Source organism: Hordeum vulgare, chromosome 4H (assembly GCF_904849725.1).
Source record: "Hordeum vulgare subsp. vulgare chromosome 4H, MorexV3_pseudomolecules_assembly, whole genome shotgun sequence".
In the NCBI taxonomy this organism is placed as follows: domain Eukaryota; kingdom Viridiplantae; phylum Streptophyta; class Magnoliopsida; order Poales; family Poaceae; genus Hordeum; species Hordeum vulgare.
The window spans coordinates 340,605,815-340,749,993 of NC_058521.1; positions in this window are offsets into that span (position 1 = coordinate 340,605,815).

Here is a 144,179-nt window from a genome sequence, read left to right on the forward strand (position 1 = left end):
TGGGAACCTACTATCAAAATCAAAATCAAAAACTAAGAATGCAATGTTTTGTGTGATTTGGGTGCTAGTGTTTCCGCGATTCCAAAGTCTTTATGCGATGTTATGGGTTTTAATGAGATTGAAGAGTTTTCTATTAAGTTGCATTTGTGGATTCTACTGTCAAGAAACCCATGGGAAGGATCAATGATGTTCTTATTATTGCAAATAGTAACTATGTACCCGTGGATTTCATTGTGCTTGACATAGATTGCAACCCTACATGCCCTATCATTCTTAGTAGACCTTTCCTAAGGACTATCGGTGCTATCATCGATATGAAGGAAGGGAATATCAGATTTCAATTTCCTTTAAAGAAGGGCATGGAAAACTTCCCTAGAAAGAATATAAGATTGCCTTATGAATCCATGATGAGGGCTACTTATGGTTTTAGCACCAAAGACGACGATACGTGATTCTATCGCTTTATGCCTAGCTAAGGGCGTTAAACAATAGCGCTTGTTGGGAGGCAACCCAATGAACTTACTGTTTTCTCTCTGTTTTTTTGTGTGCACACCATCATAATTGTGTTATGATTGTGTCTTTTGTGTTTCTTTTTGTGTTTGAGCCAAGCAAAACCTTTATGACTAGTCTTGGTGATGGTTGTTTGATCCTACTGGAAAAAGACAGAAACTTTTCGCTCACGAGATTATTTTTCATTGTTATTTACAGAGAGCTTTTGAGTTGATTCTTTTTGTTGTTAGATGATATGCCTTTTGCCCAGGCATTCGTAAGTTTTCAGAATTTTTGAGGAACCAGAAGTATACGAAGTATACAGATTGCTATAGACTGGTCTGTTTTTGACAGATTCTGTTTTTGCTGAGTTGGTTGCTTGATTTGATGAAATTATGGATAGTACCGGGGGGTACTAGCCATGTAAAAGTGAGAATACAGTAATCTAACACCAATATAAAGAGAAATCAAGATTGCTATAGTACCTAAAGTGGTGGTAGTTTGTTTTCTTGTGCTAATGATATCACGAGTTTCTGTTTAAGTTTTGTGTTGTGAAGTTTTCAAGTTTTGGGCGATGTTCTCATGGACAAAGGGATAAAGAGTGGAAAGAGCTCAAGCTTGGGGATGCCCAAGGAATCCCAAGCCAAATTGAAGGACACCAAAAAGCCTAAGCTTAGGGATGCCCCGGGAAGGCATCCCCTCTTTCGTCTTCAATCCATCGGTAACATTACTTGGAGCTATATTTTTATTCACCACATGATATGTGTTTTGCTTGAAGCGTCTTGTATCACAGGAGTCCTTTCTTTTTGTTGTGTCACAATCATCCTTGCTGCACACCTTTTGAGAGAGACATGAAATCATCGTGATTTTGCTAGAATGCTCATCGTGCTTCACTTATATCTTTTGAGCTAGATAATTTTGCTCTATGTGCTTCACTTAGATCTTTTAGAGCACGGTGGTGCATGACTTGGTAGTTAGCTTGTGCTATGAAAGTAGTCCCAAAGGTGATAGGTACCCATAGAGGATACAAAAACCTCCATCTTCATGTGCATTGAGTAGAAAGAGAAGTCTTGATTCCTCTCAATTAGTTTTGAGACATGGATTTGGTATTATTAAGAGTTATGTTAGTAGGGTGTTGTGAATCTAGAAATACTTGTGTTGAAGTTAGTGATTCCCGTAGCATGCACGTATGGTGAACCGCTATGTTAGGAAGTCGGAGCATAATTGATCTATTGATTGTCATCCTTTGTGTTGCGGTCGGGATCGCGCGATGGTTAACACCTACCAACCCTGCCCCTAGGAGTATGCGTTTAGCACTTTGTTTCGATTACTAATAAAAACTTTCGCAACAAGTATGTGAGTTCTTCATGACTAATGTGAGTCCATGGTATAGATGCACTTTCACCTTCCACCATTGCTAGCCTCTCTAGTGCCGTGCAACTTTCGCCGGTACACAAACCCACCATATGCCTTCCTCAAAACAGCCACCATACCTACCTACTCTGGCATTTCCATAGCAATTCAGAGATATATTGCCATGAAACTCCCACCGTTCTATCTCATGACCTGTGCCGTCACTCTCATATTGCTATTGCATGATCGTAACATAGCTAGCGAGATGTTTCAACGTCATACGCCAAGCTAGATCGTTGCACATCCCGCTACACTGCGAGAGGCATTTCCTATAGAGTCATCATCGTTCTGAGCTTTGAGCTGTGAGTAAATAAAAGTGTGATGATCATCATTATTAGAGCATTGTCCTGTGTGAGGAAAAAAAAGAGTCCAAAGAGCCCAAAAAAACAGAGAGATATGGAAAGACGCCAAAGAGCCCAAACAAGAGAGAGAGAGAGAGAAAAAAACAGAAGGGACAATGCTACTACCTTTTTCCACACTTGTGCTTCATAATAGCACCATGTTCTTCATGATTGAGAGCCTCTTGTTTCGTCACCACCATATACTAGTGGGAATCTTTACTATATAACTTGGCTTGTATATTCCAATGATGGGCTTCCTCAAATTGCCCTAGGTCTTCTTGAGCAAGCAAGTTGGATGCACACCCACTAGTTCTCCTTTTGAGCTTTCACATACTTATAGCTCTAGTGCATCCTTTGTATGGCAATCCCTACTCATTTACATTGATATCTATTAATGGGAATCTCCATAGCCCTTTGATACGCCGACTCAATGTGACCATCTCCTCCTTTTTGTCTCACAACCTCCACCACACTCTATTCCAGCTATAGTGCTATATCCATGGCTCACGCTCATGTATTGCGTGATAGTTATAAAAAGTTTGAGGAAGTAAGAGTGCGAAAACAATTACTTGGCCAATACCGGGGTTGTGCATGATTTAAATTAGTTGTGTGAGGATGATGGAGCATAGCCAGACTATATGATTTTGTAGGGATAACTTTCCTTGGCCTTGTTATTTTGAAAGTTCATGATTACTTTGCTAGTTTGCTTGAAGTATTATTGTTTTCATGTCAATAGAAAACTATTGTTTTGAATCTTACGGATCAGACATTCATGTCACACGAAAGAAGTTACAAAGGACAACTATGCTAGGTAGCATTCCACAACAAAAATTCAGTCTTTATCACTTCCCTACTCGAGGATGAGCAGGAGTTAAGCTTGGGGATGCTTGATACGTCTCCAACGTATCTATAATTTTTGATGGTTTCATGCTATTATCTTTTCAAACTTTGGATGTTTTGTATGCCTTTTATATCTTTTTTGGGACTAACTTATTAACTTATATGTTTTCTTGCGTTACACAAAAAGGTTTCTACTAAACATACACAACGTTCTATTTACTTTCTCTTTATTTTCTTGCAAAGTACTTCTAATTTCATTCTTGTTTTAGGTAAAGCAAGCGTTAAGTGTGTGTATAGTTGGATCGGTGGTCGACATAACTTGAGGGTATATTTGTTCTACCTTTAGCTCCTCGTTGGTTCGACACTCTTACTCATCAAAAAAGGCTACAAATGATCCCCTACACTTGTGGGTTGTCAAGTTGCAGATGCTTGCTATAGGGGTTAATAATAAGTGAGTTTTTAGTTCAAGTAAGAACAACACCTTAGCAGCGGTCCACCCACATATCAAATCATCAAAGTAGCAAGCGCGAATCAACTTAATATGATGAACATGACTACAGAGAAATTCACATGTGTCCGTGGGGGCGCTTGATTTACATAAGAGGACTTTCAGCCCTATCCTTTGTTATAAAATGATTGGGCTACGTTTCTGCACCTTTGCTACTATTGTTACTTTTCACTTGCTACAAAACTATCTATCACTGGTGCTTACAACACTTGCAGAGAATACCTTGCTGAAAATTGCTTATCATTTCCTTCTGCTCCTCGTTGGGTTTGACACTCTTGTTTATTGAAAGGACTACGATTGACCCCCTATACTTTTGGGTCATGAATACTCTTTTGTGGCGCCATTGACGGGGAGTGAAGCGACTTTGATAAGTGGAAATTGGTAAGGAAGCATTTTCGGTACGTGCTGAAATTTACTATTGCTTGTCACTATGAACAGTCATCCTTTGAGTGGATTGTTCGGGGCATTTTGTCTTGGATGTAAGTTGAGGAAACTATCCCTCAACGTGCTGAACCGACTGAAATAATTTATTATGATATTACTCCGGGTATGGTAGATGTAATGTTGGCTAGTCCTTATAACGGTTCAACTCATCCTGATAATCATTTAATATATGTCAATGAGATTTGTGGAATGTTTAAGCTTTCAGGTCTACCCGGAGAAAAAGTCAAGAAGAAAATTTTCCATTTATATTTGGAGGGAAAATCATTATTGTGGTACATGCTATTGGAGGATATTGGATCTTGGGATTGGAATCGTTTTATCCTATGCATTTGAATTAAGTTTTATATTTGGAGAGAAGTTGGAGAGATTTGTGTATTGGATGATATTGGATCTTGGGATTGGAATCATTTTATATTTGGAGAGAAGTTGGAATTTCATCAGAAGTTTTATCCTATGCATTTTAATCATCATGATTGGAATTTTATTTATAATTGTCGGCCTCGTGAAGGAAAAAGCATCGCTCAAGCTTGAGGAGACTTAAATCTATGATTCACACTTGCCCCAATCATGATCTATCAAGGGAATTAATCATACAAAGATTTTATTCTCGGCTTTCTCATGATGGTCAAACATTGCCCGACGGTTGTGCGGTTGGCTCCTACATGAAGGAGACTATTGAATACAGATGGAATCTTCAATAAAAGATGAAACAAAATTCTGAAGATTGGGAACTCGGTAGAGGTAAGGCATGAGATATAAAATTTAATTTTGATTGCGTTAAATCTTTCATTGAGACTTCTCTTTTTCATGAGTGTAGCAAAAAATGTGAACTTGATCCTCAAATAGTAAATACATTGTGTGAATCTTTTTCCACTTACATTTAAATTCCATCCTCCTACTGAAAAAATTACAAGTTGAACTTGTTGAAACAAAAAAGGAAGAACTAATTGTTAACCATGTAGTCCCGGTTGTTCCTACTGCTTCATTGAGAAACCCCCTTTTCCTGTTAAGATTAGAGAGCATGCTAGGGCTGCAACAGTGGTTAATAGAAGTCATGGTAGGACACCTAAACCTTGTGAGAAAATAAATGTTGAGCCTAAGGTTGCCATGGTTAAAGATCTCTTAGCTGATAACATTGATGGGAATGTTATTTACCTCTTTGATGAAGCTTCTAGAATTGCAAATCCTGTTAGAAATAAACAGGACAAACTTGATAAAAACAAACTAGTGGTAGGTACACCTGTTATCTTAGTTAAGAATTGAGAACATTGTTATCATGGCCTCTATGATGTAGGCACTAGCATTAACGCTATACCTTTCACATTATATAAAGAAATTATGCATGATATAGCTCTCGTTTCTATTGAAGACATAGATGTTACAATTACACTTGCAAACCGAGATACTATATAGCCACTTGGGATTGTTTCAGATGTTGAAGTATTTTGCGGAAAAGTCAAATATCCCATTGATTTCTTTGTACTTGGTTCAGAACAAGATAACTTTACCCCATAATATTCGGTAGAACTTTCTTGAATACTATTAATGCTGAAATTAATTGTGCTACCAAAAAGGTTAGAGTTATATATCACATGAGTTCAATTTTTCAAAGTTTGGTAAACAATCGCATGAAAACGAATTTACTAATAAATAAGAAATAATTGGTCTTGCTTCTATTGCTATACCTCCTATAGACCCATTACAATAGTACCTGCTAGACCATGAGATTGATATGCACTTGAGTGAAAGAAATGAATAAGATAGGATACTTCTTGATCACCAACCTATCCTTAAGCACAACTTACGAGTTAAATTTTAGGTGGTCCTCCTCCACCCAAAGGAGACCCAGTGTTTGAGCTCAAAGCTTTACCTGATACTTTGAAATATGCTTATCTTGATGACAAGAAGGTATACCATGTTATTATTAGTGCTAACCTTTCAGAGCATGAACAAAAGAGATTACTCAAAACATTAAAGAAGCACATGGCTGCTATTGGCTATACTCTTGATGATCTTAAAGGTAAAATCCCTCCTCTCTGCAAACACAAGATCAATATGCAGCCAGATGCTGAACCTGTCGTTGATCATCAACACCGTCTCAATCCTGAAATGAATAAGGTGGCAAGAAGTGAAATACTAAAACTTCTAGAGGCACATATAATTTAATCAATTGCTGATAGTAGATGGGTAAGTCCTGTTCATTCTGTTCCTAAGGAAGGTGGTATAAATGTTCTTCCCAATGATAAAAATGAACTCATTCCACAAAGGATAGTAACTTGTTATAGGATGGTGATTGGTTTTAGGACGTTGAACAAAGCTACTATGAAAGATCACTGCCCTCTTTGTTTTACTGATCAAATGTTAGAAAGATTGTCTAAGCACACATATTTTTGCTTTCTTGATGGTTACTCTGGATTTTTCAAATACCTATGTCAAAATTAGACCAAGAGAAAACTACTTTTACATGCCCTTTTCGAACTTATGCTTATAGGTGCATGCCTCTTGGTCTACATAATGCACCTTCTACCTTCCAAAGATGTATGACTTCTATATTCTCTGACTTTCGTGAAAAGATTGTTGAGGTCTTCATGGATGATTTTTCTGTTTATGGTACTTCTTTGATCATTGCTTGAACAACCTTGATCGAGTTTTGCACATAAGTGAAGAAACTAATCTTGTCTTGAATTGGGAGAAATGCCACTTTATGGTGAATGAACGTATAGTGCATGTAAATAAAATCTCCGAATGAAGTATTGAGGTGGATAAAGCCAAAGTTCATGCAATAGACAAAATGCCTTACCCAAAAGATATCAAAAGTATAAGAAGTTTCCCTGGTCATGGTGGTTTCTATAGGCACTTCATTAAAGATTTCTCAAAGATTTCTAGGCCATTAACTAATATTCTCCAAAAAAGATGCTCTTTTTATTTTTGACGATGATTGTGTAGAAGCCTTTGAAATACTTAAGAAAGCCTTAATTTCTGCACCTGTTGTTCAACCACCTGATTGGAACCTACCCTTTGAAATTACGTGCGATGCTAGTGATTATGATGTTGGTTCTGTTCTAGGGCAAAGAGTAGACACGAAATTGAATGTTATTCATTGTGCTAGTAAGACCTTATACACCTCTCAAAGGAATTATGCTACTACTGAAAAGGAATTTTTAGAAGTTGTGTTTGCATGTGATAAGTTTATATCTTACATTGTTGATTCTAAAGTAACTATTCACACTGATCATGCTGCTATTAAGTACCTTATGGAAAATAAGGATGCTAAACCTAGACTCATTAGATGAGTGTTACTACTCCAAGAGTTTGATTTGCATATCATTGATAGAAAGGGAGCTGATAACCCTATAGCAGATAACTTGCCTAGGATGGAAAATGTTCTTGATGACCCATTACCGATTGATGATAATTCCAAGATGAGAAACTTGTCTTTATAAACACTTCACGTAGTACTCCTTGGTATGAAGATTATGCTAATTATATTGTTGCTAAATATATTCCGCCTAGTTTCACCTATCAACAAAAGAAAAGAAAAATTCTTCTATCATATACGACATTACTTTTGGGATGACCCGCATCTTTATAAAGAAGGAGTAGATGGTGTTATTAGACGTTGTATACCTGAGCATGAACATGAAGAAATCCTAAGGAAATGGCATTCGGAAGATTATGGAAGACATCACGCTGGTGACAGAACGACACATAAGGTATTACAATCCTGTTTTTGTTGGCCTACTCTTTTTAAAGATGCTCGTAAGCTTGTACTTTCTTAAGATGAATGCCAAAGAGTTGGTAATATTAGTAAATGCCAGGAAATGCCCACGAATTATTCACTAGCTATTGAACCATTTTATGTATGGGGTTTTGACTTTATGGGACCTTTTCCTTCTTTGAATGGATATACTCATATTCTAGTTGCCTTTGATTACATTACTAAATGGGTAGAAGTTATTCTGACTAGTAGTGTCGATCATAAGACTTCTATTAAAATGTTTAAAGATACTATATTTCCATGGTTTGGTGTCCCCAGATACTTAATGACTGATGGTGGTTCACATTTTCCTCAGGGTGATTTCCATAAACTTGTAGCTAGATATGATGTTAACCATAGAATTGCATCACCCTATCATCCCGAGTCTAGTGAACAAGTTGAACTGAGAAATCATGAAATAAAACTAATCTTGCAAAAGACTGTCAATAGGTCCAGAAAGAATTGTTTTAAGAAACTTGATGATGATTTGTGGGCTTATAGGACTGCTTATAAGAATCCCATGGGGATGCCCCCATATAAAATGGTCTACTGAAAAGCTTGTCATTTACCTATCGAGCTAGAACATAAAGCCTATTAGGCAATTAAAAAATTTAATTATGATTTCAAACTTACCACTGAAAAAAGGTTGTTTAATATTAGCTCATTAGATGAATGGAGGATGCAAGCTTATGAAAATGCTAAGTTATTTAAAGAGAAAGTTTAAAGATGGCATGACAAGATAATTAAAAAATGAGAATGTAATGTAGGAGACCTAGTGCTTTTGTACAATTCTCGTTTTGGATTTTTTGCAGGTAAACACCTCTCCAAATGGGAAGGACCCTATGTTTTCAAGGAGGTTTATCGCTCCGGTGCCATAAAAATAAAAAACTTCGAAAGTAAAAACCCGAGAGTGGTGAATGGTGAAAGAATCAAAAACTATATTTCACGTGCACCCATTAATGAGGATACTAATATCATCCAAGTCATAACACCGGAGGAGCACAAAAAGAAGTCTTCCGGAACACTCCAAAAACCTAAAAAAGGGCTAGGTACATGGTACGGAAAGTAAACCGAATCCAAAAATTCCAAAAAAATAATTACTGTAGGTTTTGTATTTTAGAAAAAATATAAAAATAACTAGGGGACACACGAGGGAGGCACAAGCCAACAGGGCACCCCCAAGCCACACCCAGATGGCTTATGGAGCCCTCGTGTGCCTCCCGAGCTCCGACTTCTTCCCAAGCACGTATTATGGTCCAGAAAAAATCATTATATATTCTGTCGATTGTTTTGACTATCGCATCGCGATATTTTCCTCTATTCTCGTTTCGAGCTGTTTTATGGCAGCCTTGATAATCTGTCGTCTCAGATTCGGATAGAGATAGCTACGTCTCCCATTATATTTATAACCTAAGGATCTTTAGGGATATCTAACCCTATATTTGGTCCGCTTATGAGGAGGAGGAAAATGAATTGGAGGAAACAAAGGAAGCCATCTCACATGAAGATGAAGTTCCACTACCTCAACCCAAAGATATGCATGTGGAATGCAAGAAGTCCAGTCTACCAAACAGGTTAATGAAATATAAGGATCAATTTATCCCATCACATTTTCTGTAGGAAAGCGAGATGGCATTATGCAAAAAGATATTGAAGCTCGATCAAGAGAATGATGACTTGAAAGAGGCTGATTTTATCCTCCAACATAAGTTGTAAAAGAAGAATGCGATTTCACCACCACCATCACCTAAGAAGGACACTTGAGTACTTGGGTATGCACACCACCCTTGGCTTATTCCAAGCTTGGGGGAGGAGCCCCGGTATCATATCACCATCATGTCGGGACCCCGACTTACGAGTCGAGATCGCCGAATGAACGTGCTCAGTGATCCCAGAGATCAATGCTCACCGAACACACAGATACTCAATATTAATACTCTTACATCCAACATACCAAAATAATACATCAAAGGACCATCAAGGTCAAGTTCACATAGGTAGGGCCTATAATGTAAAATCACACGGATACATCTCCTAGCGGAAATCTTGGGGCTAAGCGAGTGCCCATGCCATGAGCCTACACCAACACACATTCTGAGTCGGAAGTGTCCTAGTTTGCAAGTCTGTCTCCAATGACTTACTCTTCCCCAAACTCCGGTCCTTCCATGGCTGGCCAATAACATAAGCAGTGGCAAGCCAATGCGTACTTTGAATGTAATCGCAAACAGCCCATGATATGGATAATGAAGTAGGTATGACAACAAGTAATATGCAGTTTTCGTGGATAGCAGCTTAACTATAAATAAACATGATCATAGATGGATGTGCAACATAAGCTAGATGGTATTTATAAGAACAGGTCACAAATATCAACATATTTGTTAAGGGCTGAACACTCTAGTTCACCCGATATGCCAAATCACCAAACTTGGTCATATCGACTTTTTCACATAACTCCTTGAACACACACACACTTGGTTGATGTGGAAACGACTGGACGTAGTTTAAGAAGCACCACCCAACTGTCCTTGATCGTGGACATGGCTATTCGAGTAGTTTTGCACTATGAATAGGTTGTACGCTGTACCCACGAGCTCCGGGAAACTTCCATGCCATCCACGTCTCGCGATATATAACATACCCGATGGAAGTACCCGATCAATGCCTTTCCCCTGACGATACTACATCAATAGTTCCACTCGATTGGTACCCAGCCCACATGATGTACGTCTTACGAGCACTAACTCTGGACATATCATCCATGCAGGGACCAACTATGTCCCGAAACACGTAAAAACGACATAGTCATCCTACCTGGCACAACCCCGTCACGAGGGTTACCACACATCACTCCCTCCACTAGTAATGTTTCTCTTTTCTAGCACCAACCAGAGAAATCAACAAATTCCCATCCCATAAAGGGGTAACGTGGTCGCACATTTAAGGTTGGGAGTGTCGACTCATCATAAATCTATTCCCATTTCCAAAACCACTCACACCAAAATATATTTTCTCGATGCACCACTTTTCCATAAGTGGTCGCCTATCTCATCATCACCCTCGGGCATTAGTGGCACCCAACGGGGTTTTCATAAAACCATTGATATATACCATCATCATGTTCATGCTTCTACTATGCGTAGCACCACTGTCTACTTGTCAACATGATATTAGCGTGACCCTCATAGGTGGTAGGATCATGCTTAAATGCAAGTGCTCCGGAGGAGCCATCAGTAACATCATATCGATGATTTACCGAATACTCATGATCATATGCAACGGGAATAATTGCTCTACTAACATGCAATATAATATTTGCTCAAACTTGGTCAAAGGGCTGCTTGCCTTGATGAGCTAAGTATCTGGGGTCTTTTGGGTCTTCGAGTCCAATTCCTTCGTCAAACGTGGTATCTATCATCGTAGTAAATAATAAAATAATAAATAGATCACTCATAACAGGAGCACAAACTCACTTTAAAAAGGTTGCCTTATTCTGATAAATCTACATTACTATTTTGAAAGCATTTGTCTCTCGTTTTGATGAAAAGATTATTTCAAAAAATAATTTAAATAGAAGATAAAGTATTCAAAATGGCCTTTTGAATTCTTACTATACAGAAAAGTTCTCTCAAAAATTTGTGCAATGGCTCTATTAAATTCTACTCATTTTAGAAGAATTGTGGTGGAAAAATAATTAAATTATATTGGATAACAAATTATACAGAAATCATTTGAAACAGGGTTAAACAGAAAAGGTAAAAGGGGTTTTAACCCAGACCGGGCTCAGCCTGTGGTTTGGGCCAGCCCAGCTGGCCAGCTAGCCAACCAGCCCAAGCGCGCGCGCGGCCAGGTTCAAAACTGACGTTCTGGCCCCTGTGGTCAGCGGTAGGGAGGAGAGAGGGGGAGAGAGAAGAGCCACCGACAGGTGTGCCCCACCTGTCGGGGTCGTCTTCCACCTCTGGACAGAGGGGAGGGGAGGCACGCCGGCAGCAATACCCCTCGAGCCCAACTGATGGCAGGAATGGAACCAGCTCACCGTCGCCTGAGTGCTGGTGGTCGAGGGGTCGACGGGGAGGCCCTGGTTCACCGGCGACGAGGTGGCTGCGGCGGAGCCGATTCGGGAGGTTGATGAACTAGGTGCTACGGGCAGGGATTAGCTTGAAGAAGTGGGGGGGGGAAGCTTCCTGAACTAACTACGGTCCCCAAGGAGAAGAAAGGAACGTCGGAGCTGGCGTGTAACCCGAGACCGACGGAGCTCCGAAGAGGCGGGGCCTTGGTCGATCTCGAGCACTGGAGCTCGCTGTGCTCGAATTGAGTCGCTAGGGGCTCAATATAGGCTCTGGAGGAGTGGGATGAGTGTGCTGGAGTGAGGGGGAAGGCCTATTTATAGGCCCCCTGACAGTGCATCGAGCTGGAAGCGTCGGTGGTTTCACCGCGGCTCGCAGGAGGGTCAGTGAGTGCTCGGGTCCAAAACCACGGTATTGCGGACGTGGTTTAGGACCTCTGCAACTCATTGAGAGGGTGAGAGAGCGAGGAGGAGCGTGCATGCGTGGCCGCAGTCTTTTGGCCGAATCAGGCGCGCGCGGGCACGCGTGGCTCCGGTCAATAGAGCGAGGGAGGAGGGGCCCTGAGGCTGCCATGATGCAGAGGGGTTGTCGGGGACGCGAAAGGGCAATGTGGGAGGCTTGAACCGGCCAGGGCTGGCCACCTTTTTCTCGGGTGCACCCTGCAGCGTGCCCAAAGCGTAGTTTGGGCATGCCACGGCATGCTGGCGCGCTCTGGGGCGCCTTGGCCGTGTGTGGTGTGTCCTAGCGCTGGGTTTGAAGATACTTAGCCGTTTGTGAGCCGAGAGACTCCCTGCTGGTCAAGGGAAGTGATTAAAGGAGTGATGCCAGACTTGAAGCAGAAACTAGAATGGGGTTTTTGGCTCTTCTTCTTGGATTCAAGGAGGGGCCACTCATGTGAAGTTGGGGAGTGGTGCGGGCTGTTTGGTCTATGAGTTTGGAGGAAAGTGTATGGGTGTGGAGTGAGGTAGGAGCAGTTTTACTAATATGGAAGAAGGTGTTCGACATGTGTTTGGGGTAGCTACACTTCACCAATGGTGATGAAATTTAACAGGATTGGGTTTGATGCAAAAATAGGATGCTCCATCAAATTTGAGCTTCATTGGACAAGTTCAACAATGAAAACTTGGAATCACCCCGAGATGGGTAGATATGTCCCTTCCAAAGAGAATGTGGGTAGATTACCCCCTGCAAATCCCATTCGTGGCAAGGACTCCTCATTTCGGGTGTTGAACTCTCCTGCAAAGTTTCAAGCCATTTGGATAAAGTTTCCTATGTAGAGATGTTTCAACTTGATTCTGGACAGAGAGGGTTTTAGGATTATTTGGTGAACCAAACCACCTCGAAATGAGGTGAAACTTGATGCAGGCACCAAATATAGCTTGAGAAGGTTGCTGCAATTTTATAGGAATTTATTGGAAATATTTCCTTTGGAAAAATTTCAAAAGGTCAAAACAGAAAAGGTTGGTTTTCAAGGGTTTGCTCAAATATTTTTAATATAAATAGGGTGTGGGGGACCTCGACTTATGGGTCTAGATCGCCGAATGAACGTGCTCAGTGATCCCAGAGATCAATGCTCACCGAACACACAAAAACTGAATAATAAGAGTCTTACATCCATACATACCGTTTGATACAACAAATGACCATTGTGTTCCAGTCTTACAAATATATAGGGCCTTGAGGGCCAACACACCACATTGGAGCAATAGCGAAAATATCGGTCAAAAGCATGAATCCATGCCATCAGCCTTAACCTACATGCGTTCTGACTGGGAAGCGTCCTAGCTCGCAAGAACGTCACCGAGTTACTCTTCACCAAATCCTATTCTCTCATACCTGGTCAACGTAATAACCAGTGGAAAGCCAATGTGTACTTTTGATTGTACTCGCAAACAACCCATGATATGAACAATGAAAATGAAGGATAACAATAACATGTATCTTTGATGGAATTCATCTTGGAGGAAAGATCATGAGTATGCATCAAGTTGAAGAATTACTTTCGAAGAACAGGTTACAGATATCAATATATCTGTCGAGGGTTGAACCATCTAGGTTCACCCTATATGCCAAGTCACCGAGGTTGGTCATATCACTTCTTCCATAACAACTCCGTGTAACACATTCACACACACACACACACTTGGTTTATGCGGAAACGACTCAACATAGTTTAAGCAGGATTACCCAACTGTCCTTGACCATGGACACGGCTATTCGAATAGTCGCACACTCTGCAGACGTAGTACGCTGGACCCACGAGATCCGGGAAACTTCCGTGTCATCAACGACTCGTAGTATATAACATACCCGAGGTAAGTACCCGATCAATGCCTTTCCCATGACGATACTAGACAAAGAGGTCCACTCGATTGGTACCCAGCCCACATGTTGTACGTCTTACGAGCATTGACTTTGGACAATATCAACCATGCGGGGACCAACAGTGTGCCTGGAACTCACAAAAATGGCATACTCGTCCTACCTGGCACGACCCTATCACGAGAGTGACCACACATCACTCCCGCCACTAGTAACGTGGCTCTTTGCTTGCACCGACCAGAGTAATCAACATAGCCCCATCCCATAAGGGGTAACGTGGTCGTACTGGTAAGGTTGGGACGGTCGACACATCATAAATCTAATCCCATTTCCGAAATCATACTCACACCAATACCCGGTGCACCACTTCACCAAAAGTGGCCACCCAACTCATCATCACCCTCGGGCATTAGTGGCACCCGACGGGGTTTTCATAAATCTTTGATTTATACCAACAACATGCTCATGCTATTTACTCTAGCATTACTTGTCAACATGATAGTAGCATCATCCTCAAAAGGGGTAAGATCAAGCTCAATGCATGTGCTCCTGAGGAGCCATCGGTAACATCACCTTAGTGATTTACCGGCACTTATGATCATATGCAACGAAGATACTTGCTATCTTAACATGCAATATAACATGTGCTCATTCATGGTCAAAGGGCTGCTTGCCTTTGTTCACATAAGCCCTCGGGGTCTTCGAGGTCTTCCGCTTCAACTCCGAGAACTCCGTCTACTCATCAACTATCGCCAGAAACAATCACACTCAGCCACACCACTGGCATAAGAAATGTGCTATATAAAATAGAAGTTAAATTTTTCTTGGACCTCTCTCGTCATAAGAAAAAGACCTGAAGCTTGCTAGGGGAGAGATGGACCATCAGGGATTTCTGAATGGAGGAAAGTAGGAGTAGGGAATTATTTATGAAGCCCACAGAAATTATTAGGATAAAAATGAGTGGAGGCACTCATTTAACACAAAATAATTTTATAAATATCTAGGAAGTTGTTTCACTTGATTTGGATTTGAAATGAATATTCTAGGAATTTTCTAATATGAAATAAATATCAATAGGAAGCTATTTATTTAATACAACAAAATAAAGCCTGATAAAAATATTAACGAAGGCTCCAAAAACAGGGCATGATATTAGAAGGCTCTAGAAATTGGAATCACTCCATTTGGAGTTGATTTGAACCTTATAGGATTTTCACAAAGTGGGGCCAAATATATTCAGATTTGGATTTAAATAATAACACCACAAAAAGGTTGCTTGGAAAAATGTTCAAGGCACTTATTTGGATAGCCATGAATTTTAGGAACATGCAGGAGTTTGAATCAAACAATTTGGAGTTAGAATGATTTTTGAATGGATTTTTGAAGTTTCGCAAAAAGAGAAAATCAGAAAAGGCTTCAACTCCAGGAGCTATCCTCCGCCGAGGGCGTTAGATAGGCCTTCGGGCCGGCCCAGCACCTCGGGCTGCCAGTGAAAGGCCTCGCCGAAGGCGTACTTTGGGGATTACACCTCTGGCGCAGGGAAGCATCCACAAGTGAACCGTCTCCACTTATCCTGGCCAATGGGCCCGGCCGACGTCCTAGAGACTGACCAGTGGGGTCACCGGCCCCACTCGCAGGCTCATGCGCTCTCGCGTGCCCACAGAGGAGGGAAGGCCCAACGTGCCGGCGGCGCTTCCCGGTGGCTCACACCAGCCCTGGCGGCGCCCCGGCCACCGGTGCGCTCTGTGGATCTCCCGCGTCCGACCTGGGGGTCAGCCCCCCGCAGAGGAGCGCCAGGGAGAGGTGCTCCTGGCTGCGATGGTGGACGACGACGGCGAGCGTGGCCAGGCCGAGTCAGGAGGGGAAGCTTCGGGGGAACGATGGGGACACCACAGGGTTGCCGAACAGAGGGAAGGGGATCAGGAGAGCTGGAATTTTGGTGAGGCCGAGGCAGCATTCAACGACCATCGAAGTGAAGGAGAGCTTGAGAGGGGGATTGGGGAGGTTCGGAAGGTTGCTATGAAGGGAGGGAATAAGATGTGAGGCAGCAAGGGCTCATGGAAGGCTCAAAGGAGGGGGAGACGAGAAATATCCCGGATGTTCCCTGGTGCTCTCTGGGCACGGCGGCCATGCGTGCCTGAGCCACCTTGGTTGCATCCTGGTGTCGGGGAGGGCTTGGACCGGTCAAGGGGAGCGTCCTGGCGCGCTGAGACATGCAACAACGGTCGAATGAGGTCTGGAAGGAGAAAACAAGGTGCAGAGCACCCGGTTTGCAGGTCAGGGTGGTGGTCACCATGGCCACCTGTGCCTACGGGGGCCCTAATGACCAGTCAAAGTTGTCTGGGAGGTGGGGCATGCTATCTGGAAGATGAGTGAGGATTTTGGTTTCTAGTGGAGTTGATTTGAATGGCTGTTGACGGAGTTAAGTTTGCAGCAGCAAACTTAGGGCTAATGGTGAGGGCAATTACCTCAGAGATAAAGGGGAAAACGCATGTCTAGCAGTCTTAGGCATGGAAGGGCTACATTCCTGCAAAGTTTCAACTCAAGAAAGGAAGTATAACTAGTACTTGCTGTAAAAAGCTATATTTTAGCCACAATTCAACTTGAGGATGTGCTTCTCATTTTCTCCACATGAGCATGCCATCTCTTGGCTTTAAACAATGCTTTGGGTTGCTAGGGCCCTCTGGAAAGAGGTGGGGCCTTTGGCTTAAGCTGATGTGGGGCAAGAGGGGTGAAGATGGTGATTCCAAGGATAAAATGAGGAATAGTTACATGGAGCCTCTCTCCAATAACTGACCAGTGGCCATGGAAATGTTACTGGAGGTAAAATGTAACTATATGAAGCTGTGGTAGAAAGTTGAGCTCAAGTGTTAAAGTGGAAGGGGCCAAAGTAGCCATTAAAGTGAATGCATACAAGGTGTTTGATGAGTGGCAGAGAAACCAGATGGCCTTCAATGGATATGACACTTAACATGATCAAATAATAGATAAAAATAAGCTTGGACACCAAATTTGGGATTTGGTGGAGGAGGTTTCCAATGTAGACTTCGAAAACCCATGAAATGGACAGATATTGATTTCTGCTTACAAATCCATCCAAATCAATTCCCACAAATCCTATATTTGGTGTGGGGGCATTATTTGAGCATTAAGGCATGCACAAAAAGTTTGGGGGCAATTGGAGAAACTTTATAATGTAAAGTTTCCCAAAATCAGAAATCAAGACAGAGAGTTTTAAGGGGCTTGGGACAAGTTCTTCTAGTCTCCTTGATGCACCACTTGGTGTGGATGCATTATTGGAGTATTAGAACGTGTCCACCAAATTTGAGCACAATTGGAGACACTTCACAATGTATAGTTGGTCAAATTTGAATCTGGACAGATAGGGTTTTAGAATAATTAGGGGAGTCAAATCGACTTGGATTGAGATGAAACTTGGCAAGATCATCCAACATATCATAGGTGACATGCTGGAATTTTAATGGAATTTATTGAGAATATTTCTTATAGAAATATTCCAAAAGCTTGAAATAGGGAGGAAAGGTTTTGAAGGGGTTTGCCCAATATTTTGAACATGACCATGTGTTGAAACTCATATATATGGAATATATATGTTCACTGAGTTTTCCTAATTTTTCTCAAATATTTTGAAAGCAATAAAAATAACTTTCCTTCATAAGAGACCATTTCTGGCCTCCCAAAAAGGCATTTGAATTAAATAATAAAATAACTTTTAAAATATTAATATTTTGGTTTTTGGAAGACATTTTGATAATAGATTTTAAATAAAATAATTGGTGCAAAATAAATTCCCTAATTTGAGGACTTGTAGTACAAACCTCATCTCAGGGGTTTTGAAGGCTTAATTCAAAGAAATGCATTTAGGTGAAAATAATATTTGGTAGAAATAGTTTTTGGTCCTAACCACATGGCATGATCATTAGGCAGGAGTTTTGGGCTAAGGAGGTGAGTCTGGAGTGTAGCAGGAATTATCGAGAATCAACACAAGCATACCAGCAAGCAAGCAAACAATAGCCACTTCAAGCATCACAAGCAGTCACAAAAAAATTAATTGGTCCTAATTTTTGAAATAAGTTAATTAGTCAGGAAAGCTAAACACAGGGTGTTACATAGGGGTTGAAAATCTTATGTATGGAAAATATATGTCCTGTGAGTATCTCCAAATTTTCTTAGATTTTTGTAAGGGAGACAACTAATTTTTCATATAGAAATATCATTTCTGGCATCTGAAATGGACATGCAAATAAAATAGTAAAATATTTTTAAAAAATAAATATTTTATGATTTTGGAAATTTAAATAGTTCTAAAATCAGATTACCATATTTGGGTAAAATCACTCCCTTGTCATGAGGGACTTGTAGTGCAACCCAAAGCAAGGCTTTTCAAATAGTCAAAATAAGAAAGAACCTTTCGAGAATAATCATGCTATAGAAATATGATTTTTGAATCCACTCATTCAAGCATACAAACACACAATGAAAATAGTGGCACTCACAGCATTGGTTTTTTTGAATTGTTTTAATAAACTCAGATTTTGAAACTACAGTTGAATTGAGGCAAAAACAGGGTCTGAGAGACCTATCCCCTTACAAGAATCTCATCCTCGAGATTCATAAGCTAGGTGCTAAAAAGGTGCGGAAATTCTCATCGGAGATAGTCTTCACGCTCCCATGTTGCTTCGGCCTCGGTGTGGTTGCTCCACTGAACCTTGAAGTACTTTATGGTGCGGCTTCTGGTGCAACGCTGTGCTTCATCCAGGATGCGGATCGGCCTCTCACGATAAGTGAGGTCGGGTTGGAGGTCGATGACTTGATGGTCAATGTCCTTATAAATATCTTGACCGGTTTGGCGCTTGCAGACATTTCTGAAGTTGTGATACGTGGAAGACGTTGTGCACACCCGAAAGTTTCAGAGGTAGCTCCAACTGATAAGCAACTTCCCCATGCCTTGTCGTGATCTTAAAAGGTCCAACGAACCTTGGAGCAAGTTTCCCTTTGATGTGGAAATGCTTGGTCCCCTTGAGAGGTGTGACGTGGAGGTACACTTGGTCTCCGAGGTTGAACTCCAATTCCCTGCGGCGAGAGTCCGCATAGGTCTTCTGTCGCGACTTGGCCGCTTTCAAGGTCTCCCGGACAAGTTACACCTTGTCTTCTGCTTGTCGTAGAACTTCCGGCCCGAAAAACAATCATTCGCCAGTCTCGGACGAGTTGAGCGAGGTGCGGCACTGCTACGACAACAAAAGTTCTTCCCCGGCAGTGGTGCCAGGGATCCTTCTTTCGTCTATTGGGCTTGCGTTGGTTCTTCCCTTGAAGAGGAAAGGGTGATGCAGCAAAGGAGCAGTAAGTATTTCCCTCAGTTTGAGAACCAAGGTATCAATCCAGTAGGAGAATCTCGTCAAGTCCAGAGTACCTGCGCAAAACACAAAAGAGCTTGCACCCAACGCTATAAAGGGGTTGTCAATCCCTTCAAGATTGTTTGCAAAGTGAGATCTGAAGGCGGAAAGTGCAACGAAGTAAAAAGTGTAAGGCTGAAAATATGGTGTGGAGTAGACCCTGGGGGCCATAGTGTTCACTAGAGGCTTCTCTCAAAATAGCAAATATTACGGTGGGTGAACAAATTACCGTCGAGCAATTGATAGAACCGCGCAAAGTCATGACGATATCTAAGGCAATGATCATACAAATAGGCATCACGTCCGAGACAAGTAGACCGATACTTTCTGCATCTACTACTATCACTCCACACATCAACCACTATCCATCATGCATCTAGTGTATTGAGTTCATGACGACTAGAGTAACACCTTAAGCAAGATGACATGATGTAGAGGGATAATCTCAAACCAATGATGAAAACCCCATCTTTTAACCCTTGATGGAAACAACACGATGCGTGCCTCGCTACCCCTTCTGTCACTTGGTGAGGTCACCGCACGGTATGAACCCAAAACCAAGCACTTCTCCCATTGCAAGAATCATAGATCTAGTTGGCGAGACAAAACCCACAACTCGAAGAGAATTACAAGGATATGAAATCATGCATAAGAGAAATCAGAAGAAACTGAAATAAGATTCATAGATAATCTGATCATAAATCCACAATTCATTAGATCTCGACAAACACACCGCAAAAGAAGATTACATCGGATAGATCTCCATGAAGATCATGGAGAACTTTGTATTGAAGATCCAAAAGAGAGAAGAAGCCATCTAGTTACTAGATATGGACCCGTAGGTCTATGGTGAACTACTCACGCATCATCGGAGAGGTCATGGTGTTGATGAAGAAGCCCTCCGTATCCGAATCCCCCCTCCGAAAGGCACCAGAACATACCCCAGATGGGACCTTGCGGAGACAGAAGCTTGCGGCGGCGGAAAAGTACTTTCGATGATCTCCTGATTTTTTGGGATTTTTAGGGAATATATAGGCGCAAAACCTAGGGCAAAGGGGCCTCAGGGAGCCCACAAGCTAGGGGGCCGCGGCCTCCCCCTGGCCGCGCCATGAGGGCTTGTGGGGTCCCTGGGGGGCCCTGCCCTTATTCTCCGGCTCTCCGATCTTTTTCTTTTCTAGAAAAAATCATTTTCTGTTCCGGAAAAAATCTTTTTGGCAGTTTCGTTCCGTTTGGACTCCGTTCAAAATCCTCTTCTGAAAGGGGTCAAAAACATGGAAAAAACAGGAACTGGCACTTGGCAGTGAGTTAATAAGTTAGTCCCCAAAAATATATAAAAGGCATACAAAACATCCAAAGTTTGACAAGATAATAGCATGAAACCATTAAAAAATATAGATGCGTTGGAGACGTATCACGCACTTCCATCCGTATAGCACTTCAAATGGGGCCATCTAAAGACTGGACTAGTAGCTATTGTTGTATGAGAACTCAGTGAACGGAAGACGGCTTCCCATTTGGTCCCATGTGCCAAGGCACAAGCGAGGAGCATATCTTCGAGTATCTGATTCACTCTCTTCATCTATCCATCCGTCTGCGGGTGGAAGGCGGTGCTGAAAGAGAGCTTGGTTCCGAGAGCTTCTTGGAACTTCTTCCAGAATCTTGAGGCGAACTGTGTGCCTCGGTCAGATACTATTTCTTTGGGGACTCCATGGAGGCTTACAATATGATGGATATACAGGCTAGCCAACTTTCTACCATCATAAGTGGTTTTGACTGGAATGAAATGGGCCATATTGGTTAGGTGGTCAACAATGACCCATATGGAATTGTGCCCTTTGCTTGAACTGGGTAGACCGGTGATGAAGTCCATACCGATTTTGTCCTACTTACATTCGGGCACGTGGAGAGGTTGTAGCAATCCGTCAGGTCACTGGTGCTCAACCTTGACTCACTGGCACACGTCGCACTTGGTGATATTGGACGCTATTTCCCTCTTCATGCCATGCCAAGAGAATCTTTCCCGGAGGTCCTGATACATCTTGGTGCCACCGGGGTGAATAGAGTAGGGTGTGTCATGAGCTTCCCACAGGATCAAGTCCTTGAGTTCCGCCTTGTTGGGTACGCATAAACGTTTCCCAAACCACACTACTCCTTGTTCATTCATCAAGAATTATGGGGCCTTGCCTTGCTGGATCTTCTTCTTGATGCCTTCGATTCTCTTGTGCCCCTTCTCAGCTTCCTTGATGTCGTCTACCAGCATGGGTTTGACTTTGAGGTTAGCTAGGAATCCTGGTTCAACTAGATCCAACCCAAAGATTTCCATCTCTTCATATAAAGCGGGTAGCATTTCCTTGTGCATAACATTCGAGAAGCTGACCTTCTGGCTTAAGGCATCGGCCACCACATTGGCCTTACCGGGGTGGGATTGAATGCTGAGGTCGTATTCTTTGATTAGGTCCAACCATCTTTGCTGCCTCATATTGAATACCCTTTGAGTAAAGATATACTTTAGACTCTTGTGGTCAGTGTATATTTCACATCGCTTCCCGAGAAGGTAATGTCGCCATGTCTTCAGGGCATGCACTACAGCTGCCAACTCAAGATCATGGGTGGCCTATTTTTCCTCATGTGGGTGCAGTTATCGTGACAGGTAAGCCACGACCCCGTCGTCTTGCTTTTGGACTCCACCGAGCCCGGTTTTGGAGGCATCACAATATATCACAAACTCCTTGCTGATATCTGGAGTAGCTAATACCGGGGTGGTAGTCAATCTCTTCTTCAACTCCTCGAAGCTTTCTTCACACTCCGGCGTCCATTCGAACTTCTTTCCTTTCTTCAAGAGCTGAGTCATTGGTCAGGCGATGCGGGAGAATCCTTCTATGAACTTGTGATAGTATCCCGCGAGTACGAGGAAGCTTCTGACTTCCTTCACATCGATTGGCGACTCCCAGTTGGTTACCGTGGTAATCTTGGAAGGATCGACTACCAATCCGTTTGCCGTCATGGTATGATCCAAGAATCCAACTCCGTGTATTGCATTTGCTAAACTTGGCATCAAGCTGGTGCTCTCGAAGCTTTTCCAACACTAACCTCAGGTGTTGCTCATGCTCTTCTTCGGACATGTTGAAGATTAATATGTCACCGATGAAGACGACGACAAACTTATCCAGATATTCAATGAAGACTTTGTTCATGAGGTACATGAAGTATGCTGGGGCATTGGTCAACCCAAATGACATGACATTGCACTGATATAGACCGTACCGGGTCACTAATGCAGTCTTAGGTATATCTTCGGGTCGGATAATTAACTGGTAATATCTGGATTGGTGATCGATCTTGGAAAATACCTTGGCTCCATTTATTTGGTCAAATAGGTCTTCAATCTTGGGGAGTGGATACCTGTTCTTGATCATGAATTCATTGACATGTTAATCGATGCAGAGTCTGATAGTCACATCCTTCTTACACACGAACAGAACAAGTGATCCCCAAGGTGATGCACTCAGACGGATGAATCCCTTCCTGAGTTGCTCATCCAACTACGTCTTCAACTCTTCTAGCTCTTCGGATCCCATCCTATAAGGCTTCTTAAAGGTAGGCCTTGATCCAGGCATGAGCTCAATGATAAACTCGATGTCTCGGTCAAGAGGCATCCCTCGCAGCTCGTCAGGAAAGACGTCCGGGTACTCACAGATTATTGGCACTTGGTCCAACTCTTCTCCCGATAGGCAATTAACCTAAGGGACTTGAGTGGATGTAGGCTCAGGGACATACTTGACTTTGACCCCTTGGTCGCTGGTCATGGTAATGGTCCTGTTGGCACATTCCAAGATGCTCTGCTGCTTGGCCAACCAATCCATTCCAAGGATCACTTCCAAGCCTTGCGACTTAATGACAATGAGATCTGTTGTGTAGCTTATCCCATTAATATTGATCCTGACTCCTCTATTTCCTAGTTTGGTCCTTAGCACTGCTCCCGGGGTATGTACTGCCATTTTCCCATTAAGTAGGGTAGGCTTCAAACCACATTTTTCTGCAAACTTCTGAGTAACAAAATAATGTGAAGCGCCACAATCAAACAATACTGTTGCTGGGGTGGAGTTGACGAGGAACGTACCCAGAATGCAGTCCGGGTCTTCCTGTGCTTCTTCTGAAGAGATGTGATTAATACGTCCCCTGCTGTGGTACTGCTGATTGCGGGGAGCTTGGTTCTTTCCTAGCGCTCCTTGATTTGGCGCATTGGGCGCGGTGCATCGAGCTTCTTGTTAGGGCACTCACTACTGAAATTCAGAAATTTGCCGTCTGCCATGGCACACGGCAAAGGGGGGAACCACGGACGTGAAAGGCTTTGCCAACGGTCAGCAGACGACAAACTAGACGGTAAAAAAAATCCGGTGAAGAGGTTCTTTGCCATCTGCTTTTTTAAAGCGGACGGCAAATAATCTTTGCCATGAGGGGGCAGACGGCAAACTAAATTGGACGGCACATACTGCAACGGCCCCGTAAAGTGTTAACGGCAAGCCTCCTCTCTTTGCCCTCTGCCATCCCCCCTTTGCCATGTGGGGACTGACGACAAAGAGGGGAGAGAGAGGGGGCTGATTACCCCCTTTGTCGTCTGCCCACCCCCCTTTTAGGTCATCTTTCAGCTACATAAGCCTTATTATGTCATTTAGGAGAGAACTTAGCTAACTATAGGTCATTTTTTATTAAATAGGTCATTTTGGAGCTAACTAAGCTAATTATGTCATATCGTAGGATAATTAGCCAATTTAGCCTTTCTTGGATGAGTCTAAGCTACGTAGAAGAAGAGAAAGATAAGAAGAAGTAAAAGAAGGAGGAGGAGGAGGAGCAGGAGGAGGAGCAGGAGAAGAAGAAGGAAATAAGATGGAGAAGGAGAAGGAGGAAGAAGGAGGAAGAATAAGGAGAAGGAGGAGCGCCTTCTCCTTCTTCTCCTCCTTCTCCTTATTCTTATCCTCCTCCTTCTCCTCCTCCTTCTTCTCTTCTTCTTCTTCTTCCTTCCTTTCATTTTTCCTCTTTCTTCTCCTCTTTTCCCTTCTTCGGGCTAAATTGGCTAAGAATGCCTTTTTGGAGCTAATTATGTCATTTCAAAGATAATTAGCTAAGTATAGGTCATGTTTTATTAAATAGACCATTTAGGAGCTAACTAAGCTAATTATGTCATCTAGGTGGAACCCTAGCTAACTATACGTCGTTCCGGATCTAACTTCGGTAAAATAGGTCACTCCGGAGCAAACTATGCTTATTAAGCCATTTTGGATCTAGCTAGGCTAATTATAGGCCATTTAATACATAAGTTAGGGGGAATAGGTCATCTTGCAGCTACGTAAGCCTTATTATGTCATTTAGGAGAGAACTTAGCTAACTATAGGTTATTTTTTATTAAATAGGTCATTTTGGAGCTAACTAAGCTAATTATGTCATTTCGTAGGATAATTAGCCAATTTAGCCTTTCCTGGATGAGTCTAAGCTACGTAGAAGAAGAGAAAGAGAAGAAGAAGTAAAAGAAGGAGGAGGAGGAGGAGGAGAAGGAGGACGACAAGGAAGAGGAGAAGAAGAAGAAAAGAAGAAGGAGAACGAGAAGGAGGAAGAAGGAGGAAGAATAAGGAGAAGGAGGAGCTCCTTCTCCTTATTCTCCTCCTTCTTCTCCTTCTTATTATCCTCCTCCTTCTCTTCTTCTTCTCTTCTTCTTCTTCCTTCCTTTAATTTTCCTCCTTTTTCTCCTCTTGTCCCCTTCTTCGGGCTAAATTGGATTAGAATGCCTTTTTGGAGCTAATTATGTCATTTTGAGGATAATTAGCTAAGTATAGGTCATGTTTTATTAAATAGACCATTTAGGAGCTAACTAAGCTAATTATGTCATCTAGATGGAACCCTAGCTCACTATAGGTCGTTTCGGAGCTAACTTGGGTAAAATAGGTCATTCCGGAGCAAACTATGCTTATTAAGTCATTTTGGATCTAGCTAGGCTAATTATAGGCCATTTAATACCTAAGTTAGGGGGAATAGGTCATCTTGCAGCTACGGAAGCCCTATTATGTCATTTAGGAGAGAACTTAGCTAACTATAGGTCATTTTTTTATTAAATAGGTCATTTTGGAGCTAACTAAGCTAATTATGTTATTTCGTAGGATAATTAGCCAATTTAGCCTTGCTTGGATGAGTCTAAGCTACGTAGAAGAAGAGAAAGAGAAGAAGAAGTAAAAGAAGGAGGAGAAGGAGGAGGAGCAGGAGAAGAAGAAGAAAATAAGAAGGAGAAGGAGAAGGAGGAAGAAGGAGGAAGATGAAGGGGAAGGAGGAGCTCCTTCTCTTTCTTCTCCTCCTTCTCCTCCTTCTTATCCTCCTCCTTCTCCTTTTTCTTCTTCTCTTCTTCTTCTTCTTCTTCCTTCCTTTCATTTTTCCTCTTTCTTCTCCTCTTGTCCCCTTCTTCGGGCTAAATTGGCTAAGAATGCCTTTTTGGAGCTAATTATGTCATTTCGAGGATAATTAGCTAAGTATAGGTCATATTTTATTAAATAGACCATTTAGGTGCTAACTAAGCTAATTATGTCATCTAGGTGGAACCTTAGCTAACTATACGTCGTTTCGGAGCTAGCTTGGGTAAAATAGGTCATTCCAGAGCAAACTATGCTAATTAAGCCATTTTGGATCTAGCTAGGCTAATTATAGGCCATTTAATACCTAAGTTAGGGGGAATAGGTCATCTTGCAGCTACGTAAGCCTTATTATGTCATTGAGGAGAGAACTTAGCTAACTATAGGTCATTTTATATTAAATAGGTCATTTTGGAGCTAACTAAGCTAATTATGTCATTTCGTAGGATAATTAGCCAATTTAGCCTTGGTACGATTTTTATTAAATAGGTCATTTTTTATTAAATAGGTCATTTTGGATCTTCCGATTTATCCTTATGTAATGCATAGAAGTGCCTCCACACAAAACCATCTGATGTGTGTACCAGGATCTTGTTTCCATCCACATCTAGTTCGGTTCTTTTGCCCAATTTGTGCCATGTCATCTGTGTGGCCATCTCTTCGACCATGAAAAGACGTTGAAGTCTTGGTACGATTGGCAGATACCGAAGAACACTAATGGGGATTTTGGTGTGATTCTTCTCACCCATGTCGTTGTCTACCACAATATACCTGGAAGAATTGCAAATGGGGCAATAGTTCAAGGCCGCATACTCAAGCCTAAAAAAGGCACATCCATTCTCACAGGCATGTATCTTCTCATAGGGCATCTTAAGTACACGGAGGATTTTCTCTGACTGGTAGAGGTTTGCAGGCAGTACATGGCCTTTGGGTAGAAAGCGTCCAAATATCGTCATCATCGCGTCGTAGCATTCTGTGCCTAGGTTGAATTGAGCCTTCAGAGTCATTACTTGCGCGATGGCATCCAGCTGACAAAGCTCAGTCTGCTCGTGAAGAGGATGTTTTGAAGACTCCAACATTTCATAGAAGGCCTTTGCAGATCCCTCCATCTCATCGTCCGAATCCCGAGTATCATCAAATTCTTGCACCATGTCTTCAATCCCCGTACCATGCTCGTCGGTGCGACGACGAATCACCTCAGCTCTGGCACGTTGGTCAGACTCACCATGAAAAGTCCACACCGTATAATTAGGCGTAAAACCCCACTTCTGCAGGTGTTTACCCATTTCAAACTCTGTCTGCTTTTTCCAGTTGTCACAATTGGGACAGGGGCACCATGTTTTTGGCTGGCCATTTGCAAATGCGGCTCTCACAAACCCCCTGGTTTTTGTTAACCATTCATGGGTCATGTCTTTCTGACTAGGGTGACCAGTGTACATCCAAGCACGATCACTCATGTTGCCTAGCTACCTATGGGGGCACAAGAAATAAATATATAATTCATCATCTATATTCATACGCTAATCAAGTTTGTCAGTTTTATTACGTCCATGCAACCTACACGCTAATAGGTAAAGATAGTTCCTAATCCCACCCGAGTATGTGTAGACTGGGTTCGTTTTCCCATGCTCTTCTCCAGATGCGATGCAGAATTTTGGCAGCACCTCCCCGCTGTTCTCCTGATACACGCCTCGACAATAAGCAGAGAGGATGTGTTCCAGGAGAACAACAGGGGAGGCACTGACGAAATTCCGCATCAGATCCGGAGCACAGCATACGGGAAAACAAACCCAATCTACACATACTCGGACTGTCCATGGATAATGTTGGACAATTCGAAAGGATGGCGATTATAAATATGCAAAGAAATGCGTATTTATAGATGTCGCCCTTTCGAACGGGAGACGCATACTAGTCACGCATACTCATGATTGAAGAAACCTATAGCTAGCAAGTTTCATCAGCATGAAGACCGGGACAGAGCAAATTAAGGGGGTAGGAGGAGAAGTCATTTGTGGTCACCAAAAAACGCAAGGCCGGAGCTCGTCCAACGCACGTGGTGGTCATCGAACAATTGCACATTGAAATTCACACGATCAACACAAATACAATGTTTTTATAATTAACATAATCGGAAAATATGTGACCTAACTCATAATTTACAAAACTATGACCCCGTGGGCATCTAGAAGGCCGAAAAGCACCTTCTTGTTCAACAGAAGGCAGAAGAGGTGTCGAGGGTCGGGGTTTAGTGGCGTCGGGAGTCAGTGCCGTCGAGGGTCGGTGGTGTCGGGTGTTGGTGGTCGGGAGTCGGGTTAAATGCGTCGATGGTCGGGGGTCAGTGTCGTCGGGGTCGAGGGTCAATAACGTCGGGGGTTGGGGTCTTTTCGATCAACTAGAGGCCAAAGAGGTGTCGGTGGCCCGGGGTTGGGGGTTAGTGGCGTCGGGGGTCGGGGGTAGGGGGTCGGGGGTCGAGGGTCGAGGGTCAGTGGCATCGGGGGTCGGGGGTCGGGGGCCGGGGGTCAGCGGTGTCGGGCGTCGGTGGTCGGGAGTCGGGGGTCGGGTGTCGGGGGTCGGGGGTCAGTGGTGTCGGGCGTCGGGAGGGTGGGGTCGGGGGTCAGTGGTGTCGGGCGTCGGGGGTCGGGGGTCGGGAGTCGGGTGTCAGTGGCGTCGGGGGTTGGGGGTCGAGGGTCGGGGGTTGGTGGCGTCGGGCGTCGACGGTTGGTGGTGTCGGGCGTCGGGGGTCGGGAGTCGGGTGTCGGGGGTCAGTGGTGTCGGGTGTCGGGGGTCGGGAGTCGGGTGTCAGTGGTGTCGGGGGTCGGGGGTCGAGGGTCGGGGGTTGGTGGCGTCGGGCCTCGGGGGTTGGTGGCGTCGGGCGTCGGGGGTCGTGGGCGGGGGGTCGGGGTCCTTTTCTTTCTTCTTCTCCTCTCTCCTCTTTTTCTTCTTCTTCTTGTATATCCCTTGTGACCTCACTCGGCCTCCATAACTCTAACTTTCTATTAACCCCCGTTACTAGAAATGGAAACTATCTAGAATCTAGTGTTTTTTTTAGTTTTTTGCTTTGCTCCTTGAAAGAAGAAACCACCATTCCAAAAGCAAAAGAAGCAACCGATGCATATATCTCGGGATAACTTTCATTTCTTATATGTGCCACCGGAATTTTCTATTTTCCAAATGTTGCGTCCATGACAAGGCGGGGCCGGGCCCACCTGTCATCGACACAGCGAGGGGCATGTATGTATGCTGTTGTAGCAGATTACTAAATTAATGGACAACACATCATCTTGAATTAATCACTTTTGCTTTGATATGATTTAATTAAGGTTGCTGGGAAGAAAGAAAAAGGCCTAGCTAGGAGACTAAATGATCTCCTGTTCTGATCAGAAAAGGTACATCAACTTGTGGAAGAACCATAAACTGCAAAACAAAATGAAGTGGCTCTAGGGCCTGTGACGGCGCAAAATTGGCACTAGGTCTCGTTCCGATTTATGTGTTGGCTACACCTCAGATCCAAATGGACTCCCATGGTTCATGGATTCATCGTCTAAAGCTATCTAGAGTCAGGTACAAGGAAACTTCATCGTCAGATGCACTGAAATGAAAAAAAGAAAAAAAATTGAACTCACCAAGGAAGTTGCCGCGGGAGGGGTGTGGCCGCGGGGAGGGGTGGCCGCAGGGAGGGGTGTGGCCGCGGGGAGGGGGTGGCCGCAGGGAGGGGTCGTTAGGAGGGGTGTGGCCGCGGGGAGGGGGTGGCCGCGGGGAAGGGTCGGCGTGGCCGCGGGGAGGGGGTCGCTCGGGGAGGGGAGCGTCGCGGGGAGGGGGTCGTCGGTGGGAGCGAGGCGGTGCGGCGGCGGGGGCGAGTGACAGTGAGCGCGAGGGGGAGAGAGAGACAGTACTGTGGGGGGGATAGAGAGAGAGTGAGCGCGAGGGGGAGAAGACGGCCGTTACACGGTCGGCCCCTTTGCCGTCCGCCCCCCGACGGCAAAGGCCCCAATGGTAGACGGCAAAGGCCGACACACGACAAAGCTAGCCTTCCGTCGGGCACGGCAGGCATGGGACCCATCCGTGCTCTTTGCCGTCTGCCATTGGTCCCTTTGCCGTCCGCTAGCAGACGGCAAAGGGCCGACACATGGCAAATAGTATTTTTGCCATCTGTCAGCCCTTTGCCGTCCACCTTGTGTCAACTGACGGCAAAGAGGTTCTTTGCCATCAGCCAGCAGACGGCAATGACATGGCTGACGGCCAAGAACTGGATTCCAGTAGTGACTGCCTTGAGTAGTGCCCTGTATGACCACATCCAAAGCAGGTAACCTGCCGTGGGATATTGGGCTTGACTCCACTGTTATTGGGCAGGTTGATTGTTGGCTTGGTGATGACTTGCTGCTGGGGCTGGTAGTTCTGGTGGAACATCGGTGCCTTGTACTACTGTTGCTTATAGTTGGGTCTTGATGGGGCTGACTGCCATGGGCGTGGCTTAGGGTTACTGGGTCCGCCATTACCCAGCAGCTTGCGCTTGAGGGTTTCATCCATTACATGATGCTTATCCTCCAGCATGAGGGCCTTGTTCACCAGATCGCAGAAGGTCCGGTATTCACGGACAACCAGCTGATACTGAAGCGAGTGCTGCAGTCCTTCCATGAAGCATTCCACCTTTGCGGCTTCAGTGTTGACGTCTTCTGGTGCATATCTTGACAAGAGGTTAAACTTCTGCAAATACTCCTTGACGGTTACACTGCCTTGCCTCAAGTCTCAGAATTCCCGCTTCTTAATGGTCATCATTCCACGGGGAATGTGAGCAGCGTGGAATCCTTCCATGAATATTTCCCAAGTGATAACCTGCCCCTCTCGCATAATCTGGAACCCGTCCCACCAAGCTTTGGACGTGCCACCGAGACAGTGAGAAGCATAAAGGACTTTCTCGCGATCATCGGTGCACTTGACCAGCAGGAGGAGGTCTTCGATGGACCGGATCCAGTCATTGGCATCCAATGGTTCAGTTGTCTCTGTGAATATAGGATGCGTAGTCCTCATAAACTCAGACATAGTAGAGCGACTGTTGCCATTTCCGTTTTGCGGCGGATTTTTCACCAAGACTTGAGCCAGCTGTTGGATGGCGGCATTGTCGGCTTGACGTTCCTCTCGGAGTGCTTGGAGGAATTGAGCCACAGTCAGGCTCTCCTGAGGAGGCGGTGGCGGAGGAATATTGCCTTGCTGCTGCTCGTGGTGATCTCCATCTTGAGCGTTCCCACCGGTTCCTTGCTGTTGGCCAGAGGTGACAGAGTTGGGGTTGCCGAAGGTGCTAGTGCGTGTTGAAATCACCATCCTGTCAGGGGAGCAGGCAGGTCAATATGCCGAATTGGTCAGGGAATCATGAGGGATGGAGTTCCTAAATAAGGGGGGTTTTGGTACTGTGCTTGTGTGCGAGTTAAACAAAGGCTTTTTGCGAAATCTAATGCATTGAATTAAAACAAGTGATGTAGTCTCTTACAAGCTGCCAAAGGCAGAAATGCGGCTTCCATCATACATGATCACACAACACTCATGGTTCTCATGAACCGATACATGGACTCAACTATGCATGGGGAGACTCCTAATTGCCTAAGACGTTCCTCTAAGCGGCGAACTGCTCTGTCTCGTATGTAGGCTGGGTAGGATCTTCATCTTCATCCTCATTGGTACCTTCCTCCTTCAGCGATGTGGGAGAGGGGAGCGGTCCATCATGGTGTCTCTTTGTTGGTGAAGCAGTGAGGAGCTCAGTATATTCTTCCGCGGTCAGAAGACGACTCTAGATAGGAGAGGCCTAGAGCGGTGGTATCCCTCCTCGGAAGGGAACGACTGACTGCCCTCTGGGTGCTCCTTCCTTCTTGATCTTGCGGGTCTTCATCTTTTCCAGGCGAAGTAGGTCCTTGACTTGGTGTAGTTCTTGGCGAAGGGTCACTGATTATTGATCAGAAGGTGAGTCAAGGTGTCGGCGGAGAGGCTAAAGTAGGTATGAAACCTGAGTGGCGTTCCGTCCTCCGAGGATGGGTTAAGTGTCCAGCTCCCATCAAATCCGTCCTTAGTGAAAGGCAGGTGATGAGTAGCCTGCTCGTTGGCCATCTCGGGAAGGAGGTCACGGAGACGCATGAGCGCCTCTCGTGCGGCTGTCTCCACTGCCAACATTAGATTCTCCATCTATGGTCCTTCGAAGAACCAACTAGTTGGGGAGTCGTTGGCCTTCACTATCATGTCCGCGTGATATTCTTTTGTGTCAATGTTGACCCAGTGCTCGTGGTAGAGAAAAATGGGCGTGCGGCGTACTTAACACTTCTCGAGGCTATCTCCCAAAAGTAGGGGAAAACCCGTCTCCAGAAGCATTTCTGGTACGGCGGACATCTACAAGGTTGTAGGAGAGGGTTAGAAATTTTTGTGGGTGTAGAAAATTTCAAGTGTAAGGGATGAGTGCACTACTCATCTCGGCTATCGTCCATGCTACCTAAGGATTATACAGTGTGGATGGCTCTGATACCAGCTCTGTGGGGAGCCCAACTTACGGGTCGAGATCACCGAATGAACGTGCTCAGTGATCCCAGAGATCAATGCTCACTGAACACACATATACTAAATATTAAGAGTCTTACATCCAACATACCGAAATAATACATCAAAGGACCATCAAGGTTAAGTTCACATAGGTAGGCCCTATATGGCCAAATCACACTGCTACATGTGCTAGCGGAAATGTTGGGTCTAAGCGGGTGCCCATGCCATTAGCCTACACCAACATGCATACTGACTGGGAAGCGTCCTTGTTCGCAAGTCCGTCTCTGATGACGTACTCTTCTCCAAACTCCGGTCCTTCCATGTATGGTCAATAACATAACTAGTGGCAAGCCAGTGAGTACTTTTATTGTACTCGCAAATAGCCCATGATATGGATAATGAAGTAGGTATGACAACAAGTAATAGGCAGTTTTGGTGGATAACAGCTTAACTATAAAAAACATGATCATAGATGGATGTGCAACATAAGCTAGATGGTATTTAGAAGAACATGTGACATATATAAACATATCTGTTAAGGGTTGAACACTCTTGTTCACCCGATATGCCAAGTCACCAAACTTGGCCATATCAACTTTTTCACATAACTCCTTGAAGACACACACACTTGGTTTATGCGGAAACGACTGGAGGTAGTTTAAGCAGCACCACCCCACTGTCCTTGACCATGGACACGAATATGCGAATAGTTTTACACTCTGTAGAGGTTGTACGCTGTACCCACGAGATCCGAGAAACTTCGGTGTCATCCACGACTTGGGGTATATAACATACCCGAGGTAAGTACCGATCAATGCCTTTCCCCTAACATACTAGAGAAAGAGTTCCACTCGATTGGTACCAAGCCCACATGATATACATCTTACGAGCATCGACTCTGGATAGTATCATCCATGCAGGGACCAACGGTGTGCCCGAAACACGTAAAAACGACATAGTCGTCCTACCTGGCATGACCCCATCACAAGATTGACCACACAACACTCCCGCCACCGGTAATGTGGGTCTTTGCTAGCACCGACCAGAGTAATCAACAAAGTCCCATCCCATAAAGGGGTAACATGGTCGCACATGTAAGGTTGGGACGGTCGAGACATCATAAATCTATTCTCATTTCTTAAACCACTCACACCAAAATATATTTTCGCGGCGCACCACTTCTCGACAATTGGTCACCTATCTCATCATCACCCTCGGGAATTACTAGCACCCGACGGGGTTTTCATAAAACTTTTGATATATACCATCATCATGTTGATGCTTCTACTATGTGTAGCACTACTTCCTACTTGTCAATATGATATTAGTGTGACCCTCATAGGTGGTAGGATTATGCTTAAATGCAAGTGCTCCGGAGGAGCCATCGTAAACATCATATCGTTAATTTACCAAATACTCATGATCATATGCAACGGGAATAATTGCTCTACTAGCATGCAATATAATATTTGCTCAAAGATGGTCAAAGGACTCATTGCCTTGATCAACTAAGTATCCGGGGTCTTCGGGGTCTTCGAGTCCAATTCCTTCGTCAAACGTGCTATCTATCATCGTAGTAAATAATAAGATAACAAGTAGCTTACTCAAAAACAGAGCACAAAGTGACTTTAAAAATGTTGCCTTATTTTGATAAATCTACGTTACTATTTTGAAAGAATTTGTCTCTGTTTTCATGAAAAGATTATTTTTAAAAATCATTTCTACAGAAGCTAAAGTATTCAAAGTGGCCTTTTTTAATTATTACTATTAAGAAAAGTTGTCTTAAAGATTTTTCAATGGTTTTATTAAATTCTTCTCATTTTTAGCAGAATTGTGGTGGAAAATTAATTAAATTATGTTTGATAACAAATTCTACAAAAATCATTTGAAACAGGGTTAAACAGAAGAGGAAAAAGGGGTTTTAACCCAGGCCTGGCTCGTCCTGTGGCTTGGGCCGGCCCAGCTAGCTAGCCAGCCCAGGCGCGCGCACGCGCGGCGAGGTTCAAACCTGACGCGCGGGCCCCTGTGGTCCGCGGCAGAGACAAGAGAGGGGGAGAGAAAAGAGCCACCGACAGGTGTGCCCCACCTGTTGGGGTCGTCTTCCACCTCTGGACAGAGGGGAGGGGAGGCACGCAGGTGGCGATACCGATGCCCTCGAGCCCAAACGATGACAGGAATGGAACAAGCTCACCATCGCCTACCTGCTGGTGGTCGAGTGGTCGACGGGGAGGCCCTGGTTCACCGGCGACAAGGTGGCTGCGACGGAGCCGATTCGGGAGGTTGATGAACTAGGTGCTACGGGAAGGGATTAGCTCGAGGAAGCCGAGGGAAGCTTCCTGAGCTCACTACGGTCATGAAGGAGAAGAAAGGAGCATCGGAGCTGGCCTGTAACCTGAGATCGACGGAGCTGCGAACTGGCGGTGCCTCGGTCGATCTCGAGCACTGGAGCTTGCTGTGCTCGAATGGAGTGGCTAGGGGATCAATATAGGCTCTGGAGGAGTGGGATGAGGGTGCTGGAGCGAGGGTTAAGGCCTATTTATAGGCCCCCGACGGTGTACCGAGCTGGAAGCGCCGGTGGTTTCACCGTGGCTCCCAGGAGGGGTAGTGAGCGCTCGGGGTCGAAACCACGGTATTGCGGACGTGGTTTAGGACCTCTGCGGCTCACTGAGAGGGAGAGAGAGCGAGGAGGAGCGTGCATGCATGGTCACGTTCTTCTGGTCAAATCTGGCATGCGTGGGCACGCGTCGCTTCGGTCAATAGAGCATGGGAGGAGAGGCCGTGAGGCTGCACTGATGGAGAGGGGTTGTCGGGGATGCGAAAGGGCAACGGGGGGACACTTGAACCGGCCAGGGCTGGCCACCTTTGCCTCGGATGCGCCCAACAGCGTGCCCAGAGCATTGTTATGGCATGCCCCGACATGTTGGCATGATCTGGGTACCTTGGCCATGTCTGGTGTGTCCTGGGGCTGGGTTTGAAGATACTTAGTCGTTCGATAGCCGAGAGACTCCCTGTTGGTCAAGAGAAGTGATTAAATGAGTGATGCCAGAATTGAACCAGAAATTGGAATGGGGTTTTTGGCTCTTCTGCTTGGATTCAAGGAGGGGCCACTCACCAGCAGTTGGGGAGTGGTGCTGGCTGTTTGGTCTATGAGTTTGGAGGAAAGTGTATGGGTGTGGAGTGAGGTAGGAGCTGTTTTAATAATGGCAGAAGATGTTCGACAGGGGTTTGGGGTAGCTACACTTCACCACTAGTGATGAAAGTTAACAGGATTAGGTTTGATGCAAAAATAGGATGCTCCACCAAATTTGAGCTTCATTGGACAAGTTTGGGAATGTAAACTTGAAATCAACCCCAGATGGGTAGATTTGTCCCTTCCAAAGAGTTTGTGGGTAGATTACGCCCTACAAATCCCATTCTTGGCAAGGACTCCTCATTTGGGGTGTTGAACACTCCTACAAAGTTTCAAGCCATTTGGATAAACTTTGTTATGTGGAGATGTTTCAACTTGATTATGGACATAGAGGGTTTTAGGATTATTTGGTGAACCAAACCACCTTGGAATGAGGTGAAACTTGGTGTGGCCACCAAATATAGGTTGGGAAGGTTGTTGGAATTTTCTAGGAATTTATTGGAAAATATTTCAAAAGGTCAAAACAAACAGAGTTGGTTTTCAAGGGTTTGCTCAAATATTTTGAATATAAATAGGGGTTGAAAATCTTATGTTTGTAAAATATATGTCGTGTGAGTATCTCCAATTTTTCTCAAATTTTTCTAAGGCAGAAAAGTATTTTTTTCATATAGAAATATCATTTCTGGCCTTAGAAATGGACATCCAAATAAAATAGGGAAATATTTGAAAATAATAATTATTTATGATTTTGGAAAGTTAAATAGTTCTAAAATTAGTTTACCATCTTTGGGTAAAGGCACTCCCTTGTCATGAGGGACTTGTAGTGCAATCCAAAGAAAGGCTTCTGAAATAGTCAAAATAAGAAAGAACCTTTTGAGAATAATCATGCTATAGAAATATGATTTTTGAATCCACTCATTCAAGAATACAAACACACAATGACAATCATGGCACTCACAACATTGGTTTTTTCGAAAACTTTTAATAAACTCACATTTTCAAATTACAGTTGTAGTGAGGCAAAAATAGGGTGTCCCATCATTACTATCTATTTTAGTTCGATTCTTATTTGTTTCGTGATTTTGAGAAATAAATTTCAGGTTTGCTTTTCTTAGTAATTTTTTTTGAGTCACATCTACCCTTGTAATCAAGTATGCGAGATGTATAATAAAGATTAGTTGAGTTTTCGCGTTTTACCCATGGGCACCCGTCATCATAGCATGTCCATAAAAAGAAAGATGCAGATCATATGCATATCCCATGAGGATTAATGACTTCACATATTAAAGAGTATAAGTGATGAAGATTGTTGAAAATAAACAAACATAGTATTTGTCATGGTTACAATCTAAGCAAGATTATAGAGGAGGAGAGGAGATTCTCATATAAATACACTATCTTGGACATCTTTTGCGATTGTGAGCCCTCATCAAATATTATATAATGATCAAATGTTGATGTAGGACATGTAAGACAACATAATAGTGATGATATTTCACATTTATAGAGAAGTTATATGGTCTTGGATCCTTTAACATGTGATGCTTGTTTTAGACCTTTTTCTAGCCCCAAAGCTTCGCACTTATAGAGATACTACTTGTGCATCCATAACCCTGAAACCGAGTTTCTTGCCATGCGAGTCCACCATAGCTACCCATGGATTGAGTAAGATGCTTCAAGTAAGTTGTTATCAATGCACCAAGCAATATAAAGTTGCTCCTAAATATGTATGATATTTTACTGCAATGGGAAATAAACTTTGTGCGGTCTTGTGATGGCAAATAAATAAAAGTAACATATCGCATAATAAAGTTTGCTATCATAAGGGACAATATTAAGTGACGTTCCTTTGCATTTAGAGTTTACACATTCAAAAACCTAAAAGCGCATGACAACCTCTACTTCTCTCTGTTAGGGTCCTATCTTTTATCTTTGAAGTTCACTCTTGTGTGTGAGTCACTAAATTCATTCTTCTTTCGACCTATTTATTTTATAGTAGGAAGCATCATGTGTTGAGGAAAGATTCAGATATATATATCCAAGTGAATGTAGACTATCATGATTTGTTATTGTTGACATTATACTTCAGATAAATGAGTTGGATGGCGAATCATCTATGCCCCTATCTTCCTATGTGTCATATGAAAACATCAGCTCCAAAAATATGACTTGAGTATGAGGAATCATAGAAGAATAAACGATAGTTGAGTATGTGAACTTGCCAATAAGAAAGCTCTTACATAGACTCTCCAGTGAAATATGTTTAATTATAATTGTCACAATGACTAAGAACATAGTTCGTTGGTTCTCAACAAAGTTTATTCTTCATACTCCAATATTTGTGAATGGATCGTTACTTGTTTATGAGAATATATATGATAAAATAGTTGTTGCTATGCTAATATTCATGATGCTCTCATGTTCGTATTTTATGTTTATCGACTTCTTCCTCTCAAAGCATGTGGCCATAATTATCGAGCTCGGCTTTCGCTTGAGGACAAGCAAGGTCTAAGCTTTGGGGAGTTGATACGTATATTTTTATCAAGCATATTTATTGATATTTGTCTCATTATTGTCCATTATTCCCTGTTATTATGTTATTGGGTACATTACAAATAGGGAAGTATCAGGAAACTGTAATTCTAGACCGAGAAACCAAGAAAAAGGCAGAAAACTAAAATTTCTCAAATGACCTGAAACTTCACAGAGAATTTTTTCTGGAATATATAAGAATTATTGGGCCAAAAATACACCGCAGAGGGGCAGCCACTTGGGCACAAGCCAATAGCCCCCCAAGGCTGCATCCTGATGGCTTGTGGGGCCCGAGTGGGTCCTCCGACGCCAATCTTCATCTATATCGTGCGTTTTACCATAGAAAAAATCAAGACATAACTTCGGGACAAAGCGTCGCCGTCTCGAGGCAGAAACCTGGGTAGAGGCCCTTTTGCTCTTCGGTGGAGTGATTCTACGAGAGGAATTCCTCTCCGGGAGGGGGAAATCGAAGCCATCGTCATCACCAATTCTTCCTCCTTCGTGGGAGGACCAATCTTCATCAACATCTTTACCAACACCGTGTTATCTCCAAACCTAGTTCATCTCGTGTATTCAATCTTTGTCGCAAAACCTCAGATTGGTACCCGTGGGTTGCTAGTTGTGTTAATTACGTATGTAGTTGATGCTAGTTGGATTACTTGGTGGAAGACATAATGTTCAGGTCCTTAATCATATTTGTTACACCTCTAGTGTTGAACATATTGATGAGGTGTGAGTAGTTACTATTGTTCCTGAGGACATGGGAGAAGTGTGGTTATAAGTAATCATATAAAGTTGGCATTCGTTTGATTTTTTGAAGATATGTATGTTGTTACTTCCTTTATGGGTGTCGTGTGAACATCGACTACATGACCCTTCACCATGTTATGGTCATAAAGGAAGTCATTGAGGAGTAACAAGTAGATGATGGGTTGCAAGAGTGATAGAAGATTAAACCCCAGTTTATGTGTTGCTTCATAAAGGGTCGATTTGGATCCACATGTTTCTTGTTATGGTTAGATCTATCTTAATTCTTACTTCATAGTTGAGGATGCTTGCGAGAGGGGTTAATCATAAGTGGATTGTTAGTTCAAATAAGAATAACAGCTTAGCACCGGTTCACCCACATATGAAATCATCATAGTAGCGAACGTGAATCAACTTAATATGATGAACATGACTAGAAAAAAATTACCATGTGTCCTCGGGAGCGCTTGCTTTACATAAGAGAACTTTCACGCATGTCGTTTGCTATAAAAAGGATTGGGCTACCTTGTTGCATCTTTGCTACTATTGTTACTTGTCACTTGTTACAAATTACCTTGCTGCAAAACTCTGAATTACTGTTACTTATAGCACTTGCAGAGAATACCTTGCTGAAAACTGCTTATCATTTCCTTCTGTTCCTCGTTGGGTTTGACACTCTTACTTTATTAAAGGACTACGATTGATCCCCTATACTTGTGGGTCATCACATGCATCAAACAATTTCAGATTCATTAGATTCAATCGACCACAAAGAACTTCAAAGAGTACCCCAAGATTTCTATCACAGAACGTAGTATGAAAATGTGAAATCAACCCCTTGCATAGATCCCCAAGGTCCCGGGAATCCAAAACTTGATGCCATAACATATATCAACTAAATCAATAGAATATCCCATTGTCACCACGGGTATCCACATGCAATACATACGTCAAGCATTCTCAAATCCAATATTCAATTCAGCACAACGAGATCTCAAAGGGTAGGATTCAATTTGTCACAACAAGATAGCAAGGTACAAACACCATATGATCCAACTAGATTAACAAAGCCCATGATACATCAAGATCGACACATCTCAAGAAAACGAGAGAGAGAGAGAGAGAGAGAGAGAGAGAGAGAGAGATCAAACACATAACTACTCGTACATACCCTCAGACCCTAGGGTGAACTACTCCCTCCTTGTCATGGCCACCGCCAGGATGATAGAGATGGCCATTGCTGATGATGTCCCCTCTACAGTGGGGTACTAGAAAGACTCCAAATGGGTTTTTCTTTAATAGAAAGAGTTACGGTAGTGGAGTGGAAGTTCTAGGTTAACTTTCGGAGGTTTCTGTATATATCGGAATTTCTGTCGTTCGAATTACGCAAGACGGAGCCATGTGGGCCCCACCATACAACACGGAGCGAGCAGGGGGGTGGCCGCACCATGTTGCGTCATAGCCCACAGTTGGCTCCCCTGTGGTGGTTCTTCGCTCCAGTATTTCTTATTTTCCCTAGAAAAATCATTAAAAGGTTTCACGCAATTACGAGAACTTTTATTTTGTCTAGAAAAAATAACACCACGGAAATTCTGGTGAAAACAACCTAAGTTTGGGTTAGTTCTAAATAAATCATATGAAGTGCACCAAAACCATATAAAAGTATTGTAAACATAGACAAATATGGCATTAATACTTCATAAGTTATCAATACGTCAGAGACTTATCAGCATCCCTAGGCTTAATTCCTACTCGTCCTCGAGTAGATAAGTGATAAAAGAAGTAATTTATGAAGTGTGAATGCTAGCATAGTACATAAGTTTGATCGATGATAACTCCAACTACTTTTTCTAGCATCACAAACATGAACTTTTTCTCATTAAGCTCATTATGATAGAGTAGCAATCAATTCATACCTCATGGTTCAAAGAATGCATTCCCTTGAAACGTAACAACATATGTTCTTAGTCATCAAACTCTTTCAAAGTATCATTAAGTGTAAGTAAGAGCTCCGCATACTCAATTATCATATAGTCTTCAATGATTGGTAATATTCAAAGTATATCTTTTGAGCCAACATCATCCATCAGTGTCACATCCCTGGATCCCTAACTAGGGTTTAGTATCTGTGCTCATGTTTTCTTCCATTGCATTCAAGAAATTGAAACAAACTCCAAAGAACTGGTGAAACTCAAACCAAAAAACCCTAGCCACTTCTTATTCAAAGGAAATTCAAATCTTGTCAAAATCAATGAACCCAAAATGGTCTTCTTAAAAGTTCAATATTTGTGATAAATATTGAAAACAAATTATCAGGGGAGAAAACTATTTTTAAATCACTTTTGGCATTTTATTTAAAACCAGTAAGTCCCTGAATTCAAACTTATAGTTGAATTCAAAAATATATGAGTTTTCAAAAATGTTGAAAACTTTATGGGTAATTGGAAATATTCCAACTAACACCCCAGCATTTTTCAAACTAATTTTATTTCTGATTTAGTGCCAAAAATAAATGACAACAATGTCAGCAAGTAAAATAGAAAACAAAAACAGAAGAAAAGAAAAAAAAAACCTAAACTGCGCTCATCTGCGAGGCCCAGGCCACCAGGGGCACGGTCGTCTTCTTCCTCGCCTTCTGGCAGAGGAGAGATCGACCACGGCGGCCTCCTCCACCTCCTGCTTCGCCGTGGCGTCCTCCGGTGCCCCCAGGACAACGCGACAATGGGGATGACTTCCCCGAGAGCGTCCCTATCCATCCCCGCTCTCCATTCCTCCCCCTCCTCTCGGTTTATTTCCTCTCCTCCTGCCGCCATTGACAGGAGCTTGAGCTCGAGGAGCCCGAGCTCTCTGGCCACAGGGAAGCCCCCCCGGGTGCTCCATCCTCTCCGCAACGTCGAGCTCGATGCGCACGTCAACGGAACCGTCCTCCCCGAGCCCTGCAACGCCCCCAGTGCCGTCGTCTTCAACCTAAATCGATGGTGGATCGCCGGCTACAGCCCCTCCCCGAGCAGTCTGAGCCGAGCTTCGTCTCCACCATGAGCTTGCGAGCATTGCCCCTCTGTGTCCCCTCTCTCCGGCACTCTAGCCACGGGACCGATGAGCCCGAGCTCCGGCAGCCGCCTCGGCTCGTCGCCGGCATGCTCCGACCACCTATAGCCCCTCCTGATGCCCGTAGTGGATGAGGCCGAGCATGGGGATCATCCCAGTGCTCTCGGCACTCGATTCCGAGCACCACAGCAAGATCTGGTGCATCTCCGGCAAAGATCCGCTGCGGGTCTGGTCGCCGCCGGTCAGTCTCCGGCAGGGGACGACGTGGCCGGCCTAATCCCTGCGGTTTAACGCTAATTAGCCACTCACAGTGGGCCCTTGCTGTGGGCCAAACCCACTTAGGGGCTGGTCAGCGCGGGATTAACTCTTGAGACACTGACCAGTGGCCCCCCATCTGTCAGGTTTGACCTGACCAGGTCAGTTGACCTGCTGACGCAGTGCTCACGTGGTTATGACGCAATAAAGAGATTTTCTGATTTAAAAGATTTCCAGAAAATGCCCAAAGCTTCTAAAAATCATAGAAAATAATCTGTAACTCCAATGAAAATAATTGATATATGAAAAAGTATCAGAAAAATCCAAGGAATCTGATTTTGATATTTTCAAACATGTTTGAAAATGTTAACATCCCCAAACAGATTAAATGATGATTAGGATAACCTTATTAAATAAATTGGAGTTGGAATTTGAAATCCATTTGAATTCCACTTCAAATATTATGACCAAACCATGATCAAGCACAACCAGCAGCCCAACATACCATCATCATGCATGCTAAAACAAGATTACCTGAGCATCAGGTCAAATCAATTGAAAGGGTATTTTAAAATACCTTGTTTGAAGTGATATTTGAATCTTGATTCAAATCAACTTCAACTTAAGAAATGGTAGCTACATTAGCGTACCACCTTTAATTTCCATGCCATGCTCATGCATCATATTGTTGCATATGATTGTTATTGATTGATATTGTTTTACCGGTAGGCCTCGCTCCTCCAGATTCCACCGAATATCCGACTGACGGATATTGTCCCTCTGCTGAGCAATAAGGCAAGCAACCATTTTGATCATCCCGATAAATCCCATGTTCTCGCTCCTTCTCTTATTTCTTGCATTAGGGCAAATGCTTTCACTGCTTTACCTACGTTAGTTGAACCTACTTCGTTTGCATGACCTGTCCTTGTCACAGTAAATAGCTGAACCTTGCAACCTAGCATACCTGGTAGATGCTTGAGCCATGATGTGCCTTATCCTGCTATGCATGCTATGCTTAGAGTTGTGTATGGTCTGTCGTCTGGGTGATGAACAGAATTGTGAGAATGTGTTCAGTAAGTAAAGGTTGTGTGATGAACCTGATTTGGTAAAGGTACCGGTGAAAGGCTATGTAGGAGTACATGGCGGGTTGTTTCATTGGAACCGTCCTTAGGAACTGAGTTTCGTGTATGTAATCCAAGACTAGATACTACCACACGTTGGGATACTTAATGGACCCTCTCGACTTATTAATCGCTTAGTACTCGGTCGAGGAGTTGCAAGTAGTTTCTGGTGTTTATGGTCATGCTGGAGGCCATGCGTAGCACTGACCTGAGAGGTGGGCTATGATGCGGTAGGAAGTGGCACGACATACCAAGTGGCACCCGGATGGTGGGCTTGGTAACCCTGCGCACATCGTTTGGGGCCGTGGCGGAAACCTCGGCCGGACATCCGTGCGGGTTACCCTCAGATAGGCGATGGACCTGGACTAAGTATTAGCATGGTTAACGGTCGTGGCCGACTCCCTCGCTAGGCTTCCGCTTGAAGGTTGCTGAGGTGCATGACGTGCACATGGAGATAAGTGGCGAGAGCGTGTGTGAAGAAGTACACCCCTGCATGGTTATGATCTATTCGAATAGCCGCGTCCGCGGATATGGACTACTTGGAGACATATGTTGTTCAGAGATAACTTTAATGGCTACTCATAAAATTGTCAAGATAAGCGTGAGTGTCGTGGACGGCATTTCCGTATGGAGACGGAATGATTCAACGATGGAGTATTGTTGTGGTGTTAGTGGACTCGTGTGTGAGAAATCAAAGTTGTCAAACTATTTAAAAATGCAAGTTGTCTAGCCACGAGTCAAATGGTGGCTTTCCGCATGAAACCCCACAATTCCTTATTGATACATTGCATGAGTAGATAGCTTATCCCAAAGTCTTGTTGAGTACTTTTGTATTCATGTTTGCTTAATAATTGTTGCCGAGGTTGTTAATGACCCTAATGGAGGGTTCTACCTAGACATCGACGACGACGAGTTGCTGGTATCCCAGCTACGATCTGGCCCTAGGCTGGGTCTGTAGATAGTCAGGCCATGTGACCTTTTCTTTCGATCTGTCTGTACTCAGACAACTTTACACTTCCGCTGGTTTGTAAGAATTGTGTGTATGACTTGTGATGATGGGTCGTGAGACCCCTACCTTGTAATATTATGTGTGTGGATCTTCCGAGCCTTGTAAACAAAGTTTGTATGTTTATGGTTATGTTGTGATGCCATCGATGTATCTATACATATCGGTATGCCATGCGTACGTGTGTTGTACTTGATATGTATGGGGTTTGATTACCTAGCCGTGGGCTTTAGTAGCACTCCTTACAGGGAAACTCCCCTTTATGATTCCAACGAGCCATGGTAGTTCGCTACTGCTCCGGACACTTTGGTTGACCGACATGTGTCCTTCTTAGCTGCTGTGTCTGTCCCTTTTGGGAAATGTCACGCGATGTAATGGAGTCCTTGTAGCTTGCTACGACTAATCTACATTCGCTGATGACCGACACCTGCTTTGTTGGGTCATGTATGCCTGTCCCTGTGCGGAACTGCCGCTTTGGTTTATGACTAGACATGTCGATCCGGGTTCTTTGTCATTGGATTGCTAGTGACACAATTGCATATGCGAGTTAGAAGGCGCAAACGGTTCCGGCTAAGGTAATACTGCAGCCGTGGGGATAACAGTGCGTGAGACCGCAAAGAGATGCGATGTGTTACAGGCTGGATTCCTATGGCTTAGTATCGGGGTCCCGACAATCAGACACAAATAAAAATAGGTCTTAATGTTTTTGCCTCCCAACTTACTTATCATGACGATAATTGTCAATATTTATGAATCATGATCGAATATATTTGATTGGATATATGTGTTTGGATCTTTCCCCACCACAAGATGCTTGCAAACTAATGGATTGTGGTTGGAATAAGAATTTGACTCAACAAGAAAATTAAATAACATGGAAGTAAATAGATTGTCACTTCACAGAGGGAAGCAGGTATTTTCATATGTGCTATAGCTCATTGTTTAAAACATAGATGAATATACTTTGGGTGGTGTGCCTTTCCTATCAACGTTACAACAGAGTTTTCAATATCTTCCATGATAGTCACATTATTGGCAGTTCCCAAACAGAATTTAATTTTTACTCTCCCTCCACCATTCAAACACATTTCATGGCTAGTTGTATCCGCAGGTGCCCTCCAATCAATCAACTTTCTACTAAAGTTTTTATTTATTTATTTTTGTATTATGAAGGTCTCGGAATCCTTTTTACCAGCATCTCTTGTGTAATGATAAGTGAATGCACACTCGTCATGAGAATAACCCGCTTTGCATGGAATATACTAACCGCCCCGATCACTCCATGAGCGGAACGGGCACACAAAACAAATGTTCATTTGAAGGTCTTAGAGGTGGCACATGTAAATTTACTTGGAATGGTAGTGAAATACCATATATAGGTAGGTATAGTGGAATCTCATGGAAGAAACTTGGCTCAAGGATTTGGATGCACAAGTAGTACCTCTACTTAGTACGAAGTTTTGGCTAGCAAAGGATTCTAAACAAGCACCACACGTTGGAGGATCCATACCAAGATAACTTCTATGCAAATATACCCAATCATAACCATCACACTCACTTCCTTCTCCAACTTCAACTATTTTATAAAGTTTGAAACTAATTAATGGGCATTCTCAATCATAAAAGGTGTCAAAGATAATATATTTGTATGTGAAAGTTCTCTTTCTTATACTAATCATTCATGAATTGCTTGTATGACCAATATTGTCGTTGTCAAACTTTAATAGATTTTACTTTCTAAACAAAATGTGAAAATACCACTAAACATAAAGCACACTAATAATTTGATATTTATGATAGTTCATTCATTTACAATTTACTCTTAGTATATCACTGAAGCACAAGAGTAAACATCAAACTACTCTCAAGAGATATAAGTGAAGATCAATGAGTAGTCAAACAATTAAGTAGCTATGTGAGGATTATCTATCAATAAAGATTTTCAGATCTTATATTTATTTCAAAACAATAAATATAATATAATTACATTCCAAGAATAGCACAAATCATGTGGACAAATAAAAACTTAGGATCAACATAGGCTAAACGATAGTTGTTGACGCACACAGGTGGGATGCATAGCATCCCCAAGCTTAGATGCTAGAGACTTATTGTAATATTTAATTGGGGTGCCTTGCACATACCCAATCTTGAGGATTTTTTATCTCATTCAATTCTCTCATATCCCAATTTTAGCTAAGTCTAAAAAACGTCATCCACACAAAACTTGAAAAGAACTCGTGAGATAGGTTAGTACACATAAGATTAAGTAAACACCTAGTGTACTGCCAAGACAAGTTGAATAATATTTTTCAAACATTATGTACAGTATACTCTCATTTTCAAAATTTTATCTACCCATATAAGCCATGAAAACTCTAGGATAAGTAGATAAAAAACTATGGTAGCAATCTGTCCAAACAGAACAGTTTGTAGCAATCTATTTAAACATCCTACTTCTATAACTCCACAAGTTCTTAAAATTTAGGACATGATAAATAATTTGTATTACATTGTTTTGTAACAGCTTCGGAAACTTGCCACGTTCCAGTAAAATGTCATAATTCAGATACTACAACAAAATTTTATGTTTACGTACAAGACACATCAGACATGCAATTCAAGCATTCTAAAGGCAATTCTTAGAACTTTTTATTCAAAAACAAGATTATAAATAATATCCAACAAAGAACAAGAACATAAAATGATGCTCTAAGAAAAACACATATCATGTGATGAATAAAAATATAGCTCCAAGTAAGATACACCAATAATGTTGGAGACGAAAGAGGGGATGCCTTCCGGGACATCCCCAAGCATAGACGCTTGGGTGTTCCTTGGATATTACCATGGGGTGCCTTGATCATCCCCAATCTTAGGGTCTTTACACCCCTTATTCTCCTCATATCGATGTCTGACCCAAAACTTGAAAACTTCAATCACACAAAACTTAATGGAACTTCATGAGATGGGTTAGTGTAATAAAGATAGACCATTCCCTTAGGTACTGCCAAGGCAATATTCATAATTTTTATCACATGATACCTACTCTATTATATCATTCTCGTAATTTATATCACCCAATATATATTATGGAAACACTAAACCAAGCAAACCATGCACCCAAAATATAATAAGTCAAAATTAGAACAGTCTACGAAGATCTCAATCAACACCATCCTTACCTGAATCTAAAAATTCTGAAACATTAGTAAAACACATAGAATTTGCATGGAATTTTAAAAAATCATGTTTGTTTTACTCTCCAGTAAAATCACATAATTCATATACTGGACGCAAAAGTTTATGTTTTTGCACACAGTCAAACTAATAGGTATCCACAATATCGCAAAGACTTTAGTTGGCACTTTATTGAAATAAAAGACCCAAAACATTAATAAAATAGTATCTTAATCATGTGAACACACAAAAACATAAAGGATAGTCGCAAAGTTGTCAGAATCGCGATTCTGAATCAGATCGGAGCTCCATTTCTAGGATCGCGAGTCATAGAATCATAATATTAGGATCGTAGAAACTTAGATTCTATGAGCAAAATCGTAGAACCGGAGGGCTAGTTTGGATCGTAATATCGTAAGATTTTAAGACTTGAATCGCGATTCTGACAACTTTGGATAGTCGTTGGGTTGTCTCCCAACAAGCACTTTTATTAAATGCCTTTTAGCTAGGCATGATTATTACAATGATATTCGTATAGGAAGTTGTAATTGAAACATGCAAGAGAGCACCATGAATCATATGGCAAGCACATTAAAGACTAATCCACTTCCTATGCATAGGGATTTTTCAAGAAAACAATTTTTTGTTGCAAGAATCAACTTGCATAGGAAGGCAAAACAAGCATAATTTCATAACTTTGAACACATAGAGAGGAAACTTCCTATTATTGAAATACCTACAAGCATACGTTCCTCTCTCATAATAATTTTCAGTAGCATAATGAATGAATTCAACAATATAACTAACACATAAAGCATCATTTTTATGATACATAATCACAGAATTTGTATTACTCTCCACATAAGCAAACTTCTCATTCATGATAGTGGGAGCAAACTAAACAAAAAAACTATCATGTGGCATTTGATTGACATAATCAAATTGAACATTAAAACCATGATGACAAATTTCATGTTTGTTATTACTCATTATAGCATACATGTCATGACCATAATCATCGTCGATAGCAATTTTGTTTTCATAGTAAATTGAAACCTCTTCCAAGATAGTGGACTCATCACTAAATAAAGTCATGAACTCCACAAATCCACTTTCATTATTATTCCAATAAGATTCAACACCGTCCAAAATAGTGGGATCATTAGTACCTAGATTTGCACTCTTACAAACCCACTTTCATCAATGTAATCATCAAAAATAGGAGGCATACTTTTATCATAATAAATTTGCTCATCATAACTTGGGGGATTGAAAATGTCTTCTTCATCAAACATAGCATCCCCAAGCTTGTGGCTTTGCGTATCATTAGCATCATGGATATTGAGAGAATTCATACTAACAAATTTGCTACCATGCTCATCATTCAAGATTTCACATTAAGCATTTTTATAAATTCTTTCTCTAACAATAGAGCACAATTTTCTGAACCATCATTTTCATGAAAGACATTCAAAAGGCGAATAATTGAGGCAATCTAAATTCCATTTTTTAAGTTTTCTTTTATGAACCAAACTAGCGAATAACAAGAAGATAAAAGATTTAATTGAAGATCTAAAGATAAACCTTCAAGCACTCACCTCACCCGCAATGGCGCTAGAAAAGAGCTTGATGTCTACTACACAACTTTATTCTTGTAGACGTTGTTGGGCCTCCAAGTGCAAAGTTTTGTAGGACTGCAACAAATTACCCTCAAGTGGATGACCTAAGGTTTATAAATCCGTGGGTGGTGTAGGATGAAGATGGTCTCTCTCAAACAACCCTGCACTCAAATAGAAGAAATCTCTTGTGACCCCAACACACCCAATACAATCGAAAATTGTACCAGCGCACTAGTTCGGTGAAGAGATGGTGATACAAGTGTAGATGGATAGTAGATATAGGTGAGGGAGTCTCGGACTAGGGAATCCTTGGGCCGCTTCTATCCATATGGGTTGGGCTTTTCTCAGTAGTTCGACCATTGACGAAAGTGTGGTATTCTAGATGGACTCTTCCTTTTCTATTGTAACCGACCTTGTCTAAATTTTGACATACCTCGTGTCTATGTAAACGAGATGCTCATAGCTCACACAGTACATCAAGCTCATTATAATTAGGGTTTAGACCATAATATCGATCTCGCAATATATCAACCTGTACTTTGTACTATCTCAGCAGTGACAACAAGAGCAGGACGTCGGGTTTTACCCCATCAAGAGGGCTCGAACCTGGATAAAACACCGTCCCCAACATCTCTTGTTACCCATCGAGATTGCTCAATTTTGACACCGACATTGGTGCTTTCATTTAGAGCTCCGCTGCGGGATCACGAGAAGGATAGATGGCTCGTTTGGTCACGAACGATGGCATTGAGTTCGTAGATATGTTTGTCTCCGGCCAAACGTCTGCTTTTGGCAGAACCTCGCACATCAAGATGGCTCCTCATAATATCATTGAGATAACTCCGAGGAAGGAATTTAAGTTTGGCAAGTTGAAATTCGTCGCCAACGCCTGGGGCGATCTAATCTTTTCCGAGAATTCGGTTGCGTGCGAAAACCCCGGAGACTCCGAAACTTTAACTTTGTATCCTACTCTAGACTTCGAGTTCGGAATAGGTTTAAACCTCAATTCGTCCTCAATCCAAGATCCGGCTATGAAAGCCGAAGGCACGAAGGTAATCCCGCCCGAATACACTTCATACGCTAGAGCACGAAATGCAGTCCCATCGGGTCTTCGATCGCCTCCGACGGATCTTTGATGGTCAACTGAGACAATTACCCAAGAACGAACCGATGATTATTCGAAAAAGCAATTTCCTACCGAGGACCTTTTCGGCCTTGGAGCTACCCGCAGGGAACTTTTTTCCCCGCCCACCACCCACTTTGTTGCGACCATTGAAGACCTAACCGATCTGTTAGACTTCTCTTCGGAGGAAGCCGAAGATATGGATATGGCTATTCAATCACTAGACCCTCCCGTCACGGGAGGATGGACTGCCACCTTCCCTTACGATGTCTACATGCTGGACACTCGAGGGACAAAGGTGTTACGAGAAAAAGCGATGATGACACCCTAGCCAAAATTAGCGGCGACGATGCTGTTAAAAGCTGCCGCCAGCACAAAAAGCCCGGATATAATACAGGCACAGGGGGAAACCCGGATCCAAAGGATACGGAAAATCTCGCGAAATCCCCAAAACCCTCAGACCCCGCATATAATCCTGATTTACGAGGAAACATGGAAATAGACCAGCCTGAGGATCTTGACGACTCCGAAGATAACAACCACGTTCCTCCGATCGAGGATGATGAAAGCTTTGGAGCTGAAGACTTTATTGTCCCCGAGGACCGGCTAGATCAGGAAGTGTCCAGGCAACAACTCATCGCCACTGCTCGAGCCTTAAGCTAAAGCAGAGACGGCTCAAAGCCGAAAAAGACTCCATTAATGAAAAATGGACCAAAGTCTTGGTTGTGGAAGAAGGGTACAATCAGGAGCGACATGGTCCAACCAAGAGCTACCCACGTCTGCTCTTGTTACCGGAATTTGAAGATGAGGCCTTGGAACCCGCACCACCCTGTTTCGTGCAAGATGATCAACGAGACCATCCTCCTGAAGGACAGGATAAGCAAAAAGAGCCGATCCACACCAAGGAGCAATATGACCTATGGCAGAAAATTAATTCTAAGGTAGATCAAACCAGATCTATTTATGGATCCAGAAGTCGCGCTCCCACAAGACATAATGCATACCAAGCTCGTCCCAACCAGAACGATGGTGTTCGAGACACTCGGCGCGGTAGGACCACGAGTGATCTCTAGCACGATACAACTCAGATAAGGGGAGCCACTCACCCAATGTGCTTCACGGGCGAGGTAATGTGACATCAATTCCCCAAAGGGTTTAAACCCGTTAATATAGAACAGTACGATGGTACGACAGATCTAGTTGTGTGGATAGAGGATTTCCTCCTACATATCCATATGGCCATGGTGATGATCACCACACCATGAAGTACTTACCTCCTAAACTCAAAGGTCTGACAAGGCACTGGATGAACAGCCCCCCTGAAAATTCTATCAAGAGTTGGCAGGACCTTGAAGATGCCTTTCGGGACAACTTTCAAGGCACTTACGTTTGGCCACCTGGGTCCTATGATTTAAGCCACATAATCCAGCAGCCCAATGAGTCCTCCCAACAATTCTGGAATGGGTTCCTCACGAATAAAAACAAGATCATTTATTGTTTGGACGCTAAAGCAATGGCTTCCTTCCGCAAAAATATACGAGACGAGTGGCTCACCCAGACACTGGGACAAGAACGGGCGAGGACATTGGTCGCCCTCACCTCCCTCATGACCCTTCATTGTGCGATTGAGGATACTTGGCTAGCTCGGCAGAAAAATTCTCCCTCAAACGCCATCACTTCCATAGTCGAGGATAACAATGGAAAACCACGATGCAATAAAAATAAGTGTCGACATAACGGCGGTCAAACCGATGACACAACAGTCAATGCAGGACTCAGTAATTCTATGCCTCGACCCAAGAAGAATCCTTCAAGGGAAATCAGGACGTCCGACCGCGCAGGACAAAATACACGAGAGGCCCTGTTAGATACATGGGACTCCAAATAAACCTACTACACACACCAACCGTAACTTTTGGGTGTTCAAAGTGGCAGGTAAAAGCATGGCCGAAGACATGGCCAAAAGACCGCACAGCAAGGACGGTGATGAGCCTTGTAGTCCAAACAATAGGGGCCAAAAGCAGCTTCCCCCTGAAGTAAAGACGGTGAACATGATCTATGTCACCCATCTGCTGAAAAAGGAGAGGAAGCACGCGCTTCGGGATGTATATGCCATAAAGCCGGTAGCCCCGAAGTACAACCCATGGTTGACTTGTCCGATCACCTAAGATCGCCCAGACCACCCTACCAGTATTTGACATGGGGGGTTAGGGGCCTTGGTACATGATCCCATCATTGATGGGTATCACGTCACACGAGTTGTCATGGATGGGGGCGGCAGCCTTAACCTTATTTACAAGGATAAAGTGCGGAAAACAGGTATGGATCCATCACGAATTAAACCGAGTAAGACCACCTTCAAAGGAGTAATTCCTGGTGTGGAAGCTCACTATTCAGGCATGATAACCCTAGAGGTAGTTTTCGGCTCACCCAAGAACTTTCTAAGCGAAGATTTAATATTTGATGTCGTCCCTTTCCGCAGCAGATACCATGCACTCCTCGGCCATATGGAGTTCGCTGGCTTCAATGTCGTCCCTCATTAGGCATAGCTCAAGCTGAAAATGCCAGGACCCAAGGGTGTTATCACTATCAATGGTAACACCGAACGATCCCTTCACACCGAGGAAGACACTGCGGCCTTAGCAGCCAAAGTACATGCTACTGACGCTACTCCTAACACAAGAGTACCCATTAAGTAACATAAACGGACTGGCACCCCGCCACAGTCTCATACCTCGGCGGATAAATAGGGATACACCCCCTCATAGGAGCGCCTTGCCTCTAGAAAATTACGTACCACGAAGACACAACTTTGCGCTTAAGATACCATGGGCAGTTGTGAGGAACAATAATACATGGCTTACTATTTAGATAAACCAAACCATGGACAGTATAGCCTCTAAACATATACATGTGCCATCAAGGACCAATCTCTGCGTAAAGCACACATACACATCGGTGGCTTCTCAAGACCACCATTGACCACAAAATTTGTTCATCGAGGATCCCTCATAGCGAAGGGGCGTTCTCCAACGAGTAAAGACGCAAATGTGCAACAGGGTACTTAAAGTAACATCAAACTAGTCATATCAATCCCTATGTAAACGTCTACTCTATTCTCTTTTATTCATCAATATATAAACAACAACATGTGAAGTCCGAATTATACAATTCACAATTTTTTGGAAGTAAGGAACACTCTCTATTAGTTATGAGCTTCCCTATAATTTTTTGCCTCCTACATTCGCCAAGTTGCTTTCCGGATACTTACACAAGTATGTTTTCATATGCACACATTAGCTGAATTGACGGGGGCTTGGTCTTCACAACCACCCCTTTCAGACTGTTATATTGCTATTTCACTTGTGCGCGGTCTAGGATTTGTGTTATATGCATCAGTTCCGAATTATGTCTTTGGTTGGGTTGCCCCACTCCTGTGTTTACCCATTTATGTTCCGATAGTTCGGCTAAAAGGGTAAAGGGAGAGCCACTGCGATTGTATTTACAGTTCGTCTGGTTAAGTACCTCAGTGGAGAAAGCCGAAAACTGACCAACCTGATAAGCGAGGACTGGCCCGTGATCTGAAGGCAAGTGTCAAACTAAGGATCCGTTGGGGGTTCATTGCTTTTCGTGACACGTTTTGAAGTCATTCAGACCAAGTTATTACAGGTTTTTTCACACCACGGTATAAGCAGAAAATCACAAATTTGAAAGGGTTCTACTTAGCACCCATGATCATGCTGTTATGTTCAAATGAAAGTATTAAAGCCCAATGGTACGATTGCCTAGTTTCTCCCGCATTACCTCCTTGATGGTGCCAAGACGTTGGCTAAGGGTAACTATGTGGAAGTTGAAAACACCCTTGCTATAATCTGGCAGGGGGCTGAAGTCAACGACCAGAAACTTCCAGTATTAAAATAACCAAAATAAGAGTTAAAATTCGAAGGCAGCATCTACCATGCAAAAACTGAAAGGCATTGTATCATACAAGAACTTTTATGGATAGCATCCTCTGATCAAGCATTATGTCCTTCGTGCATGGTGCCTCTATAGCTCGGGCACCCTACATCGCAATGGAAAAATGACGTTAGGGCCGCCTGTGCTCCTTCCGAGGCGGCGTAGGTGCACTGGCCATTTTCGTGGGCTCCAACTTTGGCAAATGTGTTATCATTTTCACAAAAGCCATCCGAGCTCCTTCGATGCAGACCGAGCGCTTCACAATGTTTATTGAGGTGACACAACTATTAGCTTCTGAATCAAGCTGAAGTAGCAGTTGGGCAGCGGTTCGGCCGGCCAGAGTCTGCTGCACAAGTCCTTCATGGTCGGCTCGGTCATCTTGTGCAACTCCATCGACTACTTCAACTGGCCGGACGCCAGTTGAGGATGCTCCGAATTCAGGAACTGTGCCGAGAAGAGCCTCTACTCGATGCATCTTCCAGAGAAGCATAGTACTTCTGAGCCTCGACCGCACTCTTTGGCAGATCAACAATCACACCTGAAGAGCTCCATACTGAATTAAGGGATACAAAACTTCACTAGCCAAAGGTACATTGCAATAAATTCCACTTACCAGTCGTTATTTGTGTAATCTGATGAACCTCCTTTTCGAGATCGCGCGCCTCTTCCCGCACTTCTTGGATGGTCATAGTGACCAATGTCAGCTCGATCGATTTTTATTTTTCTTTTTGCTCGAGAGCCTCATTCTTCGTGATGTCCTCCTTAAGTTCCAAATGGAAGTTGCTGACCCGAGCTTCAGATTTCTCGTCAATGGCCTTAGCCTGTAAGGCCGCCGCCCTCTGTCCGGGGCCTCTTGCTTGGCTTGGCTTAGTTTGGCCTTGAGACGATCGACGTCGGCAGCCATAGCTGTGATAATCAATTGATAAGCACTCATTTAGAGACCAAATTATATATAAATCCATACAAATGCTAAAGCACTCACTTTGAGCGTCTTCTAAACGCTTGTTGATACGGTATAGCTCCTCTTTAGAAACTTTAATTTCCGATTCATTTCCTCCAACTCCATAGAGTTGAGGCCTGCAAAACAACATATTGTGTTCATTTTCAGATATCCTTTTTGCGAGGATGTGTTTTGGTTAACCCACTAGAGCCTTGGGGGCTGCATGCATTGTTTTCAAAATAATTCTAACCCTTGCACGAGTCTTTCAAACTCACATAGGGCTTGGATTCTAATGGCATAATAAAACTTTTAGACAACGCATAGTTATAAACCAAAAAGTTTGCACATTACATTGATGTCCACTAAGAGTGCGTCGAAAGCTCCTATTAGTCTTCTATCAACACACTGAATACATTGTAAAACCGCACTCAGATGAGTGCGTCATTCTTTGGGAATGAGGGGTCATTTAGACCTTCCTCCCTTAGCTCTGGACATCCAGTCCACAGTGGATCCGTCGTGGATGGCTCCACGTGCGCCGTAGTAGTCTCCCTTAGCAGCGAGACCCACTACCGTTGACACGGAGATGGGGGATTATCCGAAGTATTCTTTGGAGGAGACCCAAGGGGTAAGGGCCTTCCCTCCTTCATTGCCACGGGAAGTTCGTCCTCCTGGTCCTTGGTGGCCGAAGTATTGGCCTGGCCATATTATCATCACCTAGGCCATGGTATCCGATGTAGGGGCCTCCTTAGATACCGCTTCTCCGGTCCCTTCGGCCGTGCGGTGAGTAGGGCAATCTGGTTGTGACATCCTCAGTTGTTGCTACAGTGATCTCTCTAATTAAGCTACAACAATCCTATGCTAACGATGCCACGTCACCATGATGGTTGTTAAACTCACGTTGGTTCAAAACCCGTTCAAATTCAAATTTAAAATAAAGTCAAACGATAAAAGTCTTGCAATGTCAAAATAAAAATGTTCGATGTGTGTGAAATATTACAAAGAAAATTGCCCATTAGGAATCGTTATATAAAATAAAATAAAACTAAAGTAGAAATTGAAAAAAAAATAAAAAAAATAGAAAACAAGAATTGAAAATAAAATAAAACTAAAGTAGAAACTAAAGGTATTTATGTTCACTAAAATAAAATAAAACTAAAGTAGAAACTGAAAAATAAATAAAATAGAACAGAAAACAAGAATTGAAAATAATAATAATAAAAAAGTCCCCGGCCCAGCCGGCCACCCTAGCCAACCTCCACCCGGGGGGTATTTAACCCCCAAACCCTAGCTAGCCCTCCCAGCTCCCTCCACACTCCCTCTCAGTCGCCACCACGCACCCTCCCCATCTCCACGAGGGGATCCACCCCTTGTTCCCCCACTCTCCCACTGAGCCGCTCCCACCAACCCCCACGAGCGAGCCCCCTCCTCTCGCTCGCCTAGCTCTCTCTGCCCCTTGTTCCCTCCCCAGATCCACCAGCCACCACCGAGCAGCCCTCCACCGAACCCAACCCACATGCAGCCACCAACCACCTGCGCCTTCGCCTCCGGCCGAGGCCATCCCGCCGCCGGCCGCCTCCCTCCGCGCACCACCGGCTTCTCGTCACCGGACTCCGACCCCACCTCCGGCCTCCGGCGCCTCCCTCGGTTTCCTTAATCGCCGCGCCATGGCTACCACCTCGCCGGACTGCACCACCTCGCCACCGCCCTGCCGGCCTCCCCGACCTTCTCCAAGCCGCGTCTTCCTCTACACGGTGGTGAGCATCCGCGGCTCCAGCTACCATCCTCCTCCCGGTTTTCCCTGCATTCCGACGAGCCGCCGGCCCCGTGCTCGCATGCACCATGACTGCACCCACCATGGCCGGCCATGTGCCATTCTGTAACCACGGGGGATTAACCTCCCCTGTGATAAGTGTGAGACCCCCCATGTATGTGTGTATGTAAAAGAAAATAAAAAGGGTATTTAGATATGTATGTATATTTATATGTAGGTATATGCAAAAGTATGTATGTACGAATTAATGTATGTATGTTGGTATGTGCAAAAACGTCTCTACAACATGTGTTTAGATGTAGTATATCTTTGCCCCAATGACATGCGGGCCACGCCCCAAAAAAAGAAAAAGAAAAAAGAATATATAAAAATAATAATTAATAAAAATTTGAATTAATTAGTTAATTAATTAATTAGTTAATTAACTAGTTAATATGACGATTAAGATTAATAGATTAATTAGTGAAACTGTTAATTAATATGTTTAATTATTTGTTATAGATAGTATGACCCGTGGGTTCCTCCCACTAATTAAACTGATTAATTATTAATTAGACTAAAAGTTAAAATGTGTTTATGACACATGGGACCCACTGGTCATAATTGACCGGTTAAACCCTCCTGACTGATGATGTCATGATGACATCACAATGATGTCATATTTAATTATCTAAATTGTTTAAATCTGTTTAGTTCCTAATAACTAATAAAACTTTGAAAAATAATATAAAATAAATTGTAACTCATATGAAATTATTTTTAACATGAAAGTTCATCTGCAAAATGAGACGAACCCGGTTACGCTGTCCATTTGTTTGTCTCGCGTCCCTAGAATTGAAAACGTGGAACTTTTCCACTGTTTTCATTTGACCCGTAGTAGCGAGAGACCCGGGAAATATCATCTGACATTTTCCCAATCCATCTATGCCGGATAGCACTGCGTTAGCTCATGCCTAACCCTGCTTTGACATGCCATGCTTAGTGTTTGCATCGGTGTTATATTTATTGTTTCTTCCCCCCTCTTCTTACCGGTAGTCCCCGGGACTGACGCTGCTGTCGGGTACGACTACCCTCCTGACGACCAGCAGTTTGTCGCAGAGCAACAAGGCAAGAAAACCCCCTTGATCATTCCTATATCGCCCATTTCTTTCTCCCTGATGCTTGCATTATAATTTTGCTACTGTTGTAGATAGGTCCTCTTGTGATGCATAGCCTGATTATGATGAAATGCTACATTATTCTACCGCACCTTAAGACTGTTTAGTATAGGTGGAGCAGTCATCCCCTTCGCCCGCTTAGTTCAGTTGCCCCTGCTTTATCGTCAAGTCTTTATCCCTGATCGATGAGCCAAGGCCTGACACATCACTTACACCCCCCTTAGTTCTATGACGTTGTAGAGCTACTATCTGGTACCAAGGGAGACACCTCGCGAAGTACTCCTGATGAAATCTCTGTAGTGCAGCTAGTCGATCATGGTTATCGAGGGTGATTCTTTCTTCACCACTCCTGACTATGACTCTGTCGTGCAACCCCTAAATGTGGGACCCTCGAGGGTGATTCCTCTAAGTCCACCTTGACGATTACATTGTTCGGAATTCAACGAGGGTGAGACCTCGGATCCCCCTGATGTTACAACCACACAGCTACTTCACCATGTTACTAGGATCATTGATGAATAAATGTTAGGCGTGTGGATTCCCGCTTGGATGTGTCGATGAGTTAATTAAATGTTAATGGATTTCGGTATTTGATCTGGGTTGGTCGGAGACCTTTTCACACTAACCGGCTACGCGGGAGAAGTTATGGGTACTCGGCGTCGTGGTATCAACCGAATCTCTTCAAACGTCAGCAATGGAGCAACGCGCGTCCGAGTGGTCTGGATAGGCATCACGCTTGTAATAAGGGGTGCTAGGACTGACCTCGGCCGCCCACGCATCGTGTAGGAGTGAAAAGGGTGATTGGCCCATGACCCCTGTGCGCTTACAATTTAGACCGGCGGGCTAGCCTCTCTGTTGAGCTTAGGTGGGGCTGCGACGTGTTGATGTTCCGAGGCTGGGCATGACCCAGGAAAGTGTGTTCGGCCAAAGTTTATCGAGCCTGACAGGAAACTTTGTGCACCCCTACAAGGATGAAAATTAACTATTCGGATAGCTGTGTCCACGGTTATAGGACGACTTGGAGTTGTGCCCCGATCTTATACGACTACAACTGTTACATAACTGGAATGTTGCTCTGGGATTGCTTCCTCGCAGGGAGTCGAGGAAGAATCTCTAGGCGTGACCTCATATAATTATTGGTGTAACAATATAATTATTGTTCTACTCTCGTCTATTGCTGCAAGATCCTTGAAGATGCTAGTCTTCAATATGACTAGGTCTTCCCACTCTTTCTCGCATTGTTGCTGGCAGTCCACATATATACCCCTTCCTTTGATACCGATGCATACTTAGCATAATTACGATGTCAGTCTTGCGAGTACTTTGGATGAGTACTCACCGTTGCTTTGCTCCCCCTTTTCCCCCTTGATCCATTGTTGCGCCCATATGATGGAGTCGAGGAGATGGAGTATCCCGCCAATGACGACTGCTACCCCGGGTGCCTACTACTACGTGGATGCCGCTGAAGACCAGGAGTAGTTAGCAGGCTCCCAGACAGGAGGCCTCGCCTCGTTCGATCGATGTATCTTTGTGCTAGCCTTCTCTAAGGCACCTCATGTTTAATTTATCTACTCAGATATTTGTTGCTTCCGCGGACTCTTGTGTTTATCAAGCTTCTGTATTCTATCCCTCGAGGCCCCTGGCTTGTAATATGAAGCTTGTATATCTTATTTGTGTCTAGAGTTGTGTTGTGATATCTTCCCGTGAGTCCTTGAGCTTGGTCGTATGCATTTTCATGTATGTTTAGCGTACGATCAAATCGAGGGTGTCACACTGGTCCCGCTTTTAGCCAAGTTAGCTACCAGGGAATCCCCCTCCAAAATCTGATTGGTGAAAAGATCACGTTGTGGGCTGTAATACAAAGAATGAGCCTAATTAGAACCACTATGATTATATTTCGGATTTTCCATACATACCTTTTTGCTAGGGGATTCACCCTGAGGATCCTTCCAGGGACCGGTGCTTCATCCGTAGACTCCTCCTCTGAGTCTCGAATATCATTGAATAGGGCCATAGGGCCCTATGCAGCTTATTCGAAGCAACATGAGCTTGGTCTTCCTCAGCGTCTTCGGACGCCGTTCTTTTTTGTATGAGATGATTCGCTTGCCTCCTTCTCATCATCCTCTTCTTCTTCCTCCATGTGGGATGGAGCTAGTGTCTCTTCAGATTTAGTATCTGGGGGACCCTTCGAGTGAATCCCCCAGATCTTTTTCTTCCCCTTCTTTTGTTCGTCCTTCTCCCTCGGAGCCGTGTACGGCTTCTCGACCAACATGGCCACGAGCAGAGGGGTCATGCCATCCTCGGGCAGAGGCGCCAACAGTTAATCCATCCGGATTTCTTCAGCCATATATATGGGTGTGGGGGAGGAAGGGCAAAGTGCCTTATGAAAGGAGGGAAGAAAGTTAAACCAAATCCATAAAAATGTTAACGGTCCCACCAGACTAAGGAAGGAAAGGCCTTCATCCTCCTCGTCATCGGGCCAAGTCTTTAGTGACTTGAACAGAGCCTTCCACAGCTTCTTGAGTCAGGTTCGTAAAGTACTCCGTATCGGGCCAGTTGTATTGTTCAGATTCTCTAGATCATATTCCCACGTCGGGATGGACTGATGCTGGCACAGGAGGAGGCCACAATGCAGCATCACATGTACCACGTTGGTAAGGTCGATATTCTCCATTAGGTCGGAGATCCTCTTCGTGAGCTCCTTCACATGAGCGGCCTCCCACGAATCTAGGGACTTCTTCGTCCCTGATGTGAGGCGTGTGGGGGGTAGATCTGAATGCAGGTGGAGTTACTTCGTCGGCGTTGCATGGCTCATTGATGTAGAATCACTCCTTTTGCCATGACTTGATACTGACGATGCATGTGTCCTTTGGCCATGTAGCCCCTTTGAGCTTGCCGATCATTGCCCCTCCACAGTCAACCTACTCACCACCGACGACCTTGAGCTTGACGTTGAGGACCTTCAACCACAAGCAAAAGTGGTATTGGACCCGCAAGAAGGCCTCGTAGATCGTGATGAAATCGAAAAATATGGTTGATGGAGTTCGGGGGGAGATCGTGGAAGTCGAGACCATAGTAAAACATGATCCCTCGAACGCATGGGGTGAAGGGGGAGCTTAAACATCTAATGAAATGAGGGATAAAAAACACTCTTTCCCCATCCCTTGGGGAGGGGATAACTTGGTCCTCCTCCGGCGCATGGTGGGCCATGTTTCTCGGGGCATAGCCACAACTCTTCAGCTCCATGATGTCCTTTTAGAGACGGAGAAGACCTCCCACTTTCCCTAGGAACCAGCCCTAGCCATTGCCACACTGGTGAGAGGGTTTGAAAGCTTGGAGGAGAAGAAGGGACTAGGGCGCTAGAGCTTGCAGAAAGGGGAATGGCAATGGCAAGCGACATCTGAGGGCGGAAGGAGGTCGAGGTGACCTCTTTTACCTTCTATGACTTGCTAGAATACCGTAGGCGTCACTAGTGTGCCGTTAACTCTGCCACTTCATGATAAACTCGCGAGTCGCGATTATGGGTGTGTGGTGTAAACACAAGCCATAAACCATAACCCTGAAAGGGGGAACGATCTCCATGATGGGACGTGCCAAATATAACGGTCTCGAGCCGCTCGTTCAAAAATAACCTATGGCCTTTCAATTTAGCAAAAGGTGTTGCCCGTTGTTACAATGGTGGGTACACGGATAAAAATCTATACATTAGACTTCAGGTTTAAACGAGAAGGAATCGTCAAGAGCCGAGCTATCTTCGGTTGTAGAAGAAAGGAGGATCTCGCCTCACAAGCCTGTATCCCATCACTTCAACTATGTAGGAGGATTTCGGTATCGGAGGCTAGTTCGGGGGCTACTTGAGGGAGTCCGGGGCTAGGGGGTCCTTGGGCCGCTTACCTATCTGTATGGGCCGGGCTTTTCTGAGTAGTTCGACCATTGACAAAAGTATTGTATTCTAGACGGGCTCTTCCGAAGATTTGGCATGCAATCCAAGGAGATATAGGCATCGACATATCCCTTTTCTGTTGTAACCGACCTGGTGTAAATCTTGACACCCCTCGCGTCTATATAAGCAAGGGGTCATAGCTCGCAGGGTACATCAAGCTCATTACGATTAGGGTTTAGACCAAAATATGGATCTCGTAGTAGCTCAACCTTGTACTATGTACTATCTCATCAATAACATCAAGAAGAGGACGTAGGGTTTTACCTCCATCAAGAGGGCCCGAACCTCGGTAAAACATCGTCCCCATCGTCTCTTGTCACCTACATACTCTGAAGTTCATAAGTTGCAAAGAACATAAGATGAAATTTTCATAGGTAGTACAACCACCTCAAAGTTATTCTTTCCAATCAATCTATTGGGCTATTCCTATAAGTTTCACAAACAACCCTAGTGTTTGTAGTAAAATAACACCTATTATTCATATCAATCAACCCTAATGTCACCTACATACTCCAATGACACCTCAAGTATTCATGGATCTATTATAAGACATGTATCAAACAGTTTCACAATCATCATATTAAATCCAACACAAAGAAGTTCAAAGAGTACCCCAAGATTTCTATCGAGAACATAGTATGAAAACATGCAATCAACCCCTATACATAGATTCCCAAGGTCACTGGAATCCTCAAGTTGATGCCATATATATATATATATATATATATATATATATATGGAATAACCCATTGCTACCACGGGTATCGACATCCAAGACATGCATCAAGTGTTCTGAAATCCAATATTCAATCTAACATAACGAGATCTCAAGGGGAAGGATTCAATTCATCACAACAATATAGCAAGGGACAAACACCATATGATCCAACTATATTAACAAAGCCTGTGATACATCAAGATCAGGACATCTCAAGAATACGAGAGAGAGAGAGAGAGAGAGATCAAACACATAGCTACTGGTACATACCCTCGGTCCCAAGGGTGAACTACTCCCTCCTCGTCATGGCCACCACTAGGATGATGGAGATGGACACCGATGACGATTTCCCCTCTTAGGAGGGGTACTAGAAAGGCTCCATATTGGTTTTTCTTCGATAGAGAGTGTTGGTGTGGCAGAGCGAAAGTTCTAGGCTAATTGTAGGAGGTTCTTGTATATATAGGAATTTCAGCGTTTGAATTACACAAGATGGAGTCACATGGGCCCCACCATACAATAGGGCGCGACCAGTGGGGGGCTGCGTCATGTTGCCTCATGGTCCACAAGTGGCTCCCCTCTGGTGGTTTTTGATAACCACAAGTATAGGGGATCACAATAGTTTTCGAGGGTAGAGTATTCAACCCAAATTTATTGTCACACCCTGTTTTTACCTTATTTCAACTGTACTCTCTTCAAAAACCTGAGTTTATTAAAAGTTTTTAAGCAAGTGCTATGGGAACTGTGATTGCCATCGTATGTGTGTATGCTCAAATGAGTGGATCCAAAAACAGTATTTTTATAACATGATATTTCCCTAAAAACATTTTTCTCATTTTGACTATTTCAAAACCTTGCTTTGGGTTTGCACTAGAAGACCCTCATTTCAAGGGAGTGCCTTCACCCAAAGATTGTATTATGCTTTTAGCACTATTTTAACTCTCCAAAATCATAAAATAATTATTTATAAAATAGTTTTCTATTTTATTTGCATGTCCTTTTCTCAGGTCAGAAATGATATTTCTGGATGGAAAATTATTTTTGTACCTTAGAAAAATCTTAGAAAATTTGGAGATACTTGCACGACATATATTTTCCATACATAAGATTTTCAACCCCTATCTATGTTCAAAATATTTGAGAAAATCCTTGAAAACCTATTATGTCTATTTTGAGCTTTTGAAATATTTCCAAAGGAAATATTTTCAATAAATTCCCAAAAAACTCCAGTATGCTTCCCCAGCTATATTAGGTGTTCATGCCAAGTTTCACCTCATTTCAAGGTGATTTAGTTCACCGAATAATCCTAAAACCCTCTATGTCCAGAATCAAGTTGTAGCAACTCTACATAGCAAAGTTTGTCCAAATGGCCTAAAACTTTGCAAGAGTGCTCAACAGACCAAATGAGGAGTCCCTGCCAAAAATTGGATTTGTGGACATTAATTTACCCACATTCCCATTTGAAAGGACAATACTACCCATTTGGGGGTGATTTCAAGTTTGCATCGTCAAACTTGTCCAATGGAGCTCAAATTTTGTGGAGCATTCTACTTTTGCATAAAACCCAATCCTGTTAACTTTCATCACGAGTGGTGAAGGTTAACTACCCCAAACACCTGTCGAACACCTTCTGCCAGCATGGTCAAACATCATTTAACCTGCGCTACACCCACACCCTTTCCACTCAACTCTTAGTGCAAGATGCCAGCACCACTCCTCAACTGCACACGAGTGGCCCCTCTCTGGTTCCAAGCAGACAAGACAAAATCTTCATTTTAGTTTCTGACTCAAGGTTGGCATCTCCTCTCCAAGCTCTCCGTTTGACCAGTAGTGAGACCCTTGGCTCCCAAACGGCTAAGGGGCATCTAAGCCAGCCCCCGGACACGCGAGACAGGGCCAAAGCGCCCCAGAGCGCGCCAGCACGCCATGGCATGCCAAATCTGCACTCTGGGCGCGCTACAGGGCGCACCCGAGGCAAAGCAGGCCAACCCCGGCCGGTTCTCACCTCCGCTGGGTGTCCCTCCGCGTCTCCGTCAAAGCTCCTGACTCAGCGCAGCCTCAGGGCCCCTTCTCCCCCTCTCCGCTGACCAGGGAGTCGCGTGCCCGCGCGCTCCAGCTTTGACCAGAAGAACGCGGCCACGCAACACGCGTGCACTAAGTTCTCTCTCTCTCGTTGGGTCTCTCGGGTCTCAAACCACGTCCCCAAAACCGTGGTATCGACCCCGAGCGCGCGGTGAAACAAGTTCTCTCTCTCCCAAGCGGTGCACCATTGCTGGCCTATAAATAGGTCTCCCCCTCGACCCAGCACCCTCACACCTCTCCTCCGGAACCTCAATGCAGGCCCTAGCCACCCCATTCGAGCACAGAGAGCTCCGATGCTCGAGATCGACCGAGGCCCCGCCACTTCGGAACTCCATCGATCTCGAGCTACAGGCCAGCTCTCGCGCTCCTCTCACCTTCTCCATGACCATAGTGAGCTCAGGTGGCTTCTCCACCTCTTCCCCGAGCGTTTCCCTGCACGTAGCAACCAACTCCACCACCACCCTTAGCACCTCCGCCGCGGCCACCTCGTCTCCGGTGACCCATAGCCTCCTCATCGTTCCTTCGGCCACTAGCAGGTAGGCGACTGTCGGGGGGTTAACCCCGGGGTAGGCTCATCGAGCCTACTCCTTTCCCTTCTACTATGAAGGAACAACGTGAGTCATTTTACAAATCCCAAGTCCCCTGGCCGGCTAGGAAGCACCTGTCGGCTAGGGGCGAGACGACCAACACTCTGGCTGGTCAGGAGGTTCCTGCCGGCTAGAGGCGAGACGGTTACCACCCTCTGGCAGTCTTGGCGAATCCGGCCGGCTGGAGGCGAGGCGGCCGTGCCCAGGCCGGCTAGTCAAGCGACTAGCCGGCTAGGGAGCTCAAGTCACATGAGACCGTAGGTCATGACGAGACCCTACGGTTAAAGGTGGCTACGCGTCAGCCAAGGTACTGGATCGGGGTGCACGACAGGTACAGCGTCGGCGGCCATGCCGCTCAACTCCTCTGACTCCGATCCATCACCCCGCACAGTGTCGACCCGTCAAACTCCCACTCCATTACTGCACTCGGCGTGGGAACAGTGGAGATGGCCATACTGTTTCCCATGACAACTCTCACTGGACGACGCCGGACGTACCACACGTGTCCTGCGTCAACCTTACGCAAGAGCCTTATTGGCTTATCGGCGGGTCCCACAGCCAGACGGGACCTCGCAGCCGGCGGCCCCCTCCAGCGACAAGACAAGACCCCCGTGGGCCCCCTGGCCAGCCGACGAGGCTGCCAGCCGAGTCCCACTTATGTACTTTTATCCTTATTGTAGTTTGGTGGGTTCGTCTATAAACCCCCCGGATCCCCTCCATGGAGAGGGCCGGTCAACTTCATACACACACACACACCACACAGGAGAGGTAGACGCGAGCCGGCTACTCCTTCTTCCTCCTCCACAAGATAGGTCAAGGAGCACCTTGTAGCCTCATTGATACATCATACATTCCGGCAGGATTAGGGGTGTTATCTCTACGGAGAGCCCTGAACCTGGGTAGATCGTGCGTTCCATGCTTGTACCATCCTCGTTCCCAGCGCCCTCCGGTGCCACTTCGGTTCCCACAATCTTTAGCCTACCCATGGCTTATGTTGTGAGTAAACACCGACATTTTGCGCCCACCGTGCGGACGTCCGCAACATCAGCCGGATTTACGCGCTGGGCGGGGCCCTGCGCTTACACCGCCGGATGTTTCGCGTGCGGACCGATCAGCATGCCCGTGGAGCCTTCTCACATCCCAATGGGAAGTCTGACGATGAGTCACTCCCCAACGTCATCATCGCTGCTCTTGAGAACCTCAGTGTTCTCTTCAACGACTTGCGCCTCAACGATGGCCCTCACTACCCTGGCGAGGACTTGGACGTCGAGGCATTGCGCTCCTGATTCAGTAGGCTCTCCCTCGCGGAGACGCCTACATTCAACTTGTACCCTAGTGACGTGCTCATCTTCGACGGTCCACCGTCGTCCACGGGGTGCCTTACCCCGTATCACGTCACCGTCGTCTCTAACGTCATGGAGGTGATGGTTATTGGTGCAGCACCAGCACAGCTCAGGGCAAGGCGTCGGCTGACGCTGGTGATCCTACTGCCGTATCCGCCGACACGCTTCAGGCCGCCCTTGCCGGCTTGAAGACACCCATCGCCACCTCCACAAACCCCACAAACGCGCGGGCCTCGCTGGAGGAGGCTCGTAGGCAGATCTTGTAGGAGGGCATTGCCATCGTCGCGGCTAAACGCTGGATGGAGGCCACGCAGCGCGAGTATAACTCCTCTTACGGCCTCACTCTGGTTTCTGAGGGTCCTAGCCGGCTTGGCGCGGTCCACGGCCACGGCCAGGTCATTGCCGATATCCTAGGCGGCAGGCTGCCCATCTACAAGAGTCGTGCGACCAACTTACGGGCTGCGCAGGCGGCCATGGCAGAAATGCCAGACTTGGAGGGCGAGGAGCGCGTCCTTCAGGAGAAGCGGGTCAAGGATCTCCTTGACGCTGCCAATGAGCAGCAAACATGGCTTGACCCTGGTCAGGCACAGTCGTAGTCTCCGGGACCCAATCCCGGAGCGCGCCGTAACCCCAATGGTGATCATCAAGCCGAGGGATCTTCCTCGCATTGCACTTCCGGCCGGAAGGGCGAGCGCAGCCAAGACAGGCGTTCTCAGCGCCATAGCAAGCCGACTTCGAGCCGGCATCACACAGATGATGAGAGTGACTCGGTGTATGAGGTTCCTCGTCCGAGGAGGGCCCATGCCACCGGCTCACAAGACACCCTTCCGATCATGGCTCGGAACGGGCCTCGCGTCCTGCACAGCGACAACGATGCTCGCAAGCTCCTCAACGCCGTGGTGCAGTCAACTCTCTTGAAAGAGGACGGTCCCATTGGTCTGGCATGCTTCGGCCCCCGGATCCGAGGAGAGCCGTTTCCCCGAGGCTTCACTCTCCCTCGGGACACCCCCAAGTACAACAACACTGCCAAGCCAGAAGACTGGCTGATCGACTACACCATAGCCGTCGGCATTGCCCGGGGCAACAAGCGTTTAGCCATCTACTACGTGCCACTCATGCTGGCCGGCTCGACTAGGACATGGCTTAACAGCCTTCCAGTCGGCAGCGTCAACTCTTGGGTTGACTTTGAGGAGGCGTTCGTCCGCAACTTCACTGGCACCTACAAGCGTCCTGGCCGGCGTCGCGAGCTGGTCATGTGCGTCCAGAGGCCCGACGAACCCCTTCGCGACTACGTCACGCGTTGGACGGAGCTACGCAACTCCTGCGAGGGAGTGCATGAGGTACATGCCATCCAGTACTTCATCGGCGGCTGCCGAGACAACACTCTCCTTAAGCACAAGCTCATGTGCTCCGAGCGCACCTCTCTGGCGGTGCTCATGGCCAAGGCGGACAAGTACGCCACGGCCGACTCCGCGATGCGGGTCAAGGTGACCGCCTCGGACAAAGTTGTCCCCACACCGACTACTTCCAAGCCGGCTAGCAACAACCGAGGCGGCCAGAACAACAACAAGCACAAGGCGGATCAACTTGATTCGCTCCAACAACAAGGTGGTGGCTAGCATGAAGGGAGATGCGCCGGCTACTCAAGTCGGCTCTGGATGGAGGCGGACCGGGAAGAACGAGTGGCAGCCCAAGCTCAGCTTCGAGGAAATGTTTGACGCACCCTACAAGATGCACGCTGGGGTGAAGCCCGCTACCCATACCCTTCGATAGTGCAGCTTTGCACGACGATAGTCGCAAGGAGAGGGCATGCCGCCGCTGCCTCACAACGACGGCCGTCTCCATGATGACTACCCCCATCAAGACAGGGCATTCGTTTTCTTCACCAGCGAGGGTTTCGACAAGCACAACCAGCGCCAACGCTGACGTTAGGTGAATGCCACGGCCCCCCGTTTCCCCAATACATGCATTGGTCTGAAAATCCAATTACATGGAGTCGGGTTGACCATCCTGCGGTGATGCTAAATCCTGGATCATACGCGCTCGTCCTCAACCCCACTTTTGCCTCCCAGAGGCTCACCTGTCGGTTCTCCCGGGTGTTGGTCGATGGCGACAACAACATCAACATCCTCTACCTCGACACCTTGCTCAAGCTTGGGCTCAAGGAGAAGGACCTCCAGCCGACCAGCACTGTCTTCCATAACATTCGGCCGGGACAGTCCTGCTCGCCGATCGGAAAATCCAGCTGGACGTCCTTTTCGGTGACAAGAATCACTTCCGCTGAGAGTCCATATGGCTCGAGGTGGTGGATCTCAGCAACCCGTACCACGCACTGTTGGGCAGGCCGGCTCTGGCAAATTTATGGCCATCCCCCACAATGCCTACCTCAAGATGAAGATGCCAGGTCCAAAGGGATTATCACCATCGCTGGCGAATACAAGAAGTCGCTCGAGTGTGCACAGGACAGCAGCCGTCTGGCTGATGCCATGGTGATTGCTGAGGAGAAAAGGAAGATCGACCGTCTCGTGGCTCAGGCTACCGAGAAGCCGGCGATCCATACTCCACCATCCCAGTCGGCCGGCGAAGGCTCCTTCAAGCCGGCCAAAGAAACCAAACAGGTGCCACTCGACCCTGTGAACCCCAAGCAGTGCGTCACCATCGGGGCTAACCTAAGCCCCAAATAGGAAGGCGATCTCGTCGACTTCCTCCGTGAGGATCGGGACATCTTTGCATGGTCTCCAAAAGACATGCCATGGGTTCCAAGGAAGTACACCGAGCACAGACTTCACGTGCGGTCGGATACAAAGCCGGTGAAACAACCTTTGCGCCGCTTCGCCGAGGGGAAACAACGCACAATTGGAGAAGAGATTGCCCGACTCCTCGCAGCCGGCTTCATCATGGAGGTTTTCCACCCGGACTGGTTGGCCAATCCAGTCCTGGTGCTGAAGAAGAACAACACATGGCGAATGTGCATCGACTACACGAGCCTGAATAAGGCGTGCCCGAAACACCCTTTCGCCTTGCCCAGGATAGATCAAGTGATTGACTCCACAGTCGGCTGGGAACTGCTGTCGTTTCTAGATGCATATTCAGGCTACCATCAAATCAAGCTGGATCCAGCTGATCGGCTAAAGACCTCCTTCATCACGCCCTTCGTGATCTACTGCTACACCACCATGACGTTCGGTCTGAAGAACGCTGGTGCGACATTCCAACGCTGCATGCAGCAATGCCTCCTACCATAGATTGGCAAAACATCCACGTCTATGTAGATGACATCGTCGTCAAGACCAAACAGCACTTCAGTCTCCTTGACGACTTGCAGGAGACGTTCACCAACCTGCGCGAGTACAAGATCCGGCTCAACCCAGAGAAGTGCGCGTTCGAGGTTCAAGGCGGCAAGCTCTTGGGGTTCTTCGTGTCCGCTCGTGGCATCGAAGAGAACCCTGAGAAGATCGGCACCATCGAGCGTATGGTGAAGCCAGCTCGAATCCTCGATGTCCAGAAGTTCGTTGGCTGCCTGGCGTCCCTTAGCCGGTTCGTCAGCTGGCTCGGCGAGAAGGCGCTTCCACTCTACCAACTCATAAAGAAAACAACCAAGTCCGATTGGAGTGACCAGGCAGACGAAACCTTCCGTGACCTCAAGCGGGTCATCTCAAGCCTGCCAATCTTGGCAGCACCAGCTGAAAGGGAACCATTCTCATATAGATTGTAGCGACCACTCGCGTGGTTAGTGTAGTGTTGGTAGTAGAGGGCAAGGAGGAGGGCAAGGTACTATTAGTGCAACGCCCTATCTATTACCTCAACGAGGTCTTGTCCGCCTCCAAGCAAAACTACCACCACTACCAGAAAATGTGTTATGGTGTTTACCTTGCCGCAAAGAAGTTGAAGCAATACTTCCAAGAGCATGCCATCACTATGGTGAGCACTGCTACGCTTTCAGAAATCATGGGAAACCGTGATGCAACTGGCCGGATTGCCAAGTGGTCCATCTCCATGGCCGACCACGCATCCGCTACGAGCCTCGCACTGCCATCAAGTCTCAGGTGGTTGCCGACTTCCTTGTCGATTGGGCCGAAACCCAATCCGAGACGCCACCTCCAGACTCCAGTCATTGGCGGATGCACTTCGACGGCTCAAAGATGCGAACTGGTCTGTGAGCCGGCATTGTCTTGACGTCTCCGAAAGGGGACCAGCACAAGTATGCTCTCCAGATTCACTTCGCCACCTCCAACAACGTCTCCGAGTAGGAAGCGCTCGCTCATGGCTTCCGAATTGCCAAGGAGATTGGCATCCGGCGACTCAGATCTTGTGGTGCAGCAAGTCTTTGGCGAATGGGATGCCAGGGACGCCAACATGGCAAGCTATCGCTTCCTCATCCAGCAGCTCAGCGGCCCTTTCGAGGGTTGTGAGTTTCACCACGTTCCCAGGGCGGACAACGAGGCGGCTGATACATTGGCCAAGATCGGCTCTACAAGACAAGCAATTCCAACCGGCATCTCCCTCGAACAGTTGCACAAGCCATCCATCAAGCTGTCTCCAGAGTCGGCGTCAATTTTTGTGCCAGCAGATCCCTCAGTACCAGCACCATCGGCTACGCCAACTATGCCGGCTACAACTCATGTGCCGGCTACACTGGCTCTGCTGACTCCAATTGCTGCGCCGGCTACAACTACTTCGTCGGTTATGACGACTTTGTCGGCTACAACAACAAATCCGGGTGCGCCAAGCCTCGAGTCCTGTCATCTCGGCACCCAGTGGGTGGACGTCATGGAGGTAGACGGCGAGCCGGCTGCCACGACGGCATCAGAGATAGAGAGTCTCGAGCCTGCGACTACTTCATCAAGGTCGGGGGCTACAGAAGCATATGATACTCAGGTCGAGATGGAGCCAGCCCTTGTGTCGGCTCCAGCATGGGCTCAACCCATCTTGGCCTTCCTTCTTCGCTGCAAGCTTCCTCAAGATGAGGCGTAGGCAAGGCCGATTCTGCACAGATCAGCAACCTATGCCATCATCAATCGCGAGTTGGTTCAGCATAGCATGATCGGCGTGTTCTAGCGCTGCGTTGAATCCGAAAAGGGGCAGGAGATCGTCAGAGACATACACCGGGGTGAGTGTGGGCATCATGCCGCCTCTAGAACCCTGGTGGCCAAGGCTTTCTGCCACGGATTCTATTAGCCCACGACCCTCGAGGAGGCCGTGGACATGGTCAACAATTGCGAAGCTTGCCAATGCTTTGGCGCGCAGAGCCACATGGCGCCTTCAGCCCTCAAAACCATCCCCATGCCATGCCCGTTTGCCGTTTGGGGGTCGGATATGGTGGGGCCATTCAAGACCGCTCGACGTGGCATGACGCATCTCTTAGTAGCCGTCGACAAGTTCACCAAGTGGATCGAGGCTAGGCCCATCAAGAAGCTTGACGGCCCCACGACCGTCAGGATTATCAAGGACATTGCTGTCCGCTATGGCGTCCCCCACAGCATTATCACCGACAAAGGCGCCAACTTCGCCAAGGGTGCTTTGGCACTCTACTACTCCAAGGAAGGCATCCGACTCGACTTGGTGTCGGTGGTGCACCCGCAATCCAACGGCCAGGTGGAGAGGGCCAATGGCCTAATCCTGGCCGGCATCAAGCCAAGGTTAGTGTCGCCACTTGTCAGGTCAGCCGGCTCCTGGATCGAAGAGCTGCCGGCAGTGTTGTGGAGCCTCCGCACCACGCCGAACCGATCAACCGGCTTCACACCATTCTTTCTGGTATATGGGTCCGAGGCAATCATCCCCACGGATGTCGAGTTCGACTCGCCTCGGGTCACCTTATACACAGAGACAGAAGTGAAGGAGGCAGGAGAAGGCAACGTCGATCTGCTCGAGGAGGCATGGGATCTAGCTTTGACTCGGACGACCATTTACCAACAGAAGCTGAGGTACTACCACAGCAAGAGATCAAGCCCCTCTCCTTCAGAGAGGAGGACTTGGTGCTCAGAAGAATCCAGCTAACAACCGGCCAACACAAGCTCTCGTCCCCATGAGAGGGGCCTTTCATCATCAGTCGGGCATTGCATAACAATGCATACTACTTGATCGATGCCGAGAAGCTAAGGAAGCGCAAGAGAGACTACTCCGGCCAGGAGACGGAGCGTCCATGGAACGCGGCATTGCTTCGCCCGTTCTATTGCTAGAATGCAAGTAAGAAAAATGAAAAGAGCATATACGTTTGTATCTTTCTCCCTCTTTGGTATTTCCAAATGAATGCAATGGGTGTTTCAAGCCAAGGCTTGGGGCACGCCTCTTTTGGATTCATGACAAAAGTTTTCACTCATTTTGTGAGTCCCCTGGTCTGGCTCCACGGGCTCGGGGGCTCGCTAGCCGGCCCGAACGATTTTCTTAGTTGTAGATGAGCGCATAGTGTACGCCGGGTCGAACACGGGCCGTCTCGTAACAGCTACAGACCGGCTCCCGACTGTCCGGCTAACGAGGCGGCACCAGGTAAGGCTGGTTGCATGAAAAGTTCAAACTACGAAAAGGGTTGCCGGCTCAGGTTGGTTTGATCATCTTTCAATCTTATTATTCTAGCCGGCCTCTGCTGGCTTGTGTTTGAGTCTTTTAGTCTTGATGGCTTAGAAAAATCTAAGTCCAATATTCTCAAAGGCAGAAACCTCGTCCCAGTCACAGACCGGCTCCCGGCTGTCAGGCTGGCGAGGTAGATGTTAGAGGGAATAAAGGAGTTGGAGAAAAACAAGTCATACAGGAATCAAAAGATGAAAATACAAGGCAGCAAGCATGGTGTTTATGAATTTAATGCAGAATATATACATTCGAAAGCATTCAAAAGTCCCACGGCGGAAATTCATTACCATAAACACCCCTAGTGGGTGGAACTATTGGACTCACAATACATTGCCGAGACAATGAAAAAACAAAAGGACCAGCTAAGGGGTGACGACTTCGTCTGTTGCCCCAGTTGCAGCTCCTGAAGTGGTGGCTTCACCATCGCCGGCTACTCCCGAGGCAGATGCGCCGTCTCCACCACGAGAGCTTTTGTCTCTGTCCCTTGCGGCCGAGTCGACATAAGCCTCGCCGCTAGAGTCGGTAGCTTCCCCCTCATGGGCCGCCTTGTCGGAGCTGCCATCGGCGTCATACGGCTAAAGATGGAACAAATTCTCAGGGATTACGTTTCCATCTTCGTCACGCTCCAAGTTGAGCTCATCCCAAGCGGCATAAGAGGCGATGTCGCTACCCCACATCCGCAGCTGGTCTTCCACGGCCTGTAGCTCCCCATCCGAGCCGTCGCGCTGTGCGATGAGCTTGCCCAAGTCCAAGTTACGATACCAGGACTTGGCCAAGCGCAACGCCATGTATGCACCAGCACGCGCGGCTGAGGCGTGCCAGGCATCGAGGCGATCGCCACCAGCTGCAAGCCAGCGGGACAACCGGCTCATTAACGCTGGCTCCATGACCTCGGGCCATAGAACCTTTATCATCGATGCGCCGGCGCTTTGGAGCCGCTCCATGCAGTCGGCCAGGGCAAGCAGGCGGGCTGTGATGCCCACGGCAATCTCCTCCACAGTCTAGCCGGTGTCGGCATCCACCTCCTTACCAGCAGCGCGACGCTCCTCACGGCTGGTCTCCACAGCCGTTTCAGCCGCTTCCCGTGAATGAGGGAAGATTCTTGGGGCAGGGAAAGGGGTGCGAATAAGAATAAGAGAGGAGATCAACAAAGAAGAAAAGATCAAGACAAAATAAAAGAAAGGCTTATGGTTGAAATGGATGTCGGTCTTGCGGGCCTCCTCCAAGGCCTCGCGCTCCCGCGCCGTGCTTGCTTGAGCTTCGCGGGAGAGCTCTTCTTGGAGGGCCGCGGCCGTCGCCATCACCTTGGCCAACTGCGCATGCTTCTAGATCAGGGCCTCCTCCTTCTCCTTCAGGGCGACGTCCTTGAGCTTCATCTCCTCGAGATTAACCGTCTTGAGACGCTCCACGTCGGCAGCATGGGATGTGTCCTTGTTCTGAAGGATGGCATGCAGCTTCCCCAGCTCGGCCTGAAGGGCCGCCTCGCAATCCTTCTTCTCCGTCTGGAGAAGACTCAGCTGATGTTGGAGTCACTGGTCCGCCTCGCGCAAGGCGTCTCGCTCCGAGACGGCAGCGCCCAGCCGGCCCTGAAGATCAGCGACTTGGCCATCAGCCGCCTGGGTCTAGATCCGCATCACGTTGTACGCCTGCACTTGGGCGTCATGAAGCTCCTACGAGAAAAGCAAAGAAAGCAAGAAGTAAGATTCGGCCCGGCTAATTCATAACTGGCCCGATTCTCAGGGGCTACACCGAGTGCGTGCGCTAGCGCGCCCCCACTAAAAAAGCAAAGACAAAGCATAGCAGAAGGAGATTCGGCCCGACCAATGCTTGGCCGGCCCGATTCTCGGGGGCTACCCCAGTGGGAGAGCTGGCGCGCCCCCACTGATTCAAGAGCAGAAAAAGAAAAATCCAAAACCCAAGGCAATGAAGCACAAAAGATGAAGGAATCACCTTGGCGCGTTCTTCTAGGCGCTCTAGATCGTTGTGGGACACCCAAGCCGCCTGCTTCACCTTGTCCCGGCTACTGGTAAACAGCGCCACCAGTTCCGGGACACCACTGAGCGCGGTGCCTGGGTGCAGCGTTATGCGCTCAGCATTGGCCACACGCCAAGTCTTCATGGGCCGGCTCCCGGCGATGGAGCCGGCTCCTGGAGCGGTTGGGCCGTGGTTGACCACAATGAGGGTGTCGTCTCCACGCGGTTGGTTGGTCGCCGGCTCCATGGACGTTCCGGCGGACGCCGTCTCTGCGGCTGGGGGTGGATCGGCCACCTCCAGCGCATCCATGGTCACCTCCGACGCCTCCAGGTTCACCTCCGGCGTGCCGCCTGCGTCAGACTCCGACGTGTCGGGGACCACCTCAAGGTCCACAAGTGTGGAGGCGGTCGGCTCGGGAGACTTGGCCGCCTCGGCCTCCTGGGCACGTCTTGGAGCCGCTCCGTTAGCTGGCTCCCCCACGCGCATTCGCATGGAGGGGTCATGCCTAGCCTTCGAACGCTTCTCCTTGGGATTCTCCTTTGCCTTCTCAGCCCGGCTGGGCTGGGGTTGGCCCGCGGCCATCTTCTTCGCCGTCGCTTCCCAGCAAAGGGCGGATTCGTCCTCGAGCACCTTCTGGGCAGCATCAACAGCTGCCCAGCCGGCTCACTAGGGGCGGAGGCGGTTTCTTCTTCCACGTCTTCTGCCTCCCTGCCAAGCACTATTTGAGGATCCTATCCTCGCACAACAAAAAAAAAGAGGTAACAAAGGACTCTTACCACGCCACGATGGGCACCTGGTTCCTGCTGGCGCCGGCGCGACGCTTCTTGGCTCTGCCTGCTCGTCCTATAGCTAGAGGTCCTGTCGCGACGCATTTGGGGGCCGGCTTGGAGGTCATGGCACCCTTGCCATTCTTCCTGGCTACCTCGGCAGGCACGGCCATCTCGCCAGCTGGCGGCGGCCTCATGTCAGGGCTGGGTTGGTGACTTCCTCCACCTCCTCGGAGTCCTCCCCAAAGTCTGCATCATATGAAGGAGGCATCTCATCAGCGTCCGTCCAATCAACAAGCGGAGGCCTCAGGTGCTCACCAGACGGCTCGGAGCCCTCTGACTATAGAGCTTCCTCCAAAACAGCGTCCTGCGGCTCAATCATACTCTCGTCCTCAATTTCCGAGGGGTCTAACGTCTCCACGTCAGCGGCTGGCGGGGTGAGCCCTTGCAGGTTCTCAAAGAGCTAAAGCAATATAGTTTGCAGCCGATTAAATAGAGGAAACAACAATTTCAAAGACAAAGGAAAACAAGATCCGTGAAGATGCTTATCACTGGGGGAGGATGAGCTATGTCATAAGGGACCAGCCACCATTCCCAATCTCCACTTTCATCCTTGTTGGTGGAGGAGATCTGGTTCACGTTCTTATCCACTGCGCCGGCATGGAAATTTTTGGTGGAGAGCCGGTAGGGATTGCGCCGGCCGCTCATCTGACAAATTAGATGAGGTCGTCTCTGCAGAGGCAGGATATGTCGGGTCATCATGGTGGTGAGCAGGCCGTGGCCCAGGAGGCCGCGAGTCTTCGAGCTTTCCAGGTAGGCGCCTATCTGCGCTAACTCAGCAATCGACTTCGAGTATTTGGCCTGCCAGTTCTTCTTCTCCATCGGAGGGTCGATGGCGAAGGGGGGCATGTTAATCGCATCGTGGGAGGGGCTGGCATTCTTCACATAGATGAATCCCCTCTGCCACTGCTTGATGGAGTCCTGGAGCGACATCAGGGGGAAGTCGCACTTTGTCCGATGATGCACCAGTGTTGCGCCGTACGGCGTCATCGGGCGAGGGCCCGTGAGCTTTTCCACCTCGCCCTTGTCCATTTTGATGGACTGTTGCTTGAAGAAGAAGAGGCTTTGCCAAAGGTTGAGGCGGGGCTCGATCCCCAGAAGGACCTCGCATAGGACGACGAAGGAGGCGAGCTGAAGAATGGCATTCGGCGCCAAAATGTGCGGCTGCAAGTCGAAGAAAATAAGAAAGTTGTCGAAGAAGTTGCTCGCCGAGAGCTCGAAGCCTCTGTAGGAGTGTTCATTGAACACGATTACTTCTCTCTCCTTCGCCGTCGGGCGGTTTCGGCTCCGGGAATCCGCACGACCACGAGGGAGGCCAGAGGCAGCATACGGCAAGGGCGGAGCGCATCAATATGGCCGGCGCAGATGTCGCTGCCGAGCCAGGCACCGTTGTGTTGGCCCTTCTTGGAGGAGCTGGTCGACTTGGAGGTGGGCGATGAGAGCTCGAAGGGCTTACGGCGACACTCTGTGCGACGTCGAAGACGAAGACGAAGGCGAGACTCTCTCTTTCTCTGGGCTCAGGGAAGGAGGGCGTGCAAGTGCGGGGCGAGAAGGGGGCGAATGGTATCCTCGGTACCCCCACATCCCATTTAAACCCCATGATGGATCGTGGGGCGGGGATCCGGTGCGTGCATGACCCACCATCCCCGATTATTACGGGGACATTGCGAATCCCTAAACCCAACCATCACGGAGTAAATCTGCAGAGGATCCTCTACGCGGGGGCCGAAGGGGCGTCGTGGCGGGACGCAGGGCTTAGGCCCTTTACCGTCATCTAACCAATCCATCATCACGCCAGGCCGGGCTCTGGCACGTGGCGCCATTTGCGCAACCTACGACGAAGCCGAGGCGTCGCTTGGAAGCCAGCCGGCTTCCGAGCTGGCGTCTCGTGCCGCAAGCGGCCGCAGGAATTCAACAGCAAACAACTCAAGCCGGCGAGGCCACCCGCTCCCACGCGGCGGGCCTCGCCTGCTTCGGGGACTACTGTCGGGGGGATAACCCCGAGGTAGGCTCATCGAGCCTATTCCATTGCTTTCTACTATGAAGGAACAGCGTGAGTCATTCTACAAAGCCCAAGTCTCCTTGGCCGCCTAAGAAGCACCTGTACTCTAGGGCCAAGACGGCCAACACTCTGGCCGGCCAGTAGGTTCCTGCCGGCTAGAGGCGAGACGGCTACCTCCCTCTGGCCGTCTAGGCCAAGCCGGCCGCTTGGAGGCGAGGCTGCCATGCCCAGGCCGTCTAGTCAAGCGACTAGCCGGCTAGGGAGCTCATGTCACATCAGACCATAGGTCATGATGAGACCATATGGTTAAAGCTGGCTACGCGTCAGCCAAGGTACTAGATCGGGGTGCACGACAGGTACAGCGTCGGCGGTCACGCCGCTGACCTCCCCCGGCTCCGAGCCATCACCCCGCACAGTGTCGGCCCGTCAAACTCCCACTCCATTATTGCACTCGGCGTGGGAACAGTGGACGACGCCAGACATACCACACGTGTCATGCGTCAACCTTACGCAATAGCCTTATTGGCTAGTTGTCTCGTCCCATAGTCACATGGGACCTCGCAGCCGGCGGGCCCCTCCAACGACAAGACAAGACCCCCGTGGGCCTCCTAGCTAGCCGGCGAGGCTGCCTACCGGGTCCCACTTATATACTTTTATCCTTATTGTAGGTCGGCCGGTTCGTCTATAAAACCCCCCGGCTCCCCTCCATGTAGAGGGTCGGTCAACTTCATACACACACAGCACACGGGAGAGGTAGACGCAAGTCGGTTGGTCCTTCTTCCTCCTTCACAGAATAGCTCAAGGAGCACCTTGTAGCCTCATTGATACATCATACATTCAGACACGATTAGGGGTGTTATCTCTACGGAGCACCTTGTAGCCTCAAGGAGCACCTTGTAGCCTCATCGTGCGTTCCATGCTTGTACCATCTTTGTTCCCAGTGGTCTCCGGTGCCACTTCAGTTCCCACCATCTTTAGCCTACCCATGGCTTATGTTGTGAATAAACATAGACAGTGACGATGCCACGGTGCCATTCCCTCCGTCACCTAGGCTCGAGGGCGTCGGTATTGCTTCCGGCGTGCCTCCCCTCCATCTGCCACAGGAGGAAGACAACCCCGACAAGCATGCCCCACCTATCGATGGCCCGTCTCTCCCCCTCTCTCTTCTCTCTGTCACTGACCAAAGGGACCCACGCATCAGGTTTAAACGTGACGGCGCGCGCGCACCTGGGCTGCGGGCTCGCCAGTTGGGCCGGCCCAACCACTAGCCAAGCTAGGCGAGGGTTGAGCCCCTTTTTATTTTTCTTTTGATTTCGATTGTAAATGATCTTTGTAGAATTAAATATTTAATCAAATTTTAATAATTTTCCACCACAAATCTTCTGAAAATGTGTAGAATTTATTAGTGTTGTTGCACTAATTTTTGTAAAAACTTTTACGCATAGCTTTGATTAAAATGCCTAGTTTGAATATTTTAGCCTTTGTTATTCAGGTTTTGAAAATACCTTTTTGCATAAAAACCATAGACAATTTTTTTTGAAACTATAATAATGGTTTATCAGAATAGGATAACATTTTTAAAGTGAGTCTGTGCTCTGTTTTTGAACGACCTTCTTATTTTATAACTATTATTACGATGATAGATTCCGCGTTCGATGAAGGTTTTGAACTCAAAGACACCGGATACCTAGATGATAGATCACCATGTCTGAGAAAATGTTGTATGCATGGCATATTGAGTACTTTATTCTGATACATATAGTTAAGGTTGTTTGGTGCACCCATGCATGGTGTTACCGATGGCTCCTCCGGAGCACATGCATTGAGCATGACCTTACCATCTATGAGGGACACGCTGATAATATGTTGACAACTAGACAGTAGTGCTACACATAGAAAGATCATGGGCATGATGATGTTAACAACGAGGTGATATCAAAGGTTTTACATAAACCCAGTCGGGTGCCACTAATGCCCGAGGGTGATGATGCTGAGTTAGGTGACCACTTGTGAAGAAGTGGTGCACCGGGAAATATTTTGGTGTGAGTGGTTTTGGAAATGGGATTAGGTTTATGATGTGTTGACCGTCCCAACCATACATCTGCGACAACGATACCCATTTATGGGATGGGGCTGTGTTGACTACTTTGGTCGGTGCTAGCAAAGAGGCCACATTACTAGTGATGGGAGTAATATGTGGTCACTCTCATGACGGGGTCATACCAGGTAGGCCGACTATGTCGTTTTTACATGTTCTGGGTACACCGTTGGTCCCCGCATGGATGATACATTCCAGAGTTCGCGCCCGTAAGACGTACATGATGTGGGCTAGGTACCAATCGAGTGGACTCTTTGTCTAGTGTCGTTAGGGGAAAGGCAATGATCGGGTACTTACCTCGGGTATGTTATATACCGCGAGTCATGGATGACATGGAAGTTTCTCGGATCTCGTGGGTACAACGTAAAACCTCTACAGATTGTAAAACTATTCGAATAGCTGTGACCACGGTCAAGGACAGTTGGGTGGTGCTTCTTAAACTACGTCCAGTCGTTTTCGCATAAACCAAGTTTGTGTGTGTGTTTAAAGGTGTTATGTGAGAAAGTTGATATGATCAAGTTTGGTGACTTGGCATATCGCGTGAACCCGAAGTGTTCAGCCCTCATCAGATATGTTGATATCTGTAACATGTTATTATGTTTACCATCTAGTTCAAGATGCACATCCATGCTAGTACTTGACAATTTACATTTTCAATTAAAACTTGCTTTCCGCAAAGTGTGCATATTACTTTATTTTCGTACCAATGGCATATCCACATCATGGGTTGTTTGCGAGTACATTCAAAGTACTCACTGGCTTGCCACTAGTTATGTTATTGATTAGACATGGAGGAACTAGAGTATGCATAAGAATTCTTCATCGAAGACGGACACACGAACTAGAACACTTCCCAGTCAGAATGCATGTTTGTGAAGGCTGATGACATGGGCTCCCGTTTACTACCAAGATTTCCGCTAGAAGTTGCATCAGTGTGATTGGCCTTATAGACCCTACCTATGTGAGATTGCACCATGCTGGTCATTTGTTGTATCAAACAGTATGTTTGGATGTAAGACTCTTAATATTCAGTATATGTGTGTTCAGCGAGCATTGATCTCTGGGATCACTGAGCACGTTCATTCGGTGATCTCGACTCGTAAGTCGGGGTCACCACATTTATTTATTCGACAAAAGTGGAGCCAAAGAATATTCTCGAGTATTAATAGCTAAGTTATCAATTCAACACCACCCGAAAGACTTAATATTTGCAGCAAAGTATTTAGTTGCAAAGTAGTATGGAAGTAACGGTAACGGTGGCAAATGTAAGAGTAGCAGTTTCGTAGTGATCGTAACAGTAGCAACAGAAAAGTAATTTAGCAAAGATCAATATATGGAAATCTCGTAGGCAATGGATCAGTGATGGATAATTATGTCAGATAGCATTCATCATGCAATAGTCATAACATAGGGTGATACAGAACTAGCTCCAATTCATCAATGTAATTTAGGCACGTATTCCATATATAGTCATACGTTCTTATGGAAAAGAACTTGCATGACATCTTTGTTGGGGAACGTCGCATGGGAAACAATAATTTTCCTACGCGCACGAAGACCTATCATGGTGATGTCCATCTACGAGAGGGGATTTCCGATGTACGTACCCTTGTAGATCGCACAGCAGAAGCGTTAGTGAACGCGGTTGATGTAGTGGAACGTCCTCACGTCCCTCGATCCGCCCCGCGAACCGTCCCACGAACCGTCCCGCGATCCGTCCCACGATCTAGTGCCGAACGGACGGCACCTCCGCGTTTAGCACAAGTACAGCTCGACGATGATTTCGGCCTTCTTGATCCAGCAAGAGAGACGGAGAGGTAGATGAGTTCTCCGGCGGCGTGACGGTGCTCCGAAGGTTGGTGGTGATCTAATCTCAGTAGGGCTCCGCCCGAGCTTCGCAGAAACGCGATCTAGAGGTAAAACCGTGGAGGTATGTGGTCGGGCTCCCGTGGCAAAAGTTGTCTCAAATCAGCCCTAATAGCTCCATATATATAGTAGGAGGGGAGGGGAGGCTTACCTTGAGGCTCAAGGATCCCCAAGGGGTGCGCCACCAAGGGAGGAGGAGTCCTCCTCCAATCCTAGTCCAACTAGGATTGGAAGCTCGAGTCCTTCTCTCCTTTCCCACCTCGTTTTTTTTCTTTTCTCTTTGATTTTCAATCTATGGCGCATAGGGCCTTCTTGGGCTGTTCCACCATCCCACCAAGGGCTGGTGCACCACCCCCAAGGCCTATGGGATTCCCCGGGGTGGGCTGCCCCCCCCCCTGTGAACACCCGGAACCCATTCGTCATTCCCGGTACATTCACGGTAACTCCGAAAACCTTCCGATAATCAAATGAGGTCATCCTATATATCAATCTTCATTTCCGGACCATTCCGGAAACCCTCATGACGTCTGTGATCTCATCTGGGACTCCGAACAACATTCGGTAACCAACCATATAACTCAAATACGCATAAAACAACGTCGAACCTTAAGTGTGCAGACCCTGCGGGTTCGAGAACTATGTAGACATGACCCGAGTGACTCCTCGGTCAATATCCAATAGCGGGACCAGGATGCCCATATTGGATCCCACATATTCTACGAAGATCTTATCGTTTGAACCTCAGTGCCAGGGATTCATATAATCCCGCATGTCATTCCCTTTGTCCTTCGGTATGTTACTTGCTAGAGGTTCGATCGTCAGTATCCGCATACCTATTTCAATCTCGTTTACCGGCAAGTCTCTTTACTCGTTCTGTAATATAAGATCCTGCAACTTACACTAAGTTGCACTGCTTGCAAGGCTTTGTGTGATGTTGTATTACCGAGTGGGCCCCAAGATACCTCTCCGTCACACGGACTGACAAATCCCAGTCTCGATCCATACTAACTGAAGGAGCACCTTCGGAGATACCTGTAGAGCATCTTTATAGTCACCCAGTTACGTTGCGACGTTTGATACACACAAAGCATTCCTCCGGTGTCAGTGAGTTATACGATCTCATGGTCATAGGAACAAATACTTGACACGCAGAAAACAGTAGCAACAAAATGACACGATCAACATGCTATGTCTATTAGTTTGGGTCTAGTCCATCACGTGATTCTCCTAATGATGTGATCCAGTTATCAAGCAACAACACCTTGTACATAGTCAGAAGACCCTGACTATCTTTGATCAACTGACTAGCCAACTAGAGGCTTCCTAGGGACAATGTTTTGTCTATGTATCCACACATGTATATAAGTCTTCATTCAATACAATTATAGCATGGATAATAAACGATTATCTTGATACAGGAATTATAATAATAACTATATTTATTATTGACTCTAGGGCATAATTCCAACAGTCTCCCACTTGCACTAGAGTCAATAATCTACCCCTCACATCACCATGTGAATTACATTGTAATAAATCTAACACCCATATAGTTCTGGTGTTGATCATGCTTTGCCCGTGGAAGAGGTTTAGTCAGCGGGTCTGCTACATTCAGATCTGTGTGCACTTTGCATATATTTACGTCCTCCCCTTCAACGTAGTCGCGGATGAGGTTGAAGCGTCGTTTGATGTGTCTGGTCTTCTTGTGAAACCGTGGTTCCTTTGCTAAGGCAATGGCACCCGTGTTGTCACAGAACAAGGTTATTGGATTCATTGCGCTTGGCACCACTCCAAGATCCGTCATGAACTGCTTTATCCAGACACCCTACTTAGCCGCCTCCGAGGCAGCCATGTACTCCGCTTCACATGTAGAATTAGCTACGACCCTTTGCTTGGAACTGCACCAGCTTACCACACCCCCATTAAGAATAAATATGTATCCGGTCTGCGACTTAGAGTCGTCCGGATCTGTGTCAAAGCTTGCATCGACGTAACCCTTTACGGCGAGCTCTTCGTCACCTCCATACACGAGAAACATCTCCTTAGTCCTTTTCAGGTACTTCAGGATATTCTTGACCGCCATCCAGTGATCCACTCCTGGATTACTCTGGAACCTGCCTGCCATACTTATGGCCAGGCTAACGTCCGGTCTAGTGCACAACATTGCATACATGATAGATCCTATGGCTGAAGCATAGGGGACGGTGCTCATATGCTCTCTATCTTTATCAGTTGCTGGGCACTGAGTCTTACTCAATCTCGTACCTTGTAAAACTGGCAAGAACCCTTTCTTGGACCGTTCCATTTTGAACCTCTTCAAAACTTTATCAAGGTATGTGCTTTGTGAAAGTCCTATCAGGCGTTTCGATCTATCCCTGTAGATCTTAATGCCTAGAATGTAAGCAGCTTCTCCTACGTCCTTCATAGAGAAACTTTTATTCAAGTAATCATTTATGCTCTCCAAAAACTCTACGTTGTTTCCAATTAGTAATATGTCATCCACATATAATATTAGAAACGCCATAGAGCTCCCACTCACTTTCTTGTAAATACAAGATTCTCCAACCACTTGTATAAACCCAAATGCTTTGATCACCTCATCAAAATGTTTATTCCAACTCCGAGATGCTTGCACCAGTCCATAAATGGATCGCTGGAGCTTTCATACCCTGTTAGCATTTTTAGGATCGACAAAACCTTCGGGTTGCATCATATACAACTCTTCCTTAAGGAAACCGTTAAGGAATGCCGTTTGGACATCCATCTGCCAGATTTCATAATCGAAAAATGCAGCTATTGCTAACATGATTCTGACGGACTTAAGCATCGCTACGGGTGAGAATGTCTCATCGTAGTCAACTCCTTGAACTTGTGAAAAACCCTTTGCCATAAGTCGAGCTTTATAAACGGTCACATTGCCGTCATCGTCCATCTTCTTCTTAAAGATCCATTTGTTCTGAATAGCCTTGCGGCCCTCAGGTAGTACTTCCAAAGTCCACACTTTGTTTTCATACATGGATCCTATCTCGGACTTCATGGCCTCCAACCATTTGTTGGAATCTGGGCCCACCATTGCTTCTTCATAATTTGCAGGTTCATTGTTGTCTAACAACATGATTGACAAAACGGGATTACCGTACCACTCTGGAGCAGCACGTGGTCTCATCGACCTGCGTGGTTCGATAGGAACTTGAACCGGAGTTTCATGATCATCATCATTAACTTCCTCCTCAATCGGCGTCGCAACGACAGGGGTTTCCCCTTGCCCTGCGCCACCATCCAGAGGGATGAGAGGTTCGACAACCTCATCAAGTTCTATCTTCCTCCCACTCAATTCTCTCGAGAGAAACTCCTTCTCGAGAAAAGCTCAGTTTTTAGCAACAAACACTTTGCCCTCGGGTTTGAGATAGAAGGTGTACCCAACTGTCTCTTTTGGGTAACCTATGAAGATGCACTTTTCCGCTTTGGGTTCGAGCTTTTCAGGCTGAAGCTTTTTGACATAAGCATCACATCCCCAAACTTTAAGAAACGACAACTTTGGCCTTTTGCCATACCACAGTTCGTATGGTGTCGTCTCAACGGATTTTGATGGTGCCCTATTTAAAGTGAATGCAACTGTGTCTAATGCATAACCCCAAAACGATACGGCAAATCGGTAAGAGACATCATAGATCGCACCATCTCTAATAAAGTACGATTACGACGTTCGGACACACCATTACGCTGTGGTGTTCCAGGCGGTGTCAACTGTGAAACAATTCCACATTGTCTTAAGTGAGCACCAAACTCGAAACTTAGATATTCACCCCCACGATCAGATCATAGGAACTTGATCTTCTTGTTACGATGATTTTCAACTTCACTCTGAAATTGCTTGAACTTTTGAAATGTTTCAGACTTGTGCTTCATTAAGTAGACATAACCATATCTACTCAAATCATTAGTGAAGGTGAGAAAATAACGATATCAGCCGCGTGCCTCCACGCTCATCGGACCACACAGATCGGTATATATGATTTCCAACAAGTCACTGGCATGCTCCATTGTTCCAGAGAACGGAGTTTTAGTCATCTTGCCCATGAGGCATGGTTCGCACGTGTCAAGTGAATCAAAGTCAAGTGACTCCAAAGTCCATCGGTATGGAGTTTCTTCATGCGCTTTACACCAATATGACCTAAGCGGCAGTGCCACAAAAATATGGCGCTATCATTGTTAACTCTAACTCTTTTGGTCTCAATGTTATGTATATGTGTATTATCACTATCAAGATTCAATATGAACAATCCTCTTACATTGGGTGCATGACCATAAAAGATGTTACTCATAGAAATAGAACAACCATTATTCTCTGACTTAAAAGAGTAACCGTCTCGCAATAAACAAGATCCATATATAATGTTCATGCTTAAAGCAGGCACTAAATAACAATTATTCAAGTTCATAACTAATCCTGATGGTAACTGAAGTGAAACTGTGCCGACGGCGATTGCATCAAACTTGGAACCATTTCCTACGCACATCGTCACTTCATCTTTCGCCAGCCTTCGCCTATTCCGCAGTTCCTGTTTCAAGTTGCAAATATGAGCAACAGAACTGGTATCGAATACCCAGGCACTAATACGAGAGCCGGTTAAGTACACATCAATAACATGTATATCAAATATACCTGATTTTTCTTTGGCCGCCTTCTTATCAGCCAGATACTTGGGGCAGTTGCGCTGCCAGTGACCCATACCCTTGCAATAGTAGCACTCTATTTCAGGCTTAGGTCCAGCTTTGGGTTTCTTCGTCGGATTGGCAACAGGCTTGCCGCTCTTCTTTGAATTACCCTTCTTACCTTTGCCATTTCTCTTGAAACTAGTGGTCTTATTCACCATCAACACTTGATGCTCTTTACGGAGTTCAGACTCTGCGACTTTCAGCATCGCAATCAACTCGCCGGTTGACTTGTTCATCCCTTGCATGTTGTAGGTCAACACAAAGCCCTTATAGCTTGGCGGCAGTGATTGAAGAATTCTGTCAGTGATAGCCTCTTGCGGGAGTTCAATCCCCATCTCAGCTAGACGGTTTGAGTACCCAGACATTTTGAGCACATGTTCACTGACAGACGAATTCTCCTCCATCTTGCAAGCATAGAATTTATCCGAGGTCTCATACCTCTCGATCCGGGCGTTCTTCTGAAAGATAAACTTCAACTCCTGGAACATCTCATATGCTCCATGACACTCAAAGCGACGTTGAAGTCCCGGCTCTAAGCCATACAAGACTGCATATTGAACTACTGAGCAGTCCTCCTTACGTGTTAACCAAGCGTCCTTAACATCTTGGTCAGCCGTAGCGGGTGGTTCATCTCCTAGCACAGCATTAAGGACATAATCCTTCTTCCGAGCTTGTAGGATCAACTTAAGATTACGAGCCCAGTCTACAAAGTTGCTTCCATCATCTTATAACTTAGCTTTCTCTAGGAACGTATTAAAATTCAGGGTGACTGTCGCGTGAGCCATGATCTACAACACAAATATATTAAAAGTGGACTTACACTATGTTCAAGATAATTAGAGTTTAACTTAACAAAATTACTTGCTAAACTCCCACTCAAAAAATACATCTCTCTAGTCATTTGAGTGGTTCATGACCCACTTACACTAGCTCAAGTCCGATCATCACGTGGGTTGAGTATAGTTTCCGTGGTAAGCATCCCTATGCTAATCATATCAACTATATGATTCATGATCGACCTTTCGGTCTCATATGTTCCGAGGCCATGTATGCACATGCTAGGCTCGTCAAGCTTAACCCGACTGTTCCGCCTGTGCAACTGTTTTGCACCCGTTGTATGTGAACGTTGAGTCTATCACACCCGATCATCATGTGGTGTCTTGAAACGACAAACTGTAGCAACGGTGCACAGTCGGGGAGAACACAATTTCGTCTTGAAATTTTAGTGAGAGATCACCTCATAATGCTACCGCCGTTCTAAGCAAAATAAGGTGCATAAAAGGATTAACATCACATGCAATTCATAAGTGAAATGATATGGCCATCATCACGTGCTCCTTGATCTCCATCACCAAAGCACCGGCACGATCTTCTTGTCACCGGCGCCACACCATTATCTCCATCAACGTGTCGCCATTGGGTTTGTCGTGCTACTCATGCTATTACTACTAAAGATACATCCTAGCAAAATAGTAAACGCATCTGCAAGCACAAACGTTAGTTTAAAGACAACCCTATGGCTCCTGCCGGTTGCCGTACCATCGACGTGCAAATCGATATTATCTATTACAACATGATCATCTCATACATCCAATATGTTACATCACATCGTTGGCCACATCACATCACAAGCATACCCTGCAAAAACAAGTTAGACGTCCTCTAATTTGTTGTTGCATGTTTTACGTGGTGGCCATGGGTATCTAGTAGGATCGCATCTTACTTACGCAAACACCACAACGGAGATATATGAATTGCTATTTAACCTTATCCAAGGACCTCCTCGGTCAAATCTGATTCAACTAAAGTTGGAGAAACCGGCACTTGCTAGTCATCTTTGAGCAATGGAGTTACTCGTAGCGATGAAACCAGTCTCTCGTAAGGGTACGAGTAATGTCGGTGCAAGCCGCTTCAATCCAACAATACCATGGAATCAAGAAAAGACTAAGGAGGGCAGCAAGACGCACATCACCGCCCACAAAAACTTTTGTGTTCTACTCGAGATTACATCTGCGCATGAACCTAGCTCACGATGCCACTGTTGGGGAACGTCGCATGGGAAACAAAATTTTCCTACGCGCACGAAGACCTATCATGGTGATGTCCATCTACGAGAGGGGATTTCCGATCGATGTACCCTTGTAGATCGCACAGCAGAAGTGTTAGTGAACGCGGTTGATGTGGTGGAACGTCCTCACGTCCCTCGATCCGCCCCGCGAACCGTCCCACGAACCGTCCGGCGGTCCGTCCCACGATCTAGTGCCGAACGGACGGCACCGCCGCGTACAACACACGTACAGCTCGACGATGATCTCGGCCTTCTTGATCCAGCAAGAGAGACGGAGAGGTAGATGAGTTCTCCGGCAGCGTGATGGTGCTCCGGAGGTTGGTGGTGATCTAATCTCAGCAGGGCTCCGCCCGAGCTCCGTAGAAACGCGATCTAGAGGTAAAACGGTGGAGGTATGTGGTCGGCCTGCCGTGGCAAAAGTTGTCTCAAATCAGCCCTAATAGCTCCATATATATAGGAGGAGGGGAGGGGAGGTTTGCCTTGAGGCTCAAGGAGCCCCAAGGGCTGCGCCACCAAGGGAGGAGGAGTCCTCCTCCAATCCTAGTCCAACTAGGATTGGAAGGTGGAGTCCGTCTCTCCTTTCCCACCTCCTTTTTTTTTCTTTTCTCTTTGATTTACTATCTATGGTGCATAGGGCCTTCTTGGGCTGTCACACCATCCCACCAAGGGCTGGTGCGCCACCCCCAAGGCCTGGGATTCCCCGGGGTGGGCTGCCCCCCCCCGGTGAACACCCGGAACCCATTCGTCATTCCCGGTACATTCCCGGTAACTCCGAAAACCTTCCGGGAATCAAATGAGGTCATCCTATATATCAATCTTCGTTTCCGGACCATTCCGGAAACCCTCGTGACGTCCGTGATCTCATCCGGGACTCCGAACAACATTCAGTAACCAACCATATAACTCAAATACGCATAAAACAACGTCGAACCTTAAGTGTGCAGACCCTGCGGGTTCGAGAACTATATAGACTTGACCCGAGTGACTCCTCGATCAATATCCAATAGCGGGACCTGGATGCCCATATTGGATCCCACATATTCTACGAAGATCTTATCGTTTGAACCTCAGTGCCAGGGATTCATATAATCCCGTATGTCATTCCCTTTATCCTTCGGTATGTTACTTGCCCGAGATTCGATCGTCAGTATCTGCATACCTATTTCAATCTCGTTTACCGGCAAGTCTCTTTACTCGTTCCGTAATACAAGATCCCGCAATTTACACTAAGTTGCATTGTTTGCAAGGCTTGTGTGTGATGTTGTATTACCGAGTGGGCCCCAAGATACCTCTCCGTCACACGGAGTGACAAATCCCAGTCTCGATCCATACTAACTCAAGGAACACCTTCGGAGATACTTGTAGAGCATCTTTATAGTCACCAAGTTACGTTGCGACGTTTGATACACACAAAGCATTCCTCCGGTGTTAGTGAGTTATATGATCTCATGGGCATAGGAACAAATACTTGACACGTAGAAAACAGTAGCAACAAAATGACACGATCAACATGCTATGTCTATTAGTTTGGGTCTAGTCCATCACGTGATTCTCCTAATGACGTGATCTAGTTATCAAGCAACAACACCTTGTACATAGTCAGAAGATCCTGACTATCTTTGATCAACTGACTATCCAACTAGAGGCTTTCTAGGGACAGTGTTTTTTCTATGTATCCACACATGTATATAAGTCTTCATTCAATACAATTATAGCATGGATAATAAACGATTATCTTGATACATGAATTATAATAATAACTATATTTATTATTGCCTCTTGGGAATAATTCCAATAATCTTTTGTCCTACCCTCCCGTGGCAGCGGGGTCCTAATGGAAACTAAGGGATATTAAGGCCTCCGTTTAATAGAGAACCGGACCAAAGCATTAGCACTTTGTGAATACATGAACTCCACAAACTACGGTAATCAACGAAAGAATCCCAGTTATTGTCACCCTGGGGATGCAGATCATAACTCGTAATAGGTATCTATAACTTGCAAGATAGGATCAAGAACACATATATATTCATGAAAACATAATAGGTTCAGATCTGAAATCATGGCACTCGGGCCCTAGTGACAAGTATTAAGCATAGCAAAGTTGTCGGATTTCAGGCTCCGCAATACCCTTAAGATTCGAACTCAGGGGCGTGTATGAAGATCTCTCCCGGGCTCGCCTCATTGAACTCGCTACTTGTTGTGGATCGCAAAGAACTCACTCGATGGTGAGGAATACACAGAACATGACAGTTTACCCAGGTTCGGACCACTGAGAAGCATAATACCCTGCTCCTGCTTAGGTGGATTGCCTCACGTGGAGGTTGGAGGATGAACTAGTACAGTGTTCGAGGGCCTCCGGAGGCTGGACGGCCTTTGTGTGGTGCCAATGGGCGAATGAATGGATCATATCCGGGTTGATGTGTTCGGATCCCCCTCTTCGAAGTAACGTACCCCTATATATAGTGGCGGCCCCCGGTCCGCTTCACTTATCCTTTCGCAGGGAAGGGATCCCACAATGGCCAATTTTGAAGGGGAACAGGGGAACATGCTCTCCTGCCCAAAGGTGGTCTTCGCCTGCAAAGTGGCTGCCAGGGCTGCTGTGAAGGGTCCATGGATGACGCCTGTCCTGTTGGCGGGCGGTGATGGCTTTGTTACACCAGAAGGGAAACCTTTGGAAGATGCCTTGGAAACCCCGTAATGTCCTTGCCCCCTTTGCACTAAAGGGCAAACTCCACCATCTTGCACTCCGCTGCTCGCATGTGCTTTCCCAGCGCCAGCTTTGACTCGTGTGGCCAGGTCTTGCCTCGGAATCTCCGCCTCTCCGGAGGGGTCCTCAGGAGTCACCACATGGGTGTGAGTGCTGCTCCTCCTCGCGAGGCTCTGGCCCTCGCGAAGTCCATGCCCTGAGTGGTGCCATGCCTGGTTGGTTTTTGGTCGATGAAGTGGGCCAGCCCTGGGCCACACACACATGCGTGTGTGTACCCCCGTTACCAGAACACTGACAGTAGCCCCCGCACCCAAGGCGCGCCTGAGCTGGCTTCTCGGTGAAGCCTCGAGGGTGGCCCGAAGTACCGCGGGTCTTTAACGCATGTGGGCCAGGTCTGGCGCACGTCACACAGCTAATGTCTGGTTCCCCTTGTCTTTTGTCTCCGCTCGAGTTATCAGTGGTCTGACTTGTTGCATGGGTCCATTATTGCTTTCCCTTCTTCTACACTCGCTCTTCCTCCTCGGTCTCCAACTCCAACCGGCGTCTCCCAGAACCAGCGCCGCGCCGCTCCCTTGCCAGTTCAGCGATGGCGCCCGCCGGCAAGAAGAAGCCAAAGGCATAAGGTCCAGCCCCTGCTCCGCCGCTCCTGGAGTGCGCCCTCTACAAGGATGTGGATCTCGCCCCCGTGCTTCCATGGACCGCGGCCGAGCCTAACGAGCACGGGCGGACCCTGATCTGGCCTGGCGCCATAGAGAAGCGGCATGCATCGGAGGTGGTATACCCCTTCTTCCTCCATAGCTTCTTCGCCGGGCTAGTGCCGCCTTTCTCCTCATTCTTCACCGCCATCCTGAATCATTATGGGATCCAGGCCATTCACCTCCAGCCCAACTCCATTTTGCTCATGTTCGTCTTTGCTTTCGACTTTGAGGCCTTCGTAGGCGTGTGGCCTTCGGTAGCCCTCTTCCGTCATTTCTTCAGCCCGCGCATGCACGACAACGCCCATTTGTCGGCGTGCGTCTCCTTTGTAGGGGCCCAGAGCGGCATTTGCTCCTGAAGGCCGGGAAGAAGGTGGAAAAGGTCAGGCATCATTGGGTTCTCAGGAGCCTCAATGATGCCAACCCTCGGCTGGAGGAACCGAACGGGCTGCCAGAGAAGACTTCTACGTGGAGCTCAGCGAAGCTCTCCGACCCTCAGACTGTGCCCATCCTGGAGCGCTTCTCCCGTGACATCAGTGCTAGGAGCCTGGCTGGTGGAATGGTAGTGAAGGAATTCTTGGCGCAGCACCTAGCGCCTCTTCAGTCCCACTCGAGGCCCCTGTGGGACTACCTCCACACCCAAGACCTTCCCATTGAGGAGGTGAAAAGAGTCGTGGCGATCTTGTTGGGTGGTGACCTCGGTAACCTGCCTAAGGCTCTGGGTCCGCAGTACCGCCTCGACGACCAGGCCGATCTGATGGCCGCAATGCATGTCTTCGATGAGCGGGGGCTCTTCACGGCCGAGGGCTCTAGTCTGGTAGAGGTGTCGTCGGACGGAACCTCCGATGGGGAGGGCTTGGAGAAGACCGGCGAAGACTGCCCCGCGAATGTGCCTCCACTGTCGCAGGCCATCCTTCTGCGCGAGCTTGAAGATGATGATGACACTGGCAAGGTCTCCGTGGTGATCTCTTCGCGCCCAACCAGGACCTCCAGGGGACCCCCGTCGGCCCCGCGCGCCATGCGGTCCGTGTGCGTGCTCGCCCCCCAAAGTCATGGGGCTGAGCACCCCTCGGTGCGTTTCGCCTCTGCCGGCAGGGGATTTGAGGCGTCGGGCTCACCCCCCTCCGTGGGGATCCCTCTCGCGTCTGCCATCATTGGGGCGGAGAGGAAGAAGAGGTGGCGCGATGTTCAAGAATATTTGGCTCATCTTGGCACACTCCGCGCGCTCATCGTCCGTGCATGGCTGATTCTCTTTTTGCGTGATGTCCAGGGACGTTGCTTCGCCAGGGGAGAAGAAGAAGAAGGCGGGCGTCAAGCCGAGGACGACTCCTGACGCACCGTCGGCTCCTCCCAACGTGTCGCAGCATGTTGATAAAGAAGGGAAGGCTCGCGGGGCAACCTCCCAGGCCTTGGTTGCCGAGCCCCCTGAGCCCCCGAAGCGTCCTGAGGCGGTCGTGGCGGCGCCGTTGCCTGAGGTGCCGGCTCTTGAGGGCCCTCGCTACACTAATGTGCCGATGCTCACAACCTCTGAGCAACCTCCGGAGCCCATACCCCTCGTGAGGATGCCTCGCTGACGGCACCGCCCGTGATAGCACTAGAGGCTCCTCAGGAGGAGATCCTTAAGACTTCGGTATTCCCCCAGGGCGTCCTAAACAATGCCTTTACCGCCCTGGGCAAGGTCGTGGTCGCGATGGCGAAGGGCGGGGAGGAGGTCAAGACCACCCGCACTGCTTGTGAGGAGGCGTCGGTGGAAGCCGCGATAGCTACCAAACGCTACGAAGAGGCGGAGGATCGCTTGAAGGTCTTCCAAGCAGAACAAGACAAGCTAACCGAGCAGCTTCGCATGCAGGAGGAGCAACTCGGGGCCCGCAAGGCCAAGCTCGCCGCCTGGAAAGAAGAGTTGTCCCAGGAAGAAAAACCCATGGGCGCGAAGCAGGCGCCCTTGGACGAGCAGGAGAAGGAGATCGCCTCGAGGAAGATCCTTCTCGATGCCAAGGGGGAATTCCTCGCTGCGGTCAAGAAGAAGAAGGCCGCGGAGATGGTCAGCTTACATGATGTTGAGCTCAGGCTTCGCACGGCGCTCCGCACGCTCTGCCGGGACGGGTTCAACGAGCCTCTGACCACCCCATAGAGCGGCTTCGCCGTGCTCGCGGCGGAGCTCGCCGTGGCGTTGGAGGACGCCGTATTCCAGGTGGACAAGATCTTGGACAGCGAGTGTCGCGACCTCTTCTTTGAGGCTGCAACACGCGTCTTCAGTCACCTTCATCTTTGCGAGCCAGGATGTGACTTCGGCTCCATGATCCTGCCGGTCTTTGTTGAGGACCGCCACAGCGCTGCGGAGGCGGTAAAGGGCCCCGTGGAGGGGATGGTGAAGAGGTTCGTCCGCGTCGCAGTTCCCTCGTCTCCGGACGCCACTGAAGTCGACGATGGGGAAGATGGCGCCAGTGACACCGATGACAAGCCCCTTGCAGATGGAGCGACCGCTGGCGGCGGCTCCTCCTGATTTCTTCCCCCTGTTTTTCCCTGCAATGCACATTGTGCCTCGTGGAGGCGTCAAACTTATTTGCGTTTTGAAGGACTTATTAAGGGTTTTAATAATCGGCTGACTGCTTGAATGGTTTGTTCGCCTCATTTCTTTCATGTTTGTTGTGATACTCTGTGTCAGCAGGGCCCGCCCCGCGCATATCTCTGCCGCCAGTGAACCGACCGAAAACCAGGACGACCCAAAGGGGGGAGAGGCTACGAGTGCCGTTAGGCCCCTGTGTAGTGATGCTCAGGGGTCCCCCTTGACGTGCGAGCAGCCCTCATGAGGGGAACACAACGAGGATTTTGAAACTTCAGAACATTTTTAGCGCTCTACGTCGGCAGGGCCCGCCTCGCGCGTACCTTCACCGCGATTGGACCGAGCGGAAAGTAGGATGGCCCAAAGGGGGGAGGGGCTACGAGCACAGTTAGGACCCTGAGTCGCGATGCTCAGGGGTCCCCTTTGACGTGTGAGAAAATCTGATGTCCCTCCTAAGAAGCTGACAATTTGAGACTCCCGAACTCCTTCGGCACTCTGCGTCGGTAGGGACCGCCCCGCGCGTACCGCCTCCGCCGTTGGACCGCCTCGGTGGCCCATGAATGAAGGGGCTACGAGCGCAGTTCAAGCTCCTGAGTAACGATTCTTAGGAGTCCCCCTTGACGTACGAGTGACTCCAGCGTTCTCCCTGAGAGATTTTAAGTGGCTTGTTGAGCGCACTAGGCTCTACGTCGGCAGGGCCCGCCCCGCGCATACCTCCACCGTTGCTGAATCGATCGGAAACTAGGATGGCCCAAGAGGGATGGCGCTACGGGTGCAGTTAGGCCACTGAGTCGCCCTGCTCAGGGTCCCCCTTGACGTGCGAGCGGCTCCATACCTCTAGTTGTCTGGCCCCCGCACTTCGCATGGGCGTTCTCGTAGGTGGATTGGGTTGATTTTCTGGCCAGCTGTGGGCATAGTCATTGTCGGATTGTGTTGATTTCCTTGCCAACTGCGGGCATAGTCTTTGGCGGACTGAGGTGATTTCCTTGCCAACTGCGGGTGTAGTCATTAGCAGACTGAGTTGATTGCCTCCGTCTTCTCCCCAGCGCGGAGCGTAGGGATGCCACTAGGCGTGGGATGGACCCCTCCGCGTCCTCGGGGGGCCCTGGGCATATACAGGCTTGGCTAGTTATTACGCGAGATTGTCACGGTGGGAGTGTATCTGGGAGGTTGCAAGGACGCTTTGGCCTCGCGAGTGTGCATAGGTCATCACCCAGCGCGGAGCATAGGTCATTCACTAGGCGTGGGAGGGATCCCTCCACGTCCTCGGGGGGGGGGGGGGGCTGGGCGTATACAGCCTTGGCTCGTTATTGCGTGAGAGTGTCACGGTGGGGGTGTATCTGGGAGGTTGCGAGGATGATTTGGCCTCGCGAGTCTGCCTACCCCCGAGGCATTAGGCGCCTGATTCCTTTTGGGTCATTGGTAAACCCTGCTGACTTCTTCTTCTTCGGGAGTGGGGTTGGGTGTCTGCTGACTTGGGAGGCCTGTGAGGATAAGCTTTGGCCGGAGCCCCCAAGCGGGGAGCCGACCGCCCAAAGATGCAAGCAAGGTAGAATGTCAGGGTACAAAGAGGGTGCGACAGAAGCAACTAAAGCAACCGTAAATTCAAATAGCGGCTGGGGAGTGCCCAGAACTCTTCGAGGCCTCATGGCCCTGTGGGCGCCCTCGGATGGGGTGAGCCAAAAAGTTACTGGCAGCAGCCAACAAAGAGTCACCTGGCGGCCATGCCGTTGAAGTGCCGAGGGCGCCGTCATCACCCAATCTCGTGCTTCCATGATCGCGACCCTCACGGGTCCGCCATCTCCCGAGGCTTAGGGCCTTCGCTTGGCCCAAGCATCTCCTCCTCTTCCTCACCATGCCCCAGCAGGCAAGGCACGAGCATGGCCTGCTGGAGCTGCCGGTAGGTGGGAGCCTAGTTCCCAGCCCGAAGGGCATGAAGGTGCCGGCGCCTGGGCCCATGCACCGACGGTCGGCTCGTGCGGGCCAGAATGGTCTTGAGCCGCGGCTTTGTTGATTACAAGAGCGTTGATGCAGATGTGGGGCCGACCGACCGTGCCGACGATGGTGACTGCGATTGGTGATGCATGGCAGTCCCCACCTCGCACAGCCTAGGCCTCTCGAAGTTCTTGGATTGCTATTATGACGGACTCACGCGCGCCGGAGTGCGCCCTCGGATTGTGCTCGAGTGCCAACCTCGCCTCACCGGTTAGGCCGAGGACCTCCCCGGTGGGATCCCCAGTCCTGACCCCAGGGGGGTCGAGCGTGCCTTCCTATGTGATGGGAGGCAAGACCCCATCCCCGGGCGTGGAGCTCGAAGTACGAGAGAGCTCCATGGGGAGGAGGTGCTTCTTATTCGTGCGTGGGTCCTCGCGAGGTAGCTCCTCGTCTTTGTCGTCCCAGCGTTCCGCCGCCGCGGCACAGTAGACGCGCTTGAGTGTGCAGATGCCATCCTTCTTGTCGCAGGCGATGGTGATGATGCCGCCGCTCCCTGGCATCTTTAGGATGTTGTAGCAATGGTGGGTCACTTGCCTGAACTTGGCGAGAGCCGGATACCCAAGGACCGCGTTGTATGCTAGGTGGATGTGCGCGACATTGAAGACGATGATCTCAGTGTGGTTGTTCCTGCGCTCACCGAAGGTGACTGGTAGATGTACCTGCCCGATGGCCATGGTGGACCCCTCCTAACTCCTGAGAAGGGCTTGGTCAACATGAGTTATTCGTATGGCAACTGGAGTTTCACAAAGGTCTCGATCGAGAGGACGTTGAGCCCCGCTCCACTGTCGCTAAGGGTCTTGGTGACAAGGACGTTGCTGATGGTCGGGATGCACATCATGGGGAGTTTGCCGGCCATGAACGAGCACCTGAGCTGATGACTTGGGTCGAAGGTGATGGTGGTTTGGACCAGTTGAGGGGGCGCATCGCTTCAGGCTTCAGTAGAGCGGCATTCATCTCCCGCGTGAACTGCTTGAAGGCGCGGTTGGAGGCCGGGGTCTGGGCGCCGCCCAGGATGGAGGCCACCGACCTGTCCTCCTGGAAGCCCCCAGCCCCATCGTCCCGCCTGTCTTCATCCCTTCTTCTAAGTGGCGGAGGCAGCCGAGCCTCATGAGGCTAACCGCACCCTTGCCCTTCCCGAGGGTCATCGCGCCAGCGATCGTCCCGAGCCTGGTCGTGCCAGCGGTCCTCCTAAGGCTGGCCGCGCCAACGGTCTTCATGAAGTTGTTCACGTCACCCCTGACGCGGCTCCTGGTCGTCCCAGCGGCCTCCATTGTGACCACCGCCGCACGAGGGGCCTCTGTCTCCCTGTCCAGGATGCCTGCCGAAGTGCTCGGCACGGACCAGTCAGAGCTCTTGGCATTCGGAGGTATCATGGCCGCTGGTACCATGGAAGATGCATGTTAGCCCCCGTCCTAATAGACTCTCTCCCCCTCGGTCCTACTTTGTCTCAGGTTCAGCTGCGAGTACCGCAGGAGCCTTGCGCTTGTCTCCTTGGCCTTGGTCTTCTTCTCTTCTGGTTCCGCCGCGTGAGGCCCGAGGAGTGACAGGAGACCTTCTTCAGCCCTAGCGCACTTGTTTTTCAGGTTGAACATCTCTAGTGTAGTGCTCATTTCATCACTCATGGTGAGCTCCTCCTTCATCTTGACGTCAGTGACTCCATCGGAGAAGGCCGAGATGACGACCTCGTCCGACGCCTTGGGGATCTTGAGACGCATGCCCGTGAAGAGATGTAAGAACTTGTGCAGGGTCTCCCCCTCCTGCTGCTTGATGCACCGCAGGTCGTTCATGGTGGGAGCGCGGTCGCGGGTGCCCTGGAAGTTGGCGATGAAGTTTTCGCGCAGACCATCCAAGGATGTGATAGACGCCTTTGGGAGGTTGAGGAGCCAAGAGAGCACGCCGCCCTTGAGCGCCATGGGGGACCAGCACGCCTTGACCTTGTCGCCTACTCGTGCCGCCCTGATGCTCAGCGTGTAGAGTTGCAGGAACTCGGCCGGGTCCAAGGTACCGTTGTAGCGTGGGGGTAGGTCAGGCTTGAACTTGCAGGGCCACACGGTTGGGTAGAGCTCAGGGGCGATGGCGAGGCACCCCACCGTCCCGACGGGTGTAACGCGCACGGGGGCGGCCTGGTCCTGTTGCTCCAACGAGTCTGCTTCAAGCGGGGCGCGCTCGCGGAGCGGGACCTGTAGCGCGGGGAGCGCGCGTCCGTCGGTGTGTGGTCGAGGAACCACCTGAGAGCTTGCTTTGTCTCCTCGCCTCACCCTGGGCTCACAAGGTCGGTCGCAGGGACGCGCTTCCTACCTGGGCTCAGGACGCACGTCATGCCGTAGAGATGTGGTTGGCGCGTCTTGCTCCTTGTCGTTCTCCAAGGATGGTTGGGGTCGAAATGAGCAGGAGGGTGACGCGGAATCATAGGCATCAGCAACGAACTCCTCGATGCGCCAGAGCCAGTCGTTGTGGCGGTCAGGGGGGGTCGGTAGCGGAGCAGCTCGGTGGCCATGGCAAGCGTGCACCGGCCGTGTGGCATCTCCGACCGGGAGTGCGAGGCCAACCCGGAAGTCCGGACAAGCGAAGCAGTGGTGGTGCGGCCGTCGGGGTGCTCGGTAGCCGGCTAGGAGGAACCTTGTTGTTCTTGAGCGTCGGGGCCCGTGGCGGCGTTCACCACGGGCAACGGTGACCGGCGCACGGCGGTGGGGCCTGTGGGCGCCGTCTGAGCAACGCGGCTGGCGCGGAGCTCGACACGAGCCCGGCGAGTGTCGGCCATCGATGCAGCAAAGCATGGTGAAGGTAGAGCTTGGAGGAAACTATAAGTGCATCTAGAGCCCCTTAGTGATTTTGGTGGTTTCAAGACTTATAGGTTAAGTATCTAACGTGTTCATGAGTGTACATAGGATCTATAAGTCACTGAGGAGTTTGAAATATTCGATGAATATCGACCCCTAAAGTGTATATCTTCGGCTGAAGAAATTGGTCTGAAGCTGAAGAATTGAATCGCGGAGAAAGAAAAGAGCGATGAATTTGATATTCGTCATGAAGAAATTGAAGATGAGGAATTCGGTGTGTCCTGAAGAAAAACAATCCGAAGATTTTGAAGCATGAAGATTTATTTTGTCTGTTTATTTTCTTCACCTTTGAGTCATATTAACACCGTACTATTAAAGGGGGTCAAAGTAACATGTCGGAATGAATTTCTTCATGATGCTCAACCCATGCCTAATCCTACCAAAAGCCTCAAGTGAGGAATACGAGAGACATGAGGACTCTCACAGTTGAGGGTCCCGACCTTTACCACAAGTCACGCCACATCACTGGTCTTATCGACACCAACGGTCATATTATTTAAGGGCATGAATGTCAAATCATGTCGGGATGCTCCCAGGCTATAAATAGCCGCCCCCACAACCATTAGCTGGTTGGTTGCTCTGTTGGAAACTGACACTTGTCATAAGAGCAACCCAAATTCCTCGGAGTCTTCAAGAGTAATTCATCAGTGAAGAAATACCCCAAACACCAAACCACAAACCGAAAACCAAGTGATTGATCATCAATGAAGAAGTTGTTCCTATGTGGGACTGAAGCCGTTTACCTTTGAGGACAGTGCATCCTCGAGACGGTTAGGCGTCATGGTCTAGAGCAATCCAGCAGTCAATTGTGGATCGCCAGGTGACCAAGTTTGTCAGGGTTTGGAAGTCTGCCGTGAAGACTTACCACGAGTGTTGGGCGAGGACTGTGTGTTCTTAGCCCAAGGAGAATACGGTAGGGACTGTCTGTCCCGGGACTGTGTGTCTTTTGGTTTCAATACCAAGCCGCTCCAAACCAGATGTACAACTGTCACAATAGTTGGAACTAGGTCATCAACCACTGTCTTCACTATGAAACGGGTTCTATTTCTTCAACTCTTTAAATTCCTCATATTGTATGTTGATGATTTTCAATGTCACTATTTGAAGAATTTGCTGAAGACTTTCTCTGAAATTCCTCAACCCCAAATTTTTCACGCCAGTTAATCCTCATCTGTTTTCTCCATGCATGCATACTTTGCAAACTGTTTTTCATATTGAAAACTGATGTAGTGATACTTTGCACTCCTGATCCTTTGCTATTTCCGCTGCAAGTTAGTCATCAGTGCGTAATTTCCTCAAAAGGAATTTCCTCAGTGATGAAATTCTAAAAATCTCCTATTCACCCCCCTCAAGTCGATATAACGCACTTTCAGAAACCTTGACACACCCCTACCTGGCGCGCCAAATATCTGATTTCGGGCTCCGCAATACCCTTAAGATTCGAACTCAGGGGCCTGTACGACGATCTCTCTCGGGCTCGCCTCACCTAACTCGCTACTCGCTGTGGATGGCAAAGAACTCACTCGATGGTGAGGAAGACATAGGACAAGGTAGTTTACCCAGGTTCTGGCTGCTGAGAAGCGTAATACCCTACTCCTGCTTAGGTGGATTGCCTCTCGTGGAGGTTGGTGGATGAACTAGTACAGTGTTCGAGGGCATTCGGAGGCTGGACAGCCTTAGTGTGGTGCCAATGGGCGAATGAATGGATCAGCTCAGGGTGGATGAGATCGTATCCCCCTCTACGAAGTAACCTACCCCCTATATATAGTGGCGGCCCCCGGTCCTCTTCCCTTATCATTTCGGCGGGAAGTGATCCCACAATGCTCTCCTTCCCAAAGGTGGTCTTCACCTGCAAGTTAGTCATCAGTGAGGAATTTCCTCAAAAGTAATTTCCTCAGTGATGAAATTCTATTTTGACTGCACTTTCAATTGGTATCACTTTCCTTAAAAGTAATCTCCTATTCACCCCCCCTCTAGTCGATATAACGCACTTTCAATTGGTATCAGAGCAAGGTACTCCCTTGTTCTGTGTGATTTTGGTTTAACCACCTGGAGTTTTAGTTATTTTGACTGCATGCATGATCGAGGTTACTGCATGATGTCCTACTTTCGAAGGAAAGGACTTGACCAAGATGCAGATGCATCTACAAGCTATTGACAACGATCTGTGGTATATTGTGGAACATGGCGTCCCTATCATCACTGCTACTGTCTCTGCCGCTGATGTGAAGAAATTCAAGCAACTTGACTCTGAAGCGAAGAATATCATTTATGGCCATCTGAGCAAAGGTCAGTATGGCAGAGTGAGTGCTTTGGGCTCAGCAAAACTTATCTGGGAAAGGCTGTCCAAAGTTAACGAAGGAGTATCAACCCAGCGTGATTCTCGTGTTGATGTTCTTCGCAATCTCTTCAATCGCTTCAAGAGGCTTGATAACGAAAGTTGCGAAGATACCTTTGATTGCCTCACTGACATATCAAATGAACTACAAGCACTGGGAGATCGAGACATTACTGATCACGAAGTTGTAAAGAAACTGCTAAGATCTTTGGCATCTTCATTTGATACTTCAGTTCTGATGATTCAAGAGAGACCAGACTACAAGATGCTTGATCCAGCTGATACACTCGAAAGACTCAATACTCATGAATTCCAACAAGAAGAAAAGAGAGATCTATATGGACCAAGCTATTCTAGACCATGTGCACTGAAGGCCAAAGCAATTTCCTCATCTGAAGTAGAAGACTCGGATGGTAGCATTGGTGATCCTGAAGAATTTGGACAGGAGCTTGCAATGCTCGTGAGGAAATTCCAGAAGTTTACACGACGTGGCCAGTTTGGTATATCTTCAAGAAGAGATATGAGGAAATCAAAATCTTCATCTGAGGACTACAAGAAAAGAACCTGCCACAAATGCAAGAAATCAGGTCACTACATTGCTGATTGACCTCGTTGGGGAAAGGAATCAAAGAAGAAGAAATACAAGGATGAAAGTTCTGATGACTCGAAGAAAAGAAGAAATCTTCAAAATCCTCATCCTCAAAGTCCTCATCACACAAGAAGACTAGTTTCAGAAAGGCTCGGACACTTATTGGCAAGGAAATGGATTCTGAGGCACGATCCGAGGAATGTGATGAAGAGGAGGGTTCTGATGAAGACTCAGAATCTGGACAGGCTAGCCTTGCACTTGCAACCACATTCGTCAGCAAGTCAATCTTCAACCTTGAAGAAAATGATAACACCATCCACTAAACAACAAACTGCCCTGGAAAAGCTTCAGAAACTGCTAGACAGAAGTGATGATCTGTTGAATGATGAAATGAATCTTACCCAAATCCTCACAGAAGATATGAAAAGTCTTCGGTCGAGATTTCATAATCTTCAAGATAGTCATGTTACATTCCTCGCTAATCATGAGAAACTTTCCTATGAATTTCTTCAAAGGAAGCTTGATCTTGAGAAGCTCAGGATTTCTCATGATGATCTTCGTATGGAAAATGATTCATTACTAGCTCAACAGATCAGTACTGCTCAAGCAGAATTCATTCCTCCATGTCTTAAATGCATCGAACGTGAAACTGCTAATTCTTCACCAGAATCATCAAATGCTTCTATTGCTGCAAATTCTTCAACTGCTCGAGTAGTGCCAAATTCCTCACTCGAGGAAACCACAAATGTCACTGATGAAAATGCAAGCTAAAGGAATTGTATGTGACAGGCATATACAAAAGTCTCAAAGGACACCAAACCCTTTGTGATGTGCTCAAAAAGCAGATCTTGAACAGGAACCCAAGGAAAGAAGGAATTGCCTTTGAGAGGAAATTGAATGCTGATGGATCATATTGGAAACCTGAGCAGTATCCCAAAACCTCATGGGTTGCTGCTAAAGGGCCTCCATTTGATCCATCCAATCTAAGAGGATTTTCATGTGAATTATCCTATTCCTCAGATGAGTCATTTGACTCCAACTATAGACTCACTACTGGAATCCAGTTCTTTGCCGTCTGCTGGCTGATGGCAAAGAACCTCTTTGCCTTCAGTTGACACAAGGCGGACGACAAAGGGCTGACTGATGGCAAAAATACTATTTGCCATGTGTCGGCCCTTTGCCGTCTGCCAGCGGACGGCAAAGAGACCCTGGGCAGACGGCAAAGAGGACGGGTGAGTCCCATGCCTGTCGTGTCCGACGGAAGGCTAACTTTGCCATGTGTTGACCTTTGCCGTCTACCGTGGGGCCCTTTGCCGTCGGGGGGCGGACGGCAAAGGGGCCGACCATGTAACGGCCGTCTACTCCCCCTCGCGCTCACTGTCTCTCTCCCCCCCCCCACACTGTCTCTCTCTCCCCATCACGCTCACTATCACTCGCCCCCACCGCCGCCCCGCCTCTCTCCCACCGGTGAACCCCTCCCCGCGGCCACCCCGGCCCCTCCCCGCGGCCACCCCCTCCCCACGGTGACCCCCTCCCCGCGGACCTCCTCCCCCACCACCACAACTCCTCCCTGGTGAGTTCATTTTCTTTCTTTTTTTCTTTTTTTCATTTCATTTCATCTGTTAGTTTAGGTTACTGTCAGTGTTAATTAGGTTAATGTTAGTTTAAGTTAATTAGGTTACTATTAGTTTAATGTTAATTAGGTAATTGTTAGTTTAGGTTAATTAGGTTACTATTAATTTAGTGTTAATTAGGTTACTGTTAGAAGAGGAGGAGGAGGAGGAGGAGAAAGAAGAAGAAGAAGAAGAAGAAGAAGAAGAAAAAGAGGAGAGAGGAGAAGAAGAAAGAAAAGGACCCCGACCCCCGACCCCCGCCCCTGACCCCCGACGCCACTGACACCCGACTCCTAACCCCCGACACCCGACATCACTGACCCCCGACCCCCGACACCCGACTCCCGACCCCCGACGCCCGACGCCACCAACCCCCAACCCTCGACCCCCGACCCCCGACACCCGACGCCACTGACACCCGACTCCCGACCCCCGACGCCCGACACCATTGACCCCCGACCCCCGACTCCCGACGCCCGACACCACTGACCGATTACATAATGGTGGGCTTCCACATGTTCTTCGTGATAGTGATGATGATGATGCATTTATTGATGATAGTGATGATCATGATGCATTTATTGACCCCGAAACATATATAGACGAGCACGATTGTTATTAGTTCATGTCAGGTATTCAACTATTATACTATATATAAATTTTGAGTTCATGTTAGGTATTCAATTTTTATTAGTCATGTTGGTATTTATGACGATGATACACTTAAATTATATACATTTTATTACTCATGTTGTTATTTATGTTGTACTAATTTCATTTACTCTTTGTCATGACAGGTGTTGAAAGATGGTGGGAAAGGGTCGAAAGCACTCCGCGGCTCCTTCTTCGTCGGCGGGTGATGGGATGGGTACTTCCATTCCTGCCTCGCCTCTTTAGAGAGTGTTGCTCTCTACTATGCAAGAAGCAACCCCCATGAGAGGAGGTCGACCCCCCGCGAAGCCGAGTGGTACTAAAGGTACACGTTGTATTCATGTTGGTATTTATGTTGTACTCATGTTGTATGCATATTGGTATTTATATACATTTTATTACTCATGTTGGTATTTATGTTGTACTAAAGGTACACGTGCCCGCGGGAGAGGTAGGGCGGTGGCTGCCACGCCTTCTGAGGTGGAGGCTACATGGTCTCCGCCACCACCCCAAGCTGATTCACCTGAGCACAGGACTTCTAGGGTGGATTCGTCTAAGGTGGAGGCTACACGGTCTCCGGTTCACGAGCCTCGGGTCGACGAGCCTTCGACCCACGAGCCTCGTGTCCCAAAGACTTCGTTCCAGGCGACTCCGGAGCAAAGCAGGGATGAGGGTACGTCCCGAGAGACCCAGTGGGATACCTGGGCTGAGCCAAGTGGCCATGCTGGTAGCGACGAGGAGCTGGGTGAGGGGGCTACCGTCTACCAGCGTGGTAGTTTGGGGCTCCCGCTCGTGCCGGCGACCCCCGAGCAGAGGTGGTCTATTAGGCCAAATGGGGACAAGTAAGTTAATTTACTCTTATTTAACCATTTGCATTCACATTTTCTCAAATATCTAATGTTTTGGCTTTAATTTGTCATACCGTAGGGGTTGGATTGTTGCCAAGGGTGTCCGCAAGCCCAACAGCGTCGTTGGTGTGCTTTGCCGTAAAAACTTCCCAGGGTTTGTTACGTTGCCCGATCGGGAGCGAGAGGTAGGAATGACGTGGGAGCACTACTTGGGTGCCCCGGCCCCGCCGGAGGTGGAGATCGACGGTGTTTTGTGCCACACGAGGGCCGACATGGTGATCCGACAGTTCTGGGTAATTTGTCCTTCACACAATTATAAATCAACCATAGCTAGTTATTGTACTAATCGGTGTTGTCTTGTTTGCAGACCTACTACAGGTGTGAGGAGGGATACGAGGAGGACGCGGTAAAGGTTATCGAAACCGAATGTCACCGCCTACTTCAAAACTTTCGGCACGAGGCTCGGCTGCAGTTTGTTCGAGACTACTATGCCACGCGGCGTACTAGGATTGACAAGGCGAAGTGCCGTGATGCTAAGATGGAGAAGGAGCATTACATGAAGGTAATTACATATTATTAAGGCTTTGTAGTTAGTTTCCTTGATTTGGTTCTTACGCGCTCAAATTTCTCTTTATTAACTTAGGTGCCCCCGAGATGGTGTGTGGATAAGATGGATTGTTGGTAGGCCTTGGTGGATCAGTGGTTCTCCGAAACGTGGGATGCCAGCCACAACAATGCCAAGGAGAGGCATGACAAAATGGTTGGTGTGCCACACCATCAAGGGAGCGTCAACTTAATCCAATTTGGCGAGAACTGGGTATGTGGTTTGCTTCATGCCTCATGCAATTCATTCTTAATGCTATCTTGAGCCCTTTACTAATACAATTATCCTCTCTCTCTCTCTTTTAGGCGCGTCACAATAAGACGGAAGTGCCACAGATGTATGACCTGTATGCGATGGCCCATACTACCTCGTACAAGAAGGTCAAGGCATTCTCTGAGTCTGACCTCGAGCATCCAAAAAACTTCACTAACATCTCCTCCCACAACAAGCTCGTGAAGTACAGAGATCACGGGAAGGCGAGGAAAGGGGAGGACTTTAACCCGAGCGAGGGGCCTATTGATCCAGAGCTGGTGATGATAGCTGCCAATGGGAGGCCCCATGGCTCGATCGCCATTGCAGACGGCCTTATACATTGTCCTAGCACTCTCTGGCAGATAAAGACACGCCAAATGAGCTCCTGTCCGGAGATACCATGTCGTCCACGGCTAGTCGAGCTCGCCATCGAGGTTAGTTTAATGGACTCAACTATATTTCTGCATTATGTTGTGCGTTGGAGCCAATATGATTAAATTGCTAACAATGAGTTGTGTTGCAGGCTGCTATTCAGAAAGAGAGAGAGAGAGGCAATGCAGGCGGCTATGGCGGAGAAAGATAAGGAGATGAGGGAGCTGGAGGAGAGGATGACTCCATTGGTGGAGGCGAAGAGGTCACGGAATGATGCGTCTAACAGGGCCATATACAATCTCTTCGTGGTAAGTTTCTTCTTCATGTTATTTCAAATCTTGCATTTTAATATCCATTTCAATAATAAATAAAAAGTTTGACTTGTCGAAACCAAATGTACAGTCTATGTGCGAGAAGAGCGGCCAAGTCCCTCTGTCGATGCCAGTCATTAACATTGCGGGGACAGTGAGTTTCATTTCAGTGCGGTGATCTTAAGAGTGTCCTCATGCTAACGACACATTGCAAACAATGTTTGGTGCAGAATATGTCTCGAAACACATCGCACGACCCTTCTGAAGTGGAGCCTTCTCCAGGGAAGCCATCTCCAGGTGAAACAAGCCAGAGCCACCGTGCTTCACCGCCGTGATGACGATAATGGTATGTTATTTCTAGTGTTTTAATAAAAATTAGCTAGGCTTCCATCTAAATTACATAATTAGCTTAGTTAGCTCCAAAATGGTCTATTTAATAAAACATGACCTATACTTAGCTAATTATCCTCGAAATGACATAATTAGCTCCAAAAAGGCATTCTTAGCTAATTTAGCCCGAAGAAGGGGACAAGAGGAGAAGAAAGAGGAAAAATGAAAGGAAGGAAGAAGAAGAAGGAGAGAAGAAGAAGAAGCGAAGATGAAGGATAAGATGAAGGAGAAGAAGGAGAAGGAGCTCCTCCTTCTCCTTCTTCTTCCCCCTTCTTCCTCCTTCTCCTTCTCCTTCTTCTTTTCTTCTTCTTCTCCTCTTCCTTCTCCTTCTCCTCCTCCTCCTACTCCTCCTCCTCCTTCTTCTTTTACTTCTTCTTCTCTTCTTGCTTCTTCTCTTTCTCATCTTCTACATAGCTTAGACTCATCTAAGAAAGACTAAATTGGCTAATTATCGTACAAAATGACATAATTAGCTTAGTTAGCTCCTAAATGACCTATTTAATAAAAAATGACCTATAGTTAGCTAAGTTCTCTCCTAAATGACATAATAAGGCTTAAGTAGCTGCAAGATGACCTATTCCCCCTAACTTAGGTATTAAATGGCCTATAATTAGCCTAGCTAGATCCAAAATGGCTTAATAAGCATAGTTTGCTCCGGAATGACTTATTTTACCAAAGTTAGCTCCGAAACGACCAATAGTTAGTTAGGATTCCATCTAAATGACATAATTACCTTAGTTAGCTCCAAAATGGTCTATTTAATAAAACATGACCTGTACTTAGCTAATTATCCTCGAAATGACCTAATTAGCTCCAAAAAGGCATTCTTAGCTAATTTAGCCCGAAGAAGGGGACAAGAGGAGAAGAAAGAGGAAAAATGAAAGGAAGGAAGAAGAAGAAGAAGAGAAGAAGAAGGAGAGAAGAAGAAGGATAAGAAGAAGGAGAAGAAGGAGGAGAAGAACGAGAAGGAGCTCCTCCTTCTCCTTCTTCTTCCTCCTTCCTCCTTCTCCTTCTTCTCCTCCTTCTTCCGCCTTCTCCTTCTCCTTCTTCTTTTCTTCTTCTTCTCCTCTTCCTTCTCCTTCTCCTCCTCCTCCTCCTCCTCCTCCTCCTTCTTCTTTTACTTCTTCTTCTCTTCTAGCTTCTTCTCTTTTTCTTCTTCTACGTAGCTTAGACTCATCCAAGAAAGACTAAATTGGCTAATTATCCTACAAAATACCATAATTAGCTTAGTTAGCTCCTAAATGACCTATTTAATAAAAAATGACCTATAGTTAGCTAAGTTCTCTCCTAAATGACATAATAAGGCTTACGTAGCTGCAAGATGACCTATTCCCCCTAACTTAGGTATTAAATGGCATATAATTAGCCTAGCTAAATCCAAAATGGCTTAATAAGCATAGTTTGCTCCCGAATGACCTATTTTACCCAAGTTAGCTCTGAAACGACCTATAGTTAGCTAGGCTTCCACCTAAATGACATAATTAGCTTAGTTAGCTCCAAAATGGTATATTTAATAAAACATGGCCTATACTTAGCTAATTATCCTCCAAATGACATAATTAGCTCCAAAAAGGCATTCTTAGCTAATTTAGCCCGAAGAAGGGGACAAGAGAAGAAGAAAGAGGAAAAATGAAAGGAAGGAAGAAGAACAAGAAGAGAAGAAGAAGGAGAGAAGAAGAAGGAGAAGAAGAAGGAGAAGAAGGAGGAGAAGAAGGAGACGGAGCTCCTCCTTCTCCTTCTTCTTCCTCCTTCTTCCTCCTTCTCCTTCTCCTTCTTCTTTTCTTCTTCTTCTCCTCTTCCTTCTCCTTATCCTCCCCATCCTCCTCCTCCTCATCCTTCTTCTTTTACTTCTTCTTCCCTTCTTTCTTCTTCTCTTTCTCTTCTTCTACGTAGCTTAGACTCATCCAAGAAAGACTAAATTGGCTAATTATCCTACGAAATGACATAATTACCTTAGTTAGATCCTAAATGACCTATTTAATAAAAAATGGCCTATAGTTAGCTAAGTTCTCTCCTAAATGACATAATAAGGCTTACGTAGCTGCAAGATGACCTATTCCCCCTAACTTAGGTATCAAATGGCCTATAATTAGCCTAGCTAGATCCAAAATGGCTTAATAAGCATAGTTTGTTCCAGAATGACCTATTTTACCCAAGTTAGCTCCGAAACGACCTATAGTTAGCTAGGCTTCCACCTAAATGACATAATTAGCTTAGTTAGCTCCAAAATGGTTTATTTAATAAAACATGACCTATACTTAGCTAATTATCCTCGAAATGACATAATTAGCTCCAAAAAGGCATTCTTAACTAATTTAGCCCGAAGAAGGGGACAAGAGGAGAAGAAAGAGGAAAAATGAAAGGAAGGATGAAGAAGAAGAAGAGAAGAAGAAGGAGAGAAGAAGAAGGATAAGAAGGAGAAGAAGGAGGAGAAGACGGAGAAGAAGGAGAAGGAGCTCCTCCTTCTCCTTCTTCTTCCTCCTTCTTCCTCCTTCTCCTTCTCCTTCTTCTTTCCTTCTTCTTCTCCTCTTCCTTCTCCTTCTCCTCCTCCTCCTCCTCCTCCTTCTTATTTTACTTCTTCTTCTCTTCTTGCTTCTTCTCTTTCTCTTCTTCTACGTAGCTTAGGCTCATCTAAGAAAGACTAAATTGGCTAATTATCCTACAAAATGACATAATTAGCTTAGTTAGCTCCTATATGACCTATTTAATAAAAAAATCCCTATAGTTAGCTAAGTTCTCTCCTAAATGACATAATAAGGCTTACGTAGCTGCAAGATGACCTATTCCCCCTAACTTAGGTATTAAATGGCCTATAATTAGCCTAGCTAGATCAAAAATGGCTTAATAAGCATAGTTTGCTCCGGAATGACCTATTTTACCCAAGTTAGCTCCGGGACGACCTATAGTTAGCTAGACTTCCACCTAAATGACATAATTAGCTTAGTTAGCTCCAAAATGGTTTATTTAATAAAACATGACCTATACTTAGCTAATTATCCTCGAAATGACATAATTAGCTCCAAAAAGGCATTCTTAACTAATTTAGCCCGAAGAAGGGGACAAGAGGAGAAGAAAGAGGAAAAATGAAAGGAAGGAAGAAGAAGAAGAAGAGAAGAAGAAGGAGAGAAGAAGAACGATAAGAAGGAGAAGAAGAAGGAGAAGAAGGAGAAGAAGGAGAAGGAGCTCCTCCTTCTCCTCCTTCTTCCTCCTTCTCCTTCTCCTTCTTCTTTCCTTCTTCTTCTCCTCTTCCTTCTCCTTCTCCTCCTCCTCCTCCTCGTCCTCCTTCTTCTTTTACTTCTTCTTCTCTTCTTGCTTCTTCTCTTTCTCTTCTTCTACGTAGCTTAGGCTCATCTAAGAAAGACTAAATTGTCTAATTATCCTACAAAATGACAAAATTAGCTTAGTTAGCTCCTAAATGACCTATTTAATAAAAAAATCCCTATAGTTAGCTAAGTTCTCTCCTAAATGACATAATAAGGCTTACGTAGCTGCAAGATGACCTATTCCCCCTAACTTAGGTATTAAATGGCCTATAATTAGCCTAGCTAGATCAAAAATGGCTTAATAAGCATAGTTTGCTCCGAAATGACCTATTTTACCCAAGTTAGCTCCGAAACGACCTATAGTTAGCTAGACTTCCACCTAAATGACATAATTAGCTTAGTTAGCTCCAAAATGGTCTATTTAATAAAACATGACCTATACTTAGCTAATTATCCTCGAAATGACATAATTAGCTCCAAAAAGGCATTCTTAGCTAATTTAGCCCGATGAAGATGACAAGAGGAGAGGAAAGAGGAAAAATGAAAGGAAGGAAGAAGAAGAAGAAGAGAAGAAGAAGGAGAAGGAGGAAGAAGAAGGAGAAGGAGAAGGCGAAGGAGGAGAGAAGCTCCTTCTCCTTCTTCTCCTCCTTCTTCTCCTTCTTCTTGTCATTCTTCTTTTCTTCTTCTTCTCCTTCTCATCCTCCTTCTCCTCCTCCTTCTCCTCCTCCTCCTTCTTCTTCTTCTTTTTCTTCTCCTTCTTCTTCTCTTCTTGCTTCTTCTCTTTCTTCTGCTACATAGGTTATTTTCCCCAACAAAGACATACTTAGCTAATTATCCTCCAAATTGACAAAATTAACATAGTTAGGTTAAAATATCATAAGAACCTTGGTTAGCTCGTTAAAATGACTAATTTAGCTCCAAAATGGATTAATAATCGTAGTTGGCTAGAAAATGACATATTTTATCCAAGTTAGCTCTAGAATGACCTATACTTAGCTAAGTTCTCTCCTAAATGACATAATAAGGCTATGTAGCTCCAAGATGACCTATTCCACCTAACTTAGCTATTAAATGGCCTATACTTAGCTAATTTCTCTCCGAAATAACCTATATACTTCTTCATCTAGTATTATTCTTCTAACTTTATTATTTGTCATTTTGCAGATTACATTCACTTCACGGGAAGCTTGGATTATATTGATGGAATGCTTGAAGATGATTTCTTGTACAATGGCTTCACGGAAGCTTGTATTGAAACTACTGAAGTATATGGATATATACTAAACTTTGTATGCATGTGGATGAAAGTAGTGTAATATATGGTTTGGTACGGATGGAACTTGCATAATATGTATGTACTATGGATGAAAGTTATTTTAATATGGTTATGAGTACGGAAAGAAATTTATTTTTGTCAAATATATATATATATATATATTCTGATTATTCTGAAAAATGTTGGATATAATAAGAAATAAAATAAAAAGGGGCTGGTTCCCCCCATTGTCGTCTGCCCCCACATGGCAAAGGGGGGACGGCAGACGGCAAAGAGGGGAGAGAGGGGGCTGGTTCCCCCTTTGCCGTCTGCCCCCACATGGCAAAGGGAAGATGGCAGACGTCAAAGAGGTGAGAGAGAGGGGGCTGGTTCCCCGCTTTGTCGTTTGCCCCCACATGGCAAAGGGGGGAACCAGCCCCCTCTCTCTCCCCTCTTTGCCGTCTGCCCCCACATGGCAAAGGGAGGATGGCAGACGGCAAAGAGGGGAGAGAGAGGGGGCTGGTTCCCCCCTTTGCCGTCTGCACCGACATGGCAAAGGGGGATGGCAGACGGCAAAGAGAGTAGGCCTGCCGTTAACACTTAACGGGGCCGTTGGTGTATGTGCCGTCCCATTTAATTTGCCGTCTGCCCCCTCATGGCAAAGATTCTTTGTCGTTAGCTTTAAAAAAGCAGACATCAAAGAACCTCTTCACCAGATATTTTTTGCCGTCTGCTGACCGATGGCAAAGCCTTTGCGATCAGTGGTTCCCCCCTTTGCCGTCCGCCATGGCAGACGGCAAATTTCTGAATTTCAGTAGTGACTGTTCAAAAATCAATCTGGTAAAGTATTTGCTCGATATGTTGGAGCCAACTGCAGGAATGGGCCTCCCCTGAGGAAAATCTGGGTTCCCAAAACTTGCCTTGAAAATCTTCAGGTGAATGTCCTCATGACACCACCTATGAAGAATTTGAACCCCAGATCAAATTCCTCAGGAGGACCAAAATCTTCAAGAGGATCAAAATCCTCAACTGGTCAAAACTATGCTCGTACCCATGCTAATGCTTCTAACATGCAGTGAAATTACAAGGAATGTGAATATGAGCGTTATTCTTCAAATCATTATGTTCATAAATCCTCAAATAAGTTCTCTGCATATTCATTTGAGTACTTTAACCCCCCTACTGTTAAGAGAAGTGCATTAGCTTCAATGCCCCCTTTCTCATATGGTGCTCGCAGGATGATGAATGCTTTGCCACCCCTTCAGATGTGGGTGGTGATGAAATTGAACTAATCACTTCTGCTTGTCAGGTCTCCAGATGAAAATCATCATCTGAAGAATTTGCTGTAGACCTGAGGAAAACGCTTGATGGGACGCAAGCTAATATTGATGAAATAGAAATATTGCACACGTCCTTATAATTCTGTTTATGATGAAATTCCTATCTGATGAAATTAAGATAATATTCTTCAAGTCTGAAGCATATGAGATGGTAAGCTGTACTAATTCATCTGCAGGATGACAAACCCAAGAGTACTGAGTGGGTTCTTGATAGTGGCTGCACACACCACATGACTGGTGACAAAAGCTTGTTGATGAATATGCCACTAACTCCATCACCCCTGAAGCAAATCACTTATGCTGACAAAGGTAAAAGCAAGGTATTGGGACTTGGCAAAGTGGCTATTTCCAAGGATAAGCACATGGACAAAGTGATGCTTGTTGAATCCCTTGGATTTAACCTCATGTCAGTCTCAATGTTTTGTGATCTTGATATGATTGTTACCTTTGGAAGATATCGATGTGTTGTCATCATGGAATCTGACAAATCCAAAGTCTTCGAAGTTGTAAGAAGAGGGGATTTGTACATTGTTGATTTCTCTACAGGTCCTCAACCAGCCACTTGCTTACTAGCAAAAAGCTCAGAAGGGTGGCTGTGGCATCGAAGACTTGGTCATGCAGGCATGAGGAATTTACACACGCTCGCGAAGAAGAAGCATGGCATTAGCATCGAATCAGTCAAAATCATGAAGGACCACCTCTGCGGTGCGTGTAAGTCTGGGAAAATGACCAGATCCAAGCACCCCTCAAAGAATATCATGACCACTACTCGTCCATTTGAATTGCTTCACATGGATCTATTTGGACCTACTGATTATGCCACTCTAACAAATGCAACATCTTTGTATGGCTTGGTCATAGTTGATGATTATTCTAGATACACAGGGGTGCATATCATTTTATATAAAACTGAAGTGCAGGAAGTCTTCAAACGATTTTATTCAAGGGCCTCGACAAACTTCGGCATCGAGATCAAACACATCAGGAGTGATAATGGAATATATTTCAAAAACACTGGTCTTGATAATTATCTTGATGAACTTGGTATTACACATGAATTGTCTGCCCCTTATACTCCTCAACAAAATGGTGTCGTAGAAAGGAAGAACAGGACTCAGGTTGAGATGGCAAGAACCATGCTTGAAGAATATCATACTCCCGGTCGCTTTTGGCCTGAAGCAATTAACACTGCCTGCCATATCATCAACAGGGTATATCTTCACAAATTCCTCAAGAAAACCTCATATGAACACCTCACTGACAAGAAACCCAATGTAAGTTATTTCAAAGTCTTGGGTGCAAAATGCTGGATTAGAGATCCTCACCATAGCTCAAAGTTTGCACCTAAGGCACATGAGGGTTTTATGCTCAGTTATGGAAAGGATTCACACACCTACAGAGTCTTCAACAACTATCACAACAAGGTTGTTGAGACTGTAGATGTGCGGTTCGATGAAACTAATGGCTTGCAAAGAGAGCAATTGCCTCCTGATCCAGATAAGTTGTCTCTGATGAAGCAATAAAGCTCAAAGCTACTGTAGACATTGTTCCCACTGAGGAAATTGATGAAGAGATCATTCCCAGCACTGATGAAAATCAAGAAGATGCTCCTAAGGGAATTGCTCCAGAACCAATTCCTCAGCCCATACGAAATCCTCAACCAGCTCATCCGAGGATTCCATATGAAGTAGAACTTGACAAAATCCTCGATGGCATCAACACGCGAGGTCCTCTCACTCGCTCAAAAGCTTCACACTTAGTTAACTTTTGCGGGCATTTCTCCTTTGTGTCTATCACAAAACCTTCAAAAGTTGCTGAGGCTTTCATGGAACCAGAGTGGATCCAAGCCATGCATGACGAACTTCTTCAATTCAAGCTGAATGACGTATGGGAGCTCGTCAAACGACCAGATCCTCGCAAGCATAATATCATCGGCACCAAGTGGATTTTCCGAAACAAGCAAGATGAGGATGGTCAAGTGGTGAGGAATAAGGCACGACGTGTAGCCCAAGTCTACACACAGGTTGAAGGAATAGTTTCGATGAAACTTTTGCACCTGTTGCTAGACTTGAAGCTATTCGAATACTACTTGCTTATGTTAATCATCATAACATTATCTTGTATCAAATGGATGTGAAAAGTGGATTCCTCAATGGTAAGCTTGAGGAAGAAGTATATGTTGCTCAACCCCCAGGTTTTGAGGATCCAAAGAATCCAGACAAAGTCTTCAGACTTAAAAAGGCGCTCTATGGTCTCAAGCAAGCCCCTCGGGCATGATATGATACATTGAAGGAATTACTCATGAAGAAAGGCTTCAAACCTGGTTCACTCGATCCAACTCTTTTCACTAAATCCTATGATAATGAACTATTTGTGTGCCAGATATATGTCGATGACATCATATGTGGTTGTACTGAAAATTGTTATACCGATGAATTTGCTAACATGCTGAGTGAAGAATATCAAATGTCTATGATGGGGCAGCTAAAATTCTTCTTAGGTATTCAAATTCGTCAACAATGTAATGGAATCGTCGTATCACAGGAGAAATACCTCAAGGATGTTCTGAGGAAATTTGACATGCATGAAAGCAAGGGTGCCAAGACTCCAATGCCTACCAACGGACACCTGTGCACTGACGAAAATGGTAAAGAATTCGATTAGCAGGTTCATCGCTCCATTATTGGCTCTTTACTGTATTTATGTGCATCTAGGCCAGATATAATGCTTAGTGTTTGCATGTGTGCACGTTTTCAAGCAAAACCGGAGGAATCACACCATAAGGTTGTGAAGCATATTCTTCGATACTTAGCTCACACACCAACACTAGGATTATGGTACCCCAAGGGCTCAAATCTTCATCTTGTGGGATATTCTGATTCTCACTATGCTGGTGACCGCTTGGATCACCAGTCAACCTCTGGCACATGTCATTTCCTCGGAAGATCACTGGTCTGTTGGTCCTCAAAGAAGCAGAACTGCGTTTCACTCTCCACTGCCGAAGCTGAGTACATTGCTGTTGGTTCATGCTATTCTCAATTTCAATGGATGAAGCAAACCCTCAAGGACTACGACATCAACATGAAGAATGTGCCTCTCTACTGCGACAATGAGAGTGCAATCAAAATTGCATACAACCCAGTACAACACTCGAAGACAAAGCACATCCAGATTCGTCATCATTTTCTTCGGGACCATGTCCTCAAGGGCAATATCCTCATCGACCATGTGAGGACTGACGATCAACTGGCAGATATCTTCACTAAGCCCTTGGATGAGAAAAGGTTTTGCAAGTTGCGGTGTGAGCTAAATATCATAGAATCTTCAAATGTTTTGTAAAAACATGCACACATCCTAACACTTATGCAAAATTGATGACTTAGATGTGCAACACATGAAGAATCGATTTTCTTCAACTAATGAAGAATATCACTCTTAGTGTGAGGAAATCAATGAAGAAATTGATTCTAAGGGCCCTACGACAATTGTACGCCGCGTGTGAAATCAACATTCTTATATGGTGGGTCATGCCACCACCCAACTTGAAATTCCTCAAGTTGAATTTCTTCAAAGCTGAATTTCTTCAAAGTTGATTTTCTTCAAAGCAGTTGTTCTTCAAACTTGTCTTTCTTCAAAACTGAAATTCATCATCATGACGCTTTGTCACAAAATCCTCAAGTTAATCAAAATCTTCAAAAACACTTGATGATTTCTATTTGCCTAGATATATATATATATAGATTGTGATTTCAAAGTCCTCAACAACATTCACTTATAGCTATTTCTTCAATTTCATATTTCATCAAAGTGAATGTGATTGGACCCTACTTTCCCTCTATACTACTCTCACCCAGTCTATTCAATTCTTCATATGCGTTCTACTTGAAAATTTGTTCAAAATCCTCACTGCGTCCTTGAGAGCTGATGGTTTTGTGACAAAATCCTCAAATCTTCAAAAATGATTTTTATATCGTTACACAGTAACTGAACCCCACTTGCCACGATCAGATAAGCACGATCTCCACCGCTTTAAATGGTTGCTACACGTGTCATGCGGAGACGAACGGACAGGGGTAGTTCGGTCCGAAAGAATTGGCCAGACAGTTTTCACCTGGGCTATAAATATGTCCTTACCCCCTCCGGTCAAAACTCTTCATTCTCTCTCTTGACCTCCTCTCCGCTACAGCAAAGCCCTAGAGCCACAACTAGAAGTTTCTCCGCCGACGAGGAAAAGCTTCACTGCCTCGACCTCTCCGTCGTCGAAATCACGCCGGAACCGGAACGTCGTCGTCCGCCGCCGCTGTAGATGTCCTCTGTTGCCGAGTTAGGGCGCAGTGGACTCGCACCAAAGAGCATCTACTGCTGTTTCTTCCTCTGTTCTTCGTGCGTGCTATATAGGGTAAATAGAAACCCTAATTTTACAGCCTCTTTCGATCGACTATTTTGCCGTAGATTTGTGAAACCTGTTTTTCCTCAAGTTTCTATCAATCTCTATTCCTCAAACACTGCTTCTTCCTCAACTGTTGATGAATCTCACTAAGCATCTAAAAGACTTCACGAGATTCCTCAATTGTGCAGATTTTCGAATCTGTACAACTCTGGAACCCAAGATTAGAGTGCTTAGACAAATTCCTCAACCCATTGGTCAAATTCCTCAACTTTCAAATTTTCAATTTCATCAAATCTGAGAACGCATATGACCTCTCCAAATTCCTCGCAACTATACTCTGTTCACAGGTACAAAACTGTCAGCTGATGAATCTCTAGGTTCTCATCAACTTAACTCATTTGCAGCGTTTCTTGAAGACAATCTGGAAGTTTCATCAAAATCCTCAAGAGTTCAATTTCCTCAGCAATAGTCTCAGCTGAAGAAAATGGAAGATGAAAGGAAGCAAAAGGGTGGCAAGAAGCTTGAACAGAACACTGCCATCGATATTCCTGATGACATATACCTGGAATACTGCACAACTGATGAGCAAGATACAATGCCCAAGAGGAAGATAAGGCTTCAGAAGATAGAACGGCAGTGGGCTAAGGAGTGGAAAGATTACAGATTCATCACTCCCAAGTACGCGAAGAAATTTGCTCTTAAGCCTCTTGGCAAACGGCCTAATCTTGAGGACTATCAGGATGCACACCCCTCAAGCCTCAAGACAATTGATAACTATCCTTAGGAAAATGCAAAACATTTGTCAAAGCTTCAGAAGCAGGTAGAAGCTGCAGTGAGGAAATTTAATGGAGAATCTGTTGCTGCTGCTACTGGAACAACGACATTGTTCTTCAATTCTATGCAACTCTGCACATCTATGGAGATCCAACAGATATCAACACTTGGGTGCTGGATTGGATGACGCAGCACACACACTTCAAGGCCCGTGCAAATGAGCTACTGCGAGAACTTCCTATGTCAATTCCTTCAGAGCAGGCCGTGAAGATGTATGATGAACAAGAGCTGCCAAATAAGCTGATGGAAGTCCTCATGAAGCCTTTGGCGAAGGGGCAACCACCAAGAACAACCTTCCTCGTCCATGAGCTGAAGTATGAACTCAGGACTGTTTACAGAATCCTCTGCAGTGTTCTTGCGCCAATCAAGGGCCATGATGATGAAGAAGATGTCGTAGGCATCATGAAGAATATCCTCTTCAACACCATCCATGGCATTCCCATCAACACTCATGATTTCTTTTTGAGGACTCTGGCAGAAAATGCTATGTCCCCTTTTGACCTGAAGATTTACGCTCCATGGATCATGAGATTCATCAGACGCGGGTCAGGCATCAACTATCACGCTGATTTCAATAATCACCTTGGAAATATGCCTCCAATAAGGGTCAACAAGAAGACTTTCGAGCCCGTTGAAGGAAAAGGCAAGTCTGTGATTGATGAAGGCAGTCGGCCCCTTGATGGCCAGTTCCGAGAGCGAGATGCATATACCTCATGGGATGACACTGAAACCCAGCCACCAAGTCCTGTTGCTCCAAGGGTAATGAATACCAGAGAGCTTCTCCTCAGTCTTCATCAAAAGATAGATCGACATCACAAGTGTGTCAAACCCCAGTTCAGCGCCATTGTGAAAACCCTCACCGAGACCCAGAATCAATACAACAAAATAAGCACATAGGGGCGTTTTTGTTTTGACGCTTTTATCTACGTCTCATTACTCGAAATCACTTGGTGCATAGGGATGTTTTCTGAGGCGCAAAGGGCATCGTCCCTTGATTTCCCATTGAAAAAAATCCTGGTGGTTAAAAATATATTTTTCCACCACCATCGGCCCTGATCCCCCATCGTGCGAGATGGGCTAACTACCGTGGAAAAAGGGAGCGAACGATCTGTCCTCTGAACCTAGCGCCACCATGGTACACCGCTGCGGCGCCGCCTCTGCCAAGATCCGGCTCCTGCCCACCCCTTACTCGCCGTCGGCCTCTTCGACCTGCAGCACTCCTGCTGGAAGGGAAGATGACGGTTGGCGGAGTGGGCAACAGAACTGGACATCGTCACCTCCTCCAACTGAGATTGTAGCGAGATATGATCCGACAGGAAACATGTTAGAAGAGGAACAAGATCGACGAGGAGGACCAAAGGTATTATTCAGTTAGGCGCTCGTTTGCTTATATGTTCGCTATATCCTGGCTGTTCAGACTTTGTTCCTTTTTGTTTGTTGCTGTTTTATTTGCTAGCCACTGCATCAATGGTATAAGACACGTCTTAATTAGTTAATATGATGCTCGGCGGAAAATGACTGCCCAGGTGACACCGTGTTCCGTCGTCACTCCAAGCATCCTCCGCCATGTGAAGCTTGTTTCCATCAGCTAGGCTGACCTCGTGCTTTTTTATATATGAGTCGATCTACTTTTTTATATTAGTTTTTCCTCTCAGTTCATTTCAAGTAAAAAAAATTGGAGCCTCTCCCTTATGCATACTTAATTGTGGAGGAGAATGTTCACATTGTAATTTATATTATCTGTATTAAGATAAGACAACACTGCTTTGTCATTTTTTGTTTCTTAGGATTGACATGGCTTTTATATATCTATTATAAAGGGAGCCATCAACTCATACATGCAGTTACTCATAAGCAGAATTTTTTCTCATGTTCTCTCATAAAGAGCACCGCGGATGGATATATTATCATGTTTGGAAAGGTTTAATCATATGTGTTGCACTTTGTCTAGAGCAGCTTAATTAGCTGATGTTATGCTCGCTTGCATAGATATTATGTTAGCCTGAAGATTATGAATATGAACTACGATGAGAATTCAGGCTTATAGATTATTAGTGTCAACAACCATTATAATTCAATCTCTGTATGTTAAACTGCTAGCATTTCTTTAAATGTATATGCTTCGTATGGTATATACTTACTTAATTAATTGTTATTTTACAAATACACTACCATGGTTCTCACCTTATCCAATCCATCGATGACGTAAAGATTTTTCTTCTTTTTTCAGTATGCATCTATACTTCATATGGTCATGAAATCTCGACTAGATTTAATTTCTGCAGCACATATTTACTCGATGTGGTACGTAATATATATATTGTTCTTCTCTATCCTTATGGTTGTATGTTCAGCAAACGAAAAGTTACTAATAGAAGGTTCCAATGAATTTATTTATATCTCATTTGGCTTTCTTCACAGGAGAACTTCTATGTGTGGATGTTGAAGGCAGATACCACATGGACAAACTAGAGAAGCAAAGAAAACAAGGAGCCATTGTTCCATTATCAGCATGTAGAAACTACAAATCACATAGATATAATTCACCTAGCTTGTGACATGTATTTTTTTATAGGTGATGTGTACAATTGAGTTTGTAAAAAACTACTACTCTCAGTAATATAATGTTATTATTTCGTGCGATGCCATACAATATTCAAATATTTTCTCATATGTAAATATGGGTCCAGTTATTTCATAGGAGCAAGTAATTCTATTCAGTTCAGTTGATTAAAAAACATTTTATACAATAGAAATAGGATATATGCATGCAATTGCATCTAGCATGGAATTATCAAAGGGTCTCTAATGTCATAAAGATGCTCTTAAAATGTAACATATCCATGTATACACGCTTTGTTACGTCACTCTTAAAACGCCTCATTTCCTTGTAGACATGCTTCCTCCGCGTCTCAACGATCTTTGAGACGGTGCATGAGGAGACGCTCCTAAGACGCTTTAAGGAGCGACTCTAAAATCTGCTAGAGATGATTTAATGCGTCTTTAGCACCTATATTTAACGCCCCTACATGGCATTTTCGTTGTAGTGAATGTCGTGAATCTTAATCATCATTATCTTCCAGAGGTATTTGATCGCACCTGGGCCACACAGGCTCATTTGAAGACTCCAGCAGAACTTGAAGAATTGGAGTTTGCATAGGACTTCGACTGGTCATGGCCGCCAAAGAAGAAATTTAGGCCAATTCCTGTTCCAAACCTTGAGGACAGTTTGTTTTCTTTATTCCGCACTGCTGAATCAGATGAAGACCAACAAGACACTGCCACTGGTCCAAGGAGGAAGTCTGCTCCCAAGAATCCTCACGCGTCTTCCTCAACTGCCAAGAAGTGAAAGTCTTCACGGGGGGTTAGTCCTCAGTTTTGTCCCTTTTCGTCACTTGATGACAAAGGGGGAGAAATCTGAGAGTTAGTCTTCACGCGGGATATATTTTGGGTCTTATGAACTTTATTTAAGTTACAAACTCTTGGCTCTTCTGAAGTGTTTTATGTAATGAGTTGTAACTTAAGCCCGATGGTACTCTGACGCTTTTGAACGTTTTTCTTCACATGCTTATTCCTTAAATATTAATGCACGCATGCTGGAATTTGTTAGATACCATTTGTCATCATGTATCCTCAATTTATTCATACTATATGTCGTATGTATGCATGATTTACAAGACTCAGGTGGATATCTCCATGATATAAATCATCAATGTGCATTTTCTGTGAAAAGCAAAATCCTCAAGATATGCACATCTTCAGGGGGAGTCTCTTTGAATGTTGATTTCAAATTCCTCAAATGAGTATTTACACTTCTCATTTTTATACCCGTTGAAGACTTAACCTAATTGTCATCAACCACCAAAAAGGGGGAGATTGTAAGTGCATCTAGTGCCCCTTAGTGATTTTGGTGGTTTGAAGACTTATAGGTTAAGTATCTAACGTGTTCATGAGTGTACACAGGATCTATAAGTCCCTGAGGAGTTTGAAATATTCGATGAATATCGACCCCTAAAAATGTATATCTTCGGCTGAAGAAATTGGTCTGAAGCTGAAGAACTGAACCGCGAAGAAAGAGAAGTGCGATGAAATTGATATCCCACATGAAGAAATTGAAGATGAGGAATTTGGTGTGTCCTGAAGAAAAAGAATCTGAAGATTTCGAAGCATGAAGATTTATTCTGTCTGTTTTATTTTCATCACCTTTGAGTCATAGCAACACCCTAATGTTAAATGGGGTCAAAGTAACACGTCGGAATGAATTCCGTCATGATGCTCAACTAAAGCCTAATCCTACCAAAAGCCTCAGTTGAGGAACATGAGAGACATGAGGACTCTCATAGTTGAGGGTCCCGACCGTTACCACAAGTCACGCCACATCACTGATCTTATCCACACCAACGATCATATTATTTAAGGGCATTAATGTCAAATCATGTCGGGATGCTCCCAGGTTATAAATATCCGCACATAACCATTTGCTGGTTGGCTGCTCCGTTGGAAACTGACACTTGTCATAAGAGCAACCCAAATTCCTCAGAGACTTCAATAGTAATTCGTAAGTGAGGAAATACGCCAAACACCAAACCACAAACCGAAAACCAAGTGATTGAGCATTACTGAAGAAGTTGTTCCTGTGTGGGACTGAAGCCTTTTACCTTTGAGGACTATGCATCCTCCAGACGGTTAGGCGTCATGGTCTTGAGCAATCCAGCAGTCAACTGTGGATCGCCAGGTGACCAAGTTTGTGAGGGTTTTGAAGTCTGCCCTAAAGACTTACCACGAGTTTTGGGCGAGGACTATGTGTTCTTAGCCCAAGGAGAATACGGTAGGGACTGTGTGTCCCGGGACTGTGTGTCTTTTGGTTTCAATACCAAGCCACTTCGAACCAGATGTACAACTATCACAGCAGTTGGAACTGGGTCATCAACCACTGTCTTCACTGTGAAACGGGTTCTATTTCTTCAACTCTTTAAATTCCTCATATTGTATGTTGATGATTTTCACTGTCACTGTTTGAAAAATTTGCTGAAGACTTTCTCTGAAATTTCTCAACCCCAAATTCTTCACGCGAGTTAATCCGCATATGTTTTCTCAGTGCCTGCATACTATGCAAACTGTTTTTCATATTGAAAATTGATGTAGTGATACTTTGCACTCGTTATCCTTTGCTGTTTCCGCTGCATGTTTGTCATCAGTGCGGAATTTCCTCAAAAGGAATTTCCTCGGTGATGAAATTCTAAAAATCTCCTATTCACCCCCCTCTAGTCGATATAACGCACTTTCAGAAACCTTGACACGCCCCTACCTGGCATGCCAAATATCGGATTTCGGGCTTCGCAATACCCTTAAGATTCGAAATCAGGGGCGTGTACGAAGATCTCTCTCTGGCTCGCCTCACCTAACTCGCTACTCGCTGTGGATGGAAAAGAACTCACTCGATGCTGAGGAAGACACAGAACAGGGTAGTTTACCCTGGTTTTGGCCGCTGAGAAGCATAATACCCTACTCTTGCTTAGGTGGATTGCCTCTCGTGGAGGTTGGTGGATGATCTAGTACAGTGTTCGAGGGCCTCTGGAGGCTGGACGGCCTTTGTGTGTTGCCAATGGGAGAATGAATGGATCGGCTCGGGGTGGATGAGATCGGATCCCCCTCTACGAAGTAACCTACCCCCTATATATAGTGGCGGCCCCCGGTCCTCTTCCCTTATCGTTTCGGCGGGAAGTGATCCCACAATGGCAAATTTTGAAGGGGAACAGGGGAGCATGCTCTCCTGTCGAAAGGAGGTCTTCGCCTACAAAGTGGCTGCGAGCGCTGCAGGAACGGGTCCATGGATGACGTCTGTCCTGCTGGCGGGCGGCGATGGCTCTGTTACACCAGAAGGGAAACATTTGGAAGATGCCTTGGGATACCCGATACGTCCTTGCGCCCTTTGCACTAAAGGGGAAACTGGACCGTCCTGCAATCCGTTGGTCGCCAGTCCTTTCCCCGGGCCATCTTTGACTCCTGTGGCCGGGTCTTGCCTCGGAATCTGCGCCTCTCCGGAGGGGTCATGAGGAGTCCCCCCGCGGGTTTGAGTGTTGCTCCTCCTCGTGAGGCTCGGGCCCTCGCGAGGGCCTTGCCCTGAGTGGTGTCGTGCCTGGTTGGTTTTTGGTCGATGAAGTGGGCCAGCCCTGGGACACACACAACAAGTTTGGGTACCCCCATTCCCAGAACAGCGACAAAAGTCGTAGCAACATCAATCACAGAACATAGTGAATACTAGGGATCAAACCGTAACAAAACTAACTCAATTACATGATAGATCTCATCCAACCCATCACCGTCTAGCAAGCCTACGATGGAATTACTCACGAACGATGGAGTGCATCATGAAATTGGTGATGAAGGATGGTTGGTGATGATGACAGCTATGATTTCCCCTCTCCGAAGCCCAAATCAGACTCCAGATCTGCCCTCCCGAGGAAGAACAAGAGGTGGTTGCGGCTTCGTATCATAAAATGCGATCAAATCTTCTCTCTGATTTTTTCTCCCCGGATAGGTATATATAGAAGTGGAAATGAGGTCGGTGGAGCTTCAGGGACCCAACAAGGCATGGGGAGCAGCCTAGGGGGCGCCCTACAGGCCTGTAGCCAGGGGGTGGCCCCTCTCCGGTAGATTATTTTGCCAATATTTTTTATTAATTCCAAAAATGTTCTCAGTAAATTTTTAGGTCAACCCGAGAACTTTTATTTCTGCACAAAAACAACACCAAGGCAATTCTGCTGAAAACAACGTCAGTCTGAATTAGTTCCATTCAAATCATGCAAATTAGAGTCCAAAATAAGGGCAAAAGAGTTTGGAAAAGTAGATACGTTGGATACGTATCAACTCCACCAAGCTTAAACATTTGCTTGTCCTCAAGTAATTCAGTTGATAAACTGAAAGTGATAAAGAAAAACATTTACAAACTCTGTTTGATCTTGTTGTTGTAAATATGTCTAAGTTATGTTCGGATTTTCAGCTCAGATTATAGACTAACCATATTCACAATAATATTTACTCCCTTCGTTCCTAAATATAAGTCTTTCTAGAGGTTCAACTAATGGACTACATACGGATGTATATAGACATATTTTTGAGTATAGATTCATTCATTTTGCTCCGTATGTAAACACCTAGTGAAATATCTTAAAAGACTGATATTTAGGTACGGAGGGAGTAGGTCTCATATTTTCTTATATCAATGGCATAATCAACTAGAGAGCAATAATAATATGTCTCGAATCACAATAATTTAATCAAAACAATCATAATACAATATGATAAACTGGTATCTCGCTAGCCGTTTCTGAGACCGCAAAACATAAATGCAAAGCACCTCCAAAGAACAAGGACTGACTAGACATTTTAATTCATGGTAAAAGAGATCCAGTGATACTCATACTCCATATAAATTGATAACAAAGCATACAAATTACGGATGTGCTCTCTAATTGGTGCCCTTTTATAAGAAGAGGATGACTCAACAGTAAAGTAAAATAGATAGGCCCTTCACAGAGGGAAGCATTGATTCACAGAGTTGCCAGAGCTCGAGCTTTTTAAAACAGGGATGAATCAAAATTTTGGGTGGTATGCTTTCATTATCAACATAAAAACTAAGAGATCTCAATATCTTCCATACTAAATACATTATAGGTGGTTCCCAAACAGAATAGTAAAGTTTTTACTACCCCTCCACTAATCGATCACATTCCACGGCAGGACGTATCCACGGGTACTGTCCATACAACGAACAATCCTGGGGGAGTTTTGTCTCATTAAATTTGATTTTACTTTTGAGCATGGAATTGGGCATCCCAATTACCCGCCACTTTCTCGTGAATGATAGTGAGTCAACACATATCTTGAGAATAACCCACCTAGCATGGAAGATACTCACAGCCCCTAGTCACTACATGAGCGATTCGGGCATACAAAATAGAATATTTATTTAAAGGTTTAGAGTATGGCACATGCAAATTTACTTGGGACGGCAGGTAAATACCGCATATAGGTAGGTATGGTGGACTCATATGGAACAACTTTGGGTTTATGGAAATGGATGCACAAGCAGTGTTCCCTCTTAGTACAGGTGGAGGCTAGTAAGAGACTCGGAAGCGACCAACTAGAAAGCGACAACAGTCATAAACATGCTTTGGGATGAACCAACATTGAGTGCAAGCATGAGTAGGATATAAATCACCATGGATATAAACATCGTGGAGGATGTGTTGGTTTTGTTTCAACTACATAAGTCAACATGTGCCAAGTCAAGCCACTCGAATCATATGGAGGAGGATACCATTCTATCATACTACATCACAACCATTTTAATATGCATGTTGGCACCCAAGACAAACCATTATTCACTCCTAGCTAATTAAGCATGGCATAAGTAACTATAATCTCTAATTATCATTGCAAACATGTTCAATTCATAATGAGGTGAATCCAAAACTATGACCTAATCATATTTACAATAAAAAATAGGTCGAGTTTGTACCATCTTTTCTCCGTATTTGTCACTTCATCATATATCGTCATTATTGCCTTTCACTTGCACGACCTAACGGTGTGCACGGGCATTGGACTAAGCAGGAATCTGCAAGCAATAACTCAAAGGAGAAGACAAGGTAGTATGGACTCTCTGATAATGAATATGAAAGCCAAACAACATGTTATTGGGGTCTTCTCCTTACGACCCAAAGAAGAAAGAAAAACTATTTACAAGGAAACGCGCGCAACAAGCAAAAGAAGAACGAAAAATCTTTTTTGCGTTTTCTCTTAACACTACAACTAAACAAACTATAAGGTAAAGCTAGAATTAATTTTTTTGGATTTTCTCAAGGTTAATGAAACACACAAGAAGAAAACAAAAGTAAGAAATAAACTACCAAGGATCATACAAGGAAAAAGTATGAACACCAACGACTCGAATGAGTGTGTGAACATGAATGTAATGTCGGTGAGAAAACGTACTCCCCCAAGCTTAGGATTTTGGCCTAAGTTTCAATTGGAGTGATTCCAAATTCCAGAACCTTCTAATATCTTGCCCTACTTTTTAAGCCTTGGTCACCATTTTTGTCAGGCTTTATTCTATTCCATTAAATAAATAGCTTCTCATTGCTATTTATTTCATACTAGAAAATTCCTAGAATATTCATTTCTACTCCAAATCCAGTGAAACAACTTCCTAAATATTTCTAAAGTTGTTCTCTGTTAAATGAGTGCCTCCACTCATTTTTATCATAATATTTTCTGTGCGCTTCATAAAGAGTTCCCTTCTCCTCTTTTCCTCCATTCAGAAATCCCTGGTGATCCAAACCTCCAATGGCAAGCTTCAGTCGACGGGTAGACGGAGGAATCGGAGTTGGAGCGGAAGACCTCGAAGACCCTGAGGACTTATGTCAGCAAAGGCACGCATCCCTTTAACCATGACTTAGCATATGTAACAATTTCATGTTAAGATAGCAAGTATTTCTGTTGCATATGATCACAAGTGCCTGTAAATCACTAAGGTGATGTTATCGATGGCTCCTCCGGAGCACATACATTGAGCTTGGTCCTACCCCCTTTGAGGATCACGCTATTATCATGTTGACAAGTAATACTATAATAATAGCATGAGCATATTGTTGGTATAAATCAAAGATTTATGAAAACCCCGTCGGGTGCCACTAATGCCCGAGGGTGATGATGAGTTAGGTGGCCACTTTTGGTGAAGTGGTGCACCGGGTATTTTGAGTGAGTATCGTTTCGGAAATGGGATTAGATTTATGATGTGTCGACTATCCCAACCTTACCAGTACGACCACGTTACCGCTTATGGGACGAGGCTTCGTTGAATACTCTGGTCGGTGCTAGCAAAGAGCCACATTACTAGTGGCGGGAGTGATGTGTGGCCACTCTCGTGATGGGGTCATGCCAGGTAGGACGACTATGCCATTTTTATGAGTTCCAGGCACACTGTTGGTCCCTGCAGGGTTGTTACTGTCTAGAGTCGGTGCTTGTAAGACGTACAACATGTGGGCTGGGTACCAATCGAGTGGACCTCTTTGTCTAGTATCGTCAGGGGAAAGGCATTTATCGGGTACTTACCTCGGGTATGTTATATACCGCGAGTCGTGGATGACACGGAAGTTTCCCGGATCTCGTGGGTCCAGCGTACTACCTCTACAGAGCGTAAAACTATTCGAATAGCCGTGTCCATGGTCAAGGACAGTTGGGTAATAATGCTTAAACTACGTCTAGTTGTTTCCGCATAAACCAAGTGTGTGTGAGTGGTGATAAAAAGGTGTTGTTATGGAAGTAATGATATGACCAAGTTTCGTGACTTGGCATATACGGAGAACCCGGAAGGTTCAGCCCTCGACAAATATATTGATATCTGTAACATGTTCTTCATAGTAGTTCTGAACTTATGATGCATACATGTGATCATGTTTATTTACCACCAAGAGATATCCACCAAAGATGCATGATATTGTTATCCTTCACGTGTATTGTTCATATCATGGGGTGTTTGCGAGTACAATCAAAAGTACTCATTGGCTTCCCACTGGTTATTTCATTGACCAAGTTTGAAAGATCAGGATATGGTGGAGAGTAACTCGGTGACGTTCTTGTGAGCTAGGACGCTTCCCAGTCAGAATGCCTGTAGGTTAAGGCTGATGGCATGGGTTCACGGTTTTGACCAATAATTCCGCTATTGGTCCAATTTTGTGTATTGGCCCTGTAGGCCCAATACATGTAATACATGACCGATAAGATCATTATTTGTATCAAACGGTATGTATGGATGTAAGACTCTTAATAATCAGTATTTGCGTGTTCGGTGAGCATTGATCTCTGGGATCACTGAGCACGTTCATTCGGAGATCTCGACTCGTAAGTTGGGGTCCCCACAATCATTTTGTGCCTTAAATACCTGTTCTACTTGAGTAGTTGCCATGGAAGCATGTTTACTAATAAGCCTAAGATCATTGACAGCTCTACTCATATAATCACCCAAGCGATCAAGCATGTAAGCATTATGTTTCAATTGTATACTAACATAAGCATTGAAATTTTCTTGTTTAACAACAAAGTTATCAAATTCATCCAAGCATTCGCTAGCAGACTTATTATAAGGAATATCACCTTCATCAAATCTACGAAGAGAATTTACCTCTACTACCTGTGTCGGGATATCAAGACCACGTAGTTCTTCAATAGGTGGTAGATTCTTAACATCTTCAGCTTTAATACCTTTTTGTTTCATAAATATCTTTGCCTCTGGCATATCTTCAGGACTGAGGTATAGAAGACCTCTTTTCTTCGGAGTTGGTTTTGGAGTTGGTTCAGCAATAGTCCAATCATTATCATTGCTCAATATATTATTCAATAGGAGTTCATCTTGTTCAACAGTTCATTCCATGAAAACACAACCAACACAACTATCTAGGTGGTCCCTAGAAGCATCGGTCGGTTAGTCCATTATAGAAGATATCAAGTATTTATTTTTTCTTGAGAGGGTGATATGGCAAAGGATTAAGTAACTAGAGAAGCTTCCCCCAAGCTTGTGGGAGAATCTCTTGTCAATTTGCAAAAAGTTAAATATTTCCTGCAAGGCAACTTGTTTCTTATGGGCAGGAAAATATTTTTCAGAGAAGTAGTAAATCATATCCTGGGGACTACGCACACAACCAGGAGCAAGGGAATTCAACAATATCTTAGCACCACCCTTTAATGAGAACGGATACAGCTTAAGAATATAGTAGTAACGAAATTTTTTCCTCATGAGTAAATAGGGTGGCTATATCATTCAATTTATTATGGTGTGCCACAACAGTTTCAGATTCATAACCATGAAAAGGATCAGATTCCACCAAAGTGATTAACTCAGGATCGACACAGAATTCATAACACTTATCAGTAACACAGATAGGTCAAGTAGCAAACTTGGGATCATATTTCATTCTAGCGTTCAAAGATTTTTCGTTCCACTTGCAAAGCAATTTCTTAAGATCATCTCTATCCTTACAAGAAAGGAACTCCCTAGCTACTTCCCCTTCCATAACCTAACCCTCAGGTATATTAGGCAATTCATATCTAGGAGATCTAGGTCTAGCAGGTGAATTATAGTGTTCAGTCTCATCAGATTCAACAATATCATCAGTTTCAGCATTCACTCTAGCAATTTGTTCATCAAGAAATTCACCAAGTGGCACAGTAGTATCAAGAAAAATATCATCATAAGCATCATGCTTAGTAGAAGTAGCATCATCAATTACTTGCGACATATCACATTCAGTAGCAGGTGGTGGTGTTGCAAATTTACTCATAACACACGGTGAATCAAGTGCAGAGCTAGATGGCAGTTCCTTACCTGCCCTCGTAGTTGAGGGGTAGATCTTGGTTTTAGTGTCCTTAAGATTCTTCATTGTGATCAATAGATATAAATTCCAAGTTCCTCAGAGAATACATCTATGCTCCCTGGCAACAGCGCCAGAAAAAGGTCTTGATAACCCACAAGTATAGGGGGTAGAGTATCCAACCCAAATTTATTGATTCGATACAAGGGGAGCCAAGGAATATTCTCGAGTATTAGCAGCTGAGTTGTGAATTCAACCACACTTTAAAGACTTAATATCTACAACAAACTATTTAGTAGCAAAGTAGTATGGAAGTAACGGTAACGGTGACAAACATAAGAGTAGCAGTTTTGTAGTGACTGTAATAATAGCAACGGAACATTAGCTTATCAAAGATCTATATATGGAAAGCTCATAGGCAATGGACCAGTGATGGATAATTATGTCGGATGGCATTCATCATGCAACAGTCATAACATAGGGTGATACAGAACTAGCTCCAATTCATCAATGTAATGTAGGCATGTATTCCACATATAGTCATACATGCTTATAGAAAAGAACTTGCATGAAATCTTTTGTCCTACCCTCCCATGGCAACGGGGTCCTAATGTAAACTAAGAGATATTAAGGCCTACGTTTAATAGAGAACCGGATCAAAGCATTAGCACTTAGTGAATACATGAACTCCTCAAACTACGGTAATCACCGGAAAGAATCCCAGTTATTGTCACCCTGGTGGATGAGGATCGTAACTCATAATAGGTGTCTATAACTTGCAAGAGAGGATCAAGAACACATATATAGTCATGAAAACGTAATAGGTTCAGATATGAAATCATGGCACTCGGGCCCTAGTGACAAGAATTAAGCCTAGCAAAGTCATAGCAACATCAATCTCACAACATAGTGGATATTAGGGATCAAACCCTAACAAAACTAACTCGATTACATAATAGATCTCATCCAACCCATCAACGTCCAACAAGCCTATGATGGAGTTACTCATGAACGATGGAGAGGATCATGAAATTGGTGATGAAGGATGGTTGGTGATGACAACGACATCGATTTCCCCTCTCCGGAGCCCAAATCCCACTCCAGATCTGCCCTCCCGAGGAAAAAACATGAGGTGGCTGCGGCTCCATATCGTAAAATGTGATGAACTCTTCTCTCTGATTATTTTCTCCCCGGATAGGAATATATAGAAGTGTAAACAAGGTCGGTGGAGCCTCAGGGACCCCACAAGCGAGGGGCGCGTCCAAGGGGGCGCCATGTATGCCTATGGCCAGGGGTGGCCCCTCTCCGGTAGATGCTTTCGCTAGTATTTTTTATTAATTCCAAAAACATTCTTCGTAAATTTTTAGGTCAATCCCAGAACTTCTATTTCTACACAAAAAATAACAACAAGGCAATTCTATTGAAAACAGCGTCAGTCCGGGTTAGTTCCATTCAAGTCATGCAAATTAGAGTCCAAAACAAGGGCAAAAGAGTTTGGAAAAGTAGATATGTTGGAGACGTATTAGTTTTTTCCTCCGGTGTTTCTTACTTTCCCTAGAAAAAACTTGAAAAAGTTTTGGGCGATCATGAGAACTTCCATTTTCTGCACAAAAAACAACATCACGGTAATTGTGCGAAAAACAATGTCAGTGCGGGTTAGTTCTAAATAAATCATATGAAGTGCACCAAAACCGTATGAAATTATTGTAAACATATGTAAATATGGCATGAATACTTCACAAATTATCGATACATTTGAAACGTATCACTTGTCTTAATTATTGTAAAATCATCTAAAGGTTGGCTATGGCATAGAAGGCTAGGACATGTAGGAATGTGTAATCCAGACAAGCTTATCGAAAGTGATCATACACTTGGTGTAAGAGATGTTATCTTTGACAAAGATAGACTTTGTAATGCGTGTCAAGTAGGAAAACAAGTGGGTGGAAGTCATATTGTAAAGAACAACATGACTACTTGGAGACCACTCTAGTTGCTTCACATGGATCTCTTTGATCCCAACGCTTACATGAGCCTTGGTGGAAGTTCTCTTTGTTTAGTTATATTTTATGATTTTTCCAGATTTGTGTGGGTATTCTTTCTTGATGACAACTCGCAGGTTCAAAAGATCTTCAAGAACTTTGCTCGAAAATCCCAAAATCAGTTTGAAGTGAAGATCAAGAGAGTTCAAAGAGGCAACGGATCAGATTTCAAGAACACTAATGTGGATACTTTTCTTTATGAAGAAGTTATCTCACATGAGTTCTAGGCTACGTACACACCACAACAAAATGGAGTTGTTGAGAGGAAGAACCAGACTCTCATAGAGATGGCTAGAACAATGCTCGACGAATACAAGACGCCAAGACACTTTTGGGCAGAAGCCATGGAAACAACTTGTCATGCAATTATTGATAAAACGACATATGAGCTACTCACAAGTAAGAAACTCCAAAGTGGATATTTTCAAGTATTAGGCTCAAAGTGTTATGATACGTCTCCAACGCATCAATAATTTATGAAGTATGCATGCCATGTTTGCCTATGTTTACAAATCTTTTATATGGTTTTGATGCACTTTATATGATTTATTTAGAACTAACCCGGACTAATGCTGTTTTCAGTAGAGTTACCATGGTGTTTGATACCTCTCCGTCGTATCTATAATTTTTTATTGTTACATGCCAAAATTATGGAACTTTCACATATCTTGGCGACATTTTATATGATTTATTAGACTAACATATTGATCCAGTGCCAAGTTACAAGTGAAGCCTTCGGGATGATTTGCATGATGAGTAGAATTAATATGGTGCAAAAACAAAAACTTTGACGTCCAGTGCAGAATTTCTATGATTTTACTAGAACATCTTTAAAAGCTGAAATATTTACACAGTATTGCTATACAAATTCCTTAGGTTGTCCAAACTGTTTAGAATTTTTGGAGTTATAGAAGTATAGGTTCTTTACGTATTACTACAGACTGTTTTGTTTTAGATAGATTTTGTTTTTTGCTTGTGTAGTTTACTTGTTTTGATGATGCAAGGGATTGTATCGGGGGGCATAATCCATGGAAGAGTTAGGATACATTAACCTGTGCTAAATAAAATAAGAATCAACTTATAATAGCACCTGAAAGTATTTGATATGTTGCTTCTACTAACGATCTCATGAAGTTTTGTCGAGTTTTGTGTGATTGAAGTTTTCTTGTTTTGGATATTATCCTGATGGACAAAGGATTGAGGAGAAGAAGAAGCCTAAGCTTGGGGATTCCGAAGGCACCCCAAGGTAATATTCTAGGAATGCTCAAGTGTTTAAGCTTGGGGATGTCGAAGGCACCCCAAGGTAATATTCTAGGAATGCTCAAGCGTCTAAGCTTGGGGATACCCCGGAAGGCATCCCCTCTTTTCATCTCAATCCATCAGCATGTTACTTGGAGCTATATTTTTATTCATCACATGATATGAGTTTTGCTTGGAGCATCGTTTGCTTTTGTTTGCTTTTACTTTCAGTTTGCCACAATCATCGCTTCACTTATATCTTTTGAGCTTAGGAGTTGCTCTACTACTTCCCTTATATCTTTTTGAGCACAATGGCGTCTAGATTTTATAGAAATAGTATGCTCTCATTCTTCACTTATATTTGTTTGAGACAAATAACGACGGTAATTTGCATGGGTCATAAGACTGGAGCAAAAATTATGGGTATTCAATGAGTGATAATTAAAACCATCATGTAGAACATATAGGGAAATTGTGAGCAAATGATATTGATGTGGTGATATGGAAAATGTGTTAGTGCATTATTATTTATTCAGAAAGGTGTCCATATTAAGAGATGTTAAACTTTTTTTTCATCTAAAAAATTAAACGAGCATGGTGATGATGTGTGAGCATTTCTATTCCTCGTTGAAATCCTAGTGTTATTTTGAGTCAGAATCGCGCGATGGTTAATTCCTACAACCCTCTCCCTGAGGGCATGCTAGTAGTACTTTGATTTGTGGTAAAAGTAATAAACTTTGCAATAAGTATATGAGTTCTTCATGACTAATATGACACCATGGACATACGCAATCTCACCTCCTCATATTTGCTAGCCTCTTCGGTACCGTGCATCGCCCGTCCTCACCTTCAGGATCGGTGCAACTTTCACCGATGCATCAAAACACCATGACATGGCATGCTCTGTTGCACATCAACCTTTTTATATCCTCCTCAAAACATCCACTATACGTACCTATCATGGCATTTCCATAGCCATTCCGAGATATATTGCATGCAAATTCCATCGTCACTTCACATGACTAGTTCATTCATCATCATAATGCTTTGCATGATCATATAGAGATCACATAGTATTTGTGGCAAAGACACCGTTCATCATATTTTTGATACATGTCACGCTAGATCTTCGCACATCCTTGTACACTGCTAGAGGCATTCGTACATAGTCATATCGTCCTATCAGTTTTCATATTGTGTTGCAAGTAAATAAAAGTGTGATGATCATCATTATTAGAGCATTGTCCTAGTGAGGAAATAAAAATGGGGGAGGCCAAATGAGCCTGCCATAAAAAAATGAAAAAAAATAATGAGATAAAAAGGGAGAAGATACTTTGCTACTATCCTTTACCACATGTGTGCCTCAAAGTGTCACCTTGTTCTTCTTATAGAGAGTCTCATGTTATATCATTCATATGCTAGTGGGTATCACTTTTTCATAAACTTGTCTTGTATATTCTGATGACGGGCTTCCTCAAATGCCCGAGGTGTTCATTAGCAAGCAAGTTGGATGCACACCCCACTTAGCTTCAGTGGAGCTTTCATACACTTATGGCTCTTGTGCATCATTTGCATGGCAATCCCTCCTCCTTGCATTGATATCTATCGACGGACATCTCCATAGCTCGTTGGTTCACGTATTGATGCGATACTATATTCTCCACTTTTACCCCTTTGAAACCGACCATCATATTCTATTCCACCTTTATGCAATGTCCAATGGTTCACGCTCATGCATTGTGTGAACAATAAAAAGTTCATGCATATTAAAAAAGTACGATCCAGTTGCCTACTTGGACATCATGGTTCTTAACATTTGTATTAATGTGGTGAAGATGGAGCCATGATTTGCTAATATAATAAAGATGGATAGGGGTAAAACAATCTTTGAGGATAGTATACTTTGAAAGATTAATGATTTGCTGCTTATACCTATAAGTATTGTTGTGTTAATATTTGTTAATTCATCGTTTCCGAGTGAGCATATATGCATAAGGTTACATTATGGATAGCATGTCACATCAAAAATTATGTTTTTATCATCTACCTACTCGAGGACGAGCAGGAATTAAGCTTGGGGATGCTTAATACGTCTCCAACGTATCTATAATTTGAATTGTTCCATGTTGATATATTATAATTCTAAAATACTTTTGGGGTATTTAATTCAAAATTTATATTTTCTTGAGGACTAACCTATTGACCCAGTTCCCAGTGTCAGCTATTATTTTCTGCATGTTTTTTACTTTTCAGGTTTTCCATACCAAATGAAGTCCAATTTCCCTGAAACTTTTTGGTGATTCTTTCTGGACCAAAAGAAGTCCAGCGAGCATCGAAATAAGGCTCGAGGCCTCGTGAGGGGCCCACAAGAAAATAGGTTGCAGCCTGGAGGCGTGCTATTATGCCTTGTGGCTCTCTTGTGGCCCTCCCAACTCCATTCTCTGGCTTATAAATTCTCATCTACCCTAAAAACATCATAGGGAGTCCTGAAACAGTTTTATGCAGCCGCAAGTCTCTATTCCAACGGGATGCCATCTGGAGCTCCGTCCAGCCACCCTACTGGAGGGGAGTTGATCACGGAGGGCCTCTTCATCAACCTTGCTTCCCTCGTGATGATGTGTGAGTAGTTCACCATAGACCTATGGGTCCATATTTAGTACCTAGATAACAACCTCTCTCTCTCTTTTTTCTTGAATACAATGATCATCACATCTTAGCTTTGATCCATATGATGTAATTCCTTTTGTGCCGTGTGTTTGTTGGGATCTAATGAATTGTGGGTTTATGTTCAGATTATTCATGATAAATATTTGAGCCTCCTATGAATACTTATATGATTTTTATGTGCATGACTATGATATCTTCACAATTCTCTTGGATCTATTGAAATAGTTTGGCAAACTAGATCGATATTTCTTCTATGAGAGAGGTGCGTTGTGGTAGGTTCAACCTGAAGAATTTCTATATCCCAGTGATAGAAGGGGACAAGATGCATCGTTGCGTTTCTTCTACTAAGGATAAAACAACTGGGTTTATTCATATTGCTTGAGTTTACTTTGTCTACATCATGTCACAATTCTCCGTGCATTACTCTGTTTTACTTAATACTCTAGCTGCATGATGTATAAAAGTCAATGAGTGGAGTAATAGTAATAGGTGCGGACAGGAGACGACCTGTTTTTTATGGACATGATGCCTATATACACATGATCATTGCCGTGAATAGCGCATAAATATCCGCTTTTCCATCAATTGCCCAACATCAATTTGTTTACCTATCATATGCTATTTTTCATGAGAGATGACATTGGGAAATCTATGGCCCCCGGATCTATTCACAATATACTGATAAAACCTTCAATACCTTTCTTACATTTACTTGTTTTTATTTTATCTTTCTATCTCCAATTATCTACACACCTGACTTGCTTGCAAGTAACAAGACAAGAGGATGGACAACCCTCTTGCCTGTGTTGGGTGCTAGTTCTTTATTCTTTTGTGTGCAGCCGCTGAAGACGGTTGTGGTTGATATTCCTATTGGTTCAATAAACCTTGGTTTCATAATTTAGGGAAATACTTACCCACATTGTTTTGAGATAACCCATTCATCTTAATGGAAAACCCAACGCAGATCACAAGTATCAATACTACACTTGTATCACCATCTCTTCACCTAACTAGTGCACATATACAATTTGCCATTGTATTGGGTTTGTTGGGGACACTAGAGATTTCTCGTATTTGATTGTAGGGTTGTTCGAGAGAGACCGTCTTCATCCTACACTAACAATGATTGATAAACCTTAGGTCATCCACTCGAGGGAAATTTGATGTTGTCCTACAAAAATCTGCACTTGGAGGACCAAAAACATCCACAAGAATACAATTGTCTAGTGGACATCAAGCTTTTTTCTGGCCTCGTTGCCGGGAAGGTGAGTGCCTGAAGGTATATCCTTAGATCTTGCAATTAAATCTTTTAGTTTCTTGTTTTTCACTAGTTTGGTTTTATAAAAGAAAAATACAAAAAATGGAATTTAGGTTGCCTCATTTGCTTCGTCTTTATAATGTCTTTCATGAAAATGATGGTTCGGAAAATTCTGCTCAATTGTTAGAGGAAGAATTTATAAAAATGCTTAATGTGATAGCAATATTGTTCGTATAAACTCACTGAATATCCCTGATGCTAATGATTATTGCACTAGTCATGATAAAAATATTTAATAATAAGCATGTCAATTTTTGTGTAGTGAATAAAATTTGTGAAGACATGCCATATAGGAATGATAAATTTTGTAATAAGCATAAAAAGGATGAAAATAATTGGTGCATTAAAATGATAGATAAATTTTCCACAAGATTATCCTCTCTCCATCCCATTACTTGTGAACTTGCAATAGGGTTGGTCATCTTAATTTCCAATGCATGCATTTTCATGATCGAACCATCTCCAAATATTGTGATAATTTGATCTCTAGTGACGTATATAATGAACTTTGTTATTTTTGGGGTATGAAGAATTGTCACATAAAAAAGATTGTCTTGATATATTCCTTATCACTAATGATAATGAAACTAATCTACAGAAATCTATATGTTTTTCATAGTGAATTGCAGTGAGAATGTTGATATTGTCAACTATAGGAAGATGGAAAAACAATAGAATATAAAAGGAATAGTAATGAATGGGTAAAGGTGTACCAATAACATCCTATTGTTTCTCCTAATGACCCAGGTTGCAAGGAGGAGCTTCCCATATATTCAATAAGAATCTTGGATAAATTACTAAAACCCACACACAAGGTGGTCATGAAGAAGAAAAGAAGGAAAGGTAAAGGTAAAAATTTATCCTTCTCAAAATATGTTGCTCATATAATTGTGGACAATTAATCCTAAAGTAGTATGTATAATGACACACTTGATGATTATTTTGTTATGCCCACTACTTGTTCTGATGATGATGATTGAGAATATGAGTATACTCCTTATAATGTTGAAAATCGTTTTGGCGCCAACTTGGAAAATTATGGTGATAATAATTACTACACTATTGGTGATATTCATGCTAATGATATACAAACCCACAAGCTTGGAGACGCTATGCTTGATGAGAATGACATATTTGAGAATATATTTGCTGCAATAAATCTGTATCCAAAGCTTGGGGATGCTATGCATAATGAAGATTATCTTTTTAGTCCCCCAAATTTTAATGATCAAATTTGTTATGATGAATGCATGCCTCCTATTTAGGATGATTGCATTTTTTATGAAAGTGGATTTGGAAGAGTGTCAACTTTAGATGATTATTCTCCAACTATTTTGGAGGGTGTTGAATCTTATTATTATGATAAAAGTGTATTTGGATAGGTCATGCCTTTATTTAGTAATGATTCCACTATCTTGGAAGAGGTTTCAATTGATTATGATGAGAACAAAGTTGCTACTTATGATGACTATTGTGATGATACCGATGTTCTAAAAACTAGTGATGGTTATTATTACAAAACTTGTCATAATTATGAATACACTTTTTCTGAACATTACTCTTTTAATGTGGAACCAATTTATAGTATTCAAGTTTCATATGATACTCCCATTATTATGTATGAGAAGCTTGCCCATGGGGAGAGTAATGAAAATTCTATGCTTATGGATCATGAAAATAATGCTTTATGTGATAGTTAAATTGTTGAATTCCTTCATGATGCTACTAAGAATTATTATGAGGGAGGAACATATGCTTGTAGGAATTGCAATAATATCAAGTTTCCTCCCTATTTGTTCAATGCTTTGAAGTTATGCTTGTTTTGCCTTCCTATGAAAGTTGATTCTTGCTATAATAAATTGTTTTCTAGAAAAATACCTATGCATAGGAATTGGGTTAGACTTAAATGTGTTTGTCATGTGATTCATGATGATCTCTTCCATATTTCAAATACTATTATTATGCGAGCATCACTGAAATCATCATGCCTAGCTAAAAGGCATTAAAGAAAAGCACTTGTTGGGAGCCAATCAAATAATCTTATCTTCTGTTTTTGTGTATTAACATGATTAAGCTATTGTATCTATCATGTTTTGTGTGATTTATATCAAGAAGGTGGCAAGTAAAGCCATTGGCATAGTGTGGATAGTTGCTTGTTTGATTCTATGCAAAAACACAAACTTTTATGTCTAGTGAAGGATTTCTTTGATATTACCAGAGAGTCAAAAAAATCTGAAATTTTTACAAAGTTTTTTTATGCAAAATATATTGGTTTTCATTATATTTAAGAGTTTTTAGAGTCAGGAAAGTATCGTATTCATTCTGATCTTCACAGACTGTTCTGTTTTTTGATAGATTTTGTCTTGCATGCACAACTTGCTTGTTTTAGTGTTTCCATAGCTTATGTTAAGTGATATAAATTATGTTAATGATATAATACAGTAGGTATTATGTGAGAACAATTATGAATCTTGTCTTTAAAGTACCTAAGTGAATGATCTATGTTTATTACACAAACCCATCTCACGAAGTTCTGTTAAGTTTTGTGTGATTGAAGTTTTCAAGTTTCGGGTGAGATACCAATATGAGGACAATAAGGAGCAGCAAGCAACTAATCTTGGGGATTACCAGTGAACCCCCAAGGTAATACACAAGGAATACTCAAACGTCTAAGCTTGGGGATGCCCCGGAAGGCATCCCCTTTTTTGTCTCCCACACTATTTGTATATCTCACTTGGAGCTAGATTTTTATTCATCACATGATATGTGATTTGCTTGGAGCATCATTTTATTTTGTTTTCCTCTATTATATATTATTTATAATCTTGTTTTTCAATAAAAATATCCAATAATTGCCTTTAGAATGCTTGAAGCGCATGTGTGATGTGTGTTGTACAAAGACAAAACTTTTGTTGTAGTATTTGAATTATCAGATTTTAGTTGAACGTGTAAAGTTTCTAAAACAATTACACCGTACTGGCATAAAAAATTATAATGTACTAAATTATTATAACTTTGGGAGTTACATAAATACACTGTTTTAATATATTCCTACAGACTGTTCTGTTTGGACAAATTGCTGTCATAGTATTGTTATCTACTTATCCTAGAGTTTTCATGGATTATATTGGTAGATATAGGTTATGGAAATGATAGTATACATTACCTAATTTTTGAAAATTATGATGCAACTTGTCTTGGCAGTACATAAATATTTGATTTATTCCTTATGTGTACTAACCTATCTCACGAGTTCTTTCAAGTTTTATGTGGGTGAAGTTTTTGAGGCTTAGGTGAAACCGGGATATAAGAGGATTTAACGAGATACAAAATTTCAAGCTTGGTGATGCCCAAGGCACCCCAAGTAAATATTTCAAGAATTCTCAAGCATGTAAGCTTGGGGATGCTACGCATCCCACTACTCTTCGTCAACAAATATCTGTTAGCCTATGTTGAGACTAATTTTTTATTTGTCCACATGTTATGTGCTATTATTGGTGTGATTTTTTGTTTAGTTTTCTGTTTGAATGAAATACTCAGATCTCAAAAATCTTTATATAGAGAGAGTCATCACATAGCTACTTAATTGTTTCAATACTCATTGATCTTCAGTTATATCTTTCAAGTGTAGTCTGATGTTTACTCTTGTGCTTCACTTATATCCTAAAATAAATTTTGAATGAATGAAATATAACAAATCAGAAATTATCAATGTTATTTATGTAGGGAAACATTGCATGGGAAACAAAAAATTTCCCACACACACAAAGACCTATCATGGTGATGACCATCTACGAGAGGGAGATCGGATCCACATACCCATGTAGATCGCTAAGCAGGAAACATTAAGAAATGTGGTTGATGTAGTGGAACGTCTTTGTGATCCAAATCGCCGTCGTCCCACGATCTGTCCCGATCTAACGTCGAACGGATGGCACCTCCGTGTTCAGCACACATACAGCTCGACGATGATCTCCGCCTTCTTGATCCTGCAAGAGGGGTGGAAAGGTAGATGAGTTCTCCAGCAGCGCGACGGCGTGGCGGCGATGGTGATGGAGCTAGTCCAGCACGGCTTCGCCTAAGCACCACTATTAACTAGACTAGAGGAGAAACGGATCTAGAGAGAGGGCATCAAGTGGTTGATTATTGTTGTGTCTCAAAACCCTCAAAAGTTGTAGTATATATAGGAGGAGAGGAGGGAGGTCGTCGGCCCTAGGGCTGCCCTTTGGGTCAGCCGAAGTGGGAGGAGAGGAGGAGTCCTCCTCCAATCCTACTCCTAGTAGGATTCCCCTTCCACTTCGAAACCTTTTCCACCTTTTGTATTCTTCGCTTATCTTCCACTCCTGCCGCATGGTCCCTCAGAGATGGATTCGGCCAGCCCACTAGGGGCTGATTTGCTTCCTCTCTTGGACCAAGAAGCCTTTGGGTCGTCACACCCATCCCGGTGGTCCCCCGGCACCCTCCCGGCACTCCCGGTACACTAACGATCAGCCTGAGACCTTTCCGATTACCAAAACAGGACTTCCTATATATCAATCTTTACCTCGAACCATTCCGGAGCTCCTCGTGACATCCAGGATCTCATCCCGGACTCCGAACAACCTTCAGTTACCAACAACTATAAGTCAACTATATCGAAACGTCATCGGTCCTTAAGTGTGCAGACCCTGTGGGTTCGAGAACTATGCACACATGCCCGAGGCACTCTCCGGTCAATATCCAATAGCGGGACCTAGACGTCCATATTGGATCCTACATATTCTACGAAGATCTTTATCGGTTCAACCTCTATGTCAAGGATTCATATAATCCCGTATGCAGTGCCCTTTGTCCTTCGGTATGTTACTTGCCCGAGATTCGATCATCGGTATCTCTATACTAGTTCAATATCGTTACCGGCAAGTATCTTTAGTCGTTCCATAATACAAGATCCCGTGACTAACTCCTTAGTCACAATGCTTGCAAGGCTTATTGTGATGTTGTATTACCGAGTGGGCCCCGAGATACCTGACCATCACACGGAGTGACAAATCCCAGTCTTGATCCATGCCAACCCAACAGACACCTTCGGAGATACGTGTACAGCAACTTTCTAGTCACCCAGTATCATTGCGACGTTTGGTACACACAAGGTATTCCTCGGTGTCCGGGAGTTGCATGATCACATGGTCATAGGAACAGATACATTGACATGCAGAAAACAGTAGCAACAAACTAACACGATCATATGATACGTTTATAGTTTGGGTCTTGTCCATCACATGATTATCCTGATGATGTGATCCTGCCATCAAGTGACAACACTTGTCTATGGCTAGGAAACCTTAACTATCCCCGATCAACAAGCTAGTCAACTAGAGGCTCACTAGGGACATTCTTTTGTCTATATATCCACCCATGCATTTATGTTTCCATTCAATACAATTATAGCATGGATAATAAACAATTATCTTGAAAAGGAAATATAATAATAACTATTTTATTATTGCCTCTAGGGCATATTTCCAACAATCTCCCACTTCCACTAGAGTCAATAATCTAGCTTCACATCTCTATATGATTTACAACGTAATGAATCTAACACCCATACGGTTCTGGTGTTAATCATGCTTTGCTCGTGGAAGAGGCTTACTCAGCGGATCTGCAACATTCAGATCCGTCTTCACTATGCAAATATGTATGTCCTCCTCCTTGATGTAATCGCGGATAGCATTGAAGCGTCGCTTTATGTGTCTGGCCCTCTTGTGAAACCTTGGTTCCTTGGCTAGAGCAATGGCACCAGTGTTGTCACAGAAAA